At 42.2% G+C, this 144,179-nt stretch overlaps 4 protein-coding genes across 15 annotated transcripts in view; 3 read left to right on the forward strand and 1 right to left on the reverse strand.

Annotated features, from left to right (window-relative positions):
* Nucleotides 1-1,265: 1,265 nt before the first annotated feature.
* On the forward strand, nt 1,266-80,064 carry LOC105028202 (proton myo-inositol cotransporter). The gene is made up of 10 exons (XM_010900766.3): nt 1,266-2,080; nt 21,235-21,394; nt 28,214-28,422; nt 51,343-51,451; nt 75,249-75,412; nt 75,619-75,733; nt 76,395-76,520; nt 76,602-76,720; nt 77,044-77,196; nt 77,516-80,064. The coding sequence occupies exons 1-10, from the start codon at nt 1,525-1,527 to the stop codon at nt 77,740-77,742; spliced, it is 1,938 nt and encodes a 645-aa protein (XP_010899068.1). The 5' UTR covers nt 1,266-1,524; the 3' UTR covers nt 77,743-80,064.
* Nucleotides 80,065-80,739: 675 nt separating this feature from the next.
* Nucleotides 80,740-88,327, reverse strand: LOC105028203. 3 transcript variants are annotated; one of them, XM_010900767.4, is made up of 13 exons: nt 88,128-88,327; nt 85,316-85,355; nt 85,069-85,210; nt 84,852-84,981; nt 84,691-84,772; nt 84,310-84,516; nt 83,597-83,718; nt 83,216-83,406; nt 82,968-83,077; nt 82,488-82,512; nt 82,215-82,312; nt 81,214-81,898; nt 80,740-81,101 (listed from the first exon to the last, which is right to left on the reverse strand). In XM_010900767.4, exons 1-13 carry the CDS (start codon nt 88,148-88,150, stop codon nt 80,857-80,859), a joined length of 2,100 nt encoding a protein of 699 aa, XP_010899069.2. In that variant the 5' UTR covers nt 88,151-88,327; the 3' UTR covers nt 80,740-80,856. The 3 variants fall into 3 exon arrangements, with proteins under 3 accessions (XP_010899069.2, XP_019898219.2, XP_019898218.2); XM_020042660.2 differs by having other exon boundaries at nt 82,968-83,074; nt 84,852-85,210; XM_020042659.2 differs by having other exon boundaries at nt 84,852-85,210.
* A 234-nt stretch (nt 88,328-88,561) lies between these two features.
* Nucleotides 88,562-106,174, forward strand: LOC105028204 (ATP-binding cassette sub-family D member 2). Of its 2 annotated transcripts, none has more exons than XM_010900769.4 (10): nt 88,562-89,720; nt 91,561-91,741; nt 92,024-92,145; nt 95,516-95,684; nt 96,245-96,339; nt 97,713-97,858; nt 100,501-100,646; nt 104,017-104,101; nt 104,295-104,420; nt 105,114-106,174. In XM_010900769.4, the coding sequence occupies exons 1-10, from the start codon at nt 88,776-88,778 to the stop codon at nt 105,337-105,339; spliced, it is 2,241 nt and encodes a 746-aa protein (XP_010899071.1). In that variant the 5' UTR covers nt 88,562-88,775; the 3' UTR covers nt 105,340-106,174. The 2 variants fall into 2 exon arrangements, with proteins under 2 accessions (XP_010899071.1, XP_019898146.1); XM_020042587.3 differs by lacking the exon at nt 105,114-106,174 and adding an exon at nt 104,637-104,680.
* Nucleotides 106,175-110,321: 4,147 nt separating this feature from the next.
* LOC105028205 (kinesin-like protein KIF21A) overlaps nt 110,322-144,179 on the forward strand; it is a 36,010-nt gene continuing 2,152 nt past the window's right edge. Inside the window, exons 1-34 of one of the 9 annotated variants that reach the window (XM_034290089.1) lie at nt 110,322-110,685; nt 124,414-124,636; nt 128,244-128,426; nt 129,483-129,632; nt 131,218-131,352; nt 131,848-132,021; nt 132,433-132,548; nt 132,912-133,107; nt 133,323-133,512; nt 133,656-133,719; nt 133,835-134,038; nt 135,518-135,568; nt 136,247-136,307; nt 136,394-136,511; nt 136,690-136,878; nt 136,978-137,007; nt 137,294-137,493; nt 138,508-138,615; nt 138,725-138,793; nt 138,886-139,034; nt 139,131-139,275; nt 139,464-139,658; nt 139,749-139,850; nt 139,953-140,118; nt 140,366-140,386; nt 141,215-141,278; nt 141,433-141,484; nt 141,685-141,890; nt 142,159-142,356; nt 142,453-142,485; nt 142,682-142,818; nt 142,989-143,163; nt 143,365-143,523; nt 143,910-144,179. The exon at nt 143,910-144,179 is cut by the window's right edge and continues 19 nt beyond it. In XM_034290089.1, the coding sequence (XP_034145980.1) occupies nt 110,645-110,685; nt 124,414-124,636; nt 128,244-128,426; nt 129,483-129,632; nt 131,218-131,352; nt 131,848-132,021; nt 132,433-132,548; nt 132,912-133,107; nt 133,323-133,512; nt 133,656-133,719; nt 133,835-134,038; nt 135,518-135,568; nt 136,247-136,307; nt 136,394-136,511; nt 136,690-136,878; nt 136,978-137,007; nt 137,294-137,493; nt 138,508-138,615; nt 138,725-138,793; nt 138,886-139,034; nt 139,131-139,275; nt 139,464-139,658; nt 139,749-139,850; nt 139,953-140,118; nt 140,366-140,386; nt 141,215-141,278; nt 141,433-141,484; nt 141,685-141,890; nt 142,159-142,356; nt 142,453-142,485; nt 142,682-142,818; nt 142,989-143,163; nt 143,365-143,523; nt 143,910-144,179 (4,574 nt within the window). In that variant the 5' untranslated portion in view covers nt 110,322-110,644. Of the gene's footprint in view, nt 110,686-118,795; nt 119,048-124,413; nt 124,637-128,243; nt 128,427-129,482; nt 129,633-131,217; nt 131,353-131,847; nt 132,022-132,432; nt 132,549-132,911; nt 133,108-133,322; nt 133,513-133,655; nt 133,720-133,834; nt 134,039-135,517; nt 135,569-136,246; nt 136,308-136,393; nt 136,512-136,689; nt 136,879-136,977; nt 137,008-137,293; nt 137,494-138,507; nt 138,616-138,724; nt 138,794-138,885; nt 139,035-139,130; nt 139,276-139,463; nt 139,659-139,748; nt 139,851-139,952; nt 140,119-140,365; nt 140,387-141,214; nt 141,279-141,432; nt 141,485-141,684; nt 141,891-142,158; nt 142,357-142,452; nt 142,486-142,681; nt 142,819-142,988; nt 143,164-143,364; nt 143,524-143,909 lie in introns of those variants that run through there. The other 8 variants (XM_034290090.1, XM_034290093.1, XM_034290091.1 and 5 more) reach the window with 8 other exon arrangements.

The raw sequence follows: 144,179 nt of genomic DNA on the forward strand, positions 1-144,179 counted from the left end.
TCAAAAGCTTTCACTTTTGATACTTTTCTGTTAATACACATATGTTAATAAATATTCTGTTAATAAAGTAAAGCTTGAAGTAATGGTTACTGTTCATTTCTTACATATAATGTTTGTATTTAGGGGTTTACTGTAAAATAAGGTAACCCAAAAAGACAAATATGGTAGCCCATATATACACCCGTTGTGGCCCATAAGAGCCCTAGATAAGACCTATCTGGGTCCCATCATCAACCCATGTGGGCAGACTCCTGTAGTCCCTAAATGGGGACTACCTAGGCTACCCATATGGGCCCGATATGGAGCCCATCAAGAGCCCATCATCAACCCATCTGGGCTAACACGTGGGGCCTCCATGGAAACTGCGGCCAAAATTAGCTGGGTCCCAGTTGGGAAGCCCAGGTGGGACCCGGATATCAGCCCATTTGCAGCCTGTTTGGGCCCCACATGGGTGTGTTGGCTGAGTTGTTATGTTATGTTTGCATTTATATGTAAGAGAAAAAAAGTCATGGCATATTCTGCCTAAATCACTTTTATTTGTTAGGCAATTGATGATGGATCTATTTCTTTTTGCATACTTGTTCAAACATCTGGTTGAATTTACTGTTATAATATCAATATAAAATAACAATGTGATTTCAATTTTTTTAGTTTTTTCTTGTTTTCCAAAAACATTGAAATATGACTTAGGCAATTATGCTATGAGGCTAACGATTTGTAAAAAGCACTTCAGTTTTTGTAATACTGAGGTTTGCCCTGAAGAGGGCACAACACAATCACATTTGTTGAGGAGAAAATGAAAAGTGCAGAGATATGCGTTAAGCATATTCCAGGTGTATGTTGATGTTTTTGGTATACATTTGAACAGAAGCGCAGGTGTGTGTGTGTGTGTGGGGGAGGGGGGGGGGGGTGACCCCAAATATATATTTTACCGACAGGTCAATTTTATCCCTGGGAGCCACTGAACAATACAATATGCAACACAAACATACGCCCTTGCATTTTAACTTACAATGCATTTCAATAGATTATCCTATTAAAAGACCCACCTTGTTGTTAGATCGCAATATTAGGCATACCGTGGAAATAGAAGAAACAATGACATGCATGACATACAATGACACTCATTTAAAATATGATCACCATTTCCTTTATGGCAGCTGGACAGCATTTATTTATACGTCAAAGAGACGCTGGCAATGACGAACGAACACACCGCCTCCTCCTTGCCTTGCTTTACCTTTGTTTTTTCTTCATCACACAAAGCGAGAGGAAGAGAGAGAGCGAGCAGAGCTGCCCTCATCAGTACCACTGAGATGACACTCCCCTAGCCTGTGACCACGGTTCGAGACGAACTACAATCCACTCGAATTGTTTTTGGACCACACGTGTGGAAAACTGATTTGGATACACGAAACGCGCAGTTTGCATTAAACTTGACTGAGGACAACAACAAAAACTACTTCATACATAACCAAATAAACTAACCGCCCTGTGAACGTTTGTTGTTTTTTTGTTTCCCATATGTCCCGAAAATTAAGCGGAAATGACTATAATCTTCGTAGTATGAGCAACCTGATGGGTGAGAGAAGGAAGAAAGTAAACGATGACGGAGAGCGGAGCCTCATCAAAGCTGCGTCCAGCGCGAGCATCAACAACCAGGCTACCGCGGCCAATGCCGCGTCCGAAGCCGCTAACACCGCCACCGGGGACATGGAGAGAGCGGCACGTAAACAGTTCCAGCAAGATGTCACACCTGCGTTTGTTTACGTTCTGTCCGCCTTCTCTGCGCTGGGTGGCTTTCTTTTTGGCTATGACACCGGGGTGATCTCCGGAGCGATGTTGCTCATCAAGAGGGAGATGAATCTCAGCGCCCTATGGCAGGAGGTTCTGATCTCTAGTACGGTGGCAGCCGCTGCGCTCGCCGCTTTGGTTGGCGGATTCTTGAACGGGGTTTTCGGGCGCAGGATCTGCATCCTCTTGGCCAGTTTTATCTTCACAGCCGGAGGAATAGTGCTGAGCGCGGCTCCCAATAAAGAGGTCCTCCTAGTCGGACGTCTGATTGTCGGGCTTGGACTCGGTAGGTGCCACCTATAGTTTGTGACACTTTTTACTGTCGCCACTATAGTAGTTATCATGACTCAGTGCCTTGGGTCATTACAAGTCCTTTATGAATTGTGATTAACGGGCCTACAGTACACTGTTTAATCGTTTGTGTCATAGTAATGCGACTGTTTTTCTGTCAGCTACAGTACAGTAAGTTAGGTTTCACGCGACCTGTTTAACTACAATTAGGCTACTTTGGGTATGGCAGGTCGGATGGGATAGATAAGCCTACGTGGGCCTAAATTGGAAACATTAACAGCAAAACACACGTCATATAAAAGACAATGTAGGCTAAAGTTGCGTTTAAGATAAACCAAGGTTAAACATACACTTTCATTTTCCAACTCTTCTGACGCTAGAAAATAAGCACGTTTCTGTAGCCTACAAGTGTAGGTGTCTACAGGTGTAGGTGTCTACAGGTGTAGGTGTCTACAGGTGTAGGTGTCTACAGGTGTAGGTGTCTATAGGTGTAGGTGTCTACAGGTGTAGGTGTCTACAGGTGTATGTGTCTACAGGTGTAGGTGTCTATAGGTGTAGGTGTCTACAGGTGTAGGTGTCTACAGGTGTAGGTGTCTATAGGTGTAGGTGTCTATAGGTGTAGGTGTCTACAGGTGTAGGTATCTACAGGTGTATGTGTCTACAGGTGTAGGTGTCTACAGGTGTATGTGTCTACAGGTGTAGGTGTCTATAGGTGTAGGTGTCTATAGGTGTAGGTGTCTACAGGTGTAGGTGTCTACAGGTGTAGGTGTCCACAGGTGTAGGCTACGTACCATGGTTAGCTCACTTCCATCTTCAATTTCCCCTCAGATGTTAATTAGGGATGTGGTTATGAAGGATGTGGAATTACTAGGCCTATTGCCTAATTCATTATTGTTGGAATCAGGAAAAGTAAGGGGTTTCACTGGATGTTTTTATTTATATATAAACATCTATTTTGTGATGTACAACTTCCCTATCAACCGAAATTAGCCTAAATTAGGCACGCAGATAAAAAAAAAACGTACAACCAACATTTGGTAACGTCCCTGGCCCTAAGCTTTTCATGGTATTAAAGATTATTAGCTAACCATCAACCCAGAGGTGGGCCTACCTTGTGCCCAAAAAGTTAGCATGGGCAGTGCCAATAATTGTCTATTCTGAGGTAGTAGTCCACTGTGGGACTTAAGGAAGGATAACATGATTCCAATCGGGTCATCAGTAGGGATCAGCCAATTATTGAAGAAGTTAGCAAACATTGAATAGCTGCAGATGCATACCTGTTCAAATAACACACTACAGGTGGCAGTATTCACCCTTTCAGTTATTCTTTCAACACATACAAAGGTTAAATTTGAAGCCCCAAATTGGACATAGGCTCAGTGCTGCTGGCTATGGCAGAGGCGAGACACCATAGTGGCAAACATGTAGTTATGCCACATCTATCTAAAGAGGATGACACAATCTAACCCTTGATAAAAGCACTTCACTCTTATAGCTTCTTTCAGTTACTCTGTATTTGGCTTCATTGCACATATATACATTCCACTTGTAACATACACTATAATACTTGTACATTTGCACTCCTGGTTAGATGCTAACTGCATTTTGTTGTACTGTACTCATACTGTTCAATTAAAATAAAGTTGAATCTAATCTAACGACTATAAGCATGAAAAGCCCACGGGTTAAAGAAGGATCCAATGATAAAAACCTGGATGGGCTCAGCCAATGATCCGAAGTTGTTAATAGTTTTCAGCAATATTACTGACATCCAGTTGCAACAAATGCCACAAAATCGGTTCAGTGTATAGACTGATACAGGAGTGAATTTTCATTCCTGTCCTATGAATGTTTTTCGGTACTGTCCCAATCACGCTTACGTTGTTATCCTCCTAGAACATCACTATCCTGCCCCAATTCAAATCACTCAAGTCCCGCCCCATCTCATTTCCACTTTTAAAAGTTAGATGTGGGCTTAAGGTGTGAAGGTAAATAGTGAGAGAACTTTTAAGAAAAAAGACAAGACAACTTCCAGCAAAACAAAAAACAAACGAATTGCGGGTTATCGTATCTTCTGATGAGAGTATAGCTTTCTACTGTATCAAACTGAGCGAAGAGTATTCTATCTCGCTGACAATAAGCCAATAGAATACAACATTTTGAACTGCGTTTTCAACCCTCCTACTTTATTCAGACTATTAATAAACAGCAAGCCTCCCTGTTTGGTGCTGTAGCACCTTCTCATTTTCACATTTGTTCTGTTATTTTAATTCCATCTGCATTTGATTAGATATCTAATAATTGCCACACGGAAGTTCTTATATTAATTTAGTCTAGTTCCGCTTCGATGACGTTGTATTAGGAACAAAAACAAGTACCTGCCAGTTAATTGATGATTGTTTCTTATTATTTCAACGAAAACCCGTTTAAACTTAAACTTTAAACCCAAAGCTCATGACCATAGGTGAGAGTAGGAACGTAGATTGACCGGTAAATCAGGAGCTTCGCCTTGCGGCTCAGCTCTTTCTTCACCACGACAGACCGATACATCGACCGCATTACTGCTGAAGCTGCACCGATCCGTCTGTCAATCTCCTGTTCCATCCTTCCCTCACTCGTGAACAAGACCCCTAGATACTTAAACTCCTCCACTTGAGGCAGGCACTCTCCACCAACCTGAAGTGGGCAAGCCACCCTTTTCCGACTGAGGACCATGGCCTCGGATTTGGAGGTACTGATTCTCATCCCCAACGCTTCACACTCGGCTGCAAACCGTCCCAGCGCATGCTGAAGGTCCTGGCTTGAAGGGGCCAACACGACAACATCATCCGCAAAGAGCAGAGACGAAATCGTGTGGTCCCCAAACCTTTAAATATTTTTAATATTTCTTAAGACAAATCATGTATATTTAATGTAAATTGGGTTAGACAGCCAATTACACAACTAGATGTAGTCTAGCCAACGTTAGCTTAGTGGTTCTGGGTGCTACAGTTGGCTAGTGTAACAAGATATCAAGCTAAGCAACCTTTATAATAACGCACACATCTTTTTGCATTTTCAGAAAGAAAGCAACAACTCCAAGTCCAACTTCTAATTTTTCATTGGGTAACTAGTCAAACTAGAGTTAGCTTTTTCGCACATCCAGCAAAATCCAACGCTTTTTCAAATTGCGCTACTCTACGAAATCTTTCCTCACTTCGCAGTTTTCGATGTGTCCGGTGTTGTAGGGTGTACAATGATTTTCGGGGCATGCTTTTCGCCAGAGCGAAGGGCAACGACGGCCATGGCGGTAGTGGCCGCAGTGAAATTCCCATGCTGGTTGTATGTTTGATTTTTTTATTCAATGTTTTAAAAACATATTTATTTGAACCCAAATAACAATTGCGCCCTCAGTTGTGTGTGTGATAATCATGCGCGCAAAGGTGGCCGCGGATTACCAAATTAGTGATCGATGAAGCCCTAGTTTAATTCTCTCCGGTTTTGGTTGGTTAAAATCATAGACTGTAAAAAAAAAATGGACAACGCCCCTTCGCTCTTTTCCATTGGTGAAAACTGAAGCCGCCAGTGTCCCGATATGGCACTGACATCTTGGACTTGCGTCTGCGCAGATAGCGATCTTGGGACCAGTTCTGCGCAGTAGTTATGCGCAGTAGCGAGCAGGAAGTAAAGCCGTAAAGCCGCAAAATCAACGGACCCACCCCTGTGCCCCGCCCTCACTCTCCCTCGCAGAATGTGCATACCGTAATCAATCGCAAGCACACGCTGCACTGTTTTGGAAGTGGAGTCCTGCTCCTGTGAACTCTGTCTGCTCCGTTCCACTCCAACCTCATTAAAATACGATATGTTATAGCCTAACTTACATCATGTTTAACCTTAATTTAGAATAGGCCTAATACAAAAATAATTGGTAACTTCTAGCTAACGATCACCTGCTAGCTATTAACATGGTTATTAACGAGGCTTGTTCTCTTTTAGCTAACGTTAGCTAGCCCATTACATTTATTTACTAATTAAATAGCTTATAAATTTAACTTACCGAAAAAAATTCAAAGATCGATTGGAAATGCCAGATAGGTTAGCACAATCTAATGCAGAACAACCCATTATGTCCGTGTGAAATTATATCAATTATAGAAATTTAGAGATTAAATTTAAAGCTCCAATCTCCTTAGTCCTCCGAAGATCGCGAAAAAAGCCTGTTGGCGCTTCAGTGGCTCCTCGGCTCAGATAGCTGTCAATCACGACGTCACACCACCGTTTTTAGAGCATTAAATAACTAACTAAAAACCAACTTATTTTAAAAACAAACTCTTGAATTTACATTAGCGTGATACAAACTACAGTAAATGACAGAAACCAGCTTCGGAAAAAAGATATTTGAAGGGTAATTTAATTGTTTAGTTGGTCTCGCGTCCCATTGAATAACATGGGGAGGCGGGGTTTATGACCTATACTAGGACCACTCACCAGGGGGCGATCGAGACGTTTTGGCTTCACTTTTCAGGGCTTGTGCGGCATGCTTGGTTAAAATAGAGTATACAATCACCTAAAGGATTATTAGGAACACCTGTTAAATTTCTCATTAATGCAATTATCTAATCAACCAATCACATGGCAGTTGCTTCAATGCATTTAGGGGTGTGGTCCTGGTATAGACAATCTCCTGAACTCCAAACTGAATGTCAGAATGGGAAAGAAAGGTGATTTAAGCAATTTTGAGCATGGCATGGTTGTTGGTGCCAGACGGGCGGGTCTGAGTATTTCACAATCTACTCAGTTACTGGGATTTTCACGCACAACCATTTCTAGGGTTTACAAAAAATGGTGTGAAAAGGGAAAAACATCCAGTATGCGGCAGTCCTGTGGGCAAAAATGCCTTGTTGATGCTAGAGGTCAGAGGAGAATGGGCCGACTGATTCCCAGCTGATAGAAGAGCAACTTTGACTGAAATAACCACTCGTTACAACCGAGGTATGCAGCAAAGCATTTGTGAAGCCACAACACGCACAACCTTGAGGCGGATGGGCTACAACAGCAGAAGACCCCACCGGGTACCACTCATCTCCACTACAAATAGGAAAAAGACGCTACAATTTGCACGAGCACACCAAAATTGGACAGTTGAAGACTGGAAGAATGTTGCCTGGTCTGATGAGTTTCGATTTCTGTTGAGACATTCAGATGGTAGAGTCAGAACTTGACGTAAACAGAATGAGAACATGGATCCATCATCCCTTGTTACCACTGTGCAGGCTGGTGTTGGTGGTGCAATGGTGTGGGGGATGTTTTCTTGGCACACTTTATGCCCCTTAGTGCCAATTGGGCATTGTTTAAATGCAACGGCCTACCTGAGCATTGTTTCTGACCATGTCCAACCCTTTGTGACCACCATGTACCCATCCTCTGATGGCTACTTCCAGCAGGATAATGCACCATGTCACAAAGCTCGAATCATTTCAAATTGGTTTCTTGAACATGGCCCCCACAGTCACCAGATCTCAACCCAATAGAGCATCTTTGGGATGTGGTGGAACGGGAGCTCCGTGCCCTGGATGTGCATCCCACAAATCTCCATCAACTGCAAGATGCTATCCTATAAATATGGGCCAACATTTCTAAAGAATGCTTTCAGCACCTTGTTGAATCAATGCCACGTAGAATTAAGGCAGCTCTGAAGGCGAAAGGGGGTCAAACACAGTATTAGTATGGTGTTCCTAATAATCCTTTAGGTGAGTGTATATCTACGTTATTAGATGATCCATATAAAATGTGATTTAGTTATCTACTATCAATGCGTCTTTCTCAGAACAATGATAGGCCTACGGGGTGTTATATCTTTTCAGACAGGAATTCTTTAGAATATTAGGCAGCTATTTGTTAGATATAGCTGCAGGGGCGACTGGTCATTAGGGGCAGGTGGGGCACAGCCTTTCTGTCAACAGAAAGAACTGCAACAAAATTATGTTATTGTTATTTCTCGAAGATTACTTCCTATAATTTTTTATCTATGAATATAGCATCTTCCTAAATTGCATATCATTTGTGTTTGGATTTTATTTAATGTTCATTGGTCCCTGCCTTGCTGCTTCAGACTGCGTTCTGCTGATTCGAGTTTGCAGTAGTAGGCCAAAGGCTAAGCATGAATGTGGGGCTTGCCCCTCTCTCAATATGAAATGTATGTGTGAAAATATGAATATTCATGCTCAGAATGTTAGGGTGATCAATATAGATCACACGAATGTGATGCCAAATGGGGCTGACAGCCGGTAGCCCCGCCACAGCATAATTTCGTATTTTAGACCTGATTGGCTGTCTGTCTGTCTGGCGTCAACATTAGTCAGCAAGAAGAGCGAGGAAGGTAGATTGTCTTAACTAGCTTGTTAGCTTTACAAACACCAGATAACTTGAGAAAATGAATAAAGTGGATTTCATACTCAAGGACCGGTTTGAAATCTTTAATTTGGAGGAGAAACTTGAAGTGAAGCCACGGGATATGGTAATAATATATGCAGGTTTAACGTGGAGTGGTTTTTGAAGAAAAAGTGGCCAACGCTTAGCATATAAAAGAAGGCACTCTTATGTTTTCCATGTCTGCTATTTGGTGGAGATGGTACTTGGTCGAGGACGGGTTACAAAGATTTGAAACATCTTTCTGAGAGGATTACAAAACATAAGAGCAGCGGGAGTCATCTGGACAATGCTGTGAAATTGGGCTTACTTGGAAGGGTAAATGTCGCAGCCCAAGTTGAGAGTGCATACAGGCGCTCCATTGAGCAGCATAACAAACGATGGAGGAAAACAGGTACGTTCTCAGTCGGATCATAACATGTATTAAACTGTGTGGACAATGTGAAACCGCACTGTGGACTCCCTGAATCCTGGAATATTCAGATGCATTTTCGAGACTATGTGTGAGGGTAATTCGAGAATTCAGAGGCACTATGATGCTCTGCCCATCTTCAAAGGGACATTAGCCCCGTTCAAAAATAACTTTTAGACTGTATGTATGAAGTGTACAGGGAGGAGGTAGCCAAGCAAGTGGAAGATAAATCATTTGTTGCCATACAGGCAGATGAGACAACTGTAATTCACAAATGGTGGTTGTGTTGCGATACGTGTTGCCTGACAATACAGTGACAGAGAGGTTTTTGGAGTTTGTGGAAGTCAAAGATAAAACTGGACTTGGCCTCTCTAATAGCATCAAGGATGTGCTGGAACCACTGAAGGTGGGAGAAAAGCTGATCACTCAGACTTATGATGGTGCGGCTGTAATGAGTGGATATCTCGGAGGGGTACAGACGCTAATGAAAGAGACATACCCACATGCCCAGTTTGTTCACTGCTATGCTCTCCAGCTGAGCCTGACCTTGTATCAACTTTTTTCAGCAAGGATGAGTATCCTTGTTTTTTTGCAGATTTAACTGCTTTTGCCACTTTTCTTGGCGCTCCAAAACGTGTTGTGGCACTTGCTGAGGCAACACAGAGACGCATTCCAAGGCCACCCGCTGTACGATGGAACTTTGATAGTAGAACTGTCAATGCAGTTTGGGAATACCGCGCTGCGCTGCTCTTGTGTATGGAGGACATACACACACAACCAGGATGGGATTAGCCCACCATAAATGAGGCAAACAGCCTGTCAAAAAAACTCAGGGACCAAGCCTTTCTGGAGCTGCTGGAATTTTATTTTTTTCTTCCTTATTCCAGAAGCTGATGTTTTATACAACACTCTGCAGAAATGGAGCAACGATGCATCTGGGATTAGCAGTGTGCTCACCCGTTTCAAGGAAAATGTCCAGAATAAGCAGAAGCAAACTGATGAATTGGCTGCCACGGTTCATGATGGAACAGACGAGCCAGGTGATGAAGGAGGCATGCGACGCAGTCATCTCCCTGGTGGAGCAGAGGTTTTCACAAAGTGACCACCTGATCGCTGCCAAGCTGGTTGACAGCTCGCTCTTTCCACAATTTCTCCTGTCCTTCCCTACATCTGAGCTTGACTGTGCGGTGAAACTATGGCCTCTAGGAAACAAGGAAAAGTCTGAGCTGACCACTCTGTACTGCCACACTGAGATTCACACTTATAAGACTGCCCTATCTCTGTTAAGATCCATCCATGAGAACAACCTAGAGGAGGCTTTTGCTGAGACCGTCACTCTGCTGAATATTATCATAACAACACCTATGACGAAATCTGAGTCAGAAAGGAACTTTTCCACTTTAAAGGGGGTATAAACCTTCACTCGCAATACCATGGGACAGCCGCAACTCAACGCATTGGCCATGTTGTCCATTGAAAGCCTGCAATGCTGGCAGCACACATACGTCTATTTCCCAAAGACAACCTCTGGGTATGACGCTGAGCATGTGCATTCATCTTCTTTGTTTGACCATGGTGAGGCCTGTTCTGAGAGGAACCTTGCCTGCTAAATTGCTGTATGGTCTTGGCCACCGTGCTGCAGCTCAGTTTCAGGGTCTTGGCAATCTTCTTATAGCCTAGGTCATCTTTAGAGCAACAATTCTTTTTTTCACATCCTCAGAGAGTTCTTTGCCATGAGGTGCCATGTTGAATTTCCAGTGACCAGTATGAGGGAGTGTGAGAGCGATGACACCAAATTTAACACACCTGCTCCCCATTCACACCTGAGACCTTGTAACACTAATGAGTCACATGACACCAGGGAGGGAAAATGGCTAATTGGGCCCAATTTGGACATTTTCACTTAGAGGTTTACTCACTTTTGTTGCCAGCGGTTTAGACATTATTGGCTGTGTGTTGAGGTATTTTGAGGGGACAGCAACTGTACACTGACAAGCTGTACACTCACTAATTTACTTTGTAGCAAAGTCTAATTTCTTCAGTGTTGAAAAGATATTTACAAAAATGTGAGGGGTGTACTCACTTTTGTGAGATACTGCACATGACTTAATTCCCAAAGTCATCTAAAAGTTTGCCCAGAGGAAGAACCACCGCGCCACCTTTCTCATCAAGTGAGCCCTCAGCCTTGGTGAGTGAAAGCATATTTTATCATCCTGCATTTGTGGTGCTGGTCCGTGCATTGGTCATATTTCTGTTCTGGATCGATTGATATAGATGGTGACGAGTGTCAGTGTGTCCAAGCTTATCTATTAAGGTTGTTGTCATAGAATGGATCTGTATCCCTAAAAAGTTGTCTTTCCGCTTCATTGTGGCCTTCAGTGGTGTTGAGCTCATTGCTGTTCGCGTATGGCCCTGTAGGCACATTGGTTCTGAGCTTGGTTGCATTCCTAATTTAGGTTTGTAAATGTGACAGTGGTAATTTTACGTGTGAGAGAGAAGGAGAGCAATTACACAAGAAGGTCTCTCTCTCTCCAGTATGTGTACTACAACACCTAGTAGAAGCAAGCCGCTCTGTCCTTTAAAATGTTTTGTGGAGCCATGCTGTTTGTTGATGTGTTAAATAAACACATCAGTAGCAAGACAGTTTTGTAGCTTTACTGGTATGTATCCTATATTTTGAAATGGTTTGTGCCCACAAAGATGGGCACGCATAACCAGATTCGTGATCGATGAATCCCTAGTTTAATTTGATCAATGCATCTTTCTCAGAGCCTACCTGGTGTTTTATCTTTTCAGACAGGAATTGTTTAGAATATTAGGCAGCTATTTGTCAGATAGCTGTAACATGGCGCAGCCTTCAAGATAATATAGAATTGATCACGACATTTTAGGAGAAAAGTCAGGAAGCACTCTGCCTAAGGATGATGATTTTGATTTGATGCAGCCACCTCAACTCCATACGCCATGTGATTCTGCTTGCTTTGCATCTCAGAAAATTGTGTTCATTGGTCATCATTGGCTACTGACAACATCGAATTGAAGATAAGAGTGCAGGTGTATAATCACAGATTGTTTCTTTAATGTGTGTTTTGAAAATCCATCGCTGGTGGCCCAAATAATCGTAGGTTACGTTCGCGCGGGTAAAACGTATTTGTGTGCGGGTGTTTGTTCCTGATTGCGAACGTGCATTCGCGTGCCTGGGGTTTCCGCAGTGCTTTGACAATGTTGGTGGTTGTGGAGCAAAACATCAAACTACTGCAGATTTAGTACATTCGCGAAAAAGTAGGGATATCTTGATTTTTTGTTACAATAATGTCAATCCCCTTTTCGATTAATTGCCGGTCTTTATGTAACGATGATTTGAGGCAATAAAAACATTAATAAAACACAAGGCCTGTAACTTAAATTGTTTGCGAGCTATTGAGCTTTGAATGTCTGAATATCTCTGAAATATCGAACGTCAAACGATCTTTACCACGGTTTACAGATTTATCATTAAGGATGTATAGTGGGGAGAACAAGTATTTGATACTGTCGATTTTGCAGGTTTTCCTACTTACAAAGCATATAGAGGTCTGTAATTTTTATCATATGTATGCTTCAGCTGTGGGAGATGGAATCTAAAAAATAATATCCTGAAAATCACATTGTATGATTTTTTAATAATTAATTTGCTTTATATTGCATGACATAAGTATTTGATCACCTACCAACCAGTAAGAATTCCGGCTCTCACAGACCTGTTCGTTTTTCTTTAAGAAGCCCTTCTTTTCTCCACTCATCTCATCTCATCTTCATCCGCTTATCCGGTATCGGGTCGCGGGGGCAGCAGCTCCAGTAGGGGACCCCAAACTTCCCTTTCCTGAGCCTTTCTTTTCTCCACTCAATCCCTGTATTTTCTGCACCTGTTTGAACTTGTTACCTGTATAAAAGACACCTGTCCATACACTCAATCAAACAGACTCCAACCTCTCCACAATGGCCAAGACCAGAGAGCTGTGTAAGGACATCAGGGATAAAATTGTAGACCTGCACAAGGCTGGGATGGGCTACATGAAAAAAGGCAAGCAGCTTGGTGAGAAGGCAACAACTGTTGGCGCAATTATTAGAAAATGGAAGACGTTCAAGATGACGGTCAATCTCCCTCGGTCTGGGGCTCCATGCAAGATCTCACCTCGTGGGGCATCAATGATCCTGAGGAAGGTGAGGGATCAGCCCAGAACTAAATGGCAGGACCTGTAGTAACACACTACGCCGTCATGGATTAAAATCCTGCAGCGCACGCAAGGTCCCCCTGCTCAAGCCAGCACATGTCCAGGCCCGTCTGAAATGTGCCAATGACCATCTGGATGATCCAGAGGAGGAATGGGAGAAGGTCATGTGGTCTGAAGAGACTAAAATAGAGCTTTTTGGAAGAAAAAAACACTCCACTCGCTGTGTTTGGAGGAAGAAGAAGGATGAGTACAACCCCAAGAACCCCATCCCAACCGTGAAGCATGGAGGTGGAAACATCATTCTTTGGAGATGCTTTTCTGCTAAGGGGACAGGACGACTGCACTGTATTGAGGGGAGGATGGATGGGGCCATGTATCGCGAGATCTTGGCCAACATCCTCCTTCCCTCAGTAAGAGCATTGAAGATTGGTCGTGGCTGGGTCTTCCAGCATGACAACGACCCGAAACACACAGCCAGGGCAAATAAGGATTGGCTCTGTAAGAAGCATCTCAAGGTCCTGGAGTGGTCTAGCTAGTCTCTAGACCTGAACCCAATAGAACATATTTGGAGGGAGCTGAAAGCCTGTATTGCCCAGCGACAGCCCCAAAACCTGAAGGATCTGGAGAAGGTCTGTATGGAGGAGTGGGCCAAAATCCCTGCTGCAGTGTGTGCAAACCTGGTCAAGAACTACAGGAAACGTATGATCTCTGTAATTGCAAACAAAGGTTTCTGTACCAAATATTAATTTCTGCTTTTCTGATGTATCAAATACTTATGTAATGCAATAAAATGCAAATTAATTACATAAAAATGTGATTTTCTGGATCTTTGTTTTAGATTCTGTCACTCACAGTCGAAGAGTACCTATGATAAAAATTACAGACCTCTACATGCTTTGTAAGTGGGAAAACCTGCAAAATCGGCAGTGTATCAAATTCTTGTTCTCCCCACTGTATGTACTTGTAGCCCGTGTTTAGCAATGGACATAGCGGTCCTAGCTTCCACAACGGTGTGTGAAGTCACTTGGAATCTTTATCTTATATGAAATACTATATGAACAGAATGCTAGCTTAAAATGTTGCAGATTTCTCAAACTATTGTACCTTTTGTATAGCTCAAGAGGTTGGAATGGTGTCGAGGCTGTTGAAGTGTGCTGTGAAGCAGAAGGTCGCGGGTTTGCATCCCACCACGTGGGAGCGGACTGGCGAGGGGGGGAACTGTGAAGCGCCACCACTTCTGAGCTATACAAGAGACAGGAGTGCCATCTAAGGTACCCTTTTGTATTAGCTTAAACATTTGGAAGGTTGTCATAAATTAGAGGATTCTTCTCACTGTGCAGTTATCGCTTACCGCGGCCTGTCTGTGCCTATATGCGATGGCTCGTACTTTACACAGCTGCAATGGTCCTCGCTGGACAAAAAAATAGAAGGAGAGGAGTACATCAATGAGAAGAAATGCAACATGCACCATCGCATGAAATGCAACATGCACCAGTTGGCTAACCGTCTCCCAGCAGGCTGGCAAGGATGCTGTTAAGTTCTTTGTCTAGTTGCAATGGTTTTTATTTGATCGAGTCATTAGCTGCACAAACCTGAAAATAATAACTGACCATCTAATTTGGGTCTGCGTCTGCCTGCTGCAAGGGTAAACTGCAACGCAATGTACAGTCTGCAGAAAGGGCACCAGCCACCACTATCAAGGATCTCCGTGACTCTGGGGCAAAGAAGCTTACAGAAAAAGTTACTTGCCCTTCTTACCCTGATCTCTTACTGTTCCAGAAATTCTCCTCTGACAGGCGGACAGCTTCTTTCCGGTGCCATGACCCTGGTCAACCGGCCATCTGTCCTTCAAAGACTAATAAGACTGCTCCCCACAGCAAACTGTAAACTGGCTCTATTATTCTGCATTCAAAATGCTGCTCATCTCTCTGCAACTAGATGTACAATACTGAAGCTTTAAGACCATACATTATACCGCAAATGTCATCACCTTGTGATCACCATCCATTTTATGTGTGTAATTGAATGTGACCTTTTTGTGTATTCTGGCCTTTTGTGTTGTCTACCATTGGCAGCATCATTACACCAAGAAAGATTCGTGTACGTTTATTTAGCTATTTAAAGTGACTATGGTTCTGATTCAGGGATTTTAGATGAATGTTCACTTATTTGATGACTTGGCTTGTAGGTCATCTATTCATCTTGTCATTACAGTTTTAAAGGACAGAAGAAAAGGATACATAGGTTATCCCCAAACATGGGCATTGACGCCATAGTATAGTCAATGAATTTTACAGCTCAGGCTGACTTGGAGGGGGGCGCTATTCTTGATATCTTGCCGGTGGTATGACATTTTATCCATTTGCAGATTATTCATCTATGTAATAATTGACTTTGAATAGCTTGTGCACCAACAAAATTTCTTCTGAGGGCCTCCACATAATTCTTTTCACTTATGGCAGCTAACCAAACTTTTAGTGTTAAGACCAATCCAGAACAAGGGTTAACAGGGCTAGTAACTAGTAGCCAGTGCTGCTCAGGGTTTTCAGAAATTATAAAAAAAGATATTATGCACCATAACATCATCCAGAAGCCACAGACTCTGGCCTAATTTGTTTTTCTAAAAGTGTTTTCAAAGTTACTATAGACAGACATTTAGCAAAATATTGTATTTAATTTCAATTCAGTTTTAGAGTTTTGTTTTTAAAGCCAATATACGCAATGTTTACACTAGTTAAATGCTGAGCACTAAATATTTGAAATATTTTCAACTTCTAGTTCAGGGCATTTAGTATGTTGTGGGAAATGATAAGCTGTATGTGTTTATGAAACAGAAATTCAAGAAATTTGATTACCAGAAAATGGCAGTGGCCTCAACGCACTTCATCTGCTCTCCCTGACAGGGATGTGTCCTCTGTCATTCATTATGGTCTAAGTCTATGTTTTTCTTTATAAAATGGCCTCCTATTCGTCTGATTATTCCTACTGATGTCAAATCAACTAAGCTTCTCACTGATGATACCGTTTATAAAACCTTGTCTGTCTGCAAGAGATTATTAAAACCTTAATTTGGGCCGGGGGCCAAATTTTATTTTTATTTTTAATAATAACTAAGCTATTTTATCAACTTCAGCTGTCCTAAGAGTTGAGAAATCTGCCCTTCCTTTCATACTCATTTATTTTACAGAGCCTAATGGTACAAATTTACCTGTTTATAGGTAGTCCTAGTTGTCCTAGGTATTTCAATTGGCAAATCCACAAAACTGAACATTTATTTATGAGGCTGTTTAACATGACACTTGTGTGCCTGCCTAGTTTACCATAGATGTGGAATTGCTGAATGTTCGTAGTCTATATCTTACACTTAATAGAAAGTCCATTTATTTTGTTCTGGTGAAACAAACCAACGTCATAACACCACTGTAAGACTGGCTTGAAATCTGACTACAATGCCTATGTTGTTTTTGGAAGTAGCAGGTTTTTACATGGTTTCGTACTTTTCACACAATTTTACAAGGTGTCATAAGCTGTAGTGTGCCAGGCTTGGCATTATTTACAAACCATGTATTAATTGGCTCAGAGAAAGCTGAATGGAAAAGGGGGGGCTGGCTTCTGTTTGTTTCTGCTGTTTGTGTGTTCAAAAGACCCATGCCCACATATGGTAGAGTCACTCTGCCTCAATATTACCCACCGCATTGACTACTGAATTGTTATTTTTTCCTCATGACTGAACAAGAGGATTCATCTGGCCATTTATAGCTTGAATCATGCAGGTTGACAGTTATATTGATAAAAATGCTAACCTTTTAAATTTGCTTCTTCATGATCTTGTTCTCTGAAGGGTTGACCTTTGATGAGAACACATGGACTCACTGCCACGGTAATGATTAGAATGATTTCTCTCCCATCTACAATTACTCTTCCAGTTCTTTTAAGCATATTTCCCTCATTTCTTTTTTTCCAGGCATACCATGTCACACTTCCAGTCACGTGTTCATGACGGTTGTTCAGAAATTGAATAATTTCTGAGGGAAAGCAGAAAGGTCAGTTTTGCTGTTTGTCAGAAGGCTGAAATGCCGTAGGCCTCCGTAGTTTTGGAGGGTCTTTAACACAAGGTTTGGTCCATCTCCGACTAATAATTGGTGAGATGACCTTTAGGTCTGGGTCCAAAATGGCAACCTATTTCTTTTATAGCATACTTCTTTGACCAGGACCTACTGTACACAGCCATGGTGTATACATAGTGCACTAACTACAAATGATTTGCCAATTGGGGCAAATGAAGGATGAGTGGTCATTTATAGAATGATGCTTTAAGTTTTATTAAAATTTATTCTTTATGGTACCTTTTTGTAATAAGGATCCACCGATAAGAAAATTCTTGGCTCATACCTGTAGCTTATGTCCATCTACCACAATTGTCCGTTGTCAATACTGATGTTTTGTAATTTCAGTGCCTATGTCACCTGGCATGAATAAAAAAAATGGTTTTGATGATGCATCTAATTTTAACAAATACACGTTTTATATTTCAAGTTATCAATTTAACAATTTCAGGTTAACAATTGCAGAGTAACAGTAATAAAGACTTTATATTCTCAAGTACGGGGAGCAATAACATACGAAGACGTAGGGGCATAGGGAGACTCAATAGGGAGGTAATAAGGGGAAATTCACCAGGTGAGAAGACTAGAGACACAGGTGAAATTAATGAACACAAGGGATGAAAAACTGAACATAGAATCATAACTGCTAGAACCTATAGACACAAAAAAAACTAAAGATTGTAAAAAATTATTGGAACATGCCATATCCCCCTCTAATAATGCCAAGCTTGGTAAATATGAGCAAAACGACTGTAAAAAAATACATTTATTGTTTATCCTCTTTGACAAAAATCAAACCTTTAATTGAAATATTAAAAAAAAAAACTATTTTATCATAAAACAAACACTTGTGGACTCTTCTTTTCATCTCATGCCACTGGTTTCTATGGGGTTTAGGTCAAGGGACTGGAATGGCCATGACCAAACCTTGATTCTGTCAGGGTTGATTCGGTCAGTGAACCATATTTTATTCTAGATTTTGAGGTTTACTTTGTCCTGCTGAGGTGTGCATTGTCCTGCTGGAAGATCCAATCACTGTTAAGTTTAAGCTTCCTGGCAGAGGCAATCTGTTTTTGATTTAATATCTGCTGGTACTTGATGGCGTCCATGATATCATGTATCCTAAAAAGTTGTCCTGGACTTTTGCAAGAAAAACACACCCACTACATGAAAGATCCACTACCACACTTCACAGTAAGGATGAGGTACTTTTCCTCATGGCTATCTTTCTGTCTATGTCAAACCCACATCTGGTGTTTGTTTACAAGAAGCTCAGTGTTGGTCTCATCTGACCATAGAACCGGGTCCCATTGAAAATTCCATTAATATTTGTCAAACTGTAGACGCTTCAGTTTGTTGTTTTATGACAGCAAAGTTATTTTTTAATGTCAACCCTTGCAAACAACATGTGGTTATGTAGGTGTCTGATCATGTTTTTGGAAACTTTCTGAGCCCAAGACCCAACCAATGTCTACAATTTCAAGCTGTGATCCTTGGATATTCTTTGGCCACTTGAACAACCCTGTGACTTCTGTTCACAATACTAGTTTATTTCAGGAGTGTGGGGAACTGTGTTTGGTGCTGAAGGCCAATTATATAATAGATGGTTGGGAGTGAAAATTGTTTGTGCTGGTTGACTTCATATTTGTTGAATAACTGCGTAGAGGCAATACCAGAGGGACTGGTCAAAGGTTGTCACTGATATGAGGACGAGAAGAAAGGGTCCTCACGTTCTAACCTTTCTTTATTTGGTAAAATCCTCCAAACTCTCTCGTTGGTTGTGGTCAAGGAGAGTGTCCTCTCCTTAAGGCCCACATTTTATTGAGAATACTTATGTGTATTCTAGCATGGAAGAAATCCACCACTCCCATTTGAGTCAACATTGGTTTGTTGTTGAGAAAAACAAACACACATTTAAATACATGGTTCTGTTTATTGTTTAATCTATAAAAACTCTCACAGCTGAAGTTTTTTTTCATCACATTGATTTTGTTATTTATCCTCTAAACCTAACGTGAATGCTCCTTCTCTCCTCGTCTATTTCCCTGGACCTCTCTGGAACAGAAGCCGTTATCAAATAGGATGGTGAAGAGGGATCATAGGACAGAGGGGGAAGAAGAGTGGGCGTAGGAGAGAGGGTGGAGTGGGCGTGGATGGGTAAGAGAGAAGGGGTAGGAGAGGGGATGGATGGGTAAGAGAGAAGGGGTAGGAGAGGGGATGGAGTGGGCGTGGATGGGTAAAAGAGAAGGGGTAGGATAGATAACCAGTTTATCCTCCCCTCCCTCTTTCTCTCTATTTTCATTTTAATCAGCAGGAAAACATCTTCTCTATTTCCTTCTCTATTTAAAATTGGACCCACAACCACATTATTGGTGATTTGTTTGGCTGTCTAATACTGGTGCATATGATGAGAATGCAGATGGTGGTGTTAGAGGAAGAGTCAGTGCTGGATAGAGCTTGGTGGAGCAGCTCTTGACAGAGGAGCCAACACAGAAAAAACTTTCAACAGTGAAGCTCAACAGTAGCAATGTCATCAATCAATCAATCAAATTTATTTATAAAGCCCTTTTTACAACAGCAGTTTTCACAAAGTGCTTTTACAAAAACACCCGGCCTTAAACCCCAAGGAGCAAACAACAGTAGTGTTGAATTTAAGTGTCATACAACAGAACAACAAGATGTCAGACCTTTGCTCCAGCCCAGCAGTAACTCACTTAACTGCATTATTTGATGAGTTACGGACTTCCCTTTGGTGTCTGGACCATGATTACCTGAATCACTTGTCTAAGGCTGAGCTGGAGAAAATTATGTCTGACTTAGTAGCTCTACAGCTCTACTTGGTGCTGTCATCCCAGGTCTATCTGAACCTGTACAGCATTACCTCTATAGTCTATACACTTCAAACTCAGCTCGGAATCTCAAAGCCAGCGCAGTTCAATTTTTTATTACAACCCTCTAATCAGGGACTTATTTAGACCTAGGACACCTAAGACCCATCCATAGAGATATGTAGAGGACAGAGCAGGGAATAAACATGTTCAATTATGGAAATACTTATCCAAACGTATTGACGGATTTCTGCTTAGTCATTGGCAGTTAAACGTTTGGAAACACTTACCCCAACAGGAAGGAACTTATTAAGATTATGATATACTACTTAAATGATGATGATGATGAGATCTGCCCATGCTGAAACAGATGCTATAATGGCAAATAAACAGATGACAACTCTTTCTATTTCTATGGACTCCAGGCCTCACTTCTGGGTATCTCAAAAACCAAATGAAACATCAATAAAACGTCTCGCGTCTCCTACATATTGATTAACCCTGGCTTTATCCGAAGAGGCTGTATGGCGAAGCAGGCGGTTCCCATGGCAACAAGTAGCTACAGTGTGTGCACAGCAACAGGACGAGAGACAGGAAGCAGAGCACTGTGCGGGCTATTAATAGTGCCTTATCGGTGTGTGGCCCGGTGCAGCCGTGATGTTGAGGCCCTCGTCAGATGAATCTGGGCAAAAACGTGTTGTTTGTTCTGGGCAGTCTGTAAATATCGTGGCGTTGTTTGGCTTGGACTGCAGTAGCAGCAGCGGGGAGCACCACTGACCTCCTGATAAAGGCCATCCGCTCCCTGATCTGGTGGACGCCCTTACAATCTGTGTTGTACTGTAGATCTGCATACAGACCCGACTGACGTTCTGTAACATGACACTGTACCAGAATGGGGCTGTATGTGATTGCTGTGGCTGCTCTGGGTTGGAGTGCTTCGGTCGGGTGTGTTACATGTTCATTACAATCCCACTTGGCTGACTGCTGGGGAGATGGGACGGGCTGTTTCATGCCAAACCCAGGCCCTGTAACACTTCAACTGGGAAACCTGAATCCTAAAATCTATGTGTGCACCTATCCAAACTTTTATGTACGCACTCTGGAGAGATTTCTCTGGTAAATTCCACCCTAAAGCGTACCACTGTAGCATCCTCACCGTGTGTCGTCCCCCCCCCCACCAGGTATTGCGTCTATGACGGTGCCAGTGTACATAGCTGAGGCTTCCCCCCCACATCTGAGAGGCCAGCTGGTGACAATAAACACACTGTTCATCACGGGAGGCCAGTTTGCTGCCAGCATCGTAGACGGAGCCTTCAGCTACCTGCACCATGATGGATGGAGGTGAGACGACGCGCACACATGAACAACTCATGCATGCGCTTGCGCGCGAGCACACAAACTCACTCAGTAACACAGTTGTACCGGCACTTACTTTTGACACGGCGCCACTTTCAATTCTGCATGCATCATGTGTCTGTTTCATGGTCACAGAGCTGCCAACCTTATTTATGCAGACCTCATCCTATTTGTCTGTGTTTAGTTTCGCTTCTTCATATTTGATTCTGTCAGCACTCCAGGGTTTTAGTGGAATACATCAGGTGTCAAGATAACTGTTGATTTCTGAGGCTGACAGTAATGGGAAAATGTCACAAAGGTATTTTCTGGCAATTTTACCAATTTTGTCATTGGGCTAACAGACAATATACAGCTGTAAAAGTGATTTCCTGCAGTTTGATCAGTATTGTCATGTTGTGTTCTTAATTTTAAACTGAGTTACTCAAACATTATAACAAAATCAGTAGTGGCCACCTGATGGGACATTTTGAGAATTTACTTTCTCCCCACTTAAATTTTTGTGAATGGTAGTTCTTCAAGATGAACTTATTATATACAGGCGCTCCATTATTTTTCTAACTGGATTAGGCTGTTTACACTGTTTATACTAAACTTTTTATGGGTTTGAACTTTTTTTTTCCCAGCAAATTCTCTGGTCTCTATCTTTCCCACTATTTCATGAAGCATAACATGCCTGAAAAAAACTGTTTACAACAAGAGAAGAATGAAGAATGCAACTTTAAATGGGTCTTTTATGTCAACAACACAGATGCAGATGCTCCTCCTGATGCAACATTTACTCAGCATAGAGCAATGATACAGTGTGGTTAAACCGCCTGCTGAGTGTTTCCAGATTTCTATAAAATATGACGTATTATTACTTACCCAACAAAAATGTCTTTAGCCATTTAAAAGCAGCATTTCTTTGGGGTAAAGGTGTGTAGGTTTACCTCAACAACAGATCAGTATGTAGATGTACCCCAACAACAGAACGGTATGTTGGTATACCCTAACAACAGATTGGTATGTAGGTGTACCCTAACAACAGATTGATATGTAGGTGTACCCCAACAACCAAACGTAATGTAGGGGTGCTCCAACAACAGAACAGTTTTTAGGTTTACCTCAACAACAGAACATTATGTAGGTGTACCTCAGCAGCAGAAAGATGTGTAGGTATACCCCCAACAACAGGACAGTATGTAGGTATACTCCAAGAACAGAATGCTTTGTAGGTGTACCCTAACATTTGAATTTTGAGGGCATATAATGCTCCTGAAAAATTATCTTTCTGGTCCTCCAGGAGTATAATGTCACACTCAATGCCGTAGAATAAAATAACAATTGGCTGTGGAGCTGTGCACACTCTTGGCTTTCTCATAACCAGCTTTATGAGGTGGTGTGCTAGAATGCATTTCAGTTAACAGGTGTGCTTTGTTAAACAACAGTCCATCATTACTTTAAGACATGAAAGTAAGTCAATCTGGAACATTTCAAGAACTTTGAAAGTTTGTCCAAGTTCCGTCACAAATGCTATCAAGTGCTATGATCAAACTGGCTCTCATGAGAACTTCCACAGGAAAGTAAGACCCAGAGGTAGCACTGCTGCAGAGGATGTATTTATTATAGTTATCAGGGTCAGAAATCTGCAATTAACTGCACCTCAGATTGCAGTTCAAATAAATGCTTCACAAAGCTCAAGTAAAAGCCACATCTTAACATCAACTGTCCAGAAGAGACTGTGAATCAGGATTTCATGGTCAATTTTCTGCAAATATATCACTTCTGAACCACACTCATAAGACGAAGAGACTTGTTTGGGCCAAGAAACACACAAAATAGACAGTAGGCCAGTGGAAATCTTTTTCCAGTCCAGATTTTAGATGTTTGGTTCCATTTGCGTTATCTTTGGGAGACACAGAGTGGGTGTAAGGATGATCTTTGCATGTGTGGTTCCCACCGTGATGCATGGAGGGTGAGGTATGATGGTGTAGGGGTGCTTTGCTGGTGACACTGTGATTCATTTAGAATTCGAGGCACATTCAACCAGTCTGACTAACACGACATTTTGCAGCAATACACCATCCCCTCTGGTACTTTGCACTTAGTGGGACTATCATTTCTTTTTCAACAGTACAATGTCCCAAAACACACCTCCATGCTGTATAAAGGCTATTTGAACATGAAGGAGACTGATGGAGTCCATCAGATGACCTGGCCTCCAAAATTACCCAACCTCCACCCAACTGAAATGGTTTGGGATTGCTTGGACAACGGACTGAAGGAAATGAAGCCAACAAGCGCTCAGCATATGTGGGAACTCCTCCAAGACTATTGGAAAAGCATCCCCTGGTGACTACCTCATGAAGCTGGTTGAGAAAATGCCAAGAGTTTTCAAAGCTGTCATCAAGGCAAAGGCTACTTTGAAGAATATAAAATATGAATGTATTTTGATTTGTTTAACACTTTTTTGGTTACTATTTCATTCCATATGTGTTCTGTCAGTTTTAATGTCTTCCCAATTTTTCTATAATGTGGAAAATAGTAAAAATAAAGAAATACCCTTGAATAAGTAGGTGTGTCCAAATCTTTTGACTGGTCCTGTATATTATTATATTGAGCTAGACTCCAAAATAACCTCTAACATTTTTAAGTTCAACACTGTTAGATATCAGTGGCCATAAATGTTTCATGTTACAATGTAATTTTTCAGAAATCTTTTTCAACATGCCACAGCCAAATGCCAGGCACCCACAAGATTTGTTAGATTAGGATGTTATTGTCTGTGCTTAGATAGCCAATATCCTGCTTGTAATGATTTGATCTAGATCCTGAAAAATTATGAGGTGGGAGTATAACAGGCACTACATGATGACCTAATAAAGCCTGTATATCTGATTACAAGCATTGTCCTGCTGGGAGCTCCATCTTGCATCTCTCTTGTTTTCTGTTTTTTAAAATGTATATCCTGCTTACTTTATTTCCACCATTTTAATAGTATATTTGAGTGTGTAATTATGAAAGGGTTTTCTTTATAACACTTACAGTAGTTTCTTTATTTAACAAATTACATTATTGTAGGACTCAGAACATGTAATTTAGCTAGACCCACAGCAGCTTGTGCAATAATATGTAACAACTTTAAAACAATTTCTCACATTTAAATAAAGAATTTATTTTAACAGCATGAATCACAGTATTTGTAAGCAAAGTAATATACACTGCTAAAAAAAAATGAAGGGAATGATTAAGGGAATGCTTAAATCACACATTGGGTCTTGATGAACAAAATGTATTAAAGATCAAAATCTTTACTGTATCTTTACTGTACATTTACTGTGTAAATCATTTAGAACAAAATGACATAACAATGGTCATTGGAAACCAAAATCACCAACTGATTGAGGGCTGGATTCAAACTCACCGAAAATCGAAGTAAAAAATTTAAAACACAAGTGTGAATTTTATCACAGTAACTCATAATGTTACTCAGTAGTGTGTATGGCCCCCACATGCTTGTATACACTCTTGACAACATCTGGGCATGCTCCTGATGAGACGGCGGGTGGTGTCCTGGGGGATCTCCTCCCAGACCTGGATCAGAGCATCAGTGAGTTCCTGAACTGTCTGTAGTGCTACTTGCCTTCGTCGGATGCACCGATACATAATGTTCCATAGGTTCTCAATCGGATTCAGGTCTGGGGAACGTGAGGGCCAGTCAATGGCATCAATGCTTTTGTCATCCAGAACCTGCCTACACACTCTGGCCACATGAGGCCGGGCATTATCCTGCACCAGGAGGAACCCAGGGCACACTGCACGATGGGTCTCTGTCTATTTCACCCCGGTACCTAACAGTAGTCAGTGTACCGTTGGGTAGCATGTGGAGGTCTGTGCGACCCTCCAAAGATATGCATCCCCAGTCCATATTCACCACGGCGTCTCCAGACTCTTTCACGTTTGTAACATGTGCTCAGTGTGAACCTGCTCTCATCTGTGAATTCCTGCCAAATCTGGTGTTCTCTGACGAATGCCAATCGTACTGCATCGTACTGGGCTTTGAGCACAGGTCCCACTAGAAGATGTCGGGCCCTCATGCCACCCTCATGGAGTCAGTTTCTGACAGTTTGGTAAGAAACATGCACATCAGTAGCCAGCAGGAGGGCTCTTGCAGTGATCCTCCTGTTCTTCCTTGGAACAAAGGAGCAGAGACCAGTCCTGCTGCTGGGTTAATGCCTTTCTACTTTCCTGTCCAGCTCATCTCGTGTAACAGCCCATCTCCTAGTATCCTCTCCATGCTCTTGAGACTGTACTGGGAGACATTGCAAACCTTCTTCCGATGGCACATATGGATGTGCCATCCTCAGGGAGCTGGACTGTCTGACTAACTTGAATGGGATGAAGGGACCACCTCATTCTACAAAGACACTATAAAAATGCAAAACTAGAGAAGAATCAGTTAGGAACGATAAGGAGAGAGCAATTGTCTTTGGCAACCACCTGCAAAATAATTTTTGGGGGTTGTCTTGCTGTTGCCTCTCCAGTGCACCTGTTGTCACTTTCATTTGCACCAAAACAGGTGACACTGATTCACAATCGCTTATACTTCCTAACTGGACAGACTGATATCCCAGTTTAATTGACTTGATGTTATAATGTGATGATTACATGTTCCTCAACTTTTCTGAACAATGTCATTAGGAAATCTGCTTGATCTTAAACTATTAAAGAAATCTAACCTTTAATTAAAAAATGTAAATATTTGTCATGGTTATTAGATATTCTAATGAAACAAATCTAATGCCTGAAATTACCCATCTTCACTATTAAGGCTATAATTAAGGTTTAAATCCACTGGAACTGTGGTCAACCTGGCAGGAAGTGGATGCAGGTGGGGACAATGATTCAGGATGTATTATTTATTCCAGAAGTGGATTACATCTTGGGGTCACCAATTTTCCAAAATTACAATAAGACGCCACCTTCATACCAAAAAACTGTTGCTGTTTTCAAAAACTCCTTGGAGCTTTAATTGAAAGCGGGCTCTAAGCTCGGATTAGACAAAAATAGAGCTTTTTGGCCTCAAACATCAGAGGTGGTTTTGGTGTAAAAAGGGGGATGATTGTGAAGAAAATAACATTCCTACGATATGTGAAATAGTGTGGTGGATATGTGGCGTTGTAAGACCGTTTTGTTTCTAAATATCCCGGGAAACATGCTAGGTATCAATGACGACAGACTTCATCAAGTACCGGGGGGCTCGTTCTTCAAGTGCGCGTAAATCATGCGTACGATCATTTCTATGCATAGGGGGATTTATCAATATGAATGTTTGCTTGATAGTTTGCCCTCACTTGACCACGGCACTAAATTTGTAAGGATTTATTTTGGTGAATCACACTAGCCTCATGTTAATAAACCATTTTTGAATTATTATAATAGACTGAGTAAATGGGAAATCAAATGGGAAACTTATTCTCTGATGTAAGATTTATCAATCAGTGTACTTCAGAGAGTTCAATACTAGAAAAGATGGGACCAAAAAAAGAAAAGATGGGACCCATTTGATAGCAGTAAGCAGTATCTCGGCAGACATCGTTTGAGCCATTTTCTTTCTATTGAATGTATTTTAGAGAGGCAAAATAAGATAGTAAGTGCCATTCCAGTGCATCTCCATCTGCCATCTCAGCTGTTGTTTAGTGCAATAGGACATTGTCAGTATAGCATCTCACACAGGATGAGCTGGCCTACAAAGGCCTGCAAAATGAAAAGTTTCATACACTTCCATACACTGTTGCTCAACAGGTTGGAGTCAAGAGTTCATTTGCCATTCATGGCTTTCTAATGTGGTGGATAAAGATGCTGCTAAATGTAAACGCGGCAGGTTGAACGCATGACTCCACCCTGTTGAGTGACAGTGTATGGAAAGTGTATGAACGTTTTTGTTTTGCAGGCCTTCATTCTGCAGAACAGCAATGATGGCGTTTGTACCTAGGCTGCATCTGTTGAGGATGGGATGCCCCTGTCCAAAGTCCTCCTGGCTGTATTTCCTCAATTAAAGGTTCGACTTCTCTCATACTGTTAGTATCAAGCTAAAACAGAAATATGACATATTTTTCATAGCCTACCATACATAGATACACACACATAAAACAAATGTCCAGTTCGGAAATGTATTAACAGTTAATCCTCCGAATATAATTCAACAAACAAAATGAAAAGTGACTGGGTGTACCTGAATTGTTGACTACTTATAATGTGAGGAGTGAAATGCAGGTTTAGATTGTACCTTAGATAGTGGCAAGCTCAGACATACTGGACATCCAGCTTGATAATATCAGACTTTCTGCCCCAAAGTGTTCTCTTTCTCCTGCTATTCTCTCCCTCTGAGGATGAAACATCTAATGCATCTCTACAACCCCCGCCTGTCATCCTCTCCCTCATCCGTTACACTCTTCCTGGATCTGTTCATGGCTCCTGCTGTGCTGCAGTTCATGGAATGTCTTCTGTCGTAGATGAAACAACTACCCTTTCTCACCCCCTCATCTCCTCCCTCCAGGGAGCCTCCGTGGAAGGGGCCTCCCTGTGTTCCCTGATGTGCTCAGGTGCATGCCGTTTTCCCATTTACCAGAGTTACTCTCCCAGATGAAGTAACTAATATCTTTATCTTGCCCATTCTCTCTGTCCCTCACCTCTTCTCCCGTTATATGGGGGTTTGTCGGTGGTTACTGCTGTGCTATAGTTGCTGGGGCTTCTCTGTGGTCTCTCCCTCTTTCCCTTCTTCTCCCTCTCTCCTACTTCTGACTGTTTCCTCCTCTTCTTCAGGTATATGTTGGGTCTGTCGGTGGTCCCTGCACTGCTCCAGTTCGTGGGGTTCCTCTTCCTGCCTGAGAGCCCTCGCTGGCTGATTCAGAAAGGTCTTACCCAGAAGGCTCGGCGTGTGCTAAGCCAGATCAGAGGCAACCAGAACATTGACGAGGAGTACGACAGCATTAAAAACAGCATTGAGGAGGAGGAGAAAGACTGCGGAGGAGGTAGGAGTGGAGCAGGAGGCACATTTATAAATGAATGAATGGGTTAATTCTGGTAACCTTTCTACATTTTGCCAGTATTCCAGAAGTCTTGGTTGGAAGATTCCTGGATTGACACAGGAATGAGCAAGTAATTCACGAATGTTCCCATCCCATTTCTTTCTTTCTACTCTTTGTCTTTTCTGCTTTTTGTCTCTTTCAGTTACTCCCTCTCCTTTTCCTCTTTCTCTCTGTCCCTCTCTGCTCTCCACACTGTGTAATAACCAGGGCATTTTAGATGCATCAGATGATTGAAAAGTGGCATCATGATGGGACAAGAGAGATAGCTGAGTAGAGGCAGTAGAATGTCTGATAAGATGACAGGAGAAGTATGATTTTGCTCTAATCAACAGACACCAAGCTGGGACTGGGAGAGCTGAGAACCCAGTTATTGAAGGGTCTGGTGAAGTGGCACTCCACATACACCCACACAAAAATGTACACACCCACGCACTCACACTCAAACACGGCAATCAGTGCAATAAGGGTGAAAAGGCCTTACCCAGAATGCCTGGCATGTCCCAGTAGCCAGCTTGCTGCAGCACAAATGTCCACCACAGTCGACCCCTTTGAACAGCTGCCAAGATGCCGCCACAACCTAAGTGAAGTTAGCACACACTGTGTTGCTGTCACATGCCAGTGAGTTAGCCATTGCTTAGACAGTGCCCTACCCCAAGCAGCCTCTGGAAAGCAGAAATGACACTGGTCGCATGCAGTCAGTTTGGGAATTGCTAGCAGCGAATGCAGCACAGAAGGAGTGTACAGGTAATGCACGGAGATCATTTAGCTCAGGCTAGGGCTGGAAGCAGATGCGGTTTTGTTAGAAAAGATAATCAGATCCACACTCTAATGGTTCAAATAGAGCCGTGCAGAGTGTGTCTAAAACCAGAACTAAGCCCCGAGCAGGATCAATTACATGTTCAAATAGCATCGAGGTAAACCTTTTTCATAGAAAATGATCATCAAAATGCACCAAAATCTAAAAAACCTTCCATTTCCATGCATTCAGCTCTGTCATGCAGCTCTGTCATGCAGCTCTGTCATAGTCCTTGCTGACTGAATAGTACAGGGCTGCCCAACCCGGTTCCTGGAGTTCTACTGTCCTTTGGGTTTTCTCTTGAACCCCACTTGTGACTAACCCGGTTAAGCATTTCATCCAGCTAACTGGTGAGGGATTGTGGAAGCCATTTGACATGGTTCACATGAACGAGGTTTAGAGCTCAAACCTGGCTTGGAAACCTTTGTCAATTAATTCTTGCTGGATGTTTTACACATTGCCAGGAGCTAACCAGAGATAAAGCTCCAACAGGGTTAGGGCAGAATCGATTCTATCACAACTGGACCAACAACACCGCTCAATAGGGGGCATTTTGCTCCATTGGAGAGTTAGATTTAAGCTGAATCAGTAACGTTGTCCCTTTTCTTTAGAAAGTGCGAGACATTCCAATCAGTGTGATGTAGGGCCGACGTATAGAGCCATGGCCTACCCGGGATTATATCACTTGGATGGCGGCGCTTCCGACGTGCTCAAAACCTCACAGTCATTTCTAGGTATGATCGTTAAGGGATCACGTTGTGTCCCACCGAATTACCAACTGAAACGCAACCAAGGAATGATGATTTAGTGATTTGTACTGCATTCTCAGGTCCCTGTCCACTTTAAACTCTTTTTGTTCAGACAATACAAAGGCATCCCCTGAAAATAAAGTGGGGGGTTAAGGAGAGGAGAATGTGCGTCATTCCTCAATTATGTAATCAACAATTCCTGATAGTCCTTCAGAGAACACTAGCCTTTTAGTGTTACCCCATGCTAGGATTGGTATATGATGGAAATACCTTAGGCAATCACAGTGGGATCAGTACCGCTAGAAGTAGTATATTACCTGTATGTAGGTATACCCAACAGCTCTGTTATACCTGTTCTCATACCTGGAAACCCTACCCCACTGACATCGCTGTTTCCATGGTAACTGTCCCTCTCTTCATCACCTCTGATGTAATGTTCATTCCGAGTGTTACTCTAACCACCGTGCACATGTAAACATCCCGGATTAAATTAACAACAATTACAGTGACGCAGACCGAGCGACAGGTCAACAGGACCGCAGTAACAACTGCACAGCGCAATAAGTAGTAATGTCCGTGTGAGTTACTTACTACATCTCTGGATGAAAGGTTAATACATTACTGACACAGATGGCCGGTGACGGAGCAACGCGACAGCAATAACAACGACAACACACCAGACAGCAATATCTGCCTCCATCAGTTCTCTTCAGCCTCTGCTCCTTTCTGTTGTACATTCTTTTTAATTAAAGCATTTCGCTACTCACCGCATTTCTCTTCTGTAGAAGGTATTACACGTGCCAGTCGCGGAGGCGTTGAAAGATAGTCTTTCGTGCTAGAATGTTTTTATTTTTTATTACTATGATTTTTTTTTAATGAGCCATTATAGCCGTGCCGTAACCAGGATTTGTACAGACGTTTTGCAAATTAATGTTTTAGAAAACTGGAGAAATCTGGAGCCCTTCAAGATTATCATACAAAAGATAATCTTTACTTTACCCTGATGCAATAGTATACAAAGCATCAAATACCTACTAAACTTGTTATACTGTATCGACATATTAGCCTTTCTTACCTGGCATATAAGGCTGGGAACAATATTGTTGCCAGGACAAAGTAAGTAGTTTTCTTTAGAATGTTGTTTTAGCTCTATGCACCTGATGCATTTAACAGTCCAGCAGGTATTCTAATAGGGTGAAGCGTCTTCACACCGTTAGTCAGACACTTAGGTAATTAAATAATCAGACGAAGCTCTATGTGCTTCTCAAAGGTGTTATCTTTGTGCTAATAGGCTCAATGGCGGAGACAGCCTTGAGCTACTCACTGACCCTGGAATGTTGGTCTTGTCTATTAGTCCATTTCAGTCTGCAGAGGATTCGGTATTACAGTCCAGATGGTGAAAGATTGATGTGTCTTTTGGGTGATATTGATGGAGAAGCGAGAGTGTGTACAGTGTGTGTTGTGGGTTTGTTTGTGTGTGTGCGCCTGTGTGTGTGGGTGTATGAGCGTGCAGCCATTTGTGGCTGTGTGTGGTGCATGTGTATGTACTTGTGCTGTATGTGTGTGTGTTCTGTTTACCCATGTCGCGGCTGGGAGATTACTGTAATTAGGGCTATAGGTTTCTTTGATGGGAGAGCTGTTGAAGACACTGATGATGCTAATCATAAGACTGATATAAAAACAACACACTAGAATCTGGTTGAGGGGTTTTAGAGGGAGTGGTGTGGGTGGGGGGGATATGGAGAGGGGGAGGCAGAGGGGGGTATGAAAGACAGAAATACAAAGGGGGAAGAAAGATAGTGAGAAAACAAAGAGGGAGAAAAGAGGGATTCTCTTCTAGTGAGGCGGAATATTGGGAAAACAAAGAAATGGGAACATGACTTAATGCGAGATAGAGTCCATGCAAAGAGGAGTGAAAAGGAAGGTTTTAGTTCTTAGCTAAAGTTTATATTGTATAGTGATACAGAATGTACTAGCTGCCAGAAGGCTTTGGCTTTCAACTCTGTAATTAACAGCCTATTCCTTGACATGCTTTGAGATACAGTACCTCCAGTCTGAATACCCCACAAATGATGGCCGTTTACCTTTTTTTTAGACCAGTACAATTTAAATGTGATTTCTCATTACCTTAAAATAAATGTATTTCCCCTGTGCTTACCAACCACACAAATGTTCCCAAAGCACAAACTCTCAATTTTATTCATAATTGCTGTTTTGTGCTCAATGCCTGCTATGCTTTCAGGTAATTCAATTATGCAGTATGTCATTCATAATGAATACAAGGTTGGCTACTATATTTGTTATCTGCTTGCTGTAGAAATTTACAATGTTCCACTTTGATTCACTTGTAGTCTATGTCTCACTATAGTCTTTCACTCATATCTGCATGAGAAACATTGTGTTAATATTACAAACAGTTTTATTAAATACTATATATTTTAATAAACAATACACACATAGTGAAGTAAAATCTGAATAACAGCTAACCAGTTCACATAACTACATATTATTAAACAGAAATAAGAACATAGAATAAATAATGGGTACAAGAATACAATGAACATTAGGGGGGACAAAGCTTCTAATATATCTACTAAATAAATGTGCCTTCTCTCTTTGAGAAATGTGCCGAAAGGAGATGAGATATTAGATTAGAATATATTCTGATATACATTAATCCAGGAGTGAGTGCAGTGTGTCATGCCTCTTCTCCTGTAGCTTAATAATTCATCGTTTATAATTTTATGGAATCCTGTCTGCAGTTGCTTTAGTTCTTTGGTATGAATATATTCCAATAAACATTGTTGAAAATGGTGGGAATATGCAGTATCAGTCAAAAATTTTGACACACTTGTCTAATGGACTACAGGCAAATTACATGAAATGTATTGAATCAAATAAAAAAGCAGCTGGTTTGAGGTTTAATTGTTTGAGGGGAGTGTGGGTACATTTGGATAGAGAGAGCCTCAGAAATACTCATGTCTTACCCAAATGTCCAAACTTTTGACTGGTACTGTATATATATTGATTGCCATTGATTGCCGTGATTAGCAAAGAGGAACGACAGGGAAACTTCATATTTATGATTTTGTAGGAGGACATCTATGCCATGTTGTAATTAATGTAGAATAGTTGGTATGTGATTTAGGATGTGAAGAAGTACCCTTAGGAAGTAGGATGTCAAGTAAGATGCCATTCTATCACGCTTCAAGCTTGGGGGTGGACCCAGATACAGACACGGACACAGGTGACTTGTTTCAAGTTAACAATGATTTATTTGTTTGGTGAAGATTAGTCGAGGAAGGCAGGGTCGATAAAGGGGTGGCAGCAGAGGTACAGCCAAGCGGCAGGCAGAGAGGAGTCACGGGCAGGCAGGAGGTCGGTATACAGCCTGGCGGCGGAGGTACAGGCATTTAGCAGGCAGAGTAATCGTAGATGGGCAGGAACAGAACTGGTAATAGGTAACAGGGTTATTGCGGGAACGCTTGGTGCAAACACACAAGGCCAACTGGCCCAGGATGAACATAGAACTACTGGTTAAATACCCAAGTGACTATTGGGCAGATGGGAGACACCTGGAATGGGTGGGGCAAGATAAAACAGGTGAACAAAATCAGGACGTGACACATTCAGGATTTCGCATAAGATGTCATGGAAAATGTAATGATGTCATGTAGGAAGTCATGAAGGGTGTCATGTAGGAAGTCATGAAGGGTGTCATGTAGGACATTATGAAGGGTGTCATGTAGGACATTATGAAGGGTGTCATGTAGGACATTATGAAGGGTGTCATGTAAGACATTATGAAGGGTGTCATGTAGGACATTATGAAGGGTGTCATGTAGGACATTATGAAGGGTGTCATGTAGGACATTATGAAGGGTGTCATGTAGGACATTATGAAGGGTGTCATGTAGGACATTATGAAGGGTGTCATGTAGGACATTATGAAGGGTGTCATGTAGGACATCATGAAGGGTGTCATGTAGGACATTATGAAGGGTGTCATGTAGGACATTATGAAGGGTATCATGTAGGACATCATGAAGGGTGTCATGTAGGACATCATGAAGGGTGTCATGTAGGACATTATGAAGGGTGTCATGTAGGACATCATGAAGGGTGTCATGTAGGCTATATGGTAGAGGATTTAATTTATGCCTGGAAATGGAATGTTGGCCAAGAAGTGGCCAATTTACGGTACAACCCCACAGGGCTCTGGTGAAAATAAATGCTTAATACTGTGCAAATGGTACCATTTGTTAACTTGTTCTATTATAGTCGTGTTATTATTCTTTCATTTGACTTGGTCTGAGGCGTGTTGCAGTGTCTGAATGACACCCGTTTTCATTATCTGGAGGAGCGTGGGGATTTGCAATGTTAATTGGAATCAGGGGTAAATGAATATTGACATGCTAGCAGCATTATCTTCTAATTTAGTTGAGCTGATCGGGTTTTGAATTAATATTAATTCTCTTTGCTGTTCTTTGGCCCAAGGGAAACACTCTCAAAAATAAACTGAATTAGTATACAGTGAAGTTTATTAATTGTTTTACCACGTAACTATTTTTTACTTGTGGATACAAGCAACAGTTTCTACAGACATAAACCTTGACCTAGTTTATAATCTTAGAAGGGCTGTTATTGTACAGAGGGCCAACAACCATCCAAATGAAGTCATTATAAGTGATGCATTAGAGGTCAATGGAAGGCTATGAAAGACTAGAGAACAGCTATTATCAATGATCTCTGTCAGAGCCAGATGAAAGCATAATGAGGAAAGATTGAGGAAAGAACCTTTGTGGTGACATTTGAATAAACACAGCTATACGCTCACTTTTACCCACTCTGACCCCACTCAGAATAGGATGATACTGACACATTCAGAGACAATGGGATCATACTGGCCTGCTCAGAGATAATGGGATCATACTGGCCTGCTCAGAGATAATGGGATCATACTGGCCCACTCAGAGACAATGGTATCATACTGGCCCACTCAGAGACAATGGTATCATACTGGCCCACTCAGAGACAATGGTATTATACTGGCCCACTCAGAGATAATGGTATCATACTGGCCCACTCAGAGATAATGGGATCATACTGGCCCACTCAGAGACAATGGGATCATACTGTCCCACTCAGAGACTTTAGAATGATACTGCCCAACTCAGATAGTAGGATGATACTGGCCCACCCAGATAGTAGGATGATACTGGCCCATCCAGATAGTGGGATGATACTGGCCCACTCAGGTTACAATGTCTCCAGTGATTCACCCCACATTCACTTTTCAATTAAAATATTTGTTGAATAAAATTAGTCATTTACAGTACAAAATATCCATAATCATAATAGAGTCATAATAGATAATAACCAACCAAATAAACAACCTATGCTCCAATCTCCATGCCCTAATAGACACAGGTTATTAGCTCCTTAATAACCTTGGCATACGTACATCACAATATTCATTATGGCTACCTCACATGAGAACATTTTGTCACTAGTCATTAAAGGGTTGGAATGAAGAAAATAGAATCCACAATGTTCTCCATCACCTCTGTAACATTGTTCTTACTCTTCTCTCTTCCCCTCACTTTTCCTTTTTTCCCTCTTTCTCACCTTCCATTTTTACATCTATTCTTTGATCTTTTCCTTCCCTCTTTCCCTCCCTCTCCTTCACTCTTCCTTTCTCTTTCCCCCTCTTCTTCACACTGTTCCCTTCTTAATTTCCTTCACATTCCTTTTCCACTCTCCCTCCTTAATCTCTCCTATCTTTTCTTATCTCTCCTTCTTTTCCTCCCTCTCTCCTTCTGTCTTTCCTCCTCTTTCCTCCTTTTTCTCCTCTTCACACTCTCTACTCCCTTTCCCCATCACTGCAGAACTGTATGTGTCCACCCTAGAATGCATTTTCTCAATTCCATTTGCACATTTAACATTGGGAAAGGTGAGCATCTGGGGAGCCATGACTCCCAATGGCTGATTAGATTTATTACCAGACTGTTGACATAATGGGACCAGACATCCCACCTCTACCTCTCCACTTCTAGCTCCTGGGCAAAAGCAGGGCTACATTGATTGGTTGAGACTGGAGGTGTGCATGTGTGTGTGTCCATGTGTGTATGGGGGTTAGGCAACTGTACATTATTTATTTCCTCTGGTCATTTTGTACTGTAAACAACAGTTGAGTTATTGTTCTGTGTAACATCCAGTGTGTTAGATTATAACAGCAGTGCCTCTGCCCCAGTCCTTATTAGAAGTACACGTGCGACCAAACCATGAAAAAAAGATTCAGATTCAGAGTAAAATTATAAAGGAGCTGGTTGCTGTAAATATATATGTTGATTAAACATCAATGCAATTGTATTTAACCAACTCACAATCTGATTGTATCCTTACAGCCCTACAGTTATACGCCACATCAAACTTTCCAGCTTACCAAATCCTGGCTTGTATAGTGATGTGTTATGTTTTATGTCTACATTTCATCATCTCCTATTGTATCTTTGACTGTCTCATCACAAGAATAAACTGCGTCTTCAAGCCAGCATTTGGTAAGCTGTTTTTTTTTTTTGCACACTGTGCTTCCTACCTGGTGGTTACATGGGTGAACATAAATTAGTCACCCCAATTAAGTTAAATGTAGTTTAACACGATGCTATCCACTTTGTCAGCAATGACTTCTACCTCATTCATCATGGACTACACACAAACTCTGCTTCAAACTCTAAATCCTAAAGCCAGCACTTCCTTTGATTGCAATTGCAGTGACCAAATCATTTGTTAAAAGTCCTAAGCACGTCTCAAGTCTTAACCTTCAGGTCTCAAGTCAAGTCCCAAGCAATAATGGGCAAGTCTCAAGTAATTCCCAAGATCCACAGTTCAGATTGAGTCAAGTCCCTAATTTTTGGTTTCAAGGCTTCAAATCAACGGTTAAGAAACACAACGTGCCATTGGAACACAGGACAGGTTTTTGCTGATGATGAATATGTAGATATTCCATAAAAAATCTGCCGTTCCCAGCTATAGTAGTCATTTACAACAATAAAAATGTCTGCACTGTATTTATGATCAATTTGATGTTATTTTAATGGAATAAAATGGCTTCACTTGCAAAAACAAGGACATTTTTAAGTGGCCCCAAACGTTTGACAGTAGTGTACATTATTGAACAAGTACCCATTTATGTCGACTTTGATTGAATGGATTAATTTGAGAATAGATTTTTCTCCTGTTTTGGCTGAGAAAAGGCTTGTCTTCTCAAAGCACCATAGAATTCCATCTGTTAAGAGTCACAAAGTGAGTTTGTGGCAGACAACTTTAAGGTGGATTTCAGAATCCAATGAACAAAGCTTTTTCTGAAAGTTTCTTCTGAAGGAATAATGGGACTCAGTCATGAGAAAAACATCCCTAATAGAAAGGCAAAAAAAAAATGTATAGACAACTTAGGCCAGAGATATCACACACATAAAAGAGAGAGGCCACATTTTGTCAGATCTTAGGATATACCTGCCTTTAAATCAATACTTGCCTGATTGAAAACAAAAAAGGAGAAAGTACAAAATAATGATCTTTGATGTCTGCCGCCTCGCAGCACTTCAGTTTGCAGTAGATATTTAAAAATACTGTAAAGGTTGGGTTGGTGGACATAACAGTGTGGACATCTGTATGAATCACGAGATGGTATGTAGGAAAAATACTCTGATTTGATACAGATATTTGGAAAATGCACTAGGCTGATGATTGATTATGATAAATTGGTTTTTGCACAGAACATTCCAGAAATGTTTTCATTATAATCATACAGGTTTCCCAAAACTAAGAAAACATTGGAAGCAGCATTAGACAGCTACTGTAAAGTAAAGAACATTGAATACAACCAACCATGGATATTTTCATGGCAGATCTTGATAAAAAAAAAACTTGTCGAAAATGAATCTACTGTATAAGTGTCTTGACTTTCAAAATGTTGCAGTCTTAAATTAGATACATCATACATAAAAGTACAAATAATCTACAGTGGGTATAGAAAAGAATCACCCCCCTTTAAAATAATCATATTTTGTTGCTTTGCAGCCTGGAATGAAGACAGACACCGTTTTTGTTTCATTCAGCTGTATTTACTCAGTGCAACTTATAACATCCAAGTGAAAGATAACACCAACATTAAAAAACAATCACAGAGTTGGAAAAAGGATCACCCCCTTGTGTCAGTATTTTGTTGAACCACCTTTTGCTTTAATCACAGCCTTTAGTCTGTTGGGATATGTCTCTACTAACTTTGCACATCTAGACGATGCAATATTTGACCACTCTTCTTTGCAGAACTGCTCAAGTTCAGTTAAATTTGAGTCTGGGTTTAAGTCTGGGCTCTGACTAGGCCATGCAAAGACATTCACCTTTTTCTCCATAAACCACTGCGTGTTCAGTTTTGCTGTGTGCTTTGGGTCATTGTCATGTTGGAAGGTAAATCTTCTTCCCATTGACAACTTTCTGGCAGAGAACCGCAGATTTTCCTCAAGAATTTGACAGTATTTTGCCCCATCCATTTTTCCTTCTATCCTGACAAGTGCTCCAGTCTCTGCTGCAGAGAAACAACTCTATAACATGATATTACCACCTCCATGCTTTACTGTAGGAATGGTGTTATTTGGATGGTGAGCTGTCTCACCAGACATATCGTTTGGCGTTGAGGCCAAATAATTCAATTTTTGTCTCATCTGACCATAACACGTTTTTCCACATGGCCTTAGAATCTTCAAGGTGCGTTTTGGCAAAGCTCAGTCGTGACTGTATGTGGCCTTTCTTGACGAGTGGCTTTTTTCTAGCAACCCTCCCATACAAGTCACATTTGTGGAGAATTTGTGATATTGTTGTCACATGCACACAATGACCACTCTTTGTTCATCCAGTTTGGAGCAACGTCCTGACCCAGGGAGGGTCTGTGATGTACCAAATACCTTCCACTTCTTAATAATAGACTTCACTGTGCTTCTAGGCACTGATAAAGCCTTAGAATTTTTTTGTATCCATCTCCTGACATGTGCCTGTCCACAACTTTATCCCGGAGATCTTTTGACAATACCTTGCCACCCATAGTTGATTGTTTTCTTCAGTTGCACTACCGAGGACTGAAATGCTTCAGGAAAAGTTTCATGCTGAGCTAATCAAAATGACCACAGCTGATCACAGTTGAAAGTCAGTTGGCTTTGTGTTCTATTGAGAAGGTGATTAACTACACCAGGTTGGGTTTACAAGTGTTTTTTATTTGTAAAAAAATAATTCTGACAAGTTGGTATTATATCTTTCACTTGGATGTTATAAGTTGTAAATACAGCTGAATAAAACAAATTATTTTTTGTCCGTTTTCATTTCAGGCTACAAAGCAACAAAATGTGATTATTTTTAAGGGGGTGATTCTTTTCTATACCCACTGTATACTGTCTTGTCCTCTTAACCCATTTAACGAGGGGAATTTCACCCCTACCCTATGAGTGCAGGAGCCTGTTGGTTTTGTCAAACTACCTTAAAACTGTTAACTTTTGAGAGAGAAATGTATATGATTGTGAAACCATTGTGAGGAAAGCACCTGTCTGTATACAGGTAAATTACCTAAACATTTGCTAAACTTTATTTTGACCTAGGGGTAGAAGCTGTGCAAAGTTTGGATGGTTAAACACTTGAGGCTCTGGTACAGGATGCCATGCCTGTCATGCGCTAATATAGAGGATAGTCTAAACGACTGCATTACTGGGGTTATTTACTCTTTGTTAGGCCTTCCTCCCGCACCTCGTCTAGAGGATTGGATGGCACAGACCTTGACCCAGTGATGCATGTACCCACATTGCGAGTCTAATTATTGCAAGGTAACATACCAGTACAAATACTAATTAAAGTTTTTCTTGTTTGCTTGAGCACTTTTGTCCATGCAGAATTCACATTTAAAACACCCATGTCCAAACTAAAACACTGTTGGCCTGACAATTTTAATCTTGCAAAATTCACTTAAACACTCAAAACATTAAATACATGACACAAAATGATGTACTTGCATCACAAGTTATTCCAATCAATTATTATACAATTATTATACAATAAATACTACCTACAACTGTCAGAATACCTTAGCATGTTTAACAGTCCTTTTTATGAATGGGCCAATTGTTGATTCTGTAATTATAGTTTGTACCATAAAAGGCAAGTAATCATAACAGTATCACTGCATGAGCTGTTTTTTTTTCACTAAAATAATTTCACTAAAGATGACAAATGTAGAATGTCACTGAAGAGCATGAATATGCTGAGACCTAAGGCATACAGTTTGATTTACCTTGTTCCTTTACAAATGCTTTGTACGCAGAATAAAATAAATCAAGCTAACAAATCCATGCAAAAACAAAAAAAGACAATTTCTAAAATATGTGAAATTTGCTTTGCGATGAGAAACTATTTTGCAAGTTCGTTTAATTAAAAGTATCTTGGCAATTGTGAAAAACTGTAAAATGACATACAATGAATTACTGGCGCACTTTATGTTCTACAGGTCAATCATAAAAATAAAAAAAAGAGTTGAGTGTTGAAAGAATATTAATGGATTTAAACTAATCTTCCAAGGCATTTACTTTATATATGTGAACATCTGAATGAATGAGTTAAATAACAGTATTCTAAGTGGATTTGTTTATAATTCTAAGTGGTTTTCTGTATAATTCAAGTTATTTTGTTGATTCCCTGGTAGCCTGTAAAACATGCTTCAGTAGTCTAGTTTGTGTTGTGGCGTTTCCAATGACGACAGCCAGTCTTGAGATCCATGGTCGGTGTGTAATTGCTTTGCCGCTGCTTCTCATCTTTCCAGAACGTACTGATTTATGATCTTGTTTATCTATCAACTGACCCCCACATTTAGAGTGATGGTTTTGACTCAGATGTTATTAAACTAAGTCTCTGGACTGCCTGATACTCTGGAAGTGGTTGAGTTGGGTGAGATTAGAAAGAGTTGAAAGTAGAAAGAGAGAGAACGGATTTGGTTGTGGGGCTGAAGCTCTCGGTTTGAAGCAGGAACTGACTGAGTGAGTGTATGTACACAGCACAATCAATTGGCTCACATCTTCAGAAAATCAGTATTCCTTTTAGACTTTGTTGTAAGCCAGGGACGCGTATGCAAAATTTCCGATTCCACTGCCTACGATTCCTTCTTTACTTCGAACTAAAATAACCTCTATGGGTGATGGAGAGATGAGAATTAAAAAGTGAGAAGACAAAGACAGAGGGGTGAGAAAGAGGAAGTGTGAGAAGGAGAGAGACCCCGAGACAAAGATGCATGACACCACACAGAGAGAGAGAGATGGAAATATATACAGTAGAAATTGAGAGAGCTGAAAGAGAACATAAAAGAGCAAGACTTCCTCAACACTTCCAGTCCCCTGCAGGTTTTAGCTTCTTATTAATTTTCAATGAGTTTCCCAGTGCAAAGACGGCTGCAGCTGGTTCCTGGTGATTCTCCCCCGGTGCTTGTCACTATGCTTGGACGGGATCTATGCATATGGAGAACTAACCTTATTTGGCGCTCTATAATTTAACTGTGAACAGTGTGATAATGACTTACTATAATCGCAAAACAAACAAAAGTACTCATTTACCTATTGCTATGGAGTTTAAATGAATGGTTCCTCGTGTGATGTGCTGTTTACCTCTTTGTTGTGTGCCTGTGTGTGTGTGTGTGTGTGTGTGTGTGTGTGTCTCGTCTTCCCGTTCCAGGCCTCTCTTCAAGGCTGTCTGCTAGCTGTCCTACATGATAGCACTATTGAAGGACCATTAAACAATATGCTTTTTTTCACACTGCATCTCTGCCTATCTGTACAATAGAAATGCCACAGCTGATCTTTCTCTCAGTGTCACTGTACTGTCATCCTGCCAGTTAAGAAAATGACCATCTGAGCTGGACATTGCGTCATCTTTATAATCACCCATACAGTTCTGCTATATGAAGCCCGCCCCCCCCCCCCCGCCCTGATATATGTGCTACATGTGCTCAGTTTGAATGCTCAGTGATAATACCATCCTAATGGCCTGCAGGTGGGCTAGGGGAAGATATGTTCATTTCGGTGAATGGGTAATCAAAAATGAAGGGAGATTGGGAATACAGGATGAAATCTGAAGCTATTAAATGTGCCAGGCATACACTGAAAAGCCTATCTGTTGACTAATACAAGTGGAAGGGTTTTAAAAAGAACCCCTCCTGTCTCCTGGCTGTCTCAGTGTGAGATGGGATCCGACTCTCAGAGCTATAATTGTTGCACTCTTACATAACTTGAAAACAGTTAGAACTGGAAACAAAGAGAACACTTAAACCTTAAAGTGAACATTTTAAGTACCTAACTGTAGCTCTCTTCACTCTCCGCAGATGATGAAATGACAGATACGCTTTCTTACTGACTTGATTGATTATTCATTGAGGTGTTTGTTGCTGGGTTCTGTTTGTCTGTTTGCTCTAGCCAGGATGTTGAAGAGAAGCATCACTCTTTGCACTGGCATCAACAAATCCCTTAGTAACTAAGTCATGTCCTCTGCTCCTCCCTGTGGTTTGAGATGTCTGATTCTGGGAGCTTTCAAAACAGCATCAGTCTTTGCAGTGACATCAACATCTCCCTTTGTAAAGTCGTGCTTTCGGCTCCTCTGTCTCTGTTCTTCTTTCTTCTCCTCCCGCATAATAAACAGCATATCGGTTCCTTTTGAGAAGACAGCGGAGTGTTATTAGCCATAACCCAGTGTCAGTGTTTGGTCTTCTATAAAGCCAAATTCTGTGGAACAGAACAGAGCTGATCATAAAGGATGGATTACCAGATGTGTCCAGCCAGTGTCACAGAGCGGACAGCAGAGCTAGTCATCACACAGGGAAAGGTTTATAGACTAAAGGACAATGTCAGGGAACAGAGAGTGCAGACCTATTAGAGATAAAAACAGTGAGCCTGTAACATCCAGCTCTACATGTTGGTACCAGTCCCCACAAAGTCAGTAAAACCGGACAAGTTGGTCCCACAATGTCTTTTGCCAGTCCCTTCAAGGAAGAAAGGCTATTTAGGGGAAATTAATACTATTATTTTTTATCTTAGAACTGGGGTTGCTTTTAGGTCTAAGCGTAAGGGAAGAAGGTTTAGGGTAAGGTTAAATGAGCATAAAGGCTACGTCAGTGGTTAGGGTGAGCATGAGGGTAAGGATCAAGTTACTCTATGCGTGCGTGCGTGCATGCTCTCAATAGTATGTACTTCTGCCTTTTCACCTGTGCCTCTATCTGCCTGGGTCCTTGTCGCCTCAGGAGCGGCTCCTAGCAACCGCCTGCCCTCAGTGTCCTCAGATAACCACCCAGCTGCTCCCATCACACCAGAGTAGAGAGAACGAGGAGGAGAGAGAACGAGGAGGAGGGAGAGGGAGAGGAGAAAAGAGAGGGGGAGACAGAGAGAGAAAGAGGGTGGAGGAGAGTAGAGGGGAGAATGGGGAGGATAAATAGGAATGGAGAGGAAAGGAGGGGAGGAGAAAGGAAAAGGAGAGGTTGCTCAGTAAGGGGGTATATATATATATATAGTTTCTCGTCTTCCTAATGAACTGATGTTGGAGTTCTTCCAGCCACTTATGTCAAATTGACATACGGGACATTAAAGCCAGATCCATCATCACTGTAAGGAATGGAATTTGTTGTAAATATTCCCATATATAGAAATTATATTAATCACTTCATTAAATTTGAATTATATGATATTGGGTATTGTCCAAGGCCTTGTCTGTTCCGGACTCAATCTAATCATTTATTGACAGCAGATAGTGGCATTCTACAAGCTTACACAGGACTTATGGATCAATAAGGAAATAGCAACATTCATCTCCATTGATTATCGGTAGCTTGATTGGTATTTTAATCAGTTCACAGAAAAGTTTCAACCTTTTCAAAGACTTTGCTCTGGGGCTAGATACAGGAAACAGGTAATATAATCCCCATCTTGTTCAACATCTCCTTCTGTCTCTTTCACTCACGCTCTCTCTCCCCTCGCCATCTCTCCTTCTCTTCTCATCCCTTCTTCTCTCCTCTCTCTTTTTATTATTCTCTCGTTCTGTTCTTCCCAATGCTAGTGTATAACAGGAGTCCATCACTAAAACGAGAACCTATTCACTGTGCCTCGGATCATGTATGAAGTCCCCATTCCTCCCTATACGCTCGTCTTCTCATGCACTTCCCTCTTTCTGTCTTTCTGTTTCCAACTCTCCCATATACTTTTCCTCTTTCTCTGACTGATCACTTCCTATCACTCTCACTCCATCCGTTGCTATTGGTTTCTCTTTTATGCCCTCCCTCTTTCTGTCGCTCTATCACATTCTGTAACTCTCTCACTCTTTCTGTCTACCGCTCACTCCCTCTCACTCTTTTACTCTCTCACTCTTCCAATTTCCTTCCTTTGTCTGTTTCTCCATCTCTCCCAGTCAATCTCTCTGATTGTATTTTCTATGGGCACGTATGCAGGGAAGGATGAACGTAGCCGACTTGAGGGAAGAGTTGGCTGAGGGACATTTCCACTTACAGCAAGTCAGGCAAGTTGTGCTGTTTCTAGGAAACGGGAATTGAAGACATGACATTCGTCCTTGTTATTGCAGATGAAGTGGATGCTATCTAAATTTCTCATCTACTGTTTAATTAAATGAATATTCCAATAGCTACGTTATTATGTACCAGCCCCAGCATATTTGTTTTGTATTCTTTTGAAGGTTTTCTATAGCCTATATATAGCCAAGTAGTGTGAGATCATCCTAGAATGAGCACCTTGGTGTTTTGCAGCATAATGTATTATGGGATATGATCTATATGCCATTACTGTATGTTATGCCCATGTTTATAACATCCTCATAAATATTTGTGAAGTGGATAATATTTGTAATTTTGATACAATTGCAACTCGTGGTTACATTCAAGGCACGGACAGCAACACTAGCGCCTGATGAGTGCAAAAAAGGATTATACATAGAAGCATGAGACAACACTTTAAATGTGGACCAGTTCTGGGAGCACAATATTTCAAGGAGTCAAATGCACTTCATAGTGACCTCACAACTGGTCAAACTATTTGAATGTGTGTGGTGACAGCGACATGACATTATTAAGACTCATTGTCAGATATAGCACAGGACAAAACTCGAACAGAAAGAGGGCGGGGCGAGAAGCCAACTAGAACCGCCCCATCTTATTGTCTTGCAGTGGGCGGTCTTGGTTTCTGTAATATATCTGTAATAGAAATGTTGAATGCACAGTTGATGTAGATGTCATGATGGTGTCCTGTAGTCCCATGTAGGGTTGTTGCTCTATACTAGTATTGATGATAACCGTGATATTTAAAAAATAAAATATTGATATCATGTTAATAATACACATATGATAATATTGTATTCACTAGGCAAAACTGTGTGAGATGGGGTGTTCACAAGAACACCTCTCGCTTTTTCGATACCTTATTCATGTCAGTTATAGACAAACGATGTTATTAAACAAGGAGACTGGCCCTAAGCACTGGCGTCGAAATCAACTCATTAGCCCCAAATAGATCCCCCGGGAGAGATCTGCAAAAACATGTTTTTGGAGCCTATTTACATGGATAAAAGGATGTTGTATTTTTCCAAAAACTCCTCTCGGTTTTTCCATAGCTGATTCATGGACAAACGATGCATGTGCTTGAACTACGAGTATGGACCTATACACTAGCATTAGAATTTTCGTAGCCTATTCACTTTTTGTAATTTAGTAATTTTACAAAAACTACTCAGTGTTATGCCTTGTGGGTCTTTTGTTTATCAGTTCATCTGATGCCTTTTCACTATCCATTAAGTGATATTGTTCTTTTTGTAAGATTACATTTTGTTATTTGTAGAGATTTGGTTACAGACTGTCTCCACCTCCATACACTCGTATTCTGAGTGTAATGCATTTGTCAATAAAGAGGGGAAAAACACACTCAACACATATCCGTTAATATCGTTACCGTGAATGATTTTGGCGACGATAACCGTGTAGTGAAAATCTGATATCATGACAGCCCTAGTCTTAAGACAGACAATCTTTAAACCTGTAATGCGACACACATCCAGTAGAAAAGCGATGAACGTCTAGAGAGATTCTTTTAACTGCATGTTCCCAATATAGTAATGAGAGTCAAACACGGCTGTGCTGAGGAATACATGTCTATACTGGATATTTGCAATAACACACCCCATTTAATATGCTCTCACTATAACAGCACAGAAAAAACACACTCAAACTGGACGAATGGTTGCTAGGAGAGATGCTTAGGTGTTTCCCTGGTCGGCTTGAGGAAATAAGATAATTGGGGATTCCACTGGAGGGTATCCAAAGAGAGACAGTGGCGCTCTAATTAAGACCCTGTGCTTCACCACTGAGCTGTCCGGTTGTTCACTAATTAGGTTTAATTGTGTGTTATTAGATTTAATTTTGTGTTAGTTGGTTTTAGTGTGTGTTGTTTTGTTTCTTCTATATGGCTCGCTCTTTCAACACCAGGGCTGTGGCTTCAGTTCCCACAAGGGAAGAACAAAAAGATGCAAGAGAATGTATGCACTCATTACTCTGAGTCACTAAATGACATAAATGTAAATGTATTATGTAGGTCTAACAAGTGAATAGCCGATAAATAAGTAGGGGTTGGTATCTATGTGGAATACTATGAATTGGAAGAGCCATGTCTGTCAGACTTTAAAGGGATTGGTGGTGTGGCTTGGGGGCTGAAACACGTTTTAATGGCAACCGCCGAACACTTCAGTCCAATCTATCTTTTTCTGCTTTCCATCCAAATGTAGGGTTTGTTCAAGCGAGTTTTGCTTCTAGTTTCTCTGTTTCTGTCACTCAGTGCCTCTCTCTCTTTCCATATTCTCTCTCTCATTCCCTCTCCGTGTCTCTCTCACCCTGTCTGTCTCTTTCTATCTGTCTGTCTCTCTGTACTCCTCGTCCTTTATCAGGTTATAGGGGAACTCTGTTCATGCCTCCGTGTGACTGTGGGTGTGTTTGCAGCTATCTGTCTTTGTGTACAGTACTGCACAAATGTCTTAGGCACCTGAAATTTGAACTGATTACATTTATTTGGGTCAGTGTTTATTTGTAAAATATATAGTTTATGATGTACACTTTTTGTACAAATAAACACTGACTGCTGCACTTCCTACATTTGCACATTTCTGTCTTTCTGTAAGCACACTGAGTGTGGAGTGAGTTTACACAGTAAAATGTCTGTTTGTATTCTCCAGCTTGTCTATGCGTGGGTGCGTGCAACGTATTTGTAAAGTTAGCGCTTCATTCATCGACAGACCCATTACTCTGCAGGCCGGTTGGCTCACAGAGGTCTGTCAGCCCCAGGTCTCTGGATCTGGGCTGAAGCTAATCCCATCTCCGTCCTCTGGCGTTATCTCTACACCTTACCTCTACAACGTTAGCGCTCTGCAAATAGTTGACCCTCATAAACACATTGCTCCCTCTCAGTCTCTGATGGCGGCATTTGGAACCTGCCAGCTCATGTCCTGTTTCACTTTAATGACCCTGTCGATGTGTTCACAGCCCCAAGTCTGCTCTTCTCTGCCTTCAGCTAATACACGGTGGCTGCATAATGGGATTCTCCAGACAACATTTTCCAATAGTTCAACAAACGTACCTTCTGCGCACATGCTTCCCTCTTCTCAAGCTCTGTTTGCTGCGTACACATTCCGGATTTTCAGACGCCCAGAGTTGGAGCAGGCTTCTCCGGCACTGTGATGTGCTGTCTAACAAATGAGGAGGTATAACATGATAACTGAAAAGCAAAAAGCAAAAAGGTTCCAGTGCTGATTGTTCAGCCCCAATGCTATGGATAGATAGGGCTAAGCAACGTTGGTGGTAAATACTCAAGTTAATGTTAGATATTTCATGTTCTCATTTACAGTGAATGGGTTTTGTTTCCCACCACATTTTGCAAACATATAGGATAGAAATAGATAGTCCTCTGCTCTAAAAGCTCTAGAGCTTCTATAATCTTTAATGCTTATGCGGATCACATCTTGTGCATTGGTGTATTCATTACTCAGACTACTCTGGTGTTTGGTGCTTGTTTAGTAATGTTAGATCAATTGTGAAGGATTGTCTGCCAGCTTACATGATTGTCACAGTTTTATGCATAACTGAAGTGAGTAAACTTTTGTAGCATACAGTCAATCTAAGGGAAAAAAAACGAATTACAATATTCTCTCATGTGGACAAAACTCAACAGAGCACGTCACTAGGCCAAATACACAAGCTGTACTACAGTGTGTCAACACCATCTGCTCTGTGTTTACTGCACATTCTGGAAACCACTCTACCATCCAAGATGACTGAAACGCAACAACTGTGTGCACAGTAGAGAATGAATGTCATTTACAAACCCCATGTTTGCCCTGCGTGGCCCAGTGTAGCTGGATCAGGTCTTGCGAGTTTGATTTATTATTTTAAAATCTTTTTGGGGAGTTGTACTTATTATAGTTTTCCTTGCCCTTGTAGCTGATCGATTCAATAGTTATCGAATTTGGATGTCATACCTTTTGTTGCGGGTTTTGAGTTACCCAAATTACTCCTTGAAGGAATGCAGTCACAGTAATGACTGGGGGCGGGAGACCAGAGGGGATCCAAACGCAGAGCGTGAACTTTAATGTCAGTGTTTTCATTGGACGGCTGGGTTTACAAAGAGCATGGAACAGAAAAACAGGGCAAAGACCTGATGACAGGCTCAAAGTCCAGGACACAGGAATACTAAAATGCCAGGAATAGTAACAAAGGCTATAGTAACACAGAATGCTCCTAACACAGGATACGGCTTTAACAATAACTCACAAAGGACGGCCGGCGAGAACCCCCACTTAATATCTTCACTAATGTTACACAGGTGTACACAATAACGGACAGTGGCTGATGAGACGTCAGCCGGGGTGCGTTCAGGGGCGAACACGGTGCAGGTGAGTGGCAGGTTGCAGGAACGTCCCGGTACAGGAGGACCACGAGCAGCATGGAATCTCACACTCACTGTCACAGAAGTAGCCAATATGCACCGCACCATCTATTCAAAAAAGTCCAAAATAAAGCAATTTTCTCAAAGTTGCCGATATTTCTCTTATAACTTGTATCATACTTATAGCAGTGAACTTGTTACAACCTAAGCATTACCAAACATCACATAAAAATTACTTTAAAATTCCAATACATTTTTATGTTGACTTTTTTTAACACACATACAACGTTCAATTTTTCATTTAGGGGCTTGGCTATACGAGAGTACAATATCGACACAAAGTATACTTACTCCGAGCATATGTAACCAAGCTGGTCCGATTCTTATTACAGTGCCCATTGGTACACGTGCACTAAGGTTAACTATTCCCTACCTATACATACTGATTGAGTTGTCTGGGGCTAAACCTTAACACAAGGAGTCACTGGAGCGTGATGTGACAAGGCAGCCCTGCCCGATTATCCACCCACTCAAGCTATCCCGATTTGCCTTCTGGGGACTGTTGTCATGCTGCGACCGGGATGCCAACCACTGGCTATGCATGGGGCCTGTATGGAATCATTTTTAAAAGAGATTTCTGATCTTTTAAATAAATGGCTCACAGCAGACATTTGTATGCAAAAAACATTTGTAGTGTGTCAGACCCGGAACCACAAAATAGTGGTGCAGCCATTTGAAGCCCTACTGGCTCATTGCTCAAAGCTCATAGAAACCCCCATCCAGTTGACTTCTTTAAAATGGTGTCCGTGATAAAACGGGTTCTGTTTATCTACAGATCAGTGTGTCTGTATCTACTTGACAGTGTACAGCATCTTTATATTACACTACCATCACTTGATAAGACCATATTATGATAAATCAAATGGCTAAAGAGGCGTACATGATGACAGTAGCATTAAGAGTCAGTGAGTGTTGTGCTAGGGGGGAATTACTTACTTTTAATTGGTAACCCTGGTGAGTGCAGCTTTTAGCTGATTGGTCCTGGGGAATTCTCAGCAGAGTCCACCCACACACAGCTGCGCCCCACCAATACTCTGTGTCTGTGTGTGGATTGGTCTGTCTGTGACCCCACTGTCTGTGTCTGTACATATGTGGGTATAGGTTTGTGTGTGTGTGTGTGTGTGGACACAGTAAGTCAGTTGGTGAGATTCACTCCTCCTAATATAAGTCTTTGTGTGTGTAGGTCTCAGTTTTGAGCCTGAAGCTTCATCTGCTGTATCTCAAACAACGTTACATCCAGACCATCGCTCCGCAAAAGCCTTGGTTTTCTGGGGACATTTGTACGTTAGCAAGAGACACTGCTGTTTCAAATTAATGTACAGTACAAGTCAAAATATTTAGTCACACCTACTTATTCATGGGTATTTCTTGAGTTTTAAAATGTTTCGCTATGTAGAATAATAGTGAAGACATTAAAACTATGTTTTTTTTAAACAGATCATGTCTTAATGGCAGCTTTGCACACCACTCTTTGCATTCTTTTAAACAGCATCATGAGGTGTGCCTTGTTAAAAGTTCATTTGTGGAATTTAAAGCATTTGAGCCAATCAGTTGTGTTGTGACAAGGTTGGGTTGGTATACAGAAGACCATACTTTTTGTCTACTGTAGTCCATATTATGTCAAGAACAGCTCAAATATGCAAAGAGAAATAACAGTCCATGAGTATTGGCACAGGAAAGGAAGACCCGGAGTTTCCTTTGCTGCAGAGGATAAGTTCATTAGAGTTACCAGCCTCAGAAATTGGCAGTTAACTGCACCTCATATTGCAGCCCAAATAAATGCTTCACAAAGTTCAATTAAGAAATACATCTCAACATCAAGTGTTTTTTCTTCTTGGCAAGACAGTTTTGTGGAGCATCTTGTTTCATGGGTTCCTTTGAACACATGCTAGAGTAGAGTACCCCAAGCTTGCTCCACAGCTAGCTTGAAATGTTGTGGATGGAGTTAGACAATTGGTACCTTTTGTGTTGCTCAAATGGTTGGTATGTTGTCAAGGAGGAGGAAAGCGTGTGTTGCGAAGCGGTGGACAATTTAGCAACAGTTTCCACCCAGTTTGGCGCCGAGGCAAAATGTCAGCGGAGGAAGCTAAATTGTTAGCAATAGCACACTAACAGACTACAGCACACTAACAGACTACAGCACACTAACAGACTACAGAACGCTAACAGACAACAGCCATCCGTGTATGGCCGTTGGCCATTTGATCTGAAATTCTGTCTAACTTCATCACTGTGTGTGTGTGTGTTTGTCCAGATGGACCTGTGATCTGGAAGATGCTGACCTACCCCCCTACACGGAGAGCACTCCTGGTAGGATGCGGACTTCAGATGTTCCAACAGCTCTCGGGAGTTAACACTGTCACGTAAGTACAGCATGTGACCCTAACATTTCCTGGGTTCTGGCCTATTTTGTTGATGTATATGCCTATAGGCTTTAACTCAGTGCTATGCTAACATTTAAAAATAAATCTGTAAAATAATCTATAATTATAATCTATCAATTTCAATTCTTGCTAAAGACAAATACTGATTTGCTGTCATGTTTGAGTCCTATTTTTCATACATGGCCTGCTTCAAGTCCACCATAGAATTTGATAGGATTGAGATCCGGTATTTGAACCGTTCTGTTGTAGCTTTGCTTGTGTCTTTTGGGTCATTGTCTTGTTGATTCATGATCGGTTCAGCTTAATCTTTTTGACCACTGACCTCGCATTTACTTCAAGAATTCTCTGGTAAAATCTTAATTTTTTTTGCTCCATGTCTTTTTATTGATATTTATACATAGAGAGATAGTGTACAAAGTACATAAATTCAGAAGCATAGGTGAACAAAATTATTACAAGGATAAACATCATACCCTCCTCCCTTCACTCCAACAGAGCCCCGTCCCTGCAACAACATTACTGTACCATTCAACAACCTAGTATTGATTAAACTTGTATGCAACCACTTATTTTACATGCATCACTTATGTATCAAATTACATGTACACATAAAAATATATATAAACAATAAATAAAAACAAACAATAAAACCAAACAGTATGATACATAGTTAAAAAAAAAAAAAAATTAAAAATAATAATACAACAACTAAGTAATCAAAAAATTGTCCTTATGGGTTTCAAAATATACAGAATATGAGACATCAATATCAGTGACATCTAATTTCTCTATATTACTTAAGAAATGTTTCCATGTGGCATAAAATGTTTGAATACATCCTCTTGTAGAATAGCAAATCTTCTATAATACTAAATGGTGTTGAATGTCATTGATCCACATCTTAAAGGTGGGAGGAAGTTTCTCCTTCCACTTAAACAGTATTAACCGCCTAGTTATGAGAGATGCAAAAGCTATCATATTATTTGCCTGGCAGTTAAGGTGAGTGTCTTGTGGAGTTATTCCAAATATGGCAGTGATGGCAGAAGGTTCTATAGGTACTTGTAAAACATCTGAAAAAGATTTAAATATTGACTGCCAGAAATAAGGCTCTTTCCCAGACCTTCTCAGGAAATTCGAACCCCAATTCATTCTCCCATTGAGTCTTTAATGACATCAAAGGTTCCAAGTGATATGTATTTAGTAAGGAGTATATTTTCCCAATAGTCCCTCTGGAACCTGAATTAAGCATCAGAATGGAATTTAAGAGGGAGTTGGGTGGCTGGGATGGAAAGTTAATAAATTATGTTGAAATAAAACTACGGAGCTGCAAAAGAAAATAAAAAATTGAATTAGGAATGTTAAATGTAAGACTTAATTGATCAAAGGATGCAAATATTATCAATGAATAGATTCTCTATTGTGGCCACTCCTCTATTAGCCCATTCTTGAAAAGCACTGTCTATAATTGATGGCATGAACTGGTGAGTTTTTATTATAGGAGCACAAGTGGGCAGATCCCTGAGAGAAAAAGCTTGTCGGAACTTTGTCAGAATTCTAAAAGAGTGTTTCACAATTGGATTTATGGTGAATTTAGATATAGATTCCAAAAGAGGAAGTTTTGAGCAGAGTATTGAGTGTAGAGAAATATGAAGATGAGGGGTTTTCCATTCGTAACCACTCGGGGGTATTATCACTACATGGAGAATCATTCCAAAATAGCATAGATCCAATGTTGGCTGCCCAATAGTAAAACTGAAAGTCAGGGAGGGATAAGCCTCCATGTTGACGATGCTGTTGTAAGATCCTTTTCCGTATTCAAGGGTTTTTCTTATTCCATATAAATCCCGACACCAAATTGTCCACTGACATGAAAAAGGATTTAGATAAGTGTAGGGGAATGCGTTGAAATATATAAAGAAATGTTGGCAAAACATTCATTTTAATTATGTTAATTCTGCCTCCTAGTGACAGGGGGAGTAAACTCCAACGTTTCAAATATCGCTTAAGGTGGGTTAATAGTGGTGAAAAATTTGCTTTTAATATATCTTTAAAGGCATGCGTTATCCAGATTCATAAGTATTTACATTTCTGTGGGCTGACTTTAAGTGGGAATAAACCAAAGTCAATTTTCTAAGCTGCTGTATTCACTGGCATAATTTCACACTTTTGTAGGTTAATTTTGTACCCAGATATTTTGCCGTATTCCTCAAGCAGGTTCAGGGTATTTGGTAGACTAGTTAAAGGATGGGACAGATATAAAAGCATATCATCAGCATACAGGGACACCTTATTATCTGAGTCATATCTCCATATTCCCTTTATATTAGCTTCACCACGTAACGCTAAAGCCAATGGCTCAATCGCAATAGCAAATAGGAGGAGCGACAGCGGACAGCCCTGTCGGGTGCCACGATGGAGAGAGAAGTAAGAAGAGAGGTTGTTGTTTGTTCGGACAGCCGCTAATGGAGAAGAATACAGAATTTTAATCCAGGAGATACATTTTTCACCAAAGCCAAATTGTTTGAGAGTATGGAAAAGATAATCCCACTCCACCCGATCAAACGCCTTCTCAGCATCTATCCATCCATCCATCTTCTTCCGCTTATCCGGGGCCGGGTCGCGGGGGCAGCAGTCTAAGCAGGGATGCCCAGACTTCCCTCTCCCCAGACACTTCCTCTAGCTCTTCCGGGGGGACACCGAGGCGTTCCCAGGCCAGCTGGGAGACATAGTCCCTCCAGCGTGTCCTAGGTCTTCCCCGGGGTCTCTTCCCGGTGGGACGGGACCGGAACACCTTCCCAGGAAGTCGTTCCGGAGGCATCCGAAAAAGATACCCAAGCCACCTCAGCTGACCCCTCTCGATGTGGAGGAGCAGCGGCTCTACTCTGAGCTCCTCCCGGGTGACCGAGCTTCTCACCCTATCTCTAAGGGATCGCCCGGCCACCCTGCGGAGAAAGCTCATTTCGGCCGCCTGTATCCGGGATCTTGTCCTTTCGGTCATGACCCAAAGCTCATGACCATAGGTGAGAGTAGGGTGAGAGGTGAGAGCTCAGCTCTTTCTTCACCACGACAGACCGATACATCGACTGCATTACTGCAGAAGCTGCACCGATCCGTCTGTCAATCTCCCGTTCCATCCTTCCCTCACTCGTGAACAAGACCCCTAGATACTTAAACTCCTCCACTTGAGGCAGGCACTCTCCACCAACCTGAAGTGGGCAAGCCACCCTTTTCCGACTGAGGACCATGGCCTCGGATTTGGAGGTACTGATTTTCATCCCCACCGCTTCACATTCGGCTGCAAACCGTCCCAGTGCATGCTGAAGGTCCTGGTTAGAAGGGGCCAACACGACAACATCATCTGCAAAGAGCAGAGACGAAATTGTGTGGTCCCCAAACCTGACACCCTCCGGCCCCTGGCTGCGCCTAGAAATTCTGTCCATAAAAATTACGAACAGAACCGGTGACAAAGGGCAGCCCTGCCGGAGTCCAACATGCACTGGGAACAAGTCTGACTTACTGCCGGCAATGCGGACCAAGCTCCTGCTTCGGTTGTACAGGGACCTGACAGCCCTTAGCAAAGGACCCAGGACCCCATATTCCCCAAGCACCCTCCACAAGATGCCGCGAGGGACACAGTTGAATGCTTTCTCCAAATCCACAAAACACATGTGTATTGGTTGGGCAAACTCCCATGAACCCTCCAACACCCCGTAGAGGGTATAGAGCTGGTCCAGTGTTCCACGGCCCGGACGAAAACCACACTGTTCCTCCTGAATCCAAGGTTCTACTACCTTCTCAGCATTTAGTGATAGTAATATCTCTGGAATGTCAGGTGAAGTGGGACCATAAAGAATATTAAATAGGCTTTTAATGTTAAAAAAGGAGTGACAACCTTTAATAAAGCCTGTTTGATCGTCAGCTACAATTGAGGGCAGGACCGCCTCTAAGTGGCAGGCCAGCATTTTAGAAAGGATTTTACTGTCATTTAAGAGTGAAATTGGACGGAATGAGCCACAATCCAGAAGTTTTTTTTAATCTTTTTTAGGAATAAGCGATATGACCGCTTGTCGCATAGTCAGAGGAAGGAAACCGGTGGCTCCTCAAATACAGAGAGCAGAATAGGAGAACGCTGGTCCGCAAATTTCTGAAATAATTCACTCGGGAACCCATCGGGTCCTGGGGATTTTCCAGTTTGCATAGACTTGATTGCATTAATAAGTTCCTCTGCAGAAAATGTTTTGTCTAGCTCGGATGCAGTTCTGTTTTCAATTGTGGGAACGTTTATTTTCCTGAAAAATTAATCAAATAAAGCGTGGTCGCCAAGGGATTCGCTGTCATACAACTTTGAATAAAATCTATGGAAACATGAATTAATCTCAGAATTATCTATTTGCTTAGTGCCCGATTCATAATTTATATCGGTTTTCTGGTGAAGCTGATGGGCAAGAATCTTCCCTGTCTTTTCACCACATTCGTATGCTTTACTCTATGATTTATTTATTAGGTTTTCAATGCGTCTTGTTGATAACAGGTTGAACTCTGTTTGAAGAGTTAATCGCAGTTTGAATAAATCATTGGATGGGGTGACAGCAAGTGTAGTATCTAATTTTAGAATATCATTCGTTAGCTGTTCAAGTTTCATATTGTGACGTTTTCTTTGTTGTGTGCTATATGATATTATTTGTCCCCTCAAGTATGCCTTCATGGTATCCCACACTGTTAAAGGAGACATTCCTGGGGTCTGGTTATGTTCAAGGAAGAAATGTATTTCAGAAGAAATAAACTTAATTAAGTCTTAATCGGAAAGAGGTAAAGTATTAAAACGCCAGTGGAGATAGTTGGCATGAGAAATTGGTATACATAAAGTCATCGACAAAGGGGTGTGATCTGAAATAATTATAGCTTGATATGCACGCTTTCTTATTAGTGAAAGAAGGCTTTTATCCAAAAATAAATAGTCTATGCGGGAGTATGTTCCGTGGACCAGAGAAAATAAGGAATAACTTCTAGCTGTAGGATTTTGAAAATGCCACGCATCAGTAATACCATTAGTATTAAGATAAAACTGTAGTTGAGAGGCTGCACTGGATTTGGACGTAGTCCTAGACGAACTGCGGTCTAGAGTAGCTGATAATGTGCATATCTCCTCCGAGGATAAGATAATGTGTATTCATGTTGGGAATATGGGCAAAGAAATTTATTTAAAAAAGAACTATCATCCCAATGTGGTGCATATAGATTGACCAGGACAACCGGTGTACTGTAGGGCCTGCCTACTACAATTATGTAACGCCCTGAGGAGTCTGTTTCTACCTTTGACATAACAAATGGGATATTCTTATTAACAAGGATGGCCACACCTCTAGATTTAGAGTGGAAATTAGAGTGATATGATTGTCCAATCCATCCTCACCTGAGTCGAAAATGGTCAAAGGTTCAGAGATGTGTCTCCTGAAGAAAGGCAATTCCCGTCTTTAATTTACTCAAATGAGTCAATACTTTCTTTCGTTTGATGGGGTGGTTCAAGGATTTTACATTCCAGCTTACAAAGGTTACATCGCAATTAGCTGATCTGTTTGAGATATCTGCGTTAGTCATAGCCATATTCAAGGCCGAGAAAGATTAGTGGTGTATTATATCTGCCTGCATTTATACTTTATAGAATGTTGACAGGACCTTTAAAAGATAAGTAAGTATGAACAATGAACCAAGGGAAAAAAAGGCTGAATGTAAACCCCGGTGCAGTAAATTCCCAACCCTCACCTGTCAGAACAAGGTGACTCCCAAACCCCTTGCAAAAATATCTACACATTAAGTACATGTGTGAGGATACACTAGCTTTAAGAGAACAAACTCTGCTGCATATAGAAAGTCGTTTTGTATGAGGCACCTTAGAGAATAACTGATTAAACAATTCAAACCTAAAAGTTTTTTGGTATATAAAAACAAATTCCTTCTATTGTCTAAGTGTTGGGCATTGATAGAAAGGGAAATAATAACAATAATAATAAGAGAGACACACTACAGTACTCTGATCAGTAAAATTATTATATCTGTCGTAAACAAAATAAGAGAGTGAGAAAAGAGAAAAGAAAAGCACAGTTTTGAATCCTTAGGTACTCTCTATTTCTCCATCTGGAACATCCGCCACACAGCCATGACTCTGTGGCGGTGTAGGCCTACAGTGTGTCGGTCAAGGCGATGTGTTTAGAGAGTGGACAGCACCAACCTTATTCAGATGCAAAATGTAGCTGTTCTCACTCATTTCAAGTCACGGTCAGTCTTTTGAAAAGTCCGGTAGAATTCTGGTTTTCACGTTGGCCATGGCTTCTTCTGGGTTTTGAAACCGTTTCTCAGTTCCGTTATATGTGATCCGGAGCCGTGCTGGGTAGACAAGGCCGTATTTAACACCGTCTCGTCCACGAAGTAGTCGTCTCACCTCGCTGAAAGCGGATCTGGCCTGCACGACACTCTGGGGATAGTCCGAGAAAATTGAGATATTGGTCCCTTTGAACCGGAGCGGTCCGGACTCCCTGGCATGGCGAACACAATCAACACAATCTTGGTAATAGTGGACTTTTGCCACGATGACACGAGGTTTAGCGCCTTGGCTCCTCGGCTGTAGACCTCTGTGAGACCGGTCGATCAGGACGTCTTTGTCCATTTTCAGTGCCTCTCTTAATAGTTTGGAGAAGCTGCCGGTGTGCTTGAGCCTTGGGTCTCTTTAATATTCGGATGTTGGATCACCTCATCCTTCCTTCCATATCAAGACATTTTTCCCGCAGATTGCCAACTTCTGTCTCGAGTTTACCCACTTTCGTTAACAACAAAGTTACGTCGTCTGAACATGATGAGAGCCCCTACTCCATATGCGACACTGTTTTTTTCATCGTCTCCACCTTGGAGCGAATCGCTGTGGTGTTGTTAGCTATAGCTCAGTTTTTACTGCCTGTAGCTCGGATTTGATGTTTTCAAAATCTTCAGTCAGAGCGGTCTTCAGTTCCGACCTGAGCAGCATAGCAATGTCTGTTTTCAACCACGTGAGGATTTCTGCCTTCAGGTCCGCAACATCCATTTGGTCATCAGGCTGAGGTGTCTTAGTGTTACACTTAGGAGGTGTATCATTTGAGCTTGAGGCTTTGGGCCCAGTCGCCGAGGCTCCTCAGATGAACTTGAATTTGGGCAAATTATTGCCCATTTGCACTGCTGTATCGCAATACAAGTGACATATAATGAAAAAATTATTAACTCAGAGCGACGTGTCGTATTTTTGTTGATATAAGGTGCCTAAAAATAGCTTTTAACCCGAAATTCAGCAGAGCATGTTGCTTGCACTGCCTACTCCATCGCCTGCTCCATCCCCTGGTAAAACCTTTCTTGATGGTGTCAGGGAAATTTCTGAAACCTGATGCAGTCTTACTGAGGAAAGGACTGAGTCCCATTGTTTCAATAAATAGAGGAGTGTGGGAGAGGGGATCTGGTATTTGTCCTAGGGGGCATTCTTGATTGGTAACAGTAGATTATAGGGTTAATCATCTGCCTATTTGTAGGTTGTCCAGATGCTTTAAGTCCCCCTCAAGGGTTGAGAAGGTAACCCAGATGGGGGAGGACGACATGTCCCTTGTGTCAAGCACAGGACATGTGATAGAACAGAGGGCATGTGTTTTATTGACATGGGACAGATGGGTAGCATCTAACCACACCCCTTTTTCCCTCCTTATATACTGATGATTTTCCTGTACTAATTTAGAGATTATTCATTGTTACTTTGTAACCTGTGTATTCTCTCCTTGAAAGAATAAACTGTTTATTGTGCATTTGAGTTTTCCTCTGTCTTACCCCAATTTCGTAAATTGTTTTGACTTTAGAAATTGCCATCACAATGGCCTCAGTGATGGTTGGCAATGTCCGTATGCATCAAATCAGCCCCAAACCATAATGTCATGGCCTCCATGCTAACAGTTGGTATGAAGTTCTTTTCAAAGGCAGTGTGTCACTTTGCCAAATACGGCTTCTGGCATTACGGCCAAACAACTCCACCTTTGACTCATCTATCCAGAGCTAATTATGTGTTCTGGTTCAGGTATATGTATGGAGAGTGCGTTGATGTTCCTGATGACTCACAAATGCAAATGTACGCAGAGGGATGTGCTGCTAATACAGGGCTGTGGTTAAGGTTAGGATATAAGTATTACAGACTAGGTTGGACAACAAAAACAGCAAAGGGGGTATAATTTTTTCAGTGTGGTTATGGTTTGGATTAAGGTTTTTAATCAAACACGCAATCACTGGTGCTACATGCTTGTACTACCGCCCCTAGCAACGATGCTTACTGTCAAAATGTGCACGTAAAGAGATCTGTGCTACAGTATCATTGTACCTATACACATATCCAATGCCCTGCCAGAGTAAATTGTTCCAGTAATTTTCAACTTCACTTTACTACGGTGTTATCAGTCGTGTCTTGATATTCTTTTTTGAGAGCAGATGCTTCTGCCGTCCTGACCTCCCATAGGCCAAGTTGGTGGAGTCTCTTTCTGACAGTTGACTCGTGCACTTACACATTGATTGTGGCAAGAGAGGCCTGTAGATCCCTTGATGTGACCCTGAGGTTCTTTGAAACTTTAATGAGCATCTTTCGGTCAGCTTTTAGGCTGAATTTGGTGGGACAACCTGTTCTATGTAGAGTGCAATGGTCTGGAATTTCCTTCATTTGTAGATGACGATGAATTATGTATTTTAAATTGCTTGGAAATTGCTTTTTAACCACCAAACTCATCAATAACCTTTTTGCTTAGGACCTTAGATTGGTCTTTTGACTCTGGATCTTGTGTTAACATAAACCTACACTACCTTTCAAATGTTTGGGGTCACTTAGAAATGTCCTTGTTTTTGATAATACATTTATTTTTATCCATGAAAACAACATCAGATTGCTCAGAAATACAGTTTAGACATTGTTAATGTTGTAAATTACTATTTCCGGTCAACAGCCCAGTCAACACTTAAACAATTACATTGCAGGCTCTGCACTGCGAGATGCTGTAAAGGAGTGGTTCTGAGTGCCACACTGATGTGTTAGGCCGCCTTTCTTGAAGAATATTGCCAATTGACAACAGTGGCCTACATAACACTCCTTTCCTATTGCTGTCATGACCTTTTATATGTCGGGGTCAATCACCTGTGGACAATGCATTTTCTACGTTCCTGTAAGGTGCTGAACCATTGAACCTGTATTGCCATCTCAAGTGAGATTGCATTGTCTATCTTCAGCATCCCTCCTGAGCTCAGACATATTCTGAGAATTGTAAACAATCTTGTGATATTTGCTGTTGCTAAGCAACCATCGGGAGGAGAACAACAGAATATGGGTCTGCGTATGTGTATGCGTGGGTGTCAGTGAGGGTGTGTGTGTGTGTGTTTGAATGTGTGTGTGTGTGTTTGAATGTGCGTGTGTGTGTTTGAATGTGCTTGGGGATGTGTGTGTGTGTGTTTGAATGTGTGTGGGGATGTGTGCGTGTGTGTTTTAATGTGCATGGGGATGTATGTGTGTGTTTGAATGTGTGTGTGTGTGTGTTTGAATGTGCGTGCAGGTACCTTTCTGTTATGGTCGGCGTGATCCTGTTAAGCTAGCTAGTGTGTATTTCGGTCCGTTGTTGTTTTAGCCTCACCTTGGGTCATTTGTAAAGCCACAGCTGGCAGCGGATCCGGCTGAGAGCCAGCGATGACAGGACTAATACAGCTGTATGTGTTGTCTGTCTCAGCCGGATCAGACCTGTGGCAACGGATTTCATGTCACTCAGCCAGTCCCAAGCCAGCCTCAGCTTAGGTCCCAGTCCGTCACAACCTCAGTCCCAGACCCAACTCTAGTATCAGATCTAACCCAAGTACACAGAAAGAACTTGAGGGCCCAGTCCCTGTCCGGATTCTAGTCCCAGATCTAACTCAAGTCCCCGCCCTAACCCTAGTTCCACACCCAACCCTAGCCCCAGCACTTGATCAGTGGGGCAGAGTCACAATGGTTCTGGAGAGTCACATTCAGAACCCCCTCCCTCCTTTACCCAGCCAGATCCGTAGCACAGACAGTCTCGACAGGGTTCTAGGAGAGTCACACAGAGGGACTCACTCTTTTCCAGCTCAACCTGAGATTGTCTCCACTGGCTAAGGAGTGCACCCTGTGTTCCGCTCAGCCTTGACTGTCACTCACTCTTCCCCAGATGGATTCCTCTTCCTGAGATGGTTCTGAAATACTTCTTCATGGCATCAACACTGTCACTCACTCTAACTGCCTAGTCTTTTGTCAGACCCTGTCATAGGGATGTGACAGAGGATTTTTCAAAAGACTCTCAGGCACATGTTCATAGCTGACACAGAAACAAAAGCAAGCCTGTATGGTTTGCACAGTGCTGGGGCTTAGGCTTACCTCTGACATCCGTCAGCATAGAGTACAGCTTGATGTTACAAAAAATCACATTAATCTAACCTTTAAAAGAATGTTAATCTAACCTTTCAATGAAAAATAAAGTTACTTTAAGAAATTGTTTATTTTTCTTCAGAAACATGCATGCTAGAATGACTGGCCACCCTTACTTTTGGAAGTAGTTTGGACCACTGTTTACCCATTTTTTGGGATGCTGTGTAAAATGCTAATAAAAACTAAGTGCAATCATGTGCAAATAATTTATCCCTATATTGAATTGAAATAGTATAAAGACAACATATGAAAGGTTGAAACTGAGAAAGTTTACTGTTTGTGGGAAAAATACTGTACAAGATAATTTTGAATTTCATGCCAGCAATATGCTTCAAAAATGTTGGGACAGGGGCATGTTTACCACTGCACTGCATCACCTCTTCTTCATGCTGATGTATTATGTGCAGAATGTGGTTTGGCATTGTCTTGCAGAAATGGGCACGGCCTTCCCTGAATAAGACATTGTCTGGATGGCAGCATGTGTTTCTCCAAACCTTGTATATATTGTTCAGCATTAATAGTGCCTTCACAGATGTGCAAGTCACCCATGCCATTTGCATTATGCACCCCCATACCATCACGGATACTGGCTTTTCAAAATTTTAGATTTTGCCTCATCTTAAATGAGCTTGGGCCCAGAGAAGGCGGCAGCGTTTCTGGATCTTGTTGTGTCTGGTTTCTTTGTATGGTAGAGTTTTAACACATACTGTGTTCACAGACAATGGTTTTCGGGATGTGTTCCTGAGCCCATGCAGTGATTACCATTATCATTGTGTCTGGTTTTAATGCAATGCTGCCTGGGGGCCTGAAGATCACGGCCATCCAATATTGGTTTTCGGCCCTGTCCCTTGCATGAAGAGATTTCTCCGGATTATCTGAATTTTTTATGATATTATGTACCATAGATGATGAGTAACTCTTTGCCATGTTATACTGAGAAATGTTATTCCTATACTGTTGCACTATTTGCCTGCTCAGTCTCACAGAATGGTGAACCCTTCCCCACCCCCAATTCTGACAGACCCATCCTCTCTGGAATTATCTTTTAATATCAAATCATGTAACTGACCTGTTGCCAATTAACCTAATTAGTTGTGTGATATTGCAGGAGGTTACCTTTTTTTGCATTACACAACTTTTCCGCTTTTGTTACTTCTGTCCTAAAGAAATGTAAACGTGTTGCTGCCATTAAATTCAAAGTAGGCATATACAGCTCCAGAAAATTTAAGAAACCACTGCTCCTTTTTCTTTCCTTTACAAAAAGGTTTTGAGTGAGGAACAGAAGCGTTCAATTTGCAGTGGTCTCTTAATTTTAACCCTTCTGTTTCTCACTTAAAACCTTTTCTTCTTTTTTTGAAAGGAAAGAAAAAGGTGCAGTGGTCTCGTAATTTTTCCGGAGCTGTATTTTTCAAGAAATAATATTTTTCAAGAAACATATGATATGTTGTCTTTGAAATATTTTCTATTGGATATAGGGTTTAAATGATTTGCACATCATTGCATTTAGTTTATTTACATGTTACATGGTGTCCCAACTTATGGAAACAGGGTTGTACTTCAAAGTGGGAATTCATTTATTTTCTTGAAATTCTGTCTCAATAGACCATAGAACCTGTTAGTTTTAGCCTGTATGTCACCTCATATTTACCGAACACCCCAGTGAAACAGTATGTCAAGGATGACCACTTCATGTTATGGATGACGACTTCCCAAAGACTCAGATGAACTTCGAAAATGTTAATTACTAATTGAAATATACATCAGTTTGATTCTGTTCATAAGATTTTCTAGGGATGCTAATAAATGTGGCATACAAATATTTTAACAAAAAAATATTTATTGTGACAATTATTTTTTCTTTAAACAATTTTCATTCAGTTAAAGGTTAGATTCATATGATGCCTTCTTTCTAACAAGTCAGTTTGTCTTATTTTGCTCGAGCTGCGCCAGTCAAATGTAAGTGCTGTTCTTATGAAGGGGAAACATCTAGAATTAACCACAGCCACAGAGTGGTTGGCCACAAGATCACTCAACAGGACTGCCAAGTGCTGAAATGTGTAGCGTGTAAAACTTGTCTGTCCTCAGTTTCAGCACCCACTACCGAGTTCCAAACTGCCTTTGGAAGCAATATCACCACCAGAACTGTTTGTCAGGGGGCAAACTGCAGTGGGCAAACTGTGGCAAACAGTTTGGGGAAGGCCCTTTCCTGTTGAGGCATGAAAATGCCACTGGGCACAAAGCGAAGTGCATACAGATATAGTTTGTCGAGATCAGTGAAGAAGAAATTGACAGGCGCCGGCACAGAGCCCTGACCTCAAACCCCATCAAACACCTTGGGGATGAGTTGGAACACGAACTGAGAGCCAGGCCTAATTGGCCAACATCAGTGGCCGACCTCACTAATAGTCTTGTGGCTGAATGGAATCCCTGCAGCAATCTTCCAACATCTAGTGGAAAGTCTTTCCAGCATATTGGAGGTTGCTAAAGGAGGGGTGGGACCAACTCTCATATTAATGCCCTTAATTTTTGAAGATGTTTGATGAGTAGATGTCCACATACTAGGGGTGTAACGGTACGGAAATGTATCGGTTTTGTACATACCGCATATTTTAAGTCACGATTCGGTACAGTGGAAAAAGACATGCAGAACATGACATCAAAGTCAGTCTTTTTTATTGTCAAATGCATCAACAGCGTCTGAGCAGTGAAATTCTTATGGCACGCGACATCTACGCAGTATGCATTGAGTAAAATATAGCAAAAGCTAAAATTAGAAATAATACATATAACAATGTGAAATAGCAGCAATTCAAGCAATATTTTATGTATTCATTTATTATGAAGTTTTCCCAATTGGAGACCTGAATGATATGGGAGGGTCCTTAAGATCTCGCTTGTTGTTAACGTTCGCCATATTTATTTACAAGGCAGCATGAGCTAGGCTGCTTCAGTTGCTGAGTTACGTCTCCAAGATCCATCTCCGGGGGAAAACTGAGTTTAGAATTTTTGTTCCGCACTCAAAGTAATGTGCGTAGTTAAAATTAGTCTATATTAATTCAGATCACGGTGCGTACCGAACCGAGCGTCCTATACCGAATGGTACGGTACGGATACGTGGCCGTTACACCCCTACACCCCTACCACATACTTTTGGGTATCTCCTACATTCACTTGACAGGTCTGTCTCTAAGTACCAGACATACTGTATATGAAGTGAAGTCAGTCGATGTTGTCGAATTGACGATGCCATCTGTCAGAACGGTAAGCGGGTGACAGATGTGTTCATCTATATCGCACATGAACTAAAGGTCTTCAGGGATGATTTTATGTCAGTTTGAGATACTGATTTGTTTGGAATTGTGTTAGTGGTTTGTAGCAGACCATCTTCATGAGTGCAGGACGTCAGCTATGTTCCCTGCCTGTCTGCTGTAAATGTTATCAGGAGAAACCTTCTGTCTCTACTGCTGAATGGCAGTCTCTCTTTCTTTCTCTCGTTCTTTTTGTCTATTTTGTCTATTCCTTTCAATCTACCTCTCTGACTCTATTTTCCTGGCTCACTTTATATTTCTCTCTTTTTCTCTCTTGCCTCTTCCCTCTGTTTCTCTCTCTGTGTCTTTTGCCATCTCTCACTTTTGCCTGAGAACCTGGAGAAACCACAGATTGCATCTTACCCCACCTTCTCTTCACATTGTGTCTAAATTAAAGATAATATCTGTTCTTCTCTCTCTACTTTCATCTCAATTTATTTTCCTCTCTGTTTCACTGGCTCTATCTATGTGTGAGAAAGCAGTATAAACTGGTCTGTCTTGTCAAATATAATCTTAATGACAGTTTAAATATTAATCAGCACTACTTGGTAGTTATTGTGTGCGGTTCTCCGGACCTTCGGTGGGGGGGGGGGGGGGGGGTATAACACCTTAATTGGGGGACCTGGACCAAGGGTTCAAAAAATAGTTCCTTGAGATTAGACATTTTGAAATTGGAATAGAAAGAACATCTATTGGCAAAGGATTTGGTTGAAATTGAACAGAATATGCTCACATTTGTTTGTAATCTATATATCTTAAAGGTTTGGTTTATCATATAGAGTTTTCAAAATGGCTGCAATACTAAATTGTTTTCACAAAACTCAGTATCGGTGTTGATATATTTATTGGTTGTCAGGGTCTTATTACTGACATACTTTAAGGGTCAGGGTAGGGGTCATTTCAACTCAAATAAAAAATTTCCTCACTGAAAGCATTGAAAATATTTGGAATTTCACGTTTTGTGTACTTTATTGTATTTTTCATAGGCTGTCCTCGGCCCCAAGGACTCACAATTATTAAGGGGTCCTTGACATTCAGAAGTTGGTGGAGCTCTGTGTTTAATTCAGCTAATGTTTACATGGGGCAGTTGGCGGACGCAGATGGTCAGCTTCAGAAATGTCATGCTGAGACATGCCAATTAACTAGTCAGCTGCACGTTCCGTGAGAGCTCTAAAGGTCTGTGTCCCAGTGCCTGTTTTAGGATGTGTGTTTGTGTGTTTGTGTGTTTGGATGTGTGTGTGTTTTTGGATGTGTATGTGTCAGCATTGTAATGCCTCTAATGAATGATGACAGTCTGTTATATTTCCTGACAGTGATAAGCAGCTTAAAGGTTATGAGTAGAAAGTTTCCTATGTCTCTTATGCAGATCACATGGTTGTGTGTCATTAGCCTAATGTTCTTTAGTCTAATCACTTACACTTACTTAAAGTACATACACACAAACACACGGCCTCCACGTCGGGTTAATCCACAAAGCTATCATTTAGACCTGCTAATTGTTCTTTTATAGTCTGTTCTAAGAACATGAGGCATAATTATATCGGAGATAAGATATACGATCATATAAGATAATTAATTAGTTGAAATAATAGTGTAATACAGTACTGGTGTTAGTGAATACTTTTTTTTATAATAATGACTAACTTCCAGCCAGCCACTCAGTGTTCTGTTTCTGTGTTCAGCACCCTTAGACATCTCTTTTATTAGAGAAGTAGGCCAGTTCCCAGGGGAGATGTTTATCCCTCTCACTCTCACTCGCTCTCTCTCTCTCTCTCTCTGTGTTTTTTCTCTTTTCTATCTGAGTGGTCTTATGCCCTTGTGCTTTCTTTTCCCGCCCACCTTATCTAGTACCTCTCTTGAATTTCCATAATTGCATGTAATTTGTACCTGGTAAGTGTGCTGTCTTTGTGTATCAATGTGTTCAAATGATCGGGGCATTGAATCCCTGTTCATGGGTGGTTATAGGAGTTAAATTGATGACCCCCCCACTCTTTTCCCTATGTACTCATGGTGCTGTCACACAGAGACTGCCAATGCATCCATCAGCTGTAGCGATTAGGCCACCATGACCTTTCCAGACAATATTGTATTGTTTGTCTTTAGGTCAGCTAACAGAACTTCAGAACACCCTGATAGGTATTATTTGCTTTGTCCATAGACCCCGAGTGCCTGTCCACACCCGACCCCCAACCCCCCACCCCAGGGAGGGAGCTGGCTTTTTTGGCTTCTCAAACTCCTTTCAAACCTTACAATCGGGTAAAGATTCAGTAAAAGATCCAGTAATGCGTTTGTAAATGTCAGCCGTGAGTGAGAGTTTCTCATCGCCCTGGCTGTAAGACGGAAATGAACTGACACATGGCAGGTTGTCAGAGATAGTTGAGGGAGGTTAGGTACAGGGGACAAGTAAAAGAGAAGGGGGAGTCGAGGAGGGAGGTTGCGGAATAATCGGCGAGCGGAGGAAACGGGACAGGGTGGAAAGGAGAGGGGGTGAGTTGAGATGCAGGTGAGAGGTGAGGATGAAACAGTGAGAAATGCGGTTCAGAAGGGGGAGAGAGTGGGGGGGGGGGGTGGACCACGTTTCCATTTGAGTGCTTGATTCTGGAGTTTTTGATTCCTCATCTACCTATCACCGCCACCTACAAACAAGACTCCGGGTTGAGTGGTGCACAGCAACACATCTCGTTCAGACACTGTATTATCCATCTCTCTGACATCTTCACATTCTATTTCTCATACTTTCCCCCTCCATCTTTCATCCATCTCTCTGACATCACTGTTGTCACTTTCTCTCCATGTCGGAGCGGAGAGGGGAAAAGGTGTGAATTTAATCTACGCCAGAGTGGAGCCACTGGAGAGAAGACAGAGTTCTTTTTCAGTACATCTTTAGGCCATTTCACACCTGCCCACTCCTCTCACATCACATACACTATCAAAACCACCGTAGTTCCTATCTTGTGTGCTACTTTTCACCTGAGCTTTTTTAGACGCAGACACTTAGATATGGTATAACGTTCGTGTCGGATTTGTGGATCTTCCTGGAGTTTGTGAAGAAGAGTGGGAATGGGAACACAATGGGGCCTTGTTGACATTGCTGTGGTTGTTGTGTGTTTGTTCACCCAACCTACATTCTGCAATGTCACCTTGTGCTTTGGAGTTCTAGAGACAGGCAGTGTGTCCTGCTACAAACCCAGTACAATCAGACTTATCCCAAGTATGGAGTCATTACTGTTATTGGATATACAGTACAGTGTGCGTATAATATTCACCTATTCGCACTCAGATAAGACTATGAAAACGAATGCATAACTCCTATTAAGATAAAATTTGACTCTGATAAAATAAAAGGAATAGAAAATTGTTATATTAATTGATGAGTTAACTGTGAATATTGGTATATCAAAGGCAAACATCGAATTAGCTTGTAAAATACATTCATCAAGCATAAGCTTGGTTTACAAGATGAAACTGATATGTAACTGAGCATTACTCTAAAGATGATCAAAGACAGAAAAAAATCGTACCCTGAAAAGCCATCTTACCTAAACAAGATCTGGTCTCAACAGCTCCTTGGTTTACAGAGGTGTGAGAATGGGGGATTTGTGCGATGAAGGTTGTTTACACAGGCTACTGAGACAAGCTAATCCTTGCAGACAGGTGATAACAGTCAGTAGGGCTAGTCATACATTGTTTTGTTTAAAATATTACTCAGTTAGCTGTTGTTCTTGTCCAGACTGTCTTACTAAGTACATTCATCTATTAGGATATCTAGGTGGGACAAGGACACAACACAGTAATAGTGAGAGCATTTTACTCAGTTAATTAGCTATTAGCATAGTCAGCGCTAGGTGGAAGAGAAGATCTTTAACTTGACTAAAGGGAGCGGCCCTTCCACCTACCCATTACATTAGTGCTTTTGGTTTATGGAATGATTTGTTTGTTTCTCCACTCCATTGTCAAGTTCCATTTCAGCTTTTAGACTTCCAAGGGCACCCACTGAATGCTAATCATGTAATGGTCCCAACGTAGCATCCTGAAAATGCACCGGGAGCATAGCTAATGCGGTGGAAGACTTGATTACACTTGATGACTCTCACTCAGTCACCCTGTCACTCTCCTCCATCTAGTCTGCATCCGTTTTCTTCTCCATCTTCCTCGGTATGTCTCTGTGAGGGGTCTAGTTGTGTGTCATACCAAATGAACAAAACGTAACAACTCTGGGTATTTATTTCTGTTCTGCCCTTGGCCTAAGTTGTACAAGGGTGTAGATCGGTGTGTGTGTGTATTTTAGAAAAATGTGTGATGCGTTGAGAAAGGAGAGAACCAAGAATAGGATTCAGAATCGGTACACTGTATTTTTTGTACGCAGGGATTAACACTACAAGTGTGAGTCCCAACAAATGTAAACTGCATGTAAGTAATTCTCCACTCAGGCCAAGCCCAGATATAGACAGCGGACAATAAAGCGCCTATTAAAATAAAACGCCACTTAGCATTCAAATGATAGTCCAAAACTCTGAGAGAGGAAGGCGCAAACACATGCATGGAAACAATGACGAACAATGATAGGGGAGTCAGAGGAACATATATACACATATAATGACTAATGGGAACCAGGTGTGCATATGGGGACAAAACTAAAACCAGACTAGGAATGAATAACGAATGGGACCAGGGGCGGTGGCAGCTAGAAGCCCTGTGACGTCGATCGCTGGAAGAGGGGGGTGTAGGTGCAGAGGGAGACGTGACATTAGGCCAGAAACAAGCAGAAATGCCAGTGGAAGACACAACTCTGAAGGGTATGAAAAGAGCTATGATATTTAGGAGCTGAGCCATGACCTTCTGAAGAAATCTGACACTGCTGGGCAGGAAGGACTTACATACAGCTTATAAATAATCATTAAAATGTGGTACCGGAATAACATTTGGGGAAGCCAGGTGTATTATTATTACTGTTACAAATATTTTTCAATACTAATATTTTTTCAACATTTTTTACAAAGATATGTCATGAGTGTGGTTGTGTGAAGTACTGCAGAGCTTCAAAACAACATTAGTATTTCATACAAGCTCGATAAACACGGCTGTGAAAAAGCGTGGAAGGGTGGCCCAGAGGAAAGTAATGAAACCGTGTATTAGAGGTCCAAATCCCATTGCTGACCTGTTGCTGGATGTGTTTCATTAAGAATGTGTTTTATTAAGGATGATGGTTACAACAGTGAATGAAACTGGCTTCCCAATCTGAGAGCTCTGGGTATCCCTCAATCCCTGCCTCTGTCCACTTCCTTCATCCCTTTTTTTTTCTCAGTCTCTCCTTTTCTTTCCCTACCAGTTCCCTCCCTCTTTCCATCACTCATACCTGCTTAACTTTCTCTCTCTCCCCTCCCTCATTTCCTTTCCTTATCTCTGTACTTCATTCGCTCCTTTTCTCTCCCTTCCTTCCTACCATTTTACTCTCTCTGTCTTCCCTCGTTCCTTCCCCCTCTCCGTCTGTCTTTGTCACTGTTGGTCCGGATTATCACACCTTGTTATGCTGCATGTCCCATGTAAGACTGTTAATATTGTGTCCATACAGCACTTAGGCTTCCATCTTTACTGAAACACACATTTAGGCGCACGCGAGGCATACCCAAACACACACCGTCACCATCACGCCGTCACCATCAATAAAGTATGATTGTCCTCTAGGCTGCGGCTTTCTGTTTCTTGGTCTTCAGGCGGCTGAGGAGGCCAATGCGCTAGTGTTAGTTTTTCCAGTGCATTGTGAGCAGGGGTGACTGGTACTGTAGATGTGATTGGGCCTTTTTGGTTTTGAATCTCTCCTCACGGAGCTGCCGATTGTCCTGGGAGCAGAAAGTTTCATGTAGTGCAGCTCCCTCTTAATTTCTCCCACGGTGGTCTATGTTGTGCAAGTGTTGGAGGTGATGAGACATTTCCTCAGATGTTTGTTGATGTTGTCTTGATCTCGTTTATTCTGCACTCTGCGGTCTGGCTGCCTGACGACGTTACCTGTCCGTTGTAGTTGGGTTTATCTTCCAAATTGATCCTTCAGATTTTCTGTTATTTTAGGATTTTCTTGGTGGGGTTTTTCCAGTGTTTTGTTGGAGCTGGCGACTGAAGATCGTCCGTGTTTTGGATCTGTACAGCTGTGTGTGAAGACGTTTTCTATGGATTGTAGGTAGACTGTAGGTCAATATCTTTGAAAACGTCTTCACAGTGTAGCATACTACTCTCCACGGTACACTGCCTTTCAGTTAAACCAGGCCCCCATTTCATCTGGTCCTGCAGCCTTTCCGTTTCTTCCCCAGATCTCCTGATGGATCCGAGGGGTTTAGTCAATTACCTCCAGGTCAGTGTTGCTGTAGCGGTGGATGAGTTATGGAAAGCGTCTTTTCCATCCCGTGTTAAGTGCTGTGACTAGGAGCTCCCAGGTCCCACTTGACCTCTTCACCATTGGCTCGTCCCCGATTAGATTGTACTGATCCTGAATGTACTGAGCAGATTTTCTTTTTGGGGGACGGGTGTTACACTGTACTGTCTACGGCATCCTTCCTCCATCTTCATACTGTTGTGACATGCTGTCATCTTCCATCTGGTCTTAGTTGGATGGAGCTTTGCATGGTTAGTTGGATGGAGCTTTGCATGGAATCGTTGGATGGAGCTTTGCATGGAATCGTTGGATGGAGCTTTGCATGGAATCGTTGGATGGAGCTTTGCATGGAATCGTTGGATGGAGCTTTGCATGGAACCTCCTCGTGGACCTCACCAACAAGGGTGACCCTACCAGGGGTGTAGGCCGCCATCAGTGGCCAAGCTGGAGACAGCATCACTCTTGGTAATCTCAGGAATAAACAAGCACTGCGACAAGGTGGCAATCATTGAGACCCTACAACAAAATGGCAACCGCCAGAAAAGACACACACTCACACACACACTTGGTTTTGTATTAATAACAGTTATGGTTATAGAGGACTTCTCGCCTGCTCTGCTGTAGATTACTTTTCTTATAGATGACAGTTTTAGATGTATCTTAGTCCTTTCAGACTAATCGTAACTAAAGGAAATGACAAATGACATCTGTTTTGCCAGCTCTGTCTAGTTCAGTGTAGTTATAATGGTTTGGCGGCAATGCGTTTATTATTAAAATCAATCAGAGCAGAGTGTCAAAAGTCTCACTGCCTGCCAAGGGGGCCACTCAGATGTTATCAGGATGTTTTACTGGGCAGTATAATAGAAATAATTGGGCTTTGAGTCGCTGCGTTTACTCTGTTGGGTAGACTGCCATGTGACACTCCAGGCAAGCCTGAGGCCAGGAGGCTTATTGTTAGCAGGAAAAGGGGAAGGTTCCTTCTTCCCTTCTGAGGTGGATTGGTTGGGAGTCTCACTCCCAAAAAAACATCAACTTTATTGCCCACTTCTGGAATGGGCCAGTGTAAGATACACCCATTGTGGCTGAAAATGTTTGACCAGTATCTTTATTTTTTATTTTCTTCTGAAAGCATTTTAGTGTAGGTACAGCGTTGTAGTATCAGGTGTGTATAACACACTTTTTAGCTGCTTACATCATGTTGAATGTGTTGGTGATGTGTTTTGTCAGAGGGAGGTTAGCTGAAAGTGGCTGGTTAGTTATGGGTTGAGCTTCTCTTCAGTCTGACCATGCTGCTTCTTAATCAGTGTGATTCAGACCTGAGATGGAGCACAGCAGGCTTCTACTGCAGAGAGCTTTTACACCCACTGCTTCCACAAACCCTCATCATTACTGCCGTGTGTGTGTGTGAGCGTGTGTGTGAATGTTCTTGCGTCAAACTGTTTCGTCTGCATCTGTGTGTCCTACCGTGTTAATATCTGTGCGTGTGTGCATGCTTATTTGAAATTGTGTGGCTGTAAGGGCAGATTGAAACCTTCTGCGAGACCAAAATCAGGAGGCTTTGTTGCCTTCCGCGACAACTTGATGTTAAATGGCTGAATGTGTCATTTCTTTAGCGCCGTGGGCTGAGCGAGTTCTCAGAAGCGTTTTCTGACTCCACCTCCATTTTTATTTGATAACACTGATCATTGACTCGATTTGAGACATGGGTGTCATTAAATGGCATCTTTCTGCCTGTATCCGCTGAACAATGCTTTACTTAAGCTAGATTACACCTCATCAAGCTCTAAGTTCTAAACGTATTCTTGTTAGCTCGTTACTCCTGGGGCTGAATGGATAAAACATGTAGACCTGCTGTTGTGTACAGTCAATATATTCTGGCCAGTAGTTTGCCACAGATCTAAAGGTTCACCTTTTACCCAATTACAGGTCTTTCATAGCTGGAAAATGTTTTGACTCTACAGAACTACAAGTGGTTACCTAGATTCTCACTAACGGCCCTGTTTTCCTGCAGGGCCTTGGTTGGAAGATGCCATGTAAGACAGTGAAAGGCCCCATCAATAGGGCAAATGAATAAGGCAGCATGAATTACCAGAAAAATACCGTTGGAGCCATTGGCTTCTAAGCCAAAAAACGTAGGAGCCAAATCCATTTTCTTTAGGAGCCAAAATATTGCACGCTACCTTGTTGTCTCTCGGCTTCTCCAGGGGCAGTACACTGTGTATGCTGGGCCACACTGTCTCTGTCGGGGCCTGCTGGCTGTCTATTTGCTGTGGATGACTGATTCTGTCTGTTGGGCTGGCTGTCACCGTGTTGGGTCTACCTTATTTTATCAATAAACAATCACTGACAACATTAATCAAGTACAATTAACATTATCCATTACTGTTAATGTTCAAACTACAATATGTCTACACTCTGGCTGGGTGTATAGACACTTCCTGAGGATTGCTCTGACTGTTGAGCTGGCTGGGTGTATAGACACTTCCTGAGGAGTGCTCTGACTGTTTAGCTGGCTGGGTGTATAGACACTTCCTGAGGATTGCTCTGACTGTTGAGCTGGCTGGGTGTATAGACACTTCCTGAGGATTGCTCTGACTGTTGAGCTGGCTGGGTGTATAGACACTTCCTGAGGATTGCTCTGACTGTTGAGCTGGCTGGGTGTATAGACACTTCCTGAGGAGTGCTCCAAAGGCACTGATTTGGTCTCTCCACCAGTTTGGACTCACATTACTTTCATCAGCATTGGCAAGTAGCATTCTTATTGTATTCCATATTGCTTGTGCATGGCCATGTTCAAGTTCAGCCAACCCAACAAAACGGTTAACGGCTAAAGTACACCAGCAGCGTTTACGTGCTTAACATATGAAATAACGATATATTTTCCAGACACATCTGTGCTGCAATCAGTTATGATAGCTAAATATATTTCGTTAACAATGCAGCCAATAAACTCAGTTTATGCTTTATCACTTTATCATGTTTTTCGACACATCCCATGCAAATTTGGTATACGGCATTTCTTCAGTGATGACCATATATGCTGTATTTAATTTAATTTTCAATTTGCTAGTTTCTGACTTCTGACTTTTATGCATTCAGCCAGTGGATTAACAAGAATATTGTTTCGAACTTTGAGCTTGATGAGGTGTAATCTAGCTCAAGTTAACGCATTGTTCAGCAGATGCAGGCAAAAAGATGCCAATTTAAACAGTGACGCCCAAGTGACGGAGTCCAAAATTGCATTTTGAGTGCTTAGGGTCCCATTTGGAACACAAGTAGATACCTCAGAGTGAAGAGGGGTGGAGACTCAGCCCGTTGTGTCTATTTCGGGTGGATTGCTAAACTGGTGTTGATTGGTGGCCACTCAAGTGAAGAGCGTAATGGAGTGTAGATCATCTCTATGGAGGGAATCATTAGTACATGGTGATCAGTCTCATTATGTCTGTTTTGTTTTTCTAGTTGTTTCATTCTCTGCTTCTTTTTTTCTCTTTTTCTTCAAAGAAGCAATTGAATGCATTGCACTCGTCAGGAGGATTTTTCTTGCTATAAGGGCATCAATGACTGGATGTAATAATTGCCTACACCCTGTTTTCTTCAACCGTTATCCCCTCCTCTGTGTGTGTGCAGTTATTACGGCGCCACCGTCCTCCAGATGTCAGGAGTGCGGGACGACAAGCTAGCCATCTGGTTGGCTGGGGTCACGGCCTTCACCAACTTCCTGTTCACCTTACTGGGTGTGTGGCTGGTGGAAAAGGTGGGCCGCAGGAAACTCACCCTGGGTAGCATCATCGGTAAGGGTCAGACATCTGGTCTCAGGGGTCAATTCATTTATAGTTCCTAATGATTTGTTGTATGACAACAGATTGCACATTAAATGGCAATATAAATAAATATGTATGCGTCAAAGCGCATTACTACACAGTTGTATAACACATTCTCTCTTTGATGGTGCAATACTACACTATCTACTGGATGTTTGTGGTTTTCGTCCATACAGGAACGAGTATGAGTCTGTTTGTGCTGGCCGTTGGGTTTCTGCTGTCGGCCCAGCATACCCCTCCAGTCACCCTCCACCCCACTTCCATGGTCAACTCCACCTGCAACAGACACCTGTGTGTAAACTCTAGTCTACAAAAAAATCTAAAAAAGGACATTTTACAGGATTAATACAGTATGTGTGATAGTTTCTTGATGCAGTTTAATTACAATTCATGTAGGACTAAATGAATGTGATGAAACTGTAAAATAATTTCTGAACACTAGTTAGCATTTTGGTCTCCTTTAATCATAGCAAATTTGTTCTCTCAATAGTTTATTTACTGCAATAAGTCTCCCTTAAAAAACATTATTAATTGAAAGGGAAAGTAAGAGTGCGTGATTTAAAATAACTTTCTCTCACCACTCAGATGAAACCAAAGAGTAATTGTTTCTAATGCTGGTTGAATGGCTCCGCTGTTCTTTAAGTAGAACTACTTTCTTTCTCAGTGTGAACTCCCCATAGGACTGTTTACACAGTATCTGTATTTACTAAAAGATCCCGTTCTGACCCAAGTCTAATGCTAAAAACGTACCTGTGAGTTGGGTCACCCTAGTAGGTATTCAGTCCTGTCTGTGAGTTTATTTAACTATGGGAAAACACCCATAGGCCTATTATGTAAACTATGCAATGCTGGTTGGATTAAAGGTCATATAAAATGTGATTTGTTGTATCTCTAACAGTATCTTGTCCCTGTGTCTTACATCTTGGTCCGACCCTCTTTTATGTAATCACAGGCTGTGTGAGCAGTGTATGCTGGACCCAGGGTGTGGTTTCTGTTACCTTGAGAACAGCACTGCTGTATTTGCTTCTTCCTGCTTACCGGTAAATACAGCCTCCACTGAGAAGTCAGCCTGGGGCAGGTGAGATGTCACTGTGCTCACAGAAGGCCTCCATTCATAACATAACTACTGTTCCCGGTCCTTACTGCCATGTCACCCCAGGTGTTCCAACTCGACCCGGCTGAGAGACCATACATACTGGGCCTACAACTACTGTCCCTCCTCCTACTCCTGGGTGGTCCTACTTGGGCTGGTCCTTTATCTGGCCTTCTTCGCCCCAGGTGATAGAGACGGCACTGATTCATGCAGACATTATGTTGCATTTTTTATTTCACTATAGAGCAGTTGCGATTCTAGGATTTAACCCTTAGGGGGGCTCAGCCGGATGGCCGGGTCCATCTACTATGCAACTAGAGACACGCATCATTTGTTGTTTGCGATAGCGCATTCGAGGTTTGACGTAAACCACACATTGATGTAATTTGAAGGCAGGCTTTCTGATGTAATTTGAAGGTTGGATATGTCTGCTACGTTATATACACGTTGGCTTTGACTGGTTCATGTACTGTAGACCCTAGCCCTTATGTCATCCCTGCCCTACCAGGTATGGGCCCAATGCCCTGGACGATCAACTCTGAGATCTACCCCCTGTGGGCCCGCAGCACAGGGAACGCCTGTTCGGCTGGAGTCAACTGGACCTTCAACGTCCTGGTCTCCCTCACCTTCCTCCATGTGGCCCAGTACCTCACCTACTATGGTACAGGACTGGCGTCAGTCCGCCTCAACACCACAGCAGGCCTGCTTTTACCGCAGGATCTGACCTCTGTTCCACCTTTTATTAGTTCAGAGGGAGACCTGAGGTAGCTATTCATCACATTTGTTGTTAGAACTGGAAAACCCTCAGTGACGTCCCAGGCCAATTTTCATTAGGGCAGATGGTCAGAACGTGATTATAATATTCTAAAAAGTCATCTTTAAACTGCACATTGGCAAATAAAAAAATAAAATAAAACCTTGGCCTCTGGGTCGCCTGTTATGTTGTTGTCCAATGATAATATTCTGTTGTTATTTTCCAGGTGCGTTTTTCCTCTACTCCAGCATGGCACTGCTGGGATTCTTCTTCATCTATGGCTGTCTGCCTGAGACCAAGGGCCGGAGGCTGGAGGAGATCGAGTGCCTGTTCGACACCCAGCTCTGCTCCTGCGGGGCCACAGACTCTGATGAGGGCCGGCAAGTGGAGTACATCAGAGTAAAGGGGAGCAACTACCATCTCTCCGACAACGATGCCTCTGATGTAGAGTAGCACCAACCCAAGTGTCTGTCTGTTAGTGCTATCACGCCAACTCCCTGTCACTCGTTGTCATACCAAGTAATGACTTGACAATGACAGCAGTGGAGCTGACAGGAGTACCAACAGATCTAGGACCAGGCTAGAGCAGCATGGCCTAGTCATCAATGTTACCCTTGGATTCTGACCCTGTTCTTTCATACCAGACACTTCTGTCTGCACGTATCAAATTAGTCAGTGTAAGAGGACTGATCTAGGAACAGATCTGCCATTTGAATGGAAATGAATGGCATAGATATTTTGGGACCTGAGAGTAGATCAACCCTCTTACTCTGAGAACCTTGAAAAATGGCCAATGTTCTCTGGTTGCCTCCCATCCATCCACCTTTATAACTTACAGGATGACTATATACAACAACACAGGAGTTACATTTAATGTTTAATGTTGTAGCAACATCTAACGTTTATGATTTACCAACCGTCTTGTGTTTGTATGCCTGGTATACTGTTCAAACATAATTTTAAATGTTTCCATTTTCCATGAAGTAGGACCAGATTGATAAAACAATAGCATTTCCCCCTTCCATAAAACCTTATTAGAGTTACAACCTCCTCTCAAAAAAAGTGGCCAAAAGTTTTTTTTTAACCTGGAAAAGTATTATACGTTTAGTGTTGATACCAGAATGCCTTTCTAAATGAAACCTTGTCTTGTTTAAAGCATCACATATGGTTGGTCAGACAACAGTAGTACACCTGGGAAGTGTATTCAATTGATTCTTTTTCCAGTATCTTGCACTTGATCTGACCAGAGCCCCATGGTCCCTGCTCCAAAATAGTGCACCATCAAGTGAATAGCGTGCAATTTGCAATGAAGACATGATGGAGTCCAATGGTAAAGTTAACTTTTGCTGTTCGTTTAGATGTGGGTAACTGATTAGCTACAGTAGCACTGCACCTAATTTCTCATTAGTAAACGTAAAGGTATTATATAGTTATTCATTATATTGTATGTTACCCATGTGCCTGTATTGAAGTGAAATCTATGAAGGAGTTGGCTAGATGGCCAGCCAGCTTGATGATTGCCTTTTCGATTTCAGACATTGCACAGTTTATTTAGCTGATCACTGTTGATTAGACTATTGACACCTGTCCACCTGAGAAAAAAGACCCTTATATAGAAATGTCCAGTTTAGTCCGTTAGATTCACACAGTTGTTTTTTTATATGTTGCTTTTCTATGTAATATTGTACATATTTCCTTTGAAAAGAAACGTCAGAAATAATGTCTTATTTTTCTCTTTTCGTTGTCTTCCTCCATAGCCTTATGTACAAATTGCAATGCATATCTTCACGCGAGACTCATTGGATTTTCGTGTTCTAAAAGTTCGAGGAGTACTTTAATGTCATTTTATATATTGTAAAACTATGTGAGGTAACACCTTATTAGTGGAATACTTGAGTACACATAGATTTGTGTATCAGACTCGCGTTACAAGTGGTCAACATATTAACGTCGCTGAGTATGTCTGTGTATGATTATCTGTAAAAAAAAAAAGATGGATAGCAATTACTGTCAATTCAAAACAGATTTCTTTTAACAGAAATGTTATTACAAATGTTACAAGTGATTCACACTCTAAACACTACAAGCCTTGTGTTACAATGTATTGGATTAATTATTTGTTTAGTAAGGACAGGAATATAATTCTGAGTAATTAAGTGTTTTAGTGTAGGTTGATGATGATCATTAGCTGTGGTTTGTCAGTTCATTGGAAGATCAGTATTTAATATTAATATTTTAGTATTTCTTTAGGAAAAGAGAAGGCAGTATAAGCAGACAAGCTAGAAGTTAACTAGAAGACCGAAAGTCTTCATTTTTATTAATACATATAGTTTTATAGAGAACTAATGCTTTATTGGACTTCACTAAAGTGACACCATTATCGTTATGTAACAGATTTATTAATAAGACATTGCGTCCAACAATATATTTGATGTGATGTGATTTTAGAATGGTCTTTTAAGAAAAATGCTAATCAAGCCCCTGAAAATCTAATGTGTATTATTTTCTTTGCTATAATTCCAAAATGGGGACCTACAATGTGCTTATGGTGAACGGGTGCAATTTTTTCTATGTGATAACAAATTAATACAGTGTTTCTATTTTACAGTTTAAAAACTAGTGAAGATTACAAAAATTATTCAGTGATGTATAGTATATATTTGTTTGTTGCTGTAAATGTTTTGCAAGAATTTGTATTCTTTAAAACTAATATATTCATGAGAATATTGAACAATTGAAAATATGTGGGGAAACAAATAAAAAACAATGATCTTGTCTGGCTTGATTTATTGCGGAATCACAGCGGTATTGTTCTAAAAAAATATTTTGTCATGAAGTGAACATATTATTGCTGTATCTCTAAATGACACACATTCGTACAACATGGACAGAATACCTTGTTGTATCCTGTCCAGTCCTGTCCTCTTCTCCGATCCACACTCCTCTCTTCTCCCTTCCTCACTCCTCCCCTCTTTCCCCCTCCACACTCCTCTCTTCTCCCTCACTCCTCCTCTTTCTCCCTTTCTCACTCCTCCCCTCTTTCCCCCTCCACACTCCTCTCTTCTCCCTCACTCCTCCTCTTTCCCCCTCCACACTCCTCTCTTCTCCCTTTCTCACTCCTCCCCTCTTTCCCCCTCCACACTCCTCTCTTCTCCCTCACTCTTCCTCTTTCCCCCTCCACACTCCTCTCTTCTCCCTTCCTCACTCCTTCCCTCTTTCCCCCTCCACACTCCTCTCTTCTCCCTTCCTCACTCCTTCCCTCTTTCCCCCTCCACACTCCTCTCTTCTCCCTTCCTCACTCCTCCCCTCTTTCCCCCTCCACACTCCTCTCTTCTCCCTCACTCCTCCTCTTTCCCCCTCCACACTCCTCTCTTCTCCCTCACTCCTCCTCTTTCCCCCTCCACACTCCTCTCTTCTCCCTTCCTCACTCCTTCCCTCTTTCCCCCTCCACACTCCTCTCTTCTCGCTTTCTCACTCCTCCCCTCTTTCCCCCTCCACAGTCGTCTTCTCCCTTCGCCATTCCTTCTCCCCAACACACTCGTCTGCTGTCCTCTCCTCGTTTACTGTTCACTCTTTCTTTCTCTGCTTCAGCATAAGCAGAATGTCTGCTATTTCCTGAAGTGTGTCAGTCTCCTGTGAAAGCATGTAAACTCTGCTTTCAGCCGTGACCTCCTCCCTCTTCTCTGCTCTACCTCTCACCCTCACCTCTCTCTCCTCTGGAAAGTCTCCTCTAAAAGGCACATTCTCAACAGAGTCCGGTACCCCTCTTTCATCTCCCAGGGCATTATACTGCTGCTGCAGACCTCTTAAGTCTGGATGAAAGAGAAGAAAACATCATTAGGGATATTTTGAAATTGTCCACCACAGACTTGTTTATATTAGGCTACCCTGATGTGTAAACTATGTTATTATTCTTATTTATACCTTGTACATCTTTGGTGACGACAAGAGTGTCTAGCGCGAGCGTAGTAGGTCTGTGAATACCCACTGTACTCTCTGTGTTGGTGTGACAGTGCTTGTCTAAAGGGATAAGTGATGGATGGTGTCCAGGTCCAGCCTTGAGCTCTCTGGCTGTCGATTCTGTCCAGGGCGTGTGCTCTTCTCCCGCGCTCCCGAAAGTGTCTGATGACGCGCTGAGTGTTTGTGGTCTCATAGACTCATCTCTGGCACTTGCATGCCCTCCGGTTGTCGGAGTTGGTATTACACTGTAAACTGTTGTGTTCATTGATTCATTGACCATGAGGACGTTCGCTTTACACTCTGCTCCAAAACAACACTGAGTGGAAACGTCCGATGTTGGACATTTTGAGGTGACATCGGTGACAGTTTGCGTCCCCTTTTCCTGTGTTTGTGCTTCTTGTTTTCCGACTGCTGTCGTCTTGTCTTGGTTACCATCAGAACTTTGTGGTTCATGAAGAGGATGCGACGGGACATACTGATCATCCATAACCTTAGCCTGGCCGTCACAGTCTTCTGTAACTGAGCAGACTGACAGTCTCTCAGAGGAGCTCCACGGTGCCTGGTTGAGGATGGGTGTCCATTCACTCTGGGTCCTATCTTGGTGTGGCTGCGTGGAGCTACCCTGGTTATGCTGGCGGCCATTCTTCTCCTGACGCCACATTTACAGGTGAATACAAAAACATTTAGCCTTAAAATTTGTGTCAAATCTGAAGATTAACGCTGTCATTGTCACGCCACGAGGAAGCAATGGAGTTCACGAGACAGCGTCAACAACTTGGATTCTTGTTATAAGTTATATGAAGATGTTATTACAGTAATTAAGTAGAACTACAGAAGGAACGTCATTATTTACCACAAACTACATGGTACTTGGGATCTTATGGTGAATCAAAGCATGCATTTCAGTACACACATCTATATGAATCAATGCAGATAGATGTTAAGAGTACTAGGTGTTTACTCACCTCATCACAGTCTGAACTGACATGATGTCCTCTCTTAGAATAACTGGCCGGTGATTCACAGCATTCAACAGAACCACAACGACTGGGTCCAGGACAAGCTGAAGAAACGACTGCAGGTTAGTCCCCACCAAGTTTGATCCAAGTAACTCACCCCATCCCAACTATGGCATTGTAAACAGTATAGAGGATATGGTCATATTTGAGGAAATGGTGTAGTCGGAGGAAGCCCGACGGTGATCAGAGGAGGATGTAGAATAGAGTCTGGAAACGTACGTGAGCTGATGGCACTGTTGGAAACCTGTTGGAAAACGGACAATAAAGCAGACTAGCATATATCGTATCAACACATTTCTCCTTACCTTCAAGGACAAAAGCTCAGGGCCAGTATCTAGAAAGCTTGTCAGACTATCTAGGATCAATTCTGCCTTACAGATCATGATGAGTAAGAGTATAGACCAGGGGTGTCGAACCGGTTCCACCGGGGGCCGAGTGTCTGCAGGTTTTAGTTATTTCCTATAAATTGGTTCCCAGTTCAGGCCTAAACAACCAGTTGAGGGTAGATACTAACCAATTAGTGACCTAATTAATCAATCAAGTACAAGGCGAGAGTTAAAAGCTGCAGACACTCGGCCCTCCAAGGAGCCGGTTTGACACGTGTGGTATAGACAAACATACTATGTGATGATGCTTGGTGTACTTTTCAATTCTACCACTAGATGTCAATAGACACCTGATCTGTTACTCTGTAACTACCTGAATCAGTTCAGGACCTCTTCTCTGTGATTCATTCACTTCTCTGAAAGACGTTGTCGGTACTCCCTCCTTTAGATATATTTTAGGCTTCCCCTTCTTAAAATGAACTGCTGGGGTGAATTTCAAAATATTAAAGTACAGAAAGATGTTCTTGTATGTATCATAGTTTTAGCGAAGGGAAAAAATTAATAGCCTGCGCAATACACGCTAGACCATATCTATATCTGCTTTTTGGGAGGCGCGAGTACCTTCACTTCCATATTTCTCATTACTGATGTCCCAGAGTGCTTCTTCATGTCGCTCCTCGCTGTCTGATTGGTTGAAAGAGGAATCTATTGTCTGATCTCTGAGAGAGAAATCCACAGCGTGGTGTCTTCCCTCCACTGGTTTGATAGAGAACTCCATTGAGTTAAGGACATGGTCTCTGCTCCCTGGGAGACTGGGTAGACAGATGAACGCCCCATTGGTCAGTGCACAGTAATATGGAACACATGGTTCACTGGTGATCAGTACAACTATTGCAAATGGGTTTTTAATATCGTTTTTTAATATATGAATATAGGTTGGGTAAAAACAACCAAAATTTCCCACAAGTCAGATAAAGACAAATATTTTAGTTCAATGCTCACGCAGGCTCTGTTCCAAACAGTCCTCTGGGGACTGAGCAGGTGCTCAGTTGATATTGGGATGCATTGAATCCTCTGGCCCATGAGGCACACTCTCTCCCTCCTGGCTGAGAGAAAGGTCTAAACTACAAATAGAAAATACTGAATACATTACAGTCATCCAGTGATACAGGGGTTTACATTTAGAAAGATAATGCTTCTTGGCCAGTTAAGCTATAATACCAACTTTAAAGATACCTTTAAATGTTTTTAAACTATCCAAACAGAATGTTCATATTTCCCATGAATTAACCATCTAAATGTATCTCTTGTATCATTCCAGGTAGTGTGATCAAACCAACATTGTTTCAAATGGCTTGGGTTTCCCAACTTCAAATTTGTAAACGCTTTTTTTATGTAAACCTTTAAAATGCAACCATGCTGGCAAGCTCACCACATTTACTTCTGCCAATGCCTTTTCTGGTTGTAGTTTTGCCAATAATACAACATTTGGGTGCTGCATTTACCAGCTTTTCTTTCTGTATTACCTGTATTTTAGGGGTGGCAGAGGAGCCCAGTAGTCAAGAGCATTGGGCCAGAAAAGGTCTCTGGTTCTAATCCCAGATTGCCAAAAAGTTGAAAACCCCTATTGTTCTTTCCATAAGCAAGATGGTTCAAACTAAACGCTCCCAGGTCGTTGCTGTAAAACACAATCTGTACTTCTGTTTGAGTAGTACCTGTGCTTCATCTAAGGTACGGTTGTCCCAGGGTAAGGGGGAACAGTGTGGCTGAATCTGTGCTCTCTGCTGCAGGGAGGACAGGCCTGGCCCTGAGGAGGACACTAATGACAAGGCTGATGAGAAAGGACTCAGGGTGTCCTGGGATTGGTGCTGGTAGTCTAAGCCACTGGTGTCGGACATGTTGGACTCCAGAACTGGTGAGAGCTGCGGGCAACCATCAATGATTCAGCAAACTGTTACTAGACTGAGCCAAGATTTCCATCCAGCTAACTGCATCTCTATGCTCAGGAATACAGTAGGCAGAGTACACAGATTTAAATAAATATGAATTTGTGTCATTGGGGAAGATAAATCATTGTGAGGGTTGATGTTACTGACCTGTCTACCCTTGAATCCATCAGGAATGCAGTGCTTGAATCCATCAGGAATGCAGTGCTTTCTCTTTCTAGCAGCCTGGACACTAAGTTACATCAAAACAGTATCTTAACCACTATAAAAACACTGATGAGCAACAGTTTCACATTTATTTTGCCTTATACCTATACAGAGGCTGGCTCTCCACAAGACAAAGCTTTGAAGGAGAGCAAGGGCTCATGGGTAGCTCTAGAGTCCTCACTCTCATCGTCTTTGCTCCTCTTTCGTCAGTGATGTGAGTTATATTTGTCTGATCTGGAACATGCCAAGTTATTATTAAGGGTGGGGTCCTTTTTAAATGTGATAAGTATTGATCTATAAGGTATAGATATATGAACTCACCTTTGTTCTCTTTCTTTATAGCAATCTGGTTTACAATGAATAAATTCACAAGGTCCATACTCCCACTGCTGGCTCCTTCAGGTGAAGTTGCTATTCCTAATGTTTTCATCTTTCTCTGGATTTTCTTCTTTTCAAAGAACTCCTGATCATATACAGGCTATATTGTACCATGTCACCAATATTATAAAGGATAAAATATTATTTCTCTAAAATTACATTATCTTAGGTCTCCGTGGGTTGAACTTACCCTCTGCTTCTTCATGTCATTTCTCATCATAAACCGGTTTCTGAAAAATTCACAAGGGACACAAGGGGACGAGGGACACAAGTCATAACTGCACAGAGGCCGTTATAATCAACTCCACAGTGAAAGTCAGTGTTGAAATCTTTGGACCTGGTAACAACAATTGTAAATAGGCACACTAACTACTGTCAAAAAAGTTAGCATTCTGTTTTTACCTGGGTATACCAAATAATGAGGGTGTTCCTTGTAATAAATGTAGTTGAGCGCCCTCATGAACTAATAAGTTACATGTAATAAGGTCACATTTTGCAATGCTTAAATTAGCAAGTGACTTTAGAATGTGTAATTCCAAAACATTGAATGCATAATGTACTTACAGTGGGGAGAACAAGTATTTGATACACTGCCGATTTTGCAGGTTTTCCTACTTACAAAGCATGTAGAGGTCTGTAAATGTTATCATATGTACACTTCAACTGTAAGAGACGTACCTATGATAAAAACAAAAATCCAGAAAATCACATTGTATTATTTTTAAATAATTAATTTGCATTTTATTGCATGATAAAAATATATGATCACCTTCCAACCAGTAAGAATTCCGGCTTTCACAGACCTGTTAGTTTTTCTTTAAGAAGCTCTCCTGTTCTCCACCCCTTACCTGTATTAACTGCACCTGTTTGGAACTCGTTACCTGTATAAAAGACACTTGTCCACACACTCAATCAAACAGACTCCAACCTCTCCACAATGGCCAAGACCAGAGAGCTGTGTAAGGACATCAGGGATAAAATTGTAGACCTGCACAAGGCTGGGATGGGCTACAGGACAATAGGCAAGCAGATTGGTAAGAAGGCAACAACTGTTGGCACAATTATTAGAAAATGGAAGACGTTCAAGATGACGGTCAATCTCCCTCGGTCTGGGGCTCCATGCAAGATCTCACCTCGTGGGGCATCAATGATCCTGAGAGAGGTGAGGGATCAGCCCAGAACTACATGGCAGGACCTGTAGTAACACACTACGCCATCATGGATTAAAATCCTGCAGCGCACGCAAGGTCCCCCTGCTCAAGCCAGCACATGTCCAAGCCCGTCTGAAATGTGCCAATGACCATCTGGATTATCCAGAGGAGGAATGGGAGAAGGTCATGTGGTCTGAAGAGACTAAACTAGAGCTTTTTGGTATAAACTCCACTTGCTGTGTTTGGAGGAAGAAGAAGGATGTGTACAACCCCAAGAACACCATCCCAACCGTGAAGCATGGAGGTGGAAACATCATTCTTTGGAGATGCTTTTCTGCAAAGGGGACAGGACGACTGCACTGTATTGAGGGGAGGATGGATGGGGCCATGTATCGCAAGATCTTGGCCAACAAAATCCCTGCTGCAGTGTGTGCAAACCTTGTCAAGAACTACAGGAAACTTATGATCTCTGTAATTGCAAACAAAGGTTTCTGTACCAAATATTAAGTTCTGCTTTTCTGATGTATCAAATACTTATGTCATGCAATAGAATGTAAATGAATGACTTAAAAATCATACAATGTGATTTTCTGGATTTTTGTTTTAGATTCCGTCACTCACAGTTGAAGAGTACCTATGATAAAAATGACAGACATCTAAATGCTTTGTAAGTGGGAAAACCTGCAAAATCGGCAGTGTATCAAATACTTGTTCTCCCCACTGTACATATGTGGGATAACATTAAGCGATCGTAATATTAGTAACTTCTGATGCAGCAACCATATTACCATGTAATTAGCTACATCGGTAGTAACACATTTTAACCAGTCTGTGTAGCTTGGTTTAAAACATTTTCCTGACCATGTATGGATCACATCTCAGTGACTCCAGTCTACACCTTTCTAAGTGAATTCTTCAAGATTTTTTTATTCTCTGGTTACATTAATAATGCTCTTGCTGTCGGTTACTCCATCTTCTGCTTTTATGCCGATGACACAATCTTGTATACAACTGGACAATGAACACTTGCTGACCACCATTACAATAATCTTTAAAAACATCCAACAATAAAAAAAAAAGAGGTTTAGAAATGTTATTCAGTTAATTGGATACTACACTGACATCCACTATCACACCAGACCCCCCCCCCCCCCACCCCACTCATCACTGTACGCGACCTTTACAATCTGGTCAACTAGCCTTATCTACAAACATAAAGGCAGACCCTTTGGTACAGTACCATCTTATTTACAGGTCCATCTTTGACTAATTGCCCTCTATTCTAACACTTCAACACTAGCTATTCAAGCAATAACAACAACACTCTGGCATATACAGTATTTTACACCAGCCACTACAAAAACCCACACTTTGTTGATTTCAGTTCTCTGTTGCCAGTCAAATTACTCTTAAACTTTACATTTGTATTACACCACACTCCTTTTAATTAAACTAAGCAAGTTGCTATTTGATATGAGCATTTGCTGAGCGTCATATCTACATGTTTGTCTCTGTATATAGTGTAATTTCCAGTTAGTTTTTGTTTTCCCAGTACATAGCGTCTATTTTTATATACGTTTTGCATTATTTATCTGGTTCTGTGTTGTCCTATGCTCTTGCAACTTGTTAGGTATTTGGCCAGGTCTTTAAAAAAATAATCTCATTTTAATAGCAACCATGTTAAAGGAGAAAGAAAAATAATAATGAAGTAACACGAATAACATGTTGCCAAAGCGGGGTAATATAATATATGAATGTGAATTGTATGTAAAACTTGTACTAAAGTTAGCTTTACTACAGTTAAGAGTACTGGCGTTAGCTAAGATGATTAACGTTAGCAATAAAACTCACCTTGAACCGCCGACCCAATTCATTTTGTCCTCATAAGACACACACTATATTTGGCAAAATATTTCATAAGCTATGTTGAAATATACCTAAAATGCTAAATATGTTTATAGTTTAAATTACTATAAAGTTTACGTGAAACTTCCTCATAACTTAGCATGATAGTGATATCAGTTGACAGATACAGTACGGACCGCAGTATGCACGAGCCAATACAGAAAAACAAATGGCGTGGCTATGTCCGTTTTAAATGGTTTTATTATCTGTTGAACACAATAACAGAAAGCATAGTTGAAACATTGTATTTTTTCAGTGACTACATTCATTTATTCAATGTAGGCAAATACTGGGACAATAGTCTGTACAGTAGAAACTAGAAAGTACAACAGGACCTAATTTAAATACGTCCTTCGCGCAACCGTCGTCTCCTTCCGGGGGTTTTGCCTACGAAAAAATGCACCACAACGAAATGACGGAAATAAATGCTGGAACGTAGCGGTTTTCTGTCTGAAGCATCGCACCATCGTATCACATGTTTGTTCCGTTTTTCTTTTATCAAGATCACAGATACTAAGTCACGATGGATGTACCATGGACTTATATCAATAAGGACTAACCCGGCTTTTGCCTGGTAAAGAATTCAGGGGAAATATGTCCAACATACTTGATGCAGCGCGCAGAATGAAATTGGACCGGACGACTGCTGCGAAGCGAGCAATCTTTCTCGCGGCCGCAGCATACGGGGTGAAAACCCTGTACCCCATCGTCTGCAGACAATTTGCTAAACGGAAAGAATGCAGAAAGACGGACAGAGGTTCAAAAGGAGGGGAAAATGGCTCTACAGTTATTGTTAAAACAGAAACAGATGCACTGACTTATAAAACGTCGCCTGGGGTAAACGCTGAATTTTTTAAACAGATACTTGAACTGATAAAAATCCTATTTCCTAAGCTCGTCTCTAAAGAGCTCGGTTTGCTCTCTCTTCATTCGGTCGCATTGATTTCCCGGACGTTTCTGTCTATTTACGTCGCAGGCTTGGATGGCAAGATTGTAAAAACAATCGTTGAAAAAGAACCACGCAGCTTCATCATCCAGCTGATGAAATGGCTCCTTATTGCCATCCCAGCTACATTCGTGAACAGCGCTATCCGCTACCTTGAGTGCAAGCTGGCCCTGGCCTTTCGCACAAGGCTAGTGGACCATGCGTACACCACCTATTTCACCGACCAAACCTACTATAAAGTCAGCAACATGGACGGGAGACTGACCAACCCGGACCAGTCTCTTACCGAGGATGTTATGATGTTTTCCCAGTCCGTGGCACATCTATATTCGAACCTCACCAAGCCCATCTTGGATGTGATGCTCACTTCCTATACTCTCATCCAGACTGCACGGTCCAGGGGTGCCAACGCCAGCGGTCCGACCCTGCTTGCCGGGTTGGTTGTGTTCTGCACGGCCAAGGTTCTGAGGGCCTGTTCGCCTAAATTCGGAAAGCTAGTAGCCGAGGAGGCCCACAGGAAAGGCCATCTACGCTACGTGCATTCCAGGATCATTGCCAATGCAGAGGAGATAGCCTTCTACAGGGGCCACAAGGTATTAAATTAAATGGAAGTAGCATACTACGTTGCAGGTGTATATATCACAACAGAAACATATACCCTTGAGTTGAAGCAAGTGTATTTGGATCCAATTGCACAACCACAAGGGTTGGCCATACATTTGACAGCAGCTGACAATCAACTGCTGGTATAATTTCTACATTCCAGTACACCTACATAATAAATACAACAAATATGGCATGAAAACAGTTGTAATTACATTTTATTATAAACTGGGGTCTATATCACAAGTATAACCTATTCATGTTTTTTTAAACATTTCTACATAGTTGGTAACCAGTTTATAACTTACTAGCAATAAGATACCTGTGCTAGATACCTGTATGGTCAATATATGGTACTAAGAACTGTATCCAGGCACGGATGTTGCATAGTGCCTATAACAACCATTCACTGTGATATATATATATCATAGTTTTTTTAATATTATTTTACAATGAGGAAAATGGTGACAAGAAAGAAATACCCTTGAATGAGTAGGTGTGTCCAAACGTTTTACTGGTACTCTATATACATAATGTACATGTTACAGTATACTATAATCAGAAAGAAAGAATGAATGAACAGGAATTGTTGAGGGAATGAATGGAATTCATTCAGGGGTGGGGTTTGTATTCCAAAAAAGGGATCAAGAGACTGGTGAGATCAGGTTGGCTGCTAAATGTTTACCCACAGCATATTAATGACTAGCCTATATTAGGTATTTTATATCATCTCTGCTGCTAGATGCCTTGAAGGTGTACGACAGTCACATGATCAGCCCATTCCTATTGTCTAGCTCATCTAAAAATAACTGTTGTTAAAAAGTGATCACAAACTCTCTAAAATCTGTGATTTTACACATTATCCCCACTAATCGCAATCACAATCAAAATGAGGTTCAGGTGTGCAATAAGTTGTTTCGGAAAGGCTGACAGTTACGATGGTCTGGAATTTGTTGTCACTCCTATTTTGGATTCAAAGAGTATATTTGCTAAGTAAGACAATTCAGTAGGAATGGACATTTCAGATGGATACACATGTTGTTCCCCTTAAACTGAAGTCTTCCAAACTGGAAGCAATTAGAGTGAAAAACTGACCAAAATGAGATATTGAAGATTCAGTAAGCCTACCAGCTGCCACACCAGTTTGTCTCCTATATGTTTCTTAAGGGATTGGGTTTACAGCAACATAGGAGTTAAACTGGTTCAGCATTGTCACTCAGCAAGTATATAGCCTCTTATATAGCACACGTAAAAAATATTTTAATGAGCCATTAATAACACGCCCCCTCTTCTTGTCACAAGGTATTATTGCACACCAGAGATACAGTATCTTAATGTATTTTAAGGGATGGAATTACAGTGCTATATAACATTTTCCCATTATGTCCAAAAAAACATATCATAGTATTTTACTATAATACCTGAAGTATTTTTATTTATTTTATTAAAATGTTTTGTTGAAGTGCTTTACATCATAGTGATTATCATTCAACTGATTCAGAGCCTTCTTATCTGCACGTTTTAGATAAGACTGTCAGCAAATTAATGTGTTGGAATAATTCTATATTATCCTGAGCCATGGTGGATTGGTAACGCTCCTGGCCCCATGCCCTTCTACTGCTCCCCGCTGGGGACCAGGTTTCCATACTCAGCCCTTCACTTCTGTTTCTCCTCTTCACCTGTCTTCCTCTGATTCCTACTGTCAACAAGTCCTTGCAAAACGTAAGGAGACTGACTGTCCACTCTCCTCATAACAAGCAAATGAGCTATACTAAGTGGGTAAGATACTGTTTGTGTTTATCTGTTTGTCTGATGGTCTGGTTGTCTTAGGTGGAGATGCGTCAGCTGCAGAAATGCTACCGTGCCCTGGCGAAGCAGATGAACCTGATCCTGTCCAAGCGTCTGTGGTACATAATGATAGAGCAGTTCCTCATGAAGTACGTGTGGAGCGGCTGTGGACTGGTCATGGTGGCTGTGCCCATCATCACTGCTACCGGCTTCGCTGACTGTGGTAATTTTCATATCAACATCATCTTGTTTATTGCTACAGTCCTTTTTGTCTAAGTGTCTTTTAGGGAGGGTAAATAGTTATGTCATTTGAAGGAATTGACGTTTGATCACATTTTGGTCATCTTTTTTTTTAAATCTCTCTATTAAGTCTTGCCTGTTATTTTTTTCTCCAGACTTTCCATTGCCTCTTCCCTTACTTCTAAGGCCCTTCGCTGTTTACATTTGAGAATCCAAGGAGCTTCGTATGCTATCTCAAACCTTTTTTACCTTCCCTCTTTCACAGAGACTGCAGATGGTCAAACTCAGGTGCTGGTGAGTGAGAGGACAGAAGCTTTCACTACCGCACGTAACCTCCTGGCCTCTGGAGCGGATGCCATTGAGAGGATCATGTCCTCATATAAAGAGGTGATGGCACCCTTTTCTTTCTGACTCTGTCACCTGTCTTTTCTCCACTTCCAATAAAGAGGCATTGGAGTGATTAGACATTGTTAAAGTAAGCTACTGGACTCATTGATGACAAGAGGGAGCGTTGTGTGGAAGGATAGGCTGGTCTATAAGAGGAATTGAATAGTGTGGTGTCAAACACGAGAGCAATGTGGGAAATTTTTTGCGATGCCTTCAAGTGGGGAGAACAATATATTTAAGGAAGAATGCTTTGCAGACAAACAACTCTCCACCCCCAAAAATCTGTTTTTTTGCGAGGAGAAATTGTGCTCTTGAAAAATAGTCGCCGTGGAAACCCGACAGAGACGGACACAATGAAGAAATGGATAGCTAGGCTAATTATAGCTACAGCCAGGCAGTGTTTGGAAGCATGTAAGGCTTAAATGTCATGGCTCATGTGAAAACAGTTTACATTGTGGTAGGAATTATGAAAAGCTAGTAAAACTTAATATTAGGTACAGTGTTGGATAGCCCCAACAAGCATCTGCATGTAGGAATAGCATTATCAAAACACTGGGCTCAATGATATGCTTTGGTGCTTTAAAAGACGCAAGCCAAGCTGAGACACATTCCTGAAGTCATATCTTACATTACAGCTGGCCCTGCAGCCAGCCAATCACAGTGTCTTACCAGGGCCACACACCCCTACAGGCTTCGTAAAACAGTGGTATAATATATTCTATGCTGCTGGGGCACACATTCTGATGAAAAGGGTGGGTCACTGCTGCCATCTGAAAACAGCCTGAGGCTGGGACACACCCATGTTTCATGTTATACTTTTACCTTGTTTTAGTCCACTGCCAGTTTTGGGAGTTCCAGTGAATGGTAGCTTGGTATTTAGATTAACGAAGTGAATAATTTTGGCAACAGAGCCAGCCTGCCACACCCCATCTTGTCTGTGGTTGAGTTCATTTTTGCAATGCCAATAACATGGCACTTCAACTAACTTGGAATACACGTTTTTGGTTTGCATGCCACCAAAGGCGTTTTCACAAAAATTTGATTCCTGAAGCACTTTTGGTATTTTTATAAAAATAACTTTCACAAGATAAAATAACTGTCAGGTTCTACTTGACGTTAACAAGTTCCACATGACATGTGGCACTGCGTTACAATAACTGGTTCTCTGGTCCCTGATCTAAGACACTCAACTCCCGCAGGTCCGGGATTAGCTTCTGAAAGGGTTCGTTTGTGTTTCACACATGTTGCAAAGCACGGATCAGAATACTAAACAGTTCAAGATCCGGATCATACAGGGATATGAAAAAGCACCCTAAATGTGAGCAACTTATGTATGACTGATTTAATTATATAGGCATGCAGTGTAAACCACAGTATTCCTGGTATGTGTATTCAGTTTGTCAATGCCAGGTAATCTCTGTTTTGATCATATAGTGTAGTCTGTTGTGGCTACAGTATACCGTTGAAGTTGGAAGTTTACATACACATCGGTTGAAGTAATTAAAACTAATTTTTCAACCACTACCCAGATTTCCTGTTAACAAAAAAAAGTTTTGGAAGGTCGGTTAGGACATGCTTTGTGCATGCTTTGTGCATGACAGAAGTAATCTTTTCAACAATTGTTTACAGATTGATTATTTAACTTATAATTCACTTTATAACAATTAAAGTGGGTCAATAGTTTACATACACTAAGTTGACAGTGCCATTAAACAGCTTCTGATAGACTAGTTGACGTCATTTGAATCAATATTAGGTGTACCTTTGAATGTATTTCAAGGCCTACCTTTTTAAACTCAGTGCCTTTTTGCTCGACATCATGGGGAAATTAAAAGAAATGAGCCAAGACCTCAGAAAAAAAATGTGTTGACCTCCACAGGTCTGGTTCATGCTTGGGAGTAATTTCCAAACACATGAAGGTACCTCATTCATCTTTTTAAACAAAAGTACAAGTGCAAGTATAAACACAATGGGACCACGTAGCCATCATACCTCATAGGAAGGAGAGGCGTTCTGACTTCTGCACGTTCTGCTGGAGGAAACAGGTACAAAAGTATCTATATCCACAGTAAAATGAGTCCTATAACTACATAACCTGAAAGGCAGCTCAGCAAGGAAAATAAAAAAGCCAGACTACAGTTTGCAACTGCACATGGGGACAAACATCATACTTTTTGGAGAAATTTATGTGGATATATTGAAGCAACATCCCAAGACATCAGTCAGGACGTCATGGTTGCAATCAGGAAAGCTTGATCGCAAATAGGTCTTCCAAATGGACAATGACCCCAAGCAGACTTCCAAAGTTAAGGACAACAAAGTCAAGGTATTTGAGTGACCATCACAAAGCCCTGACCTCAGTCCTATAGAAAGTTTGTGGGCAGAACTGTAAAGGCGTTTGCAAGCAAGGAGACCTACAAATCTGATTCAGTTACCCCAGTTCTGTTAGGAGGAATGGGCCAAAATTAACTTAACTTATTGTAGGAAACTTGTGGAAGACTACCTGAAACGTTTGACCCAAGTTAAATAATTTAAAGGCAATGCTACCGAATGCTAATTGAGTGTATGTAAATGTTTGACCCATTGGGAATGTGATGAAAGAAATAAAAGCTGAAATCAATTATTCTCTATACTATTATTCTGACATTTCACATTCTTTAAATAAAGTGGCAATCCTAACTGACCTAAAACAGGGAGTTTTTACTAGGATTAAATGTCAGGAATTGTGAAAAACTGAGTTTTAATATATATGGCTAAGGTGTATGTAAACCTCTGACTTCAAATGTATCAAGAGACCCCCCTGGAGATTTCATGACTCTGGGGTTGTTACAGTCACCAGACTCCCTCCCATATATTTCCAAAGCTGATGTGTGGAAAGGCTGTTGCTGTTATTGATGCAGCAGTTGTCCATTAGGATTGCCTCAGGCCTTCACTTAAGTGCTGTGTGTTCTTCTTACACAGTTTCCTGAAAACACAAATAAACACACCTAAAACCAGCCTTTGTTTATAGCCAGATTAAGCTTCAAGTGAATAATGTGGTTGCAAAAAAGTAGTAATTACATTTGGCCTATATATATATCCCTTAGGGGCTTTTACGTCATTCATTCAAACAAGGGTTTAATTCTTAATGGATTTCCAGTGCATATTATAATGTCTGCTGTGCTTCTGCTAATATAATGTTCCCATGTCATTATGAATGCTTTTCAAATATACACATTTCTCTCTGCAGCCACATCTTTGAACTCGCTATTATCTGGCAATAATGATAAACTCTGAACTCTGTGGGGTAAGATGTCAGTTCATTCTGACTAGTTCCTATCCACTGTTACCTTATCGAATAACCTTTTACCTTCACGGTTCTCTGTTACAGGTCACAGAGTTGGCGGGGTACACAGCGCGCGTCCACAACATGTTCCTGGTATTTGGCGAGGTGCAGAGGGGTGTTTACAAGCGCTCGTCTGTTTCAACCACAGGAACAGCAGAGAAGAAGAACGTGGCAAGGCCAGAGATGCACATCGAGGGGCCTCTGGAAATCAAAGGTACATTTTTAAATGGCAACTATTTGCGATGTTTAGCTTTCAGTACACATTTGTCCATTGCCACTTGGAGTAATTCCCAAACATCGAGACTCTGAAGTTTCATCTTATTGAGCACTCAACTGCTTTACTAGTCTACTGCATAATGGGTGATAGTAGCCACAAGCTATGGGAGCACGCAGGCAGCTGGAGGCCTACTGGCTTCAATATGTTGTGCCGTGGGCAAGAACCTTTAGCCGCTTGTGTCCCTGGGGAGAGGTTTACCAGCACTCCTGCCATGCCTGAAACAATGAGTGAAAGGACTGATGATTAGTTGACAAATTCAGTTAGCTCTGCCAGATTAGTGTTAAAACAAAAATGTGAAACATCTGGCGAGGCCCGAGGAGAGGTTGGGAAACCCTGTTGTATGGTATCGTATTACTGTACAACATATTTGATCAGATTTGCACAGGCATGAAAATGAACCTGTCTCGTGCCTGAAACATGTGATCGGGTTGACTGAACTGATCATGTGGAATAAAACACATTACTTATTATTTATTTTGTGTTTTTGGCTTCTTCAGGCAGAGTCATTGATGTGGACAATGGGATTGTGTGCAACAGTGTCCCAATCATCACTCCCAATGGAGACATTGTGGTCTCCAGCCTTAACTTCAAGGTGAGAAAATAAAAAAACAAAAGCCTGGCCAAAGCTCAGCAGGGCCAACCCATTTTCAAATGAAGTGAAACCGGGAAGTAACACCTGACCTTATCCCAACATGTTGTTGTTGCAGGTTGTCTTTACACTGTGACTAGCATGTGTTGTTTGTGAGGTGTTTGTTTTTACTACATTTTCTGTATCCTCCAGTGTTCTCATTATGAGACAGGCTTCATCCCCAGGGCAGGGTGTATATGCCTTGGTCTTTGTTGTGTTATTGGCAAGTTAACTTCAGTTTGAATTGCACATTTATTTGTTAAGTTTGGCTAAGAGAAGGAAGAACACATAATAATTTCAGACACATATCAACCCCGTGACATAATGTTATGGCTCTTAGTGTGCATTATGGCTTCCTATTGCCCAGCATTATCCATTACAAAAAATGCATTGAGATTACAGTCCAGTGAGGCGGGAGACAGGCACAGGGAGACTGGTGGACTTTCCATTAAATTAACTAACAAAACTAAAACAAGAACAACTTTACAAAAAGGAATGGAATCCAAAACAGTGACTGACAAGATACACTAGGAAGGATGAACTTAAATAGGGACAGTGAAGAGGGACACAGATGAGGGCAACATCAACTAACAGGTGTCCTTGTTCCAAATAGGGGAGAGACGGCGCTGGATCTCATAGGCCGGCCAGGACGTGACACTTAAATAATGTTTTGATAAGAGGCTATTTTATTAAGTTTGTATTTGATTTGGACCACACAGGCAAAGGGCCAGTCTTCCAATAGTCTTTAAGAAGTGTTTACAACATACATAAATCTTAAAGAACCAGAGGCAAGAAAACTCTTACAAAATAGATAAATACATTTATCCACTTTACCTTTATCTGTAATTATTACGAATTAACCCCTTTCCACCTATATACAACACTTCATTGACACAATATTATAACATAACTACATCTATCAATCAATTATGTTGAAGGCACTTCATGCATCTAGTTAGCATGTTTCTGGAAATTTCAGCCATTGAATTCCAGGACATCTTTTATAAAATTTTATAGATGACCTCGTACAACCACATTGCAGAATTATTACTGAAATTGTTTGCTATCTGCAGTCTCTGTGGAGCAGCATTTTGATTACCACAGATGACAATTTGACTATGAATGACTATGCCTTTGAGATTGGTTTTTAAAATTTGCATACATTTGGCAATCTTGCTGATTATACAGAAGGTGCTGGGGATTGTTTTACCATTCTGAAATGTGTGAGGTCCGAGACTATTGTCTGATAAAACCCCAAATAAAGAGTCAGATGGAGACATCCACTGTTAAGTACTCCGATGATTTAACAGGTTTGTGTGTGAATCATGTTTCTGCAGGTTGAGGAGGGGATGCACCTGTTGATAACAGGTCCGAATGGCTGTGGGAAGAGTTCTCTGTTCAGGATCCTCAGTGGGCTGTGGCCGGTCTATGGGGGTCTTCTCCATAAACCATCCCCACAACACATGTTCTACATACCACAGAGGTTAGCACAGAGGTTACCACTCCATGATTCCCACACATGTCCTACTCAAACACGTGCCGACGTGTTTACCTTAATAATCAAACCTTAATGCCTAACCTTAACTTAGCCCTAACCTTAAACTTAACCCATAAGGCCTACATCTAAAAGTTACCCCAATTCTAACTTTTATTCAGTAAATTGCCTTTCTCCTTGTAGGCATCAGATAAACCTGTGTGGTCCAATTTGTGAGGTTTTTACTGTCTTTGTGTGAATTTGTGGGATAAAGATAGACCGATATCAAACACGCAGACACAATGTTTTTTAAATTGTGGTAGGGAACCTTACACTCCAGACTAAGTAACTGGACCTCCATGGGAAGTGAAAGGGTTTAACCCTAACCCCCCATCCAGAGCATGGAGTAGTGAAATATTTACCTCACATGGTGAGACACGGGGCGTTGAGCTTTGTCTGCTATAATATAAACCCTGGGGTATTCAACTCTTAACTTAAGACATCCAGAGTGAATTGCACATACCTGGTATCCCTGATTAGAGGGGAACAATGAAGAAATGCAATAGAACTGGCCTCAAGGTCCAGAGTTGAGTTTGAGGGCAAACTGCTATACTGAAACCATAGGCACAAGGGGGTGTGGTCTATGGCCAGTATGCCACCACTTAGGACTGTTCTTATTCATGAACCAACTCAAATCGCCTGGATACATACAGTGGATATAAAAAGTCTACACACCCCTGTTAAAATGCCAGGTTCTTGTGATGTAAAAGAATGAGACAAAGATGAATCATGTCATAACTTTTTTCACCTTAAATGTGACCTATAAAGTGAACAACTCAATTGAAAAACAAACTGAAATATTTCAGGGGGAAAAATGTAAACTTAAAAACACACAAAAACCTGGTTGCATAAGTGTGCACACCCTTAAACTAAAACTTTGTTGAAGCACCTTTTGATTTTATTACAGCACTCAGTCTTTTTGGGTAGGAGTCTATTAGCATGGCACATCTTGACGTGGCAATATTTGCCCACGCTTCATTGCAAAAGCGCTCCAAATCTAACGGACGCTTGAAGGTTGTGTGCCAAAATTGCCTGGTATTTGGAACTGTTCATAATTCCCTCCACCCTGACTAAGGCGCCGGTTCCAGCTGAAGAATAACAGTCCCAAAGCATGATGCTGCCACCACCATGCTTCACTGTGGGTATGGTGTTCTTTGGGTGATGTGCAGTGTTGTATTTGCGCCAAAAATACCTTTTGGAATTATGGCCACATGCTTTTTGGGGAGCCAGGTTTGGATGTTTTTCTTTGTAAGAAAAGGCTTCCATCTTGCCACCCTACCCCATAGCCCATTCATATGAAGAATACAGGAGATTGTTGTCACATGTAGCACACAGCCAGTACTTGCCAGAAATTCCTGCAGTTCCTTTAATGTTGCTGTAGGCCTCTTGGAAGCCTCCCTGACCAGTTTTCTTCTCATCTTTTCATACATTTTGGAGGGACATCCAGTTCTTGGTAATGTCTCTGTTGTGCCATATTTTCTCCACTTGATGATGACTGAATTCACTGTGTTTTATGGTATATCTAATGCTTTGGAAATTCTTTTGTAACCTTCTCCTGACTGATATCTTTCAACAATTAGATCCCTCTGATGCTTTGGAAGAACAGCTGAACCTTTTTTTGTGATTAATCAGAGTCACTTTAAATGATGGCAGGTGTATAATGACTTATATTTAACATGAATTTGAATGTGATTGGTTAATTCTGAACACAGCCACATCCCCAGTTATAAGAGGGTGTGCACACTTATGCAACCAGGTTATTGTAAGGTTTTTATTTGTCATTTTCCCCCCTCGAAGATTTTTCAAATGAATTGATCACATTATAGGTGACATTAAAAGTGGAAAAAGTTCTGACATGATTGATCTTTGTCAAATTCATGTTTATGAATGTTATACCACAAACCCCTGAGATGCCTGATTGCTTTTATAAACTGGTTACCAATGTCATTACAAAAGCAAATATACAGCTCCGGGAAAAATTAAGAGACCACTGCACCTTTTTCTGTCCTTTCTAAAAAAGTTGAAAAGGAAACTTTTGAGTGAGGAACAAGCATTCAATTTGCAGTGGTCTCTTAATTTTAACCCTTCTGTTCCTCACTCAAAACCTTTCTTTTCGACTTTATTGGAAAGGAAAGGAAAAGGTGCAGTGGTCTCTTAATTTTTTCCAGAGCTGTATATGTTTAGTGTGGCTTACGGTGGGGTAGTGGTCTATGACTTACTGCTTCAGTATGGGTACGAATCTGGTCCACTGCGCTTTTGGCTAAAACATTCCTGTCCAATAAATGTTGGCGTCTTCAGGACAGTCACCTTGTTTCCCTCCTCTTTGGTTCTGTTGTCTTGTAACACCTAGTGAAATGACCACTGGCCTGTCAGTATCGATCAGTTGTCATAAGTGAGGAAGTGATGCAGTGGTAGATTAGACGAAAGGCCTAAGGGCAGCACCACACACGTTGTCCGACCCTCTTCATGGCCTCTGTAGAAATAGAGTGAAATCTGATGAAGCACTTCAGGAGGGGATTACTGAATTATGACACACAAGCATTCTCACTGTTCTTGTCAACTCCATCCTTATGCCCCTCTTTTCTCTCCAGGCCGTACATGTCCATAGGGACGCTCAGGGACCAGGTGATCTACCCTGACTCTCTGGAGGACATGCATAACAAAGGCTACAGAGACAAGGACCTGGAGGTCATACTCGACATTGTTAACCTCAATCAAATTGTGACCCGAGAAGGAGGTAAGAATAGTGACCGGGGACGGAAACAGCCTAAAGGCTGAATGAATAGAGGGCAGTGTGAGCCTGAAGGTGTAGGGACAGTTTTCAAAGACTTAGCTGAAGCCTGACAAACTTTGCAATAGCCTGTTGAAGAGCCATTTACACTTATGATGATTGTAATATTTCCAAAGGGAATCCTACGTTGACAGCAACCAAATCCAAAAGCTGGGTTTTAAAATGATAATAATTTAATACATTGATTACAGCGAGACATGATCACATTTCCTACATTAAAATAATCTGTGCTCCGGTTGATTTTACTGTCTTTGACTGAAATTCTAAATCCCCTCCCCTCACCAGACTGGGGTTAGACCCCTGCCACAAATATTATTGAGGCAAGATAAACAGTTTTTTTTCCATCAGAAGTTGTGCCAACTAAACTAAGTTTGCTGAACTGTGGACATTGTATATGGTCAGACCAGATCAGAGTGCAGACTACACACGTGTACATGGTTCTGATAGCATATTCATGGCTGGTGATGTACCTCCAATGATCTTATCCGTCTTTTCAGAGATCTACAATACATTAGTACACAATAAAACATTGGATCATAATCATTAACCTGTGTAATCAAGACACTTGCTTTCATTTAACCCCACCCCATCTGTTGAAAGTACACTTCAGAATTTCAGCACAAGGATTCTAATTTTACCACTGGGATTTAAACTGTTGGAAGTAGTGAAATGCTGACCACGTACGAAGAGGGAATAGGAAATTGTTCCACAACATCTGCTGAATTTCCCAGGAAGTGTTCTAGAGTTTGGAGTTGTGTGTGGGAGGGCAGGAGCTCAGTACAAAATACATATCTGTATTATGTTTCGCAATTGATCATGAAGTCCATTACCCTGTGAAATCTGAGATTTGATTGCCTCACGGGCATTCAAACTGAATTGCCATTTTATAGCAACAGAACATCTGTGTTTGTATTTCACTGAAGCATATTTTAATAATATGGATTTCAGCAAACATAAAATGGCCTGAATTTACACAGGAAAAACATAGTTACACGGTAAGGATTTCTGCTTTAAATTTTTTTCTAGTTATCGCCTGACAATAACTTCATCCAATAGGAGCTCTAGCCTACCCACACTTATCAGCAAAATACTGCCTTGTCATGTCAGACGATATTGGTGATGCAGACTAGATCCTGGAGAAAGACCACCTCTGTGGGTCGGGACCTGGAGGGGTCTCAGGGTACAAACGCTCAATGAGTTAGAGCAGTTCAAACAGCTTTTTATTAGAACTAGCCTGAGATTGTATTTGCTGAACTCTGGACGTTGTATATGGTAATGAGTTACAGAGACACAAATTCATAGAATGAAAATACAAATCACGCCACATTGGCATTACAAACAGAAGCAAACTGCTATCTTTTGTTTATTTACGACACAGATAGCATTTCATTCTTTTTCCCCCCTATTTCTGGTGCCAGGATGATGTTTTGAATCAATATTTTGAAGATAGTTTGTAAACTTCATAAACAGGAAATAAAAAATAAAAAATCCATATTGAAAATGTAGAAATTGATATAAGATTTAAGGTAATTACAAAAAAAGCATTCAGTTTTCATTCAATTCAGTTTTACATAATGGAATATAGATCAAATGGAATAATTAAGTGATTGAATTTGCGCAATATATATGGAAAAAATATTTAAATTATATCTTATTACAAAATTATGGAAGTATATTGGCACCTAAATCACAATCAAAAGAAAACTAAAGAATGGTTCCTTCTTAGTACCAGGCATTGTCTATATTTCATTTGAACTCTCAAGTAGGTATTTCAGCATTTTTTTTGTAGCGTCCATGTTTCATTAAGGTAATATAGGGTACTTTTTTTCCTGAACATTGTTGTAACCTTAGTACTTCCTGGTCACTGTCATGAATGGCTACTCTGTCTGAAAACACTGTGAGAAAGATTCCTACCCAGAGGCTAATTTGACTAAAATAATCTGGAATCCTGATGTTGGGTTCCCTCCAAAAGAGGTGATAATTTTCCCCGTTAGCATGCAAATGCTGGCTGGGGAAACAATGGAGACTTGCGTTTTCATCTTGTGTCATTGGATCTGAAATCTGGAAGAATGTAGTTTTTTTTTGTCTTTTGTGGAATTTCTGTGGCATGGTTACAGAAATGCATGACATGACAAAGAAAAGGAATTATGTTCCAAGTCAGGCAAATGTGACAGTCATTCTCATATTGAATGTTCTTGAACTTTTAACCATCTCTCCACTGTTGTTACCATGGTTACTGTAAATGTTGACCTTTCACAGTCAGTGCTTTGCTATTTTTAAACGGTTGCTCAAGGATTTGTAAAATACCTGTGTTAAATCAGCTTGCTCTTGCTCTCAGATTGAGGGGTGGATTTTTTTGGTGTGTTCTTAAAAACAATTGCAAAAGGGATCCTTTAATGCAAAAATAGTAGCTTATGCAGTTATAAAGTGGACTAGACTTTTGTGAACAAAAGCACAACCTATTCAGCCAAGATGCACTTGGAACAATAGAGGAATTGTTTTATTGAGTCCTATAACGCTTATATACATATATATTTTTTTAATGAAAAACATGCCCATCCTCTTCTCACCTCCTCTGCTTCTCACATAGTCTACCCTCCCCTTAACACTAGAAAGGGTTTGGCTCATGAGACTAATAGAATTGGAAATGAATCACTAATTATATATACATTATCAAGTATATATTTTGAGATCAAGTTTGGGAACAGCAAAACAGTGAATGGACATCTCCTCTCAGCTGTTGTATTGTAGGGACACTACATTACTTAAGCCTGGTCCTGTTTTGGACGTTTATAAAATGGGTTTGACCTCTGTGTACGCTACGTGTGTTCATATATCAGTCATGAAACAGGAGTTCAGATTATGCTGATGACTCTCATATTCAGAAGTTATTTTCCTGTACCAATTGCTTGTTCTCAATTTTTATGTTATTAAAAACCGAGTCCTGAGCAGCCTGTATCCTAAACCCACGTTATTACAGTAAAGGCTGGTATTAATCCTGTACATTTTATGATACCACACCTCTGAAATTGAGCCTATTTAGAAATATTGTTAAATATATTTGTTCATTTTGTTTAAATCCTGACCTATTATAATCAGTCACCATTCTCCACCTTTTCGAGCAGCTCTTCACGTGCCGCTACAGACCAACTGTGAAGACAATCTCATTATAATGTTTGGTAGTCACATTCATGTCTGAAGCATGAAATGCCATTTCAAAATGCTCACGCAGAATACTATTTCCTGGAGAATAGGACTGTGGTCAGTGACAGCACTTCCTGTGTGATCTGATGGTACCGTGGCTGTGTGTGTGCAGGTTGGGATGCAGAGATGGACTGGAAGGATGTGTTGTCCGGGGGTGAGAAGCAGAGGATGGGCATGGCTCGCATGTTCTACAACAGGTAAGACCGGACCTGCCGTCCTGAACTCTCCCTATAGGCTAGAAGGACTGTGGTTTTAAGTGTTGACGCTTCAACAGCTTCTGGTGCTTTTTTTGTTTCAGAGAGTTGAACAATTTCTTTGCAAGTTGTTTGACTGATTAATGAATCATTCATGAAAAATTCACAAATGACTCCTTTCTCTTCTTGGTGTCAGGCCAAAGTACGCCCTGTTGGATGAGTGCACCAGTGCTGTCAGCATCGATGTTGAGGGAAAAATATTCCAGGCAGCAAAGGATGCTGGGATATCCTTGCTGTCTATCACCCATAGGCCCTCCCTCTGGTAAGAGAGAGATAACATATCTGGACAATTCTTTCAGGTAGTGTCTCTTTTGTCAGTCACCTATCTCTCTTAGAGCATTGTGAGGTGAGTCGGTCTACTGTAGCAGTATAAAACGTTTGACATTTACGTGTCAGTCATTTAGAATGTGCTGTTATCCACAGTGACTTACAATTAGCACATTACTTGGCCCAGTTTTCAAATAGAACTGTTTTGCAGATGTTACTGTAGGCCAAAAAGAAGAAGCACTCATGCAAAACAGGTACTATGCTGTAAGCAAATGTACCACTGCCCTCTTTGTATTAACAGAGTTACCCTCAGGCATTAAACAAGACTGTAGCACAGAGTACAACCGCAATATTGTGAAAGTCTGGCCCCCTTTCACGCTACCGCTGTTTTTCAGTTGGCTTCTTTAACCTCACCAGTTGTTATGTAACTCAATGACGTTTAACACAGCGTGACATAACACTACGCAACAAGGGTCAGCGCAGCGCAACGTAGATTCACAACACAAATACGTCCTCCATAAAAGCCCCTCACAACCACGGGGAACGCTGCATAAGGTCAAATGAACACGACAAAAAAATATGGTTCATAATTACAGTGACATGTTTAAACCAAAAGAAACAACACAACCATGAAGTGGTCTTAGCAGCTCTAAGGTCATGTGTTGAACTCTTCATGCTGTACATACAGGAAGTACCACACTCACCTGTTGCAGTTTGATGGCGAGGGAGGATGGAGGTTTGAGCAGCTGGACACTGCCACGCGCCTCTCCCTGACCGAGGAGAAGCAACGCCTTGAGTCCTCACTGGCTGGAATACCCAAGATGCAACACAGACTCAACGAACTCTGCAAGATCCTTGGAGAGGACTCAGTTCTCAAAACAGCCGGAGCAGAAGAAGTGACAGAAGAAATATGAAAGTATGGAACTATTTCATTTAACAGTTGTCTAGAAAAGTGAAAGTATTTTCTGTTTTTGAACACACACTGAACAATTGTGTATGCCCAGACATTTCCAGTTTTGGGTTTTATAAATCATCAAAAATTTTGGTTTAGATGTTTTCATCGCTGGATGGATTGAGAGATTTACTGTCTCTGACAAACTGTGACAAACAGTTTGTTTTTGTTTGAACAATGTTGTATAGTTTAATTATTAGCACTTTACTCAGTATTAGAAGGCACATTTTATTTCTGTACTTTTGAGTGCTAAAGTAGTACAATTTTTATTAGAAAGGATTATAGAACAGCGAAACTTACTGAAACACAGGATTTTACAATCAGCAAGCTGTTCATGAAGGTCAAAGCTACTCACAAGGATTTTTGGGAGTCCAATTGCCCTAAATGAATGCACCACACCTTTATTTAATGGTCTCCATTTTTGTAATCTTGTTAAGACCTAATTTCATTGCAGAATGTGTGGCAGACCCGCATCTGCAGTAAAATCATACATAATACTATACCTCATCCTAACTATTTAGTTACCAGGTTCAAATTCCCCCCTTCCATTGACTTCACGGTGCACTTTGGGGACCGCAGACCTGATTTGCCTTTGTTAGCTCAGGCTTAAAGATGGCTATAGCAGGGGGCTATTAGTGGACATTACAGCGTTAGTGACACAGCTGTGTTTCAGCTCTGCTTTACCGGACAAGTACAATGGATTCCGAGGCTCTCTGTCTTGTCACCAGCAGAGCGTGACGGGTTGGCTGGACTAGGCTCATACACACGTGCGCACGTATGCCCGCGGGCACACACGCTAATACTCGCCTGCCATCTGGCAATGCCCTGTTCACTGTCACTAGGCTAACATCTGTGGTACAGGGTGTTGTTATCTTTCCTACCACAGTCTTCGGCCCCGTGCAGACATGTCCCATCTTCAGCACGACATTTACAGTGTGTTTCACAACTTCATTCAATTAACTGTAAATTTGTGACATCCACTCACACAGTAAACAATTTAGTTCAACGATAAAACGTGTTACCAGCAATCTCAGACTGTATACTGTGAACTTTTTTGTGTGACAGCGCCATTACATTTATTTTTAATGTAGGTCATTTTGTTGTTCAACAATGCTGCCTATGTTCTCCGTAGTATTTTTCTCTGTGAAAACCTGTGTATGTACAGTAAAGTTTCAAAGCCGTTTGTTCAGCTCTGTTGAGGTTGCTATAGGTCAAATCTAAGAGCAGTCCTGGTGCTGTAGCCTTTGTGTATCCCCTATTCTGCACATTCAATCAGACATACCCCTTAATATTGGGCAAATGATTGGCTTATACCCTCCAGAGTGATGACTGGGGCATATCAGTGTCACAGAAGGAAATGTGTAACACCAAGATAGAATATCAACACTTTTAACCACTCTTAAGCCCTACATCTCAGGCTAAACGGTCATATAAGACAAGTGAAATCATAAATGATGGATAGAAACTATACTTAATGTAAACTCTACATTGTATTGAAATGTTTACTTTGTTAAAGGCCTAATTATATTTTTTTTTGCATGGACTGTGAGTGATGCCTCAGTTATAGTTATTGAGATGTCTGTTTCAATCAATACTAAACAGAAAGCATTATGGGAGGTACAATACAATAGCATGCACCATGAATGGTTGATCATGGAAGTAAAGTAATGAACATTTGTAATATACTGCTTCTAACAACAGTCATAAATGGATTAAAAGTATGGATAGGACCTACATGTTCAGACTCATTGTTCCATAGGATTCTGAACAATACTGTGTCTTCGAATGGACACAACTCAAATGGTTAGGACTGATTTCACTGTAACATAAAATAAATAAAATGATTAATAAAAAATTAAAATGTGTTGCTCGTCTCGTTGACAGGATGTTCGCACAACGTCCTGCTGGATGAAACAATGTCTTAAAATGACTGAGAATAGGAATGGAGTGAGGGATTGGGTGTTTCTAATGAAGATGTAATGCTTGAAACTGTACAAAAGAAAATAGTCATACATGACCATGAGTATCTACAGTATCTCACAAAAGTTAGTACACCCCTCACGTTGTAAATATTTGAGTATATCTTTTCATGTGACAACACTGAAGAAATGACACTTTGCTACAATGTAAAGTAGTGAGTGTACAGTAGTGTGTTGTCCCCTCAACATAACACACCACACAGCCATTAATGTCTAAACTGATGGCAACAAAAGCGAGGACCCTTAAGTGAAAATGTCCAAATTGGGCCCAATGTGTCAATATTTTGTGTGGCCACCATCATTTTCCAGCACTGCCTGAACCCTCTTGGGCATGGAGTTCACCAGAGCTTCACAAGTTGCCACTGGAGTCTTCTTCCACTCTTCCATGACGACATCATGGAGCTGGTGGATGTTAGAGACCTTGCGCTCCTCCACCTTTCATTTGAGAATGCCCCACAGATGCTCAATAGGGTTTAGGTCTGGAGACATGCTTGGCCAGTCCATCACCTTTACCCTCAGCTTCTTTAGCAAGGCAGTGGTCGTCTTGGAGGTGTGTTTGGGGTCATTATCATGTTGGAATACTGCCCTGTAGCCCAGTCTCCGAAGGGAGGGGATCATGCTCTGCTTCAGTATGTCACAGTACGTGTTGGCATTAATGGTTCCCTCTATGAACTGTAGCTCCCCAGTGCCGGCAGCACTCACACAGCCCCAGACCATGACACTCCCACCACCATGCTTGACTGTAGGCAAGACACACTTGTCTATGTACTCCTCACTGGTTGCAGCCACACATGCTCGCACCATCTGAACCAGCAAACTGGTTTGCAGGCTTTCTTGTGCATCATCTTTAGAAGAGGCTTCCTTCTGGGAGGACAGCCATGTAGACCAATTTGATGCAGTGTTCGGCGTATGGTCTGAGCAGTGACAGGCTGACCCCCCACCCCTTCAACCTCTGCAGCAATGCTGGCAGCCCTCATACGTCTATTTCCCAAAGACAACTTCTGGATATGACGCTGAGCATGTGCACTCAACTTCTTTGGTCGACTATGGCGAGTCCTGTTCTGAGTGGATCCTTTCCTTTTAAATCGCTGTATGGTCTTGGCCACCGTGCTGCAGCTGAGTTTCAGGATCTTGGCAATCTTCTTATTGCCTAGGCCATCTTTATGTAGAGCGACAATTCTTTTTTTCAGATCCTCTGAGAGTTCTTTGCCATGAGGTGCCATGTTGAACTTCCAGTGACCAGTGTGAGGGTGTGTGAGAGCGATAGCACCAAATTTAAAACACCTGCTCTCCATTCACACCTGAGACCTTGTAACACTAACGAGTCACATGACACTGAGGAGGGAAAATTGCCAATTGGGCTCAATATGGAAATTTTCACTTAGGATTGTACTCATTTTTGTTGCCAGCAGTTTGGACATTAATGGCTGTGTGTTTAGTTATTTTTAGAGGACATTAAATTTACACTGTTATACAAGTTGTACACTCACTACTTTGCATTGTAGCAAAGTGTCATTTCTACAGTGTTGTCACATGAAAACATATAATTAAAAAAATTTCAAAAATGTGAGGGGTGTACTCACTTTAGTGAGATACTGTATATCTGGGAATATGGGTCAGAGTCAAATAGTATTCAATATAATCTGTTGATAATCTGTTAACTGTTAAGATACTCTAATATGATCCCACCACATGCTGACCTGCAACAAATCTTTGATACAATTACATTGTGATTGATTTTTATAAATGGAAAATCTGAATGTAACACTTATTTTTGCATTTTTCTTTGTCATAGTAAATTCTTACTAATTTGTAAAATGAGACAATGCAAATTCGATAGCAAATTAGTTGTTAATTTAATGGAACCTATCTCTTATACTAACCAATGCATGCGCTGTATGTTTTTTTTAAATTAAAGAACAAACTCCCAAACAGGTTAGAAACATGTACCACATTTTTAGACCACCTGTTCTGCTACTGGTATAAATCTGTAACGGTACTATGCGTTATTATCAGAAATTCTTTGTTCTGCTTCTCCAATGCTGTTCCGGGAGAGCCACCCATCTGTCCTACACAACACCAGTTGAAATGTATAGGATTCACTTTATCTACCAGGAAATTATTATAATCAGGTGTGCTACTGTAGATTGTGGTATGAGCAAAAACCTACAGGATGGTGTTTGTCTAGGAATTTTTGGGAGAGCCTTGTTTTAGGATATTTATAAATTAACTATATTTGTTCGTTATATTTAAATATGCTTAGAATATATGCTTGGTTCCTGACACTTGATTTAAAACATGTATTTTCATGTAAATAAAATATTAACTCAACGACTAACAATGTTTTTATTTTGTTATTAATGCAACATTTAGGAGCTAGACACAAAGATTGTTATACATCCGCTGTTCCATTTGCCTGTCTGATTATTCGGCTAACAAACATGATGTAAAACTCAGAACGTCCAGAAAGGGATTTTCAATGTAGTATGCATATGGTGCCATCTAGTGTATGAGGAGGGAACTGATTTAGATACACTGCACTTACCACCATTTTCCACACGATGGTGTCATGCTCCATCGCTTCCCGAAACGTATTCACATCTGATTAGAATGACAAAAGATTAATTTGTATTTGTTTTTAATTGCATTACATATTATAAAGTGATGTCCCTGAAACATAAACAATTAAAATAAACATCACAGGGGCAAATGTCTTCAGTAACATAGCAAATTATTACACAAGACACGGGCCTTAACCAATTGATTGGCCTTGAGGAGTCTTTAATTTGGGTGACATGAAGAAACAGTTTAACATTCGAGACAAAACACATTCACTTGATTATTCCACTGAATTATGTTAAAATAATGTTTCTTCCCTGATTGGTAAGCTACGGTGGTGGGGTAACTTTCAAAAGGCGTGGCTAGCTTACGTTTGTCTCCTCGGGGCCCTCCCACGCAGAATCAGGCAAGTGTATTGCTGTCCCTATCCTTACGCAGCCACCGTCCACGGCTGTCCTGTAGACGGGAGTACGTTGTCATTGAAAATGTAACGTCGGATATCATAGCGAAGGTTTATATGAATGTGCCTGGATCACCCGCAATATAGCAGCACAGAGAATAGCACACTACGGCTGAGTTAATCTTAAAACTATTTATTATGTAGAGGTGAGCGGCGTTGTCTCGAGCGCTTCAGGAACGTCGCAGCCAGCTGTAAGCGGATAAAGAAAAAGAAAATCAAGCTATTTATATCGTGGTTGTTCCAGCCGTGACGACCCTCCAGGCATCGAAATGAGTGGACTGGACGAAAGTTCGGTGCGGGTCGCGTTGAGGTAAGGTGGATTTTCTGTCGGTGTTTGAAAATGATGCTCATCTCGGTCACGCCTCTCCAGGATACAGAACCTGCTATTGTGTCCATGCCTGTGTCGTTAAACCACAGCGAGAGCTGCTGTGATGGCCTAGTTATTCTGTAATAACAGTCATGCATGCTTGTCTTAACAATTAAGCATTAGGTCCGAAAATAGCGCACATTAATCTACAATGTGGGAAAGCTATCAGTGTTTATTTGTGGTAGCCACAGCGGCCCAGTCTCTTCTCGTATACCTTGTCAAATGTCAATCGCTTAAACAGCACCGCCTTAGCATTGTTTGAAATGTCAGCACTGTCCCCTATGTAGAAGCACTGTAGTCTTATAGCCATCACGCCTGCCTCTTGGTTGATTCAGGTTTCCTTCTTTTTAAACTACAATACAATCATGTCTCAATGGCCTGCATACAGAGGTGTTGTGTAAGTTACATTGATAAGTGAGGGGTGAAGGTGTGGACATGACAAGAGGACATAGGACCAACCAGAATGATCCATACTGCCTATCCTAAATGCCACGCATTTGTAAATGAGGGATTTAGAAACAACAAGGGAACTGAATGAATCCAATTTAAAAAAAATACAACAAATCAATACAACAATCCATAATGTGTGCGGATATAATCAGTCATTGTCAGCAGGGAGTATTCGACAATGTGCGCACGCTGGCTTGCGCCTGTACAGCGTCATGGATCTGTAACGTCACTATTGTCATGTGAGAAGGATCAGTGGAATGAGACAAAGTCGTGTCCTCAGGTTAGGTTACTCTTGCTCTAATGTGGCCTCTATGGCCGGTCTCTCTCTGTCTCTAGTTACTGCAGGCAGACTTTGACCCAGTACTCTGTTTACCAAGTCAGTCCGGGCAGGGCCTTGGTTTACAAGCCTCTCTCCTAGAAATACAGCCACATTCATGAAACAATACAAAAGCAACAAGCACTTCTGCACAATACTAGGGCTGTTTTTATTGTGGACATTTCAGGCTGACATTTCAGGCTGAAATCTATTGTGGACAAAAGATACTGCCATTTCACACTGAAAGCAGTCGCCCAATAGACCACTATTTGCAATGACTCGAGAATACTCATTAGCCGAAGTGTTCAGCTAATGGGTATTGCAGAGACTGTCCACGGTGTGAAGATCGCCAGTGCCTCACAACACATAGAGTACAATACCCAAAGCACTCGTCAACGGTCATAGCATGTGTCTGCTTGTGTGTAAACCCTGCCAGTGTATACATCTGCATAGAAAGCACGTTCCTAATGAACTGTGGGCTGGCTTTGTATCGTGTCTGCAATCGTTAATTCATTAATTCATACAGTATACCCTCCTCTCTCTCACGCTTTCCTTTTCTCTAACGCCCCCTAAATTAATTTGTCCTTTTGTTTCCTCCACAATCAGTCTCCCTCTAATTATTCTCATTGAGTCTGCTCGAGACAAAACCCATTACAGTGTCAAGGTACGTTCCGGAAATCGGAGCCACGCGTCTACCCAGATCATCCGCTGAAATGTAATAACACATCATTCATAACATGATTATGCAACACATGGCCCAGTTTTTATTTTGTGACCATGTTATCCTTCTGACCAAGGATGAACCACGCCCTCTCAAACTACGCATATCGTCTGAAGGCTTGCATAAGGACTTCACTCCCTCATTGGCTTTTCCGGAGTATCTTGTCGATCAGCTGCCCCCGGGGCCCTGGTGGGAACCCTGGAGGCTGTGACTGCCTGGCTGGGTCAGTAAGCAGATCCCTTAAGCCCACAGTCCACTCAGACCTTCTCTGAGCCTGATGTACATGTACTCTATCCTGAGGACTCGACTGACCAAAGCTCACTTTATCACATTATGTCAACAGCAGCCACACGCCAGGGCACAGTCCCAAAGTCGGTCTGAAGTCGGTCGCTTTTTTCCTTCCCTCTGGGCACTTCCTTCTGGGCACACACCAAGCCACACGTTGATCAGCGTGAGAGGAGAGTTGAAGGGGTTCAGGTGATCTCCCAGCACACCGCAACGGAAAGACACTCCTGAGATCTACAGAGCCGACACAGACGCCAGCAATTACACACATTCTGATAGGTGCACGCTGATTTGTCCGTTAAGGGACGGCCTCGTGTTTGTCTGAGCCTGTCTTCTGCTGTTGTCTTGGGTACCTGAGGCTTAATGTCTTTTAATCTGTCTGCGTATTAAAGGTGTTCTTGCATAATGACATCCAGATTGTCCATGGTATGCCAAGTATATAACGCTATACAGGCCATTTAATATTTTCATATGATTAATTATGGCTATAACGCTAACGATTGTTAGCCTGCATAGCCCCTCAGACTTGAAAGCACATAGACCTGCGTGTCTGATGACCACGCTCAATTACTTCAAGCTCAAATCAAATTGACACAAAGTTCTGACACCCACTTAACTAATAATTATTGTTAGGACTTTCTTAAATAAGTCTGTTATGGTTACAGCTACAGTACATTAGCATAAAAGGAACATTCACAAGGGAACCCCACCACACAAAGTCCATTCATTCTCTACAGTCTGTTGATGTTTGATTAAGATGAAGTACCATGGCAACACTACTGTGTGGTGGTGAAGACGGTAGAGTAGCAACTTTATCAGAGCGACTAAGTACATGTTAAAGACAGATTCACTGACAGGTTTTCACTGACTTGAAAACCATTCAGTCTGAAACTATAGGAACATTTGTCTCTCTGTGCCATTGTCTATACACCAACACACACAGGCACGCACACACACACAGTGATCAGCATTGAAGCTTGTTGTTAGATTTGTACAGAGCCTGTCTGTGCATGTTGTCCTAATGCTGTCTGTTAGCAAGGCTTAATTCTTCAGCCTCAGTTCAAAGCACACAGCTCCCATCACACATCACCCTAATGCTGTTCTGGTGGAGGTAGTGAATGTGACAAGTGAAAGCTTTGACGCAGAGGTACTTGTTGGGTAGGCATGAGAATATGTGCTCCCCAATGCTAGCATCCCAGCATCTGCGGTTATAGTCTAGAATCTGGGTAGCTTAGGTTTTGGGACCGTTTTTTAGGAAAGGTTTCTACTGAAGTTTTGATACATCGGTGAGTATATCCTGTTCAGTGTCCATACAATTGACAGCTGGACATACGGCCAATGGAAGTGTTAGTAGATGTGTTTGTTGGGGAATGTATGCCCAGAGGAGCCAGTGAAGTCGTTGTGTTGATGATTATCCTTGAAGGGAACGAAGCATTAATTATGCAAAGCCTGGAGCCATGCTGCTGAGGTTGTAACAGTGCTGGTTGTTTCAGGTTTCAAGTTGTTCTGGATAAAAGGTACGTGGACAGATTGACGGGTATCCTGCACTAATTCAGGTATGAATTAGACAAGGTCATTTAAATGTTCTACAGAGGACAACGATAATTGTGTCAGACAGAAATATAATACTTCGGCCTGCACTGATATGAATGCTTCCAGGTCATTAAGTGTATATTTTGGATAACATCCATTCATATAGCTTCTGTTTCAGATCATTTTGTGGAAAGTACACCCCCCATGTATGTACACTAGTTAAGATGTCAGCGGGATATAGACCTTTGACCCCCTGCACGGTTAAGATGCTTCACGAGTAAGAAATGTACTGCAGCTATTACCCTTCAGTCTGGACCTGGTACTGTTTCCTTAAACAATGAGGTTAGAATTCCAGTTACCATGGCGCCTCTCTCTGGACACGATGTCCATCTATATTAGTACCCCCCCCCCAGCTCTTAGCCAGCCCGGGGTGGGGGGGGGGGGGGGTGGGGTATGCTAAGGAGATGGGTGAAGTTGCTGTCACAGCAAATGAAAACGTCGATGTCGTAAGTCCATGATAAATATGCATGAAATGACACAAAGGCATAATGCATGCGAACCATCTGCCAACACACTTCATAGAACATTGTGAAGTGTCCTATATGGAGACAAAAACATGACAGTATCTCTTCAATATCATCCACTTGGCTCAGTGGTGAAATAAGGCCAGGTAGATGTTTTTGCTGAATCCTACTTTCTGACACATGCAGTACCCTTCGTAAGTACTGGGACTGAATATTTTTTTTCATTGTTTAATATTTTGGTCACACCCATGTAATAACTGCCTAACTTTTGTGACCCATTAACCCAACCAGAAGCCGGGTATCTTCTTTGATGTTTGATGAAGCGCTGGGGGCATTTCCTTATACTTTTGCCGTCATAATGTTTTTGTAAACTACTAACTGCTGCCATGAGCAGGTACATAATCAATGAAGACAAGTGAACTGTTGCAAGTGGCATTCATACATATATGGCCAAGCCATAAGAGCCTTTTCACCATATTTACTGTTTTATTTCTTCTTTCCATCTGGTACATCTTAATCCTTGTCTCAACAGTAAAACCACAATGTACGCATTTTGCTGTTAAGCCAAAAATGCTTTCTGAGTAATTTGTTGTGTCTGTGTCAATGTTTCCATTTGTTTCATTCTTTCGCCTACAGCCATTGTTTGTTATAAAGAGGGATACTGTCTCATGACTCCTTTGTGTACAGCCACTATAAAGCTGAGTTGCTGTATAGGGACACAGTGTTTACACCCAACACACAAGAAAAATCATGCGCTAACATGATAAAAACACACAATCACAACATGAACTAAATAAAATCCCCTTAACAGAGTGTTCAGCCGAATATCACTGGAGGTCAGAAAAGATCTCCACACATTCATCACATTGATGTGTTTTAGGAATTCTAATGGTATCCCATTGCCAGAAGAAAAGAATGTGTCCCTCACATAAGCCCTTGGTTGTGACATTGCAAAATATTCAAATTTTTAGGCTGTTTTCCCCTATCCAAAATAACTCAGACTTACAAGGCTGTATGTCTGTCAATGTCGTCCTCTTATCTAGTGTTTTGACAGAGTTCCCTCAGTGGCATAGTTGTTTTCAACTGCCCTTTCCACAAATGTTTCCACAAGTTCACAGTTATTATGTGCTATTTATCATAGTGATGGGCTCCTGGGAGCCCCCCTGCATGTTTTAGATCTCTCCCTGATTTCAAATGATCAGCTCATTATCCAGTCCTTCATAGCTACATCAGGTATGTTAGGGCAGAGAGAGATCTAAAACATGTATAGTCAGTCAAACATAAGATTCCTAACTGATTGTGTGAAACCGACCGCCACCCGACCACGGCACCCCTCTTCCTGCTTTTCCCTTTATCTGCACTGTGACCTATGACCCAGCAAGCACTAGAGCTGTGGCCCCTGCCCAGTGTGGTAACCCTCATTCAGCAGTTTAAGAGAGCCCTGCCTGATTAACGCCAGGGGAAACGTGAGGCATCTAGAATGCTGACAAAGCAGAATTTTCTGGCAGAACATTCCCCTTTTTTCACTATTGGCCTTGGTAACTAAAGTGACATTATTATCCCGTGTGGAGACTAAACACTTGAGAGAGTGAGATTTATTCATTCAAAACCATTTTAGGCTTAAGAGATTTTAGGAAAAAGGTGTTCAAAAAGTAGCCTAGAACTAGTACTTAAATAGTTCAGGTATAATTCAGATCAGTTGATTATTGTTTAAACTGCAGTGTTTGCCTTTTTATGCCCTCTAAAGGAAAATGGACCTGCTAGTACCTGGTAATCAGAGACTATTGACATTGAGAATTTCCCAATGACTTGCCTCATAATCTCTGCACCAGCACAGTTCTTAACAATGGGCCAACTGTTCCCAAATACATTGAAAAGACCCAGCGCTCCTGGGATATATTGTGTGTTATGTCAGTGTTTAAGAGGATGCATACTGGGGGTCACTGAGGAACCTTCCGTCAAATTCATCCCATGACTGAAGGATTCAAATCTCGTGAGTCGAGCAACAGCGGGAGGAAACAAAAGGCCAGATTTGTTTTTCATCTCGACGCGGTGGGAAGACTGAAACTTACGCCCGGAATCTTAGCGCTCATTAAACAGGTTTGTCCTCGGTTGCAACACTCACTCCTGGATTCTGGTTTCCACGTCCGAGCAGCCACGCACGACCCTCAGATCACCATGCATCGGCTGGAGTGACGTGAACCTCGCCGCCACTGGACTGGTGTGGTAGAAACGCATCCTCTGGAGTGATGAATCACACTTCATCATCTGGCAGTTCAGATGTTGCTTTGGCGGATGCCAGGAGAATTCTACCTGCCCGAATGCATAATGCCAACTGTAAAGTTGGGTGGAAGAGGAATAATGGAGCTAGTTACTGTGAACACATCTTAACGTTGCTGCAGACAGTGACAGGCCAGACTACTCTTTGCTTCCAGCTTTTCAGCAACAGTTTGGTGAATGCCCTTGTGCACAAAGCGAGGTCCATACAGTGGTTTGTCGCTGCACATTACCCTTACCTTAACCCCATCGAACACATTTGGGATGTACTGAAACACTGCCTGAGAGCCAGTCCTTATTGGCCAACATCAATGCCCAACCTCAGTAATGCTCTTGTGGCTGTATGGAAGCATATCCCTGCTGCAATATTTCATAATCTAGTGGAAAGACCTCTCAGAAGAGTGGGGGCTTATATCAATGTTGTGTATCTCTGGCTTATCTCAATGTAGTGTACTGTATCTCTGGCTTATCTCTATTTTGTGTAACTGATGTATCTCTATGTAGTGTGTCTCAGTGTACTATATCTCTGGCATATCTCCAACATGGTTGTTGTCAGCTATTTCCTGTAGCTGTTAATCACAGGGAAGCACGAACTGTAAACAGACCTTAATGCATGTATTTCCTAAACAAGCCTAATAACAGATGACTGAACAATGTGTCAGAGGTCTCTGGAATGACAGGTTGATGAAGGGTACCAGATGACAGTAGACGCTAAGTAGAATAGAACACAGACGTGTTTTATTTATACACTGTGAACATTTGCCTTCAGCTTTAGTGACATCAGACATAGAAACATCAGGCGCACAGTTATATTAGGCAGTAATAATGACCATGTTTATGATGGCCGTGACGACCGTGGGGATCTTTCCATCTGTTCAACTACCATTTCCTCCCCCCTGACCCCTCCTCTCTCATCTCCACTTCCTCTGGCCATGGGTATCATTGACCGAAACCCGGTCTACCCCTGCCCAGGTCACATTGAACCGGTCATATAGTGTCGCCATAGCCGGATGCTACAGCTACATCAGCTGGCATAATGCTTTGCTTCCACTTACATAATGACCATGTACTGCCAAACAGAACAACACACACATACGTTCAAACACTGATGCACATGCTCTATTTCACAAACACACGCACACACACACATTGAAGGTGCTCTTTCAAGAGAGGCAAGAGAGAAGAGATTTGCATGAAGAGCTACCATGTTTCCTGGAGGTAAAGCTTTCCCATTCATTGGTAACTTTCCCTGAACACAGACACTTGCAGGCATAGCAACATCAAATTTAAAAGTACATATTAAGTGAACTAAAATGCTTTTTCCAATCAGGTATTATTGGTGTACTAAAGTCTGTTTTTACACACTTAAGTATACTTATTACTTTATTACTATTTTACAGTTAGATTTGGGTTATATTAAGGGTTAAGGAGGTTTGTGTGTGTGTGTGTGTGTGTCTTTGATGGCAGGTGTACAGTGGTCCCTCATTAACCACTGGAGAGTGGTGCTCCAACGCTCATTAAAAATCTTGCTTACTAAACATGCTGGAATTCCTCAGATACTTAAGCCACAATGAAATCTCTGATATGACTGGAAGTACCATAACAGCCACCTGATTATTGTACTGCTTCTCATTATTTTTCCATGCTCGGTTTAAATTAATTTAATTAAGTCATGATATGTAAAAACACAATCAAAAAGTGTTTGTAAAATGTTGTATGTACTGCTGTATATTTCATGATGGAACCATACCTCTAAAGGGACAATGCAATTTTCTGTTTTAAACAGTTTTTCTTCCCCTTGTAGTTGTTGTGATGTCCACTGTGCATTTTTTACCACTGCTCAACACCTCCCAAGCGGGCTCAGGAGAGTCAAATGTCAAGATATGTCCTCCATAAACACCATAAACTAAACCATCCTGCTTCCTGCCCTACTGCTCACTCAACCAGGAATACTCCCACCTGCAAGAGAAGGCACTCTCTGAACAGACAACTGTGACTGAGCTCGCAGGAGACTGGCCTACCACAAGGAGTCGCTAGAATGCAACGAGACAAAGCCGCCCTCTCTGACATCCGACCCATTTACCCTGACAATGCTGATCCAGTTTTCTCCGCCCTCTACATGACCTAGAGACACTGACTAGACTGGCATGCAAACCTCTGGCTGCAATGACACATCCTTCGAGAATTAAACCGCGCAATGTAAGAACATTATTGTCTGGAATGTGCATTTATGATCATTTGCATAAAAAACCGCTGCCAGTTGGATGGAAACCTAGCTTGTGGTCTAGTCGTGTTAATCATTATTTCCCTCTTAGTCCAGATGCTCTCATATTGTCATTTATGAATATGGATGATGACTCATAAGACTGTGTAGAATTTGATAATTAGATTTGTCTGAAGCTGCTGAGGCAGGGACCAGTGTGACTGGCAGAGAGTGGATGATAAGGTTGAGGATGAGGTCAGGCAGAGTGAGTCAGCATGGTTGTGATGACGCGGCTGAGTCACCTATTAACCGGCATCTGTCTCAGGGCTGTGCAGTGGGCTGTTAACCCGTCTCCATCTCGTCAACAACACCGGTTACAGAAACATGCATGCCGTAGTCAAATAAAACCACATACATTCCCCAATGTCTTGGTTATAACGCAGCATAAATACGTTTATAGGACTGAAGCATAGACTCATCTAGAATAATAGCAGAGTAGCTGCACCATTTATGACCATTACCGTTCTGGCCTCATGCAGACAGTGCCCCCTGCCTGGCTCTGACCTCCGATCTCCGTGCTCTGGACTCTGGCCGGCAGTATATTTCACAAGGGCCCTGCTGTTTGAAGTGTGCTGGTTTAGCCAGGAGATTATGCTGGATAGAAATGTGACTGTGCTTCTGCCTGGCCCTTTGAACCAGGTGGCTGTGTCACGGCGGTGACATCCGTGTGTGACGGAACCCAGGAGACAGAGAGAAAAGAATGACAGGGTGGGACAGGGAGGGAGAGACCGACAGATATTTCAACGTTGATTAGTGGAAGAGAGGGGGTTTTCATTGACTCAGGTACAGGACAGAGGCTTCTGGGTGGGGTAGAGTTTGGTTCTTCTCCGAGGTGATCTCTTTAGCTAGCCTGGTGCATTTTGAGTGGGGTTAGCGAGTTAGCGGTGCAATGCGAGGCTCCGCTGGCTGTCACCCTAATCGCTGTAATGAGGCCCCCAACATGAGCCTAACTGGGCATGTCACATGGTGAGAGTCTAACTGTCAAGAGATCTTTGCTGTGCGTGTGTGTCTGTGTGCATTTATGCATATTTTACTTTGTGTGTGTGTGTGTGTGTGCTTTCACACATGTGTTGGCCTTTCATCTCATAGAAGCAGCGTATCCCACCTCAGCGAACCACAGCCAACCTCTACCGAATCGGATTATTGAACACTTTCAAAAGCTCTATTATATTTCACGAAGCAGGATTAACCTAACCATGGAGTTGTCCTGGTGGATAAATCTAAAGCTGACTGTTGCTCACTCAGGCAGTTAGGCAGTCAGACAGTCCCCCAGTACTGTTTAGGAACGGCTTTGGGGCCCCTGCACAGTACAGGAACTGGAGAGTTAGATTACTTTGGGAGGAAACAAGACCTAAGAATCAATTCATTGTAACACTGTACTGTAGAGGTCTTCTATCCTGTTTCTCGGGTTGGACCCAAAATGTGTACATTTTTGTTACGGCGCTAGCACATTTGGTTCAACTAATCGCTGATTCCTTGATTAGCTTTAGTGCTTTTTAATCATAATAAAGTCTACATGAAGGTAGCTCTCTCTGCACCCTATTTTACCAGGTGAGACGGCTTGGAACACATTGCCATTTATGGCAACAACCTAGATGCAACTGTTTTTATAGCAACAACAGATTTTTCACCAGGGCTAGGGTCAAATGCTCTAGAAGCTAGGTGAATCCACCAACCCCTCCACCCTCAAGAATCATTTGTTTTTATTTGACCCATGGGCTGAAACTTGTCAAATATCCCAGCTAGAGGGCTAATTATGTACACACGCTCATTCTTCTTGCACTGTGAAGTGTGCTTGACACTCGTTGTATATTCTATAGGCACTTGTCCACTGTTGATGACCTCATACTCCTGTCTATTTTAGAATAGACAGGATATTTGATCGGCTCAAGATGGCTTCTCCCTGAATAAGACTAATAAACTCAGCTACCTGCTGCCACTTCACAGCTGCTTTCTCAAAACCTTGTTGACTGGACACAGACGTCAAGTCAACGCCTAGTTTCAATGTATTTCTGATTGAGACGTCTGGCTAATGTAAACTCAAAATGTTACTTGATGTCCAATTCGCAGTTAGGGCCTTGGTTCTTCATAGCTCCTCCATAGCAGCTTCAGGGGAGTTTTATATTTAGTCTTTTTGTCGATCTTTCAGTGGATTCGCCTTTTATCACGCTGACCACTTATCCAGCATGTCATTTCTGGTACAAACAGGTGAGACAGTCAGGAACTCGTCCACCACACAGTTGGTTGGAATGTTGTCAAAGAGATTGGTCACGTATGTTGTGAAGCAGAGCACCACTGGGTCACGCTCAGTTTGGAGCTGGCGTAACAGTGGACGAAGATACACTGTTAGCAGCACCATGTTTGACATTGGTTTCAAAGGTATAGCAACCATTTGAAATTGGCCTTAGCGGAACTGGCCATAACATTCTGTGGGAATAAACCAGTGGTCATTTTTTTATTTTAGCTCAGCAAAATACAGCAGTGTGACTCCAAATGACCTTCTTCTGACTTCTGACCTTTGATTGTTTTTCAACGTTTTGGTACTTTTGCGGATGGTCTTATCCTGAAGTTGGTGTATTCATGGGAGAACTAGGGAAGGTAAAACAACAGGCAGGCTGCAAAGTACTGGATAGGTTGTAGGAGTTTGAATGCAGAGCTGGGAGTGCTGCCAACAGATTAGTACCTGCTGCTCTTGGACTATGGGAAAATACATAGTCAGAGGAAAGGAGGGCAGCTGGACCAGTAGTGTTTTCTGTCACAATCTGTCTTTGTCAGGGCCAATAATTTGATAAAACTATGTAGAACTGAACACCTGTTTGGTTAAGGGAGTTCAGAGGCAGCACATTGGTAGCGTTAGTCACGGTGGCTGTGAAGTCTAAATTGGATTTATCCCATATATCTTATTTAGACTAACCCAACAAAAAAATATTCAAACAGCCGGCAAATGTTCAGATCTGTGGCATAGTGGTTCATGACACTGCTTTTCACGTGGGCGACCCAGGTTCAATTCTTGAGAGGGCAGCCACGTTTAACACTTTCTATTGCGGGCCGGCTGAACTAGGCTCACCTGGTTTCTTGTTTTTAGATCTATTCATTTTACATATATTTGGGTCTCTTTAGTTTGACAGAGACATTGGAGATTAGTTTCTGTTGAAAGAAACTCTTCCAGAGAGGAACCAGAACTGCTGTAGTTGCTACTTGTTAGCAGTGGTGGGAATGTATTTTTTCATTTCATATTCTGCTTTAGCAAGGACGGATTAACCTAATACTCTGGTTTCCCCCTAACACCTGACAACCAAACGTAACCATTGTCGAATTGAGGGCTGTCAGAGGAGTTATCTTAAGAAACATGAACTAATAGGTCATTGATAGACAAGGACACTCTTCTCTCTTCAACAGAGCTTACCCGTCAAAGCAGCATCCTACTGCAATACTAAACATTTACCTCGTTTCCAAAGGAAGTTATGACCCAGGTGATGTACTGGAGGTGTAGTGTTACGGGTAATGTAGCCTCCTGTCCGCTCATCTCTGTCTCCCCCTCCCTTTGTCCCCTATTTTCATTCATCATGTAATCCCAGAGAGAGAATGCAAAATAGCAGGGATCTGATGTCACTCACACACAATTACACCACTGTGGCCTTCCTGTCTCTGTGTGTGTGTCTCTTGTAACTCTCGCCAGTCACAATACTGCTCTTATAAACCCACAAGAAGAATACTTACTGTACTTAAAGTACCTCTCCATCAAGTCTTATGAATATTTACCGTTTGAATTGAATTGATCTCCTTTTATCCAGCTGACTTTGAAATAAGACAGACGTAGTGGCGGCGTGTGGGGGAAACGACATGACATGAAAGCGTTTATTAGAATTGAGCAAACAGACCAATGAGTTAACGCAAGGCAGGGTGTAACTGTTTACCTAGCGCAGCCCCAGCGCTTCAATCTTCCCCCGAGCCCAGGCCCAAACACTGAGGGCTCTGTGTATGAAGTAGGGTGGTGGAGCGTGCCGGCAGTGTGTGGGGAATCGCATACACATGCACAAACACACAGGTATTCACACACATAAATACTGTGGCTTCGGAAAGTATTCAGACCACGTTTTTTTCTGTGTTATAGACATTTATAATGTCTTTAATGTTTTAAAATTGGCCATTTGCCTATTCACATTAACTCATGACGAAAAGAAAACATGTTGAAGATGAAAAAAGATATCTCATGTACATAAGTATTCAGACCCTTTGCCATGACACTGTAAAATTGAGTTCAGATGCATTCTGTGTGCTTTGATCATCCCTGAGATGTCCCCTCTGAGAAGGGTAATCAATGAACCCTGAACATGCATTTTTTTGTGTTGGAAGTGCTACATTTCATACTCTTTCAATAATGTAGATTCTTATCCAACTGAAGGTGTAGCTTATTGGATGCGTGGATTTAAGGTATTATGTTTGACCACTGGTTAGCATTAATATAATTCTTGTTCTAAATTATTTGTTTGTTCACTGTAAATAGGAAATCTTCTTCAGACTTCCTGCACTTTATATTTACCAATGTATCATTAATACAAACAAATATTTTAAAGCTAGTACAAAAGTAATCTTACTAAACAGCTTATCCACACCTGAATTCCTCAAGGAACCAGCTGCTGCAACTTTAGTTTCCTCCAAGAGGCTCAACTAACCAAAGGTGCAGATATAAACCACTGACTACCAATGGCTCCTTGAGGGACTCAAGTGCTTATTTAGCCATCTCTCGTTCCATAAGTATACTTGTCATGAAAAATGTAAACGATGCTAATAATGCCATGCTAATCACTCCCTTGACATGTTGTCATGGAGCCCCTATGTTATAGGTACAAGTCAATTTATGACATCACATCAGAGTAACACTGGTGTAGTGACATTAGGATATGGGAGAATTTGTCCATGCCTCCTATAATAACATGCCACCAAGTCAAGATATCAATATTTTTGCAGCACCCCTACTTCCCTCGGCTATGTAAGTGCGGAATATTGTGCGTTGACAAACTGTTATGGCTGCACAGTTCATTACATTTCTACAGCCCTACAAAAATGTTTGAAATAATTTTCCATCATTTTCCACTTCTTTTCAGCAATTGCACTGATTAGACACAAGCAGACAAAACATATTCGTGATAGTCTTGCCTCATTCTACCTTTCTTTGTCTCTATCGCTCTTTCTCGCCCCTTCTACTGTATATCCGTTCCGTTCCTGTTTCATGTTTAATTCAGTCGCCAATCCTGACCCAACGTCTTTCTTTTCCCTCGATTTTTGTTTCCTCTGTCAGGATCCGTCCTCAACTGGCGAGGGAGAAGATTGAGGGATGTCACATCTGTACATACTGCATGCCTGCTGAACCCCAGGTGATGCTGGGTAAAGACAAGGCGTTTACGTACGACTATGTGTTTGACATGGACTCCCAGCAAGACAGCATCTACACACACTGCACAGAGAAACTCATCGAGGGCTGCTTTGAGGGATACAACGCCACCATATTCGCCTATGGACAGGTCAGACATCATATTTGCCTACAGACATGTGGGAGCATTGCCGGTCACAAACAATGAAAGGGCTTGGCCACACCACACAGGAATCCCTCACGCCCTTCGTGGCCCGCAGTCTCTTGTTGGATGTACAGTGTTGGTACCGGACGCAAACATTATCACTCCTTGTTTCAGGCACTAAGTTCACATTTACCACAACATCCCCTATGAAACCCTATTTCAATCCCAGAAAGTTATATACTGTAACCCATGTTAACCACATCATCCTTAATCAAACCCTATTAAAATCCCAGAGAGTTATATAATTGTAACTCATTAACTACAACATCCTTTATCAAGCCTGGGATTTATGTGTACTGCTACTTTGTCACGCAGTAACAGTGTGTAGCATTGCTAGTAACTGTTCTCAGCTGGTCTCCAAGTCTTTGTAGAGCCCATTTCATGAGACATGGAATAATGCAAACAGGCCACAAAACCTCTGTCAACAGTGCAAGAGCAGACATGTCCGAACACGATCATATACAGAGTTTTTATTAGCTTGATAGATCACATGTGACTGACTTTGTACTTTGCAGATGTGTATCTATCTGTCAGGCAAGTTATTCCTTCCTCAAAATTCCTCTCACTTTCTATCCAACTCTCTCCAACTGTCTTTCTCACTATCTGTCTGACTTTCTCTTTCTCTCTTATTTGTGGCATTTCTCTCTCTCTCTCTGTGAAGCGAGGCTCTATTGCAGAGCTCTGCCAAACATTTCTTCCTTTCTGTTTTTTTTTCTCACCACTCCCCCCCTTAATCTCTGTCCATTCTTTTCACTCAGTCTCTTCTCCACTGCCCACTTCATTGTTCTCAGACCCCTGGTCTGAGAACACACACATGCATGCACACTCGCACACTCTCTCTGTCTCTCCTGTCAGAGTGTTTTTCAGTGGTTTCAGCGGGGAGTAGAGAGACGTGTGAATTTGGCCTCAGCATTGCATTCATTTGTTGTCACCATGACAATCAAGCCATCAACCCCAATGTCTGTTGACCGTGCACTGTGTAGTGCACACTAAAATTATCAGGAGGCTTCATTACAAACCACATATATCAAGAGTCTTCAGTAGTTACTACAAATATCAGGAGGCTTCATTACTAACTACATATATCAAGGGTCTTCAGTAGTTACTACAATTATCAGGAGGCTTCATTACTAACTACATATATCAAGGGTCTTCAGTAGTTACTACAAATATCAGGAGGCTTCATTACTAACCACAGTAGTCCCTACAGATCTCATGAGGCTTCATTAGTCACTACAAATACAGTGGGGAGAACAAGTATTTGATACACTGCCGATTTTGCAGGTTTTCCTACTTACAAAGCATGTAGAGGACTGTCATTTTTATCATAGGTACACTTCAACTGTGAGAGACGGAATCTAAAACAAAAATCTAGAAAATCACATTGTATGATTTTTCAATAGTTAATTTGCATTTTATTGCATGATATAAGTATTTGATCACCTACCAACCAGTAAGAATTCCGTCTCTCACAGACCTGTTAGTGTTTCTTTAAGAAGACCTCCTGTTCTCCACACATTACCTGTATTAACGGCACCTGTTTGAACTCGTTACCTCTATAAAAGACACCTGTCCACACACTCAATCAAACAGACTCCAACATCTCCACAATGGTCAAGACCAGAGAGCTGTGTAAGGACATCAGGGATAAAATTGTAGACCTGCACAAGGCTGGGATGGGCTACAGGACAATAGGCAAGCAGCTTGGTGAGAAGGCAACAACTGTTGGCATAATTATTAGAAAATGGAAGAAGTTCTGGGGCTCCATGCAAGATCTCACCTCGTGGGGCATCAATGATCATGAGGAAAGTGAGGGATCAGCCCAGAACTACACGGCAGGACATGGTCAATGACTTGAAGAGAGCTGGGACCACAGTCTCAAAGAAAACCATTAGTAACACACTACGCCGTCATGGATTCAAATCCTGCAGCGCACGGAAGGTCCCCCTGCACAAGCCAGCGCATGTCCAGGCCCGTCTGAAGTATGCCAATGACCATCTGGATGATCCAGAGGAGGAATGGGAGAAGGTCATGTGGTCTGATGAGACAAAAATAGAGCTTTTTGGTCTAAACTCCACTCGCCGTGTTTGGAGGAAGAAGAAGGATGAGTACAACCCCAAGAAAACCATCCCAACTGTGAAGCATGGAGGTGGAAACATCATTCTTTGGGGATGCTTTTCTGCAAAGGGGACAGGACGACTGCACCGTATTGAGGGGAGGATGGATGGGGCCATGTATCGCGAGATCTTGGCCAACAACCTCCTTCCCTCAGTAAGAGCATTGAAGATGGGTCGTGGCTGGGTCTTCCAGCATGACAACGACCCGAAACACACAGCCAGGGCAACTAAGGAGTGGCTCCGTAAGAAGCATCTAGAGGTCCTGGAGTGGCCTAGCCAGTCTCCAGACCTGAACCCAATAGAAAATCTTTGGAGGGAGCTGAAAGTCAGTTTTGCCCAGCGACAGCCCGAAACCTAAAGGATCTGTAGAAGGTCTGTATGGAGGAGTGGGCCAAAATCCCTGCTACAGTGTGTGCATACCTAGTCAAGAACTACAGGACACGTATGATCTCTGTAATTGCAAACAAAGGTTTCTGTACCAAATATTAAGTTCTGCTTTTCTGATGTATCAAATACTTATGTCATGCAATAAAATGCAGATTAATTACTTAAAAATCATATGTGATTTTCTGGATTTTTGTTTTAGATTCCGTCTCTCACAGTTGAAGTGTACCTATGATAAAAATTACAGACTTCTACATGCTTTGTAAGTGGGAAAACCTGCTAAATCGGCAGTGTATCAAATGCTTGTTCTCCCCACTGCATCAGGAGGCTTCAGTATAAATAACTACATATATCATGAGTCTTCAGAAGTCGCAACAAATATCAGGAGCAGATTTCAGTAGTCACAACAAATATCAGGAGCAGATTTCAGTAGTCACAACAAATATCAGGAGCAGATTTCAGTAGTCACAACAAATATCAGGAGCAGATTTCAGCAGTCACTATAAATATCAGAAGCAGATTTCAGTAGTCACAACAAATATCAGGAGCAGATTTCAGCAGTCACTATAAATATCAGAAGCAGATTTCAGTAGTCACTACAAATATCTTGACCAAGCTTCAGCAATCACTTTTATATCAAGAGCAGGCTTCTGTAATCAATACATAAAAAATATCAGTAGTAATCACCACATCAAGTATTTATCTTATACCAAACATTAAGTTGCTTTCTGTTTATAATTCTATAACAGTTAATAAAACCGCTACACAGGCTCACTGAAAGTGTGACTGACTGGCATGGCACATAACCTAATAGATTGCTGAGTCAGTAACTGAAAGGCAGCTGTTTCGAATTTTCAAGCCAAAAAGGAGACAAATATGACATTGTGGCCTTGAGCAAGGCACTTAACCCTCATTGCTCCTTTAAGTCCCCGAAAAGGAGTGTGCTAAATTATCAAATAGTAAATGTAAGATCAGTGATTGAGTAAATACACTTGACAATAGTGTTCCAATATACATTTATGTTCTATTAATTAGCCAATCGTGTTCCACAGACTGGTTCAGGTAAGACCTACACCATGGGAACAGGGTTTGATGTGAATATCAGTGAGGAGGAGTTGGGCATCATTCCCCGGGCTGTCAGCCACCTCTTCAGGGGCATCGAGGAGAGAAGGCAGGCTGCTACGGAGCAGGGCAAGCCCGTACCCGAATTCAAGATCAACGCGCAGTTTCTGGAGGTATGTGGATGGTGAAGATGGAAGTATAGTCTTTTTGTAGCTGGGGGGATCTGGAATCCCACTCTATTAAAGAGCTTGCCTCTCTAATCTCACATAACCGCAGCATTAGGAAGCTTTTTTTAAATATGTACATATTTAAGATTTAATAGACAGGAAAGTGGTAAATGATAGAAAAGAGACTGGAACCTGCGCTGCAGCAATACAGCAGTGGAAGTGAAAAGATGGCCCTTGGCCCTGGAAGGTGGAGCCATCACCATACAGCTTACCTTAAACCTATCCGCTTTCCACACAACCGGGGACATAGCTGGGGAATGTCAGACCAGACAGTTAGAATGCCATGTATTTCACTCCCCCCACATATGTCTTTATATTTAACCTCTGACAGGTGTGTGCTGGCAGCTGTGGCTGACAGAAGCCCATAGCAGGGGAAGTACAGGGAAGGAACGTGTTGTGTCTGACTGCTAATGGGATATGTTGAGCTGACTTAATGGAATGTGTTTCCGCTAATTTGATGACAGACAGCATGTCCAGCTACCTCTACCTGTGGCTTATGTACTGTAGGCTACAGCTAGTGTGAGATGTTGATTCAACCTACAATTTTAATACCCTTGCAAAGCCAACAGATCCCATAGCTTATATTAGATACATGCAGGTATATCTGTGCAGCGGTTAGGGTAAACTTGCTGAATGAGTCGGCTTTGGGAGGCTACAAATCTGAGTTTGCTCAACTTATTAGCAACTGGTGGCCTTACTTCTTGGGGTCTGATCGTCTAGCATTGTGGATGTTTATTTCTGTTAACTTCACACTACAGGCAAACGTATAGGATTCATCACCACATATTAATTACTAGAGAGTTACGTGCCTCATTCCAGTCTGATACTGCTTGCTGATACGTGTTTTGAACGAAATGCAGCTTCATACCTGCCAGTGTCTTAACCAAAACTTTACATTAATCACATTAAACATCATTCTGAATATTTTGGCTTTGGGCTATTGGCTCACCTGCCTTTTTTTCTCTAATGAGGATTTCCCCCCCCCCCCCCCCCCCCCGGCAGTTGTACAACGAGGAAGTGTTGGATCTGTTTGACTCCACAAGGGACATGGATGGGAAGAGACAGAAGTCTACCATTAAGATCCATGAGGACGCTAACGGAGGCATCTACACTGTGGGAGTCACAACACGCACAGTCACATCAGAGGCCGAGGTCAGAATCAGAATCAGTCTGAAGTACAGTATACCAACAGACACAGTCCCCAATAAATACATGGTCATTGGTTTAATATATGGAGTCCTTGGGCTAGGAGGTTCTGTCTGACGTTTTGGTAAATGTGGTTTATTCACGTAAACTTACTGTTTAGATGGACCATCACCTGGGAGTTTTTAATACTCTGTACCATAATTCTTCAACCCTCTCCTAGGGACCCCCCAGCCATCTCACAGTTTCGTTTTTGCCCTGAACTAGCTCACCTGATTCAACAGGTAAGGGCTTCTAATTAGTTAATAAGTTGGTTTAGGTGTGCTAGCTCTGGGGTACATCTAATAGATGGAATAGCTAAGGGGTCCCCAGGAAAGGATTGAAGACCTATGCTCTGTACTTTTAGTAGCCTTAAGGTGAACACCTTGCACAATATCTCGGTATTATGCTTTGGGCATTTTTGTCCAGTTTAAATAACTCCTACGAAATGAAATAACGCTGATAGCCTATATCTGTCTATGCATACGTTTGTTTCTAATTCAACCATGTATAGTTCTATTGAATACAAAATAAGTACTAACTGTCTCTACCTATGCCTGGTTCTCTCTACCTGTCTGTCTGTCTCTGGGTCTGTCCCTCTACCTGTCTCTGTCCCTCTGCCTGTCTCTGTCCCCCTACATGCGTCTGCCTGTGTCTGTCCCTCTACCTGTGTCTGTCTGTCTCTGTCCCTCTACCTGTCTCTGTCCCCCTACATGTGTCTGCCTGTGTCTGTCCCTCTACCTGTGTCTGTCTGTCTCTGTCCCTCTGCCTGTCTCTGTCCCCCTACATGTGTCTGTCTGTCTCTGTCCCTCTGGCTGTCTCTGTCCCTCTACATGTGTCTGCCTGTGTCTGTCCCTCTACATGTGTCTGCCTGTGTCTGTCCCTCTACCTGTGTCTGCCTGTGTGTCCCTCTACATGTGTCTGCCTGTGTCTGTCCCTCTACCTGTGTCTGCCTGTGTCTGTCCCTCTACATGTGTCTGCCTGTGTCTGTCCCCTACCTGTGTCTGCCTGTGTCTGTCCCTCTACATGTGTCTGCCTGTGTCTGTCCCTCTACCTGTGTCTGCCTGTGTCTGTCCCTCTACATGTGTCTGCCTGTGTCTGTCCCTCTACCTGTGTCTGCCTGTGTCTGTCCCTCTACATGTGTCTGCCTGTGTCTGTCCCCTACCTGTGTCTGCCTGTGTCTGTCCCTCTACATGTGTCTGCCTGTGTCTGTCCCTCTACCTGTGTCTGCCTGTGTCTGTCCCTCTACATGTGTCTGCCTGTGTCTGTCCCTCTACCTGTGTCTGCCTGTGTCTGTCCCTCTACATGTGTCTGCCTGTGTCTGTCCCTCTACCTGTGTCTGCCTGTGTCTGTCCCTCTACATGTGTCTGCCGGTGTCTGTCCCTCTACCTGTGTCTGCCTGTGTCTGTCCCTCTACATGTGTCTGCCGGTGTCTGTCCCTCTACCTGTGTCTGCCTGTGTCTGTCCCTCTGCCTGTGTCTGCCTGTGTCTGTCCCTCTACCTGTGTCTGCCTGTGTCTGTCCCTCTGCCTGTCTGTGTGTCCCTCCATCCCCAGATGATGCAGTGTCTGAAGCTTGGAGCACTCTCCCGTACCACGGCTAGCACCCAGATGAACGTCCAGAGCTCGCGGTCTCACGCCATCTTCACCATCCACCTGTGCCAAGTCAGAGTCTGCGCTCCAGACGACAGCGTACGTGGCGCTGCACCAATCTCCAGAGCCGTGGCGCGAACGGACTACGTTTTACACTCCATTTCACAGGCTGAACTTGTTTGCTGTTGTCCATGTCATCGTTACAAATTTCATGATAAAAAGCTTATTTATCGACATGATCATTGCCGTTTCATTTGGTTGTTCTAACTACCAACCAGTTGTTGGTCGATGATTTTGTTGAATTACATACAAATTTAAAGAACAGCGCTGTAACGAGGTCTTACCCAAGCCTCCCCCAGAGCTTCCCAGCCAGGGAGACTCCCAGCATATCTTCCCATGGAACACACACCAGCTGGGCATGATGTCACCCACCTCTCCCTGCCCACTGATTACATGGCCCATGTACAGGCTTCTAAAACCACAGATACATCTGAAATGTCGGAAACTTGTGTTCGAGACCTAGAATGAAAACAAAATCACAGCTTTGCCCAAAGCACTCATTTATCATACATCATGTGCCATCTCCTCCTCCAGGAGTCCAATGAGACAGACAACCGGTTAACCAATGGTTCCCCCGAGATGAACTCTGAGTTTGAGACGCTGACGGCTAAGTTTCACTTTGTGGACCTGGCCGGGTCAGAGAGACTGAAGAGGACTGGCGCCACGGGGGACAGAGCTAAGGAAGGAATCTCCATCAACTGTGGACTGGTGAGACTGTAAAATAACGTATGCTATAGTTAGTTAAGATTCTGTTCATCATAATGCCTAGTTCTGGTACGATAATGTCAACTCTAATTTATTGATTGCATTTATTGGCCGAGTTTAAATGGATCTCAGCCGAACCAATCTACGATGCTAGAACAGTGCAGGTAAATTTCCCAGATTAGTCTCTAGGAGGTTTTAGAGGATCAGCGTTAATGCAGTGTCCTCCTCTCGGGTGACTCGGGTGAACTGTTTCCATCCAACTATTGAGGAGAACTGGGACACTATGCGAAAGAAAAATAGGAAAGCTACAGAGCCCCCTGGTGGTTGAGAAATAATATACTGATGTTCTGTCAATGCTGTCTGCCATCACCTCTGACCACTGCTGTATGGTGATGGACTGCTCTCTTTCTGCAGCTAGCGCTGGGTAATGTGATCAGTGCTCTAGGGGACAGGAGTAAGAGGTCCACTCACGTGCCTTACAGAGATTCAAAACTCACCCGGCTACTGCAGGACTCACTAGGAGGGAACAGGTGTGTATGTCCTCGTTCTCCATCATATTGAATCAGTCCCTTAGCCCATGACTACGTGCTGTGTGAACAGGGCTGTGGTTTTGCTTTATGGCATTGTTTGTGCCGGTCTCTCTATGGCTTCGTTATCACTGTCATCCAAGCTTTTACGTGGGTATGATTTCATTCTCTGTCAAAGGTCTGTTGATTGAAACCTCATTATGTTTTCAACATGGCCTAATAAAACTGGAATTTTGTAATCATCAGAACAAGGTGGTAACAAAAGCTTGAAACATTCAGCTTCTAATGAAGTCTCTTATCTACCTTCTGCATCTACCTCCCATGTCCCCATCGTCCATCTATCTTTCTGTCGATCCACCACCCCAGTCAAACTGTGATGATAGCATGCATCAGCCCCTCCGACCGGGACTTTATGGAGACCCTGAGCACTCTGAAGTACGCCAACAGAGCCAGGAACATTAGGAACAGGGTGGTGGTGAACCAAGACAAGGCTTCCCAGCAGATCTCTGCCCTGAGGACCGAGATCGCCAGGCTACAGATGGAACTGATGGAGTACAAGACGGTAAGAGGGGGAAATTCACTGTTCATTAAGACTTTAAACCTGGAATCCAAACTGATGGTTCACTGTCACAATTGTGATGATACACTAGCGAAACCAAGCGATATTCCATGTGCACACTTCAGTGTCAAGTTCAACACGGCTAGTCTAGTGTCACGGTGTGTTCCAGTATTACGTACATGTATCTACCATATCCCTGTGGATTGTCTGGGGTTCAGGGTAAACGCATGGTAGGGGAGGACGGCATGGAGAGCGTCAACGACATGGTCCACGAGAACAGCATGCTGCAGACGGAGAACAGTAACCTGAGGATCCGGGTCAAAGCCATGCAGGAGACCATAGACGCCCAGAGGGCCAGACTCACACATTACCTCAGTGACCAGGCCAACCAGGTTCTGGCCAAAGCGGGTGCGTACCAAGAGAGGGATAACGGAGCTCCGGCACCTGGATGATTTGATGTCCGTTCGAGATGGTTCGGGAGTGCTTTGTTTGAGTCTATGGAAAGGAAGTGCTGGAAATGTTCTGACATTTGAGCGTCTTCGCTTTTTCAGGCGAGGGGAGTGAGGAGATCGGGAATATGATCGAGAATTACATCAAAGAAATCGAGGAGCTCAGGTAGGATGTGGGTTCTTGTAGGGTTGGACTGTTGAACGGCAGGCATGGAGGGTTATTACCAATGATTCTGGTGTTTGAGACGCAACATTCTTCTGACCAATGGCTTTGTACCCAGGGCCAAGTTGTTGGAGAGTGAGTCAGTGAACGAAAACCTCCGTAAAAACCTGTCCCGCGCCAACACCCGCTCTTCCCTGTACGGGGGTGGGGGCTCCTTCTCCTCCGCCCACCTCGCCCCAGAGAGAGAGGCGTCCGACATCATCGAGATGGCCAAGAAAGATCTTGAGAAACTGAGAAAGAAGGAACGGAAGAAAAAGAAGAGGTAAGTGCTGTAGTTATTCATACTCGCCCCCTCTTGTTTCAGTGCACAGTATATTTCCCTGTGTATTTCACATCCGTTTTATGAAAGTGGTTGCATTCTGTTTGTCACTGTGTGTAACGCTCCCAACTTGTGGATCAAACCACCGTACGAAAAAGATTTAGATTTAGATGATCGGTGTTAATGATAGGAGTCTGTCATAACATGCCTAGAGGTGTTTAATGATGGTGGTGTGAGCAGTAGAGCTGGTGCTTGGGTGGGGGGAACAGGATTAGAGTGGTGTGGAGAGATTACAGAAGCAGGGGGGACTGGTTTTCGGTTGATTTTCCGGTGTGTCATCTGTAATTCGTTCTGGCACCCGGCCTTTCTCCCTCAGCAGTCACCACTTTTCTGTCTAATGTCAGTCTAATAGCCTCTGTGTGGTTCATGGACGAGGCCCCTCCGGCATGGCTGATGATGGAGACGGCTTCATAACAGGCCCGCTCATGTTAGCCTCCACCTCTAATAATTCATTACATTTGTGAAGAGCTTTTTTCACACCCAAGGCGCCAATGAAACATTTCCAAATAGAAAGAATAGGCTTCAAATACAATCCAGAACATTGCACACAGAGAACAACAGAAGATACTGTAAATACACGGCTCGTCTGAGCAGCCATTATGTACCGCAGCCAAGGGGTCGCAGAGCTGGAAGACCTGTCACGCTCTGTGTTTTGTCTGCTGTACTGTTCAACTCTCTCCTTTTCTTTGGTTTGATAAGAATTGTATGAAGGTTTGATGAAGAACAGAAATTAAATGGCACAGATATAAGCCAAATAGAAGACCATCGATATCGAATCCACTCACCGCGACTCTACTCTTCTCTGTTCTGTGGTTGCGTGGTAACCTTTCTCTGTTCTGTGGTTGCGTTGTAACCTTTCTCTGTTCTGTGGTTGCGTGGTAACCTTTCTCTGTTCTGTGGTTGCGTGGTAACCTTTCTCTGTTCTGTGGTTGCGTGGTAACCTTTCTCTGTTCTGTGGTTGCGTGGTAACCTTTCTCTGTTCTGTGGTTGCGTGGTAACCTTTCTCTGTTCTGTGGTTGCGTGGTAACCTTTCTCTGTTCTGTGGTTGCGTGGTAACCTTTCTCTGTTCTGTGGTTGCGTGGTAACCTTTCTCTGTTCTGTGGTTGCGTTGTAACCTTTTTCTGTTCTGTGGTTGCGTGGTAACCTTTCTCTGTTCTGTGGTTGCGTGGTAACCTTTCTCTGTTCTGTGGTTGCGTGGTAACCTTTCTCTGTTCTGTGGTTGCGTGGTAACCTTTCTCTGTTCTGTGGTTGCGTTGTAACCTTTCTCTGTTCTGTGGTTGCGTGGTAACCTTTCTCTGTTCTGTGGTTGCGTGGTAACCTTTCTCTGTTCTGTGGTTGCGTGGTAACCTTTCTCTGTTCTGTGGTTGCGTGGTAACATTTCTCTTTTCCAATGTCTCCACCCTTCTCTTCCCCACTCTGAAGACTGATGCGGCTCCAAGAGAGTGATCATGAGGGTGTTCATGAGCTTGCCAGGTTTGCTACCCCCCCATCTCTCCAACTCCCCCCTTCCCATCGCTCTAAATCCCTTCTTCCCATATTTCTAAATCCCCTCTCCTCAGTACTCCAAGTCCCCTTTTCCTCATTTCACTGACTACCATCTCCCCTAATCTCTGTAACTTCCTTCACCACACCAACCTCCATTCCGCCCATCTCTCTAACTTCCCTTTCCTCGCTTTTATCATTAACTAACTCCCCTTTCCTCATATCACTAACTCCCCCCTCATCTCTCCATCTCCCCTTTTTCTACCTATACAACAACTTCTTCACCTGCAGGTAGTTGCCACACCTGGAGGAAAACCCACTTTTAACCTCTGACCCTTGAACTCACCCTCTCAACCTCTCCTTTTGCATTGTTGAGACGCATAGACTAAAGGAATGAACTAAAACGTTGTTTTCATCATGATGTAACCACAATGTCAATCAATCATTCACTAACAGGTACCTGAAGGATGATTCTAACAGCCTACTGATTTGGGTTCAGAGTTCAGATTCTGATCTAATCTTGATTCTAACCGTAAATGCGTTTTTACAGAATGCAGCTTAATCAAGAATCAAGATACTGGTGCTGTATACAGCTCGTGCTGTATGATCCAGTGTAGCGATGCAATGTGAGGTCACTGGCTAGCTAATCCTCTGGTTCTGTGGTCACAGTGTGGTCAAGGAGGAGGTCCCTGACAACGAACAGGAACGAGGCAACGAAGAGGCTGAGGGGGTACGTCTAACAAATATTCGGCGTATTTAGGTGCGTGTGTGCGTGCGTTTTCCTTGGAGTCATGTTATGTTGACGTGTATTAACAGGATGACCACGTCAGCGACCATGAGGAAGGAGAGGAAATGGAGGGAGAGGAGGAGGACGATGAAATGGAGGGAGAGGAGAGCTCTGAGGAGTCGGACTCTGAGGACCTCGATGAGAAAGGTGAAACACATGCACAGCCTTTGAGAAAGCCTTAAAAAAAGCCTCCTAAAGGGCCATGAGGAATGCCGACCGGGTCTTTTTCAAGCCCAACTATAACATCAAAGAACTTTTAATAAAAGAGCGCTAAATATAATTGAATAGTCCCATATAGCTACTGGGTGTGTGTATTTGTGGACAGAGAACTTCCAGGCGGACCTGGCCAACATCACGTGTGAGATCGCCATCAAGCAGAAGCTCATAGACGAGCTGGAGAACAGCCAGCGGCGTCTGCACACGCTCAAACAGCAGTACGAGCAGAAGCTGATGATGCTGCAGAGCAAGATCAGAGACACCCAGCTGGAGAGGGACAAGGTGCTTCACAACATGGGTAGGTATAGCAGAGGAGGTGCAGGAGAGGAGGTTCACGGCACGACAGACACAGAGAAAATGGTGGGTGATTAATGAAGGTTGTACTTCATTTGTTTAGGTGCATTTTCCTCTGTCGTTAGACCTAGGAGTGAGTATGCCCAGCTGCTACCTAACAAATCCTAATTTTTTTTAACAACTTGGTGTGTTTTGAGTTAATCTGTCTTTCATAATTTCTTACTTCACACACACATTACCACAGGCTTCTTTATGTAAAACCCTGCACTTGTGCGGATGGATTCTGGAAGGTTCTATGTGACTGTGGCAACTGTTGCTTTAGAAACACAGAATGACTGACTGTTGGTCTTGTACGAAGTCTGAGCTGAGCTGTGTGTTTCCACCATGCTTGTGTTTAGCTGAGTTAGTTGTGTCTGCAGGCTCCGTGGAGACGTGCACAGAGGAGAAGGCCAAGAAGATCAAGTTAGAGTATGAGAAGAAGCTCAGCTCTATGAACAAGGAGATGCAGAAGCTCCAGTCAGCCCAGAAGGAACACGCACGCCTTCTGAAAAACCAATCGCAGTATGAGAAACAGCTGAAGAAACTGAACCAGGATGTGGCTGAGATGAAGAAAACAAAGGTAAAGAAAACATTGTGAATGGATGGGTGGGGTTTTGGATGACATGGGGCCAAGTAACAATTAAGTCCTAAGCAACTCTCAAGTCTTAACCTTCAAGTCTCCATTCAAGTCCCAAGTAATAAAGGCCAAGTCCCAGGTTCCACAGCTCAAGTCACAAGTCCCTAATTTTTGGTTTCAAGTCTTCAAGTCAATGGTTAAAACAAATTGTGTTGGATGATCTTTTTTTGTTGTTGAATTCTTGAATTTGCTTAAATTAATCTAATATTATTCAGTAGGTTGTCTGTATGTATTTATGTTTTCCATTTTCTTCTTGGATAAAAAACATGTTTTAATATGTAAGGATGTTAAAAACAAAACAAAAATGCTGTCCACTTTGAAATAAAATACTAGGGGGGGCCATGCCAGACAATTGGAAAATATTACCAGAAAATCTGAAGAAATTAGGAGATGCCATGGGAATCTCATTGGTTAATGAGAAGAGAGGAACTTACTGTACGACCCTACATGAATCAGACTGTTGCTGAATTAGTTTGTTTTTTCTTCTTATCAAGTCAAGTCTCAGTTCACAAAATGTGACTGGATTCGTACGCGGGTCCAAGTAATGTGACTCAAATCCACATCTCAGGTTATATGGAGGGCTCCATATTTTGGCAATGATTTTTATCTATGAGTAACATGAACACATTATTATGTGATATTTTTTTGGTATTTATCTGTGTCCAGAATGAAGTATATTTGAGATACAGTAGTTTCACAAGCCAAACTACCACCATGCTAGCTGTTCACTAAGACTTCAGTCATTGTGGTAACGCTAGGTAGCGTAAACTTTTTGATAGCAACCTCTTTTAAAATGGAAATAAGAGACATTGACATTTAATCCAAGTGGATAAAGGGCCTCATTGCCAAACCCCTGAACTAACCCTTTAACGGCATGGAGGTTCTGAATGGGGGATGTATGCATGGATATACTGGTTGATTCCCTCGCTGACCAGTAAATACCATGTGTTGTGCTAGGTGAGTCTGATGCGCCAGATGAAGGAGCAACAGGAGAACAACAGAGCGTCAGAGTGCCGACGTAACAGAGAGATCGCTACTCTGAAGAAGGACCAGCGCAAACAGGAGGTAATGCTCCACGTGGACATGATGTGTGGAAAGTTGTGTTCAGGCACGTGACATCCCCACCTTGGGATCGATGTTGAATTCAACTGATATTATTTCCTGTCACTTCCAGCACCAGCTGAGACAGCTGGAAGCTCAGAAGAGGCAGCAGGAACTGATATTGCGCCGAAAGAATGAGGAGGTACAAAATTGTTGTTGTCGGACAAATTCAGGTGTTGTTTCAAAAAGGTTTTCTCCTTATTAAACATGGCACTACTGTTCTCCTTTTTAAAGGTGACAGCTTTGAGGAGACAGGTGAGGCCCGCCTCTGGAAAGGTGAACAGAAAGGTGAGCCTACCGGAGCCTCTCCAGGACCCGTCACACCGCGGCATCCCAGGCCGACCTCACTCTGCCGGGGCAACAGCCCCCAATGGCACACCGAGGTATGGATGACTGTGTATCAGCGCTGCCACGCTGAGTTCCTCAGTAATATCCTGCCCCCCGCTGTCTACTGATATCTGGTGTTTCCCACTAACCAGGAAGTACCCGGCCCGGATGGGCAGTGTCTACACCAACAGGACCGCCCGGGCTAAATGGCAGTCTCTGGAGAGACGGATCACCGACATCATCATGCAGAGGCTGACTATCTCCAACATGGAGGCTGAAATGAACCGCCTCCTCAAGGTAAAATTTATCTACTGGATTCCTGCCAGGCTGATCCAAGTATGGTTCTATGAGAATGAGACATTCATAATTGTTGCCATTTGGTGTAGAACAATAGTTCTCCTCCTTTTTGTAGTTTTTAGAAAGGCAATTCCGAAAGCGTTTTACCAGAACCATTTGACATTCCCTTCCTCCCGGCCCTCTTACAGCAACGTGAGGACTTGACCAAGCGAAGGGAGAAGGTGTCTCGTAAGAGGGAGAAGATCGCCACAGAGGGGACTGATGCGGACCGAAGCGTCCAGTCTCTGACCGAGGAGATGGATGCCCTGGCGGCCAATATTGACTACATCAACGACAGCATCGCTGACTGTCAGGCTAACATCATGCAGATGGAGGAAGCTAAGGTCAGCTGGCAAGAGACAGACAGACAGGCACAGTACCAGTCAAAAGTTTAGACTCATTGTATGTATATATTATGATGTTTTGCAACGCAGGAGGAGGGAGACACGGTGGACGTTACCGCGGTGATCAGCGCCTGCAACCTATCAGAAGCCCGTTTCCTGCTTGATCACTTCCTGCACATGACCATTAACAAGGTGCCGACAGAATGACTGTTCCTAAGCTGTTTATCTGACAGCCTTCTGAATGTTGTAAAATTATTTTTTAAATTCCATTTCCGTGACTGAACGTTTATCCAGGGCCTGCAGGCGGCCCAGAAGGAGTCCCAGGTAAAGGTGATGGAGGGCCGACTGAAGCAGACGGAGATCAACAGCGCCACTCAGAACCAGCTGCTGTTCCACATGCTGAAGGAGAAGGCGGAACTGAACCCAGAGTTGGATGCTCTGCTGGGCAACGCGCTGCAAGGTAGGTCATGGGACACACTAATTCATCTTTTGGCTGCGCTTTATTTCGCAGTCCACTATTTGTTGCAGTGCTTAACATGTACTATTGACAAATCCTTTAAAGAAATAATTTTATATGAACACGTTCCTTTTTTCTGTGGTCTTTAAGCACTCGGACTGTGAAATAAAATGTCAACATTTTGGTTTGAGTTTGGTTTGATTTATTTTCTGTTTTTTTTTTTCTGTTTGTTCACGTTGAATTCAATCAGAGATAAGTTACCTAGTGGAGGGTAAGTAATAAACCAAAGATTTATTGGACTCAGACTGGTCTCCCTCAAAGCCCCTCCTCCCCCTAAAACTCCCCTTTAAGACTAACCTAAGATCCTAACATTGCCAGTAGGTGCATGAGGTGGTGTGTATCCCTCAGTCCCTTGACTCACTAACCCTGTGTGACCCTCCCCGTCCTCCTTTTGGATGACCAGCTCTTGTCCTTGGAACTGAGTACTAAGACTTAGCATTAGCTTACATACTGCCCACCCCCCCACCCCCCCATGAAAACCTGTTCGGTACTACTACGACTCCAACTTCAAAGGAGTTGCCTTCTTTGAAACGGCCACGTCAGATGCATTGTACTAATGTTACGTATAGTATGCCGTGCTATTGACCACTGACCCCTGTTGTAATTGACCTCTGGCTTTTGAACTTTGAGCTCCCTTAGAGCTCCTTCAAATTCAGTCCGTTTTTTTTCGCTACTGCAGCATGAGAACACCGCGTGCACTTGCTTTTATTCCGACATCCAGACTGGACGCTGATTACCTCTTACAGTGGAAGACTGTGGAATACACTCGGAGTTGGTAGTCTCACCACCAGTCTGTTCAGCTAGCATACCAGTCAGTGCCGCTCCTTGTCATTCCCGGAAACACGTGGATAGAGATGGTGGAATGGGAGCTTAAGACCGGGATATCCTGGCTACAGTGTTGGTGTTCGTCATGGGATATTTGACATTGTGAAGTGGAGCCAAAATCACTGCCCATTGGACCATGCAGGAGGCTTACTGTGAGCCCAGTATGACAGTGGTGTGAGGGCCCAGTATAACAGGGTGTTTTTCTCACCCTAAGCAGAAAATGGAGATGACAGCAGTAGTGACGAGTCCTCTACTCCCAGCCCAGCAACTGAGGGAAGGTAAAAAACAGTTAATCACTGGGGATATTAAATATTGGATAAAAAAATGTTAGTAATTAAATCAAACAATTGCTGATAACCCCTACAGTGGTCCATAGGTAGTCTGTCAGTGTATGAGTGACATGTGAATTGACCCTCCATTCTATGGTTTCAGTTCATTGGCCTCGGATCTCCTGAAGCTGTGTGGGGAGGCCAAACCTAGAAAGGTACTGTCACGTACAGTGGTCCACCAAAGCGTTTCTCAGAAAAGCCATGTTGATTACATTCACTTGACTCAAGTCGGTAACTGATGAAAACGGTAAAGACTGATGAGGTGCTGCTGTTCACAAAGCGCCATTTGCATGTGGATATTGTATGCGATGAAGGATCGACTCATTGATTGGTCGGACCAATCCCACTACCACAGGCGCGCAGAAGAACCACCACCCAGATGGAGCTGCTGTATGCTGGAAGTGGAGACTTTGACTCGTCCACTGGGGACTTCTCTGCCTCCCTGCTGCCTCTACCGATGGTCCAGGAGGGGTTGGGGGACATGGGGACAGCGGCAGCACTTCCTGGGGACAGGGAGCTCACCGGGCCCTCCTCGGCACTTACCACCAGGATGTCCAGCCTGTAAGCCCTTGCTTTAACATACACAGTAAACACCATCATTGATCTAGAGCATAATAGATTAAAGGTCAAACCTGTCATCTGTACTCATGTGCCTTTGATGGTTTAGGCTTCATATTGTAACAGCGTTTAATACTATTGAAGAAACAAAATGCATGACAAGGATAGAAAGCTTTACGTTCTTTGCCCCTTTCCAATGTCTTGTTGTCCTTCAGTGCGTCGTCACTGGTCAGCGTGACCTGTCACTCAACCTGTTCTTCTGCCCGTGTAGTTCAGGAGTCCGCCCCGCCGCGGGAACTGAGAGGAGACCTTCAGAGCGTTCGCCTCAGACGCGCAGGAGGATGCTGGAGAAAGGGACACATGCCCCTGTCGACCCCAGGGGTCACCCGTCGAGAGAGACCAAGGGGCACGCACACACTCCCATCGGCGTGCCTGCGGCCATAGAGAAGGGCCCTGACGTCAAACCAGCGTGAGAGATGATATTACACACTAACGAACGACGTTCGCCTCACGTTTGGTGTTCATGCGAGGTTCCTGTGGGTAATAGTAGCACTTTGTGTTTCAGGTTGGAAGATCTAACTATATACGAAGGACAACGGTATGTGAATTAACTGTATGTCTCCCAATATGCTACACATCTAATGACCCAACTATATCCTAATAATCTAAAAAAATTATATATATATAAAAAATACATATCCAAGCATTGTCTTAACAACGTCCCAGCGGTGTCTTTAAGAGAGTCTCAACTGTGTCCTCACCACTACTGACAGTGTCTTGTGTCCTGGCTATAGAGGGGTGATCAACCCTGTGCCAGCCCCTAAAAGCGGCCGTACGGCCAGGCTACAATGTGTCTACATGGCAGAGGGACACACCAAACCGGTCATGTGTGTCGACTGCACTAACGACTTGCTCTTCACCGGATCTAAAGGTACAGCTCTGTCGTTTAAAATCAACCCATGACCTCTTCATCAGTCATCACATTCGGCAATACCTCCACTTAGGGTTATGGTGGGATTCATGTTGTTTCAGACTAATTGGAAACGTGTTATAACTCCTGTGTGTGTGTGTGTGTGTGTGTGTGTGCATGCGCGCGTGCAGATCGTACGTGTAAGGTGTGGAACCTGGTTACCGGTCAGGAGATCATGTCTCTGAGTGGTCATCCCAGCAGTGTGGTCTCCGTGAGGTACTGTTCCAGCCTGGTCTTCACCGTCTCCACCTCCTACATCAAGGTGTGGGACATCCGAGACTCCGCCAAGTGCATACGCACCCTCACGTGAGTGTCCATGGAGTACATCTGAAAACCTCTGTTATTTTCAAAGATTGAGTTGAGGAATGCCGGTTCCTTATTCGGCACATCCTAGGACATTCTAGAGAACTCAAAAATAGATGGGGGAAAAAAAGAGGTGCTATTTGAAAAAACGAGTTTTCCATTCACATGGAGTTGATGGCTATGTGCGCGTGCGTATGTGTTCAGGTCGTCTGGCCAGGTGAACGTAGGGGACAGCTGTGTTTCTCTGCGGTCCCTGACAATCCCTCCTGGAGAGAACCAGATCAACCAGATCTCTCTGAACCCCACTGGGTCTTACTTGTACTCGGCCTCGGGCAACTCAGTCCGCATGTGGGACCTCAGAAAGTAAGTACTTCTATTGCAATCTCCAAATGGTCTTTGGGCAGATGTGCCTATCCAGAGCCAATTACAGGTGAAATTTAAGTGAGGTGCATGGCTCAAGGGCACGTCTGCAGATTTTTCACCTAGTCGGTTCAGGGATTTGAATGACGCTGTTAGCACTAGGCTAACTGCCACCAGTATTATCAATACGACTTGAGCTTCCATACAAAGACAGCTGAAGAAAGTGCAATATTTGTTCAAAATAGTGTAAAATATTTAGTAGTTATTATTTTCCAAATCTTTACTGAACAGGTGAAGACCTGTAATGAAGATGGGGGCATGGTATGATGGAGACAGATTTATTGAACCCCTAAACATGCACCCTGACCATTAAACCCCTTAACCCCCAGGTTTGTTTCGACGGGAAAGCTGACCGGTCACCTGGGTCCGGTCATGTGTCTCACCGTCGACCAGATGAGCAACGGCCAAGACGTGGTCTTGACGGGCTCCAAGGACCACAGCCTGAAGGTGTTTGAGGTGACAGAGGGGGCCCAGGGCAGTATCGTGGCCTGTCACAACTTCGAGCCGTCCCACCATGAGTGCATCGACTCCCTGGCCATTCAGGGGGACAACCTCTACAGCGGCTCCAGGGACTACTGCATCAAGAAGTGGGACCTGTC

This window comes from Esox lucius, chromosome 23 (assembly GCF_011004845.1).
Source record: "Esox lucius isolate fEsoLuc1 chromosome 23, fEsoLuc1.pri, whole genome shotgun sequence".
Lineage (NCBI taxonomy): Eukaryota > Metazoa > Chordata > Actinopteri > Esociformes > Esocidae > Esox > Esox lucius.

Coding starts and splice junctions, on each gene's coding strand:
- LOC105028202 (XM_010900766.3), top strand. CDS start 1,525: ATGTCCCGAAAATTAAGCGGAAATGACTATAATCTTCGTAGTATGAGC. Junction 21,395..28,213: donor CTGCACCATGATGGATGGAG/GTGAGACGACGC, acceptor CCTCTTCTTCAG/GTATATGTTGGGTCTGTCGG. Junction 77,197..77,515: donor CCAGTACCTCACCTACTATG/GTACAGGACTGG, acceptor GTTATTTTCCAG/GTGCGTTTTTCCTCTACTCC.
- LOC105028203 (XM_020042659.2), bottom strand. CDS start 88,150: ATGAATTGGGTCGGCGGTTCAAG. Junction 84,517..84,690: donor ATGGATTCAAGGGTAGACAG/GTCAGTAACATC, acceptor GGTTGCCCGCAG/CTCTCACCAGTTCTGGAGTC. Junction 83,407..83,596: donor CTGTTTGGAACAGAGCCTGC/GTGAGCATTGAA, acceptor CTGTCTACCCAG/TCTCCCAGGGAGCAGAGACC.
- LOC105028204 (XM_010900769.4), top strand. CDS start 88,776: ATGTCCAACATACTTGATGCAGCGCGCAGAATGAAATTGGACCGGACG. Junction 96,340..97,712: donor TCTCCAGCCTTAACTTCAAG/GTGAGAAAATAA, acceptor ATGTTTCTGCAG/GTTGAGGAGGGGATGCACCT. Junction 104,102..104,294: donor GCTCGCATGTTCTACAACAG/GTAAGACCGGAC, acceptor TCTTGGTGTCAG/GCCAAAGTACGCCCTGTTGG.